At 60.9% G+C, this 139256-nt stretch overlaps 2 protein-coding genes across 5 annotated transcripts; both read right to left on the bottom strand.

The window, feature by feature from the left end:
• Positions 1-13597: 13597 nt before the first annotated feature.
• PKD1L1 (polycystin 1 like 1, transient receptor potential channel interacting) lies at positions 13598-85712 on the bottom strand. The gene is made up of 50 exons (XM_055334794.1): positions 85598-85712; positions 84787-84906; positions 84138-84306; positions 83828-83909; positions 83437-83750; positions 82121-82253; positions 77941-78147; positions 74778-74959; positions 72411-72632; positions 69825-69985; positions 68669-68983; positions 68020-68085; positions 66355-66525; positions 65396-65473; positions 64133-64275; positions 63443-63563; positions 61521-61632; positions 58940-59135; positions 58157-58213; positions 53932-54144; positions 52523-52762; positions 51556-51666; positions 51291-51445; positions 50126-50226; positions 49146-49338; positions 47909-47992; positions 45956-46163; positions 44927-45033; positions 44054-44276; positions 43132-43305; positions 42281-42403; positions 42130-42196; positions 41847-41893; positions 40995-41139; positions 39201-39411; positions 38249-38333; positions 37720-37872; positions 36738-36856; positions 33587-33697; positions 30267-30390; positions 28999-29082; positions 28602-28750; positions 27840-28074; positions 27171-27275; positions 26791-26931; positions 25807-25941; positions 24001-24174; positions 20073-20234; positions 19039-19209; positions 13598-15255 (listed from the first exon to the last, which is right to left on the bottom strand). The coding sequence occupies exons 1-49, from the start codon at positions 85710-85712 to the stop codon at positions 19051-19053; spliced, it is 7302 nt and encodes a 2433-aa protein (XP_055190769.1). The 3' UTR covers positions 13598-15255; positions 19039-19050.
• Positions 85713-90279: 4567 nt separating this feature from the next.
• Positions 90280-121549, bottom strand: HUS1 (HUS1 checkpoint clamp component). 4 transcript variants are annotated; one of them, XM_055335536.1, is made up of 11 exons: positions 121378-121549; positions 120652-120779; positions 120392-120568; positions 118911-119018; positions 117745-117819; positions 113630-113729; positions 112240-112359; positions 97208-97332; positions 91199-91287; positions 90908-91028; positions 90280-90428 (listed from the first exon to the last, which is right to left on the bottom strand). In XM_055335536.1, exons 1-11 carry the CDS (start codon positions 121427-121429, stop codon positions 90366-90368), a joined length of 1158 nt encoding a protein of 385 aa, XP_055191511.1. In that variant the 5' UTR covers positions 121430-121549; the 3' UTR covers positions 90280-90365. The 4 variants fall into 4 exon arrangements, 3 of the variants coding, with proteins under 3 accessions (XP_055191511.1, XP_055191512.1, XP_055191513.1); XR_008665711.1 differs by lacking the exons at positions 90280-90428; positions 90908-91028; positions 91199-91287; positions 97208-97332 and adding exons at positions 110121-110353; positions 111342-111468; XM_055335537.1 differs by lacking the exons at positions 90280-90428; positions 90908-91028; positions 91199-91287; positions 97208-97332 and adding an exon at positions 110121-110353.
• Between the last annotated feature and the right edge of the window lie 17707 nt (positions 121550-139256).

The following is a 139256-nucleotide window of genomic DNA, read 5'->3' on the forward strand; positions in this document are numbered from 1 at the left end:
GGCGTTCTAAGTAACATTAAGTTCTTGAAAATTTGTAGAGACTTCTTTTGTGGCATATTGCACAACAAACTTTTGTAAATAACTCACGTGACTTCAAAAATAATATATAGTTTCTTTTTGTTGAGTTCATAAAGAGCCATCAGATAAAAATTAATAAGTTTATCAAAATTGTCTGTTTTTACTACTATTTTGTGTATACTTGATCCTTTTCCTGATGGAGGTCAAGTTGTCATTTTATTGTAACTCTGTCCACCTTTGCTTCAAGACTACGTTGTTTGGTACAAACTATCTTGTGATGATTATATCTTCATCATTGATCATTCCTTTTATATTTACCCCTTTTAAAACTCTTTGCCTCAAATTCTGTCTTTTGATATTATTATTGCTGTCCTTTGATTTAATTTGTACGGTTTCAATTCTAAGTGTTTTTAATATTTCTACATTGTTTTGTTTTAGGTATGCCTTTTATAGGGGCGCCTGGCTGGCTCAGTCAGTGGAGCATGTGACTCTTGATGCTGGGTTTAGCTCCTCACTGGGGGTAGAGATTACTTAAAAAATAAATCCCTTTTTAAAAAAAGATAATGCCTTTTTTAAAAAAAAAAAGAGACTTATTTATTTATTTTAGAGACAGAGTGTGTGTACTTGGGGGAAGGGGCACGGGGGAGAGAGAATCTCAAGCAGACTCCCCACTGAGCACGGAGCTTGTCACACAACTCATCCTCATGGCCCTGAGATCATGACCTGAGCTGAAATCACAATTTAGATGCTCAACTGACAACGCCACCCAGGCACCCCAAGATATGCTTTATATATACAACACTTAGCTGAATTTTATTTTAAAACCCAGCCTCATCATTTTTGTTAATAACAAGTTTAACTCATCGTATTTCTTGTTATAGGTGACCGTGTTTGGGCGTATCTACCTTTCTTCTCTTTTGTTTTTATCATTTTTTTCCCTCCGCTTTTCCTTTTAAAACTTCCTTTGTAAAAATAAAATAAAATAAATAAAATAAAATAAAATAAAATATGAAATAAAATAAAATAAAATAAAAAATGAAATAAAATAAAACTTCCTAAAAAAATAAAAAAAATAAAACTTCCTTTGTGCCTCCGTTCTATTGTAAATGTTTTGTATACTGTTTATATTCGGTGCCTCATTTTCCTGGTTCTGAAGAATACACAGGGTCTGCTGGGGGTTATCCTCACCTCGGACGCAACATGGCATATATGTGGCACGTAGATCAACACGCATGTATGTATTAACGTATTACATAACCAGTACGTTACGTTAATACACAGATTCACACGCACGCGGAGCTGAGCTGTCGTTCGTTACCTTCAGTGTTATATCACATCATTGCATTCCCGCCTCTTCGCCTAAGAGAGCGGAACATCTTCTAACTACCTGCTGAACATCATCCACCCCACACGGCTTCTGTCGTTCAGATTTGTAATTTATCGTCTTAACGAAAGAATCAATAATCATTTTTTTAGTTTTATTATGACGTATCAAGTCCTGTCCTGGCCCTTGACCTTGTACACACGACTTCACTCCGGGTGTGCTTTTCTTCTCCCTCGTGTGCAACTGTCTGCAGGCAGGACATAGCTCTCAAGCCTCTCGACCTCATGCTGGAAGGCGAGTTTACAAGGCATAGGATTCCACGTGATGAACGCTCACCCTCCGTGCTCTGAAAACACCGTTCTGGTGCCTCTCGCCTCTGCTTTCCCTGCAGAGGACTCTTCTGTGGTCTAGCTGACCCCCGTTTTGCACCATCTTCCCTGGTAGCGTCAGCGTTGTGACGCCCAGAGTCCCTGTACAGGTGTCTCGCTGTGGACCGGCCGTTGAGCAGGACGCCTGTTGCAGGGGGCACTTCTGGTTTGAGGACTTCTGCATTTCTTCAGAGCCTAAAATGTCTTAGGTACTTTATCTTCAAAATGGGTTTTCTTCCATTCTCTGCATTCCTTTTTTTCTGGAAGTCCGCCGTCTGCTGCGGGGCCCCTCATTGAGGTGTGCTCTCCTCTGCTCTCTGTGGATCCCGGGGAATGGGGCCCTTGATCCACCTTTACCTTCAACTGTCTCTAAAGTCCATCTTTCCTACTGCTTTTCTTTTTTTCTTTTCTACTGCTTTTCTGATTGTAATGTCAGCACTACAGTTCAATTTCTTAGATTAAAAGTTTTCATCATTCTCTCTTGTTTTACCTTACGACAGTTCTATTTCACACTCTGTTTTTTTTTTTTTTAAATTTCATCTGGGGGCCCTCGGATGGTTCAGTCAGTGGGGCGTCCAACTCTTGGTTTTGGCTGGGGACGTGATCTTGGGGTCCTAGGATCGAGCCCTGCGTTGGGCTTTGTGCTCAGCACAGAGTCTGCTTGTCCCCCTCCCTCTGCCTCTGCCCCTCCACGCTTGTGTGCACGTGTGCGCTTTCTCTCTCTAAAATGAATAAATGAATAAAATCTTTAAAAACATGTTCTATCTGCTTTTAAGTTCTTGTGTTGATCACTGCTTTTATTGACTTTCCTCTTGAGTTTCGAAAAAATTCAGGGGTTTTGAATTTTTGGTATCATCTCATTTTGAGTGGAAATCATCTCATTTTGCTTGGATATTGTTTCATCTTATTCTTCGTCTCACCTACAGCTCTCTTGCTGCTGACTTTGTGGGTGCCCCACCCGGACCCCTGGCCAGGGCAAAACCAGTTCCTCTGGTGCTGTTTTGGGGTGCTGACCATGGAGTCAGTGCAGGGAACTCAGACCCAGCCTCACGGCCACGGATCCTGGTGGTGCTGTCCAAGCCCCCAACGCTACCTGCCGACTGTGCAGCGTTCTGGGGTTCCGGGACTGCTGCCTGACCGGGGAGTCCCAGCCGCCAGCCCACGGGGCCCACACAGCGCCTCGGCGCTGCACCACCATCCGTGCTCAAGGTTGGGGGGGAAGGTACCTTAGCACCTTCCCTAGTGGTTATTTCCCCATTGGTTTTCCCAAACAGAACCTTCTCCCGAGTCCATTTGTCCAGTGGCTGTCGGAGCCCACTGAGGAGTGATGGGGACTGTGGTTCCGAGAGCTGGCCCTGCCGCTCACTAGCCCAGGTACTTGACCACCCGAGGGCCCTCGTTTACTCAGCTGTGCAGTGGGCGATGGTGACAGCGTCTGCTGCGGAGTCGTGAGACCCCAGGAAGCCACGCTGTAGCCCCTGGACGATGTGTGACTCCCCTCCCTTCGGGAACCCCGCACCCTCTCCACCCCGTTTCCTGCAGGGCCTGGTCGTGTGTGTGTGCCGGTGGATGGAGACACCACGGTGGGGACAGAATGGCCCTCCCGGAGGTGTCCCCAGGCCAAACCTGGAGCCTGCGCATGGTAAGGGGCTTCTGGCTGTGGATCGAATTATGGTTGCCAGTCACTGTACCCTAAAATGGGGAGATGATTCAGGATTGGCTGGTGGCCCAGTGGAATCTCAGGCTCCTTAGCGGCAGAGGCAGTGGGGGAGTCAGAGCCGTGACCCCAAGAGAGACGCCCCTGGCTGCCTGCTGTGAAGATGGACGAAGGAGCAGCAGCCACCCATCAGGGCCCCTGGAAGCAGGAAGGGCCAGAGACGTAGATTTGGTCCCAGGCCAGGCCTCGGCCAACTCCAAGACTTTTGCTCAGTGAGACCCATGTCAGCGTTCTGGCCTCCAGAACCGTGAGATAATGAATTTTTGTGGTTGTAAGCCACCTAGCTTGCAGACCAAGGTACTCCCGGCAGGTGCCTGGCAGGGGCCACGCCCAGAGACGCTGCCTTGCTTGGTGCCATCACCTGCGTCCTCGTCACGTGGCCTCGGGCCCCCAGAAGCTAAAGCAGCTCATCCTCTAACCCACCCTCAGGTAGGACCACCGGGTCCCCACGGACGTGTCACTCTTGCATGCTGCAGAGCAACAGAGACGAGCCAGCAGCCCACTCCCATGCCTACCTGAGCTCACCTGCATCACGCACACCACGGCCCAGGTGGCAGCCGGCCCGCCTGTCCGCGACCACCGGGCCCTGCCACGTCCTGAAGCAGACATCGCGCCCGCCACGCCAGCAGCACGGGGCCACACGGGTCTCCCCGCACTGGCGCCCCTGCAGAGTCCAGAGACACACTGTCCTCTCGGAGGAGCCTTCCCCGTCCCCAAATATATAAACGCACAGAAAGTACCACCAATTCTCTTAACACTCTTCTAGGCGGGTTCCAGTTTACTCCCATTTTGCCCACAAGGTGACGACGCTTCGAGATGAGCCTTGCCTGGGGTTCTCCACACCGCGAGGCAGCGCTGAAAACCTCCCCTGTCCGCCGGGCGCCAGCCCGCTGCTGGGAGGCCGCGGCGCACATCCGTGCCACCCACCTGCCCCATCTTCTCTTTTTTAATGCACTCTAAACTAGGCACTTGGAGACTATTAGAATCCAAAAATATGAGCATGCCCTCCAAATTCAATAATCTCCTTAAATCTGATCTGAGCAGGTAAGGTTTTTTTGTTTTTTGGTACTCCAAGAAGCAGCAAAAGAGCACGTAGGTTTTTATTTTTATTTTTATTTATTTATTTTATTTTTTGCACGTAGGTTTTTATTTTTATTTTTTATTTTTTTTTGCACGTAGGTTTTTAAATGGATCAAAAATAGCAGCCCAGTCAACCGCAAGGCTTCAGTTTGTTTTTGTTTTTTTGTTTTTTTTTTTTAATTATTTATTTATGATAGTCATACAGAGAGAGAGGCAGAGACAAGGCAGAGACACAGGCAGAGGGAGAAGCAGGCTCCATGCACCGGGAGCCCGACTCCACTGGAGAGACCCCTGGATCCGGGTCTCCAGGATCGCGCCCTGGGCCAAAGGCAGGCGCCAAACCGCTGCGCCACCCAGGGATCCCAAGGCTTCAGTTTGAATGACCATTTAGTACTGAATTAGTAAGGGAAAAAAATGAAAGCCAACTTTACAATCAATTACTAACTTTATAGAATGAGGACTTTATTTCAAAAACTCTATTTAAAAATCAAAACCCCGGGCAGCCCAGGTGGCTCAGCGGTTTAGCGCCGCCTGCAGCCCAGGGCCTGATCCTGGAGTCCCGGGATTGAGTCCCACGTGGGGCTCCCTGCATGGAGCCTGCTTCTCCCTCTGCCTGTGTCTCTGCCTCTCTCTCTCTCTCGGTGTGTGTCTCATGAATAAATAAATAAAATCTTTAAAAAAAATCAAACCCCCATATTGGTCCATTTCTTTTCTTTTGAGAAGGAGCAGGCGGGGAGGGGCAGCGGGAGATGGAGAGAGAGAATCCCAAGCAAAGCCCCACTGAGCAGGGGGCTTGATGCTGGGCTCAATCTCATGACCCTGAGGTCATGACCTGAGCTGAAATCAAGAGTCAGATGCTCAACAACTGAGCCACCAAGCACCCCTGTCCTGGGGCAGTTCACTGCATTTATTGGATTTATGTGCTAACTTATAGGAACAGAGACTCAGCAGCTAAACTAGAAATTTCACAACGTAAGATTATACTCTTGTTGCTAGGACATATTCAGTAAAACAAATAAACAAATACAACAATACAATATGCAGTCCTGTTCCTGGACTCTTGTTAACTCTCCAGGAGTCACTAGGCAAGTGAGGGACGCAGAAATGTCAGATGGGATGGTGGGTGCAGGGCATGGAAGATGGGGTGGTGGAAGAGGGGCAATATCTTTTTTTTTAAATATACATATATTTTTTATTGAAGTTCGTTTTGCCCACACATAGTATAACACACAGTGCTCATCCCGTCAAGTGCCCCCCTCAGTGCCTGTCACTCCCACTCCCTGCCCCCCTCCCCTTCCACTACCCCTTGTTTGTTTCCCAGAGTTAGGAGTCTCTCATGTTCTGTCTCCCTTTCTGATATTTCCTACTCAGTTCTCCTCCTCTCCCCTATAATCCCTTTCACTATTTCTTCTATTCCCCGTTTGAGTGAGACCATATGTTTGTCCTTCTCCAACCAGCTTACTTCCCTCAGCATCATACCCTCCAGGTCCCTCCACGGCGAAGCAAATGGTGGGTATTTGTCATTTCTAACGGCTGAGGAATATTCCATTGTACACATAGACCACATCTTCTTTATCCATTCATCTTTCGATGGACACCGAGGCTCCTTCCACAGTTTGGCTATTGTGGACATGGCTGCTAGAAACATCGGGGTGCAGGTGTCCCGGCGTTTCACTGCATCTGTATCTTTGGGGTAAATCACCAGCAGGGCAATTACTAGGTCATAGGGAAGATCCATTGTTAACTCTTTGAGGAGCCTCCACACAGTTTCCCACAGTGGCTGCACCAGGTCACATTCCCACCCACAGTGCAGGAGGGTTCCCCTTTCCCACATCCTCTCCAACATTTGTGGTTTCCTGCCTCGTTAATTTTCCCCATTCTCATGGTGTGAGGTGGGATCTCATTGTGGTTTTGATTTGTATTTCCCTGATGGCAAGTGACGCGGAGCATTGTCTCATGTGCTTGTTGGCCATGTCTATGTCTTCCTCTGTGAGATTTCTCTTCATGTCTTTTGCCCATTTCCGGATTGGATGGTTGGTTTCTCTGCTGTTGAGTTGAATAGGTTCTTTAGAGAGCTTGGATGCTGGCCCTTTACCCGACGGGTCATTTGCGAGTAGCTCCTCCCAGTCTGGAGGTTGTCCGTTGGTTTTGTTGAGTGTCTCTTTGGCTGTGCGGAAGCTTCTCATCCTGGTGAAGTCCCAACAGTTCATCTCTGCTTTTGCTTCTCTGGCCTTCATGGGTGTATCTTGCAAGAAGTTGCTGTGGCCAAGTTCGGGAAGGGCGTTGCCTGTGTTCTCCCCCAGGGTTTTGATGGAATCTCGTCTCACATTTACATCTTTCATCCATTTTGAGTTTACCTTTGTGTCTGGTGTGAGACAGTGGTCCAGGTTCCCTCCTCTGCATGTGGCTGTCCGGCGTTCCCTGAGGCATTTATGGAAGAGACTTGTCTTTGTTCCAGTGGATGGTCTCTCCTGCTTGGTCGAATATGTGGTCTTGACCGTAGAGTTGAGGGTCCACTTCTGGATTCCTCTTCTGTTCCATTGATGGATGTGTCTGTTTTTGTGCCTGTACCACACTGTCTTGGTGAGCACAGTTTCGCAGCGCAACCTGAAATCCAGCATTGTGCTGCCCCCCGCTGTGGTTTTCTTGGCTACTATTCCTGTGGCCATTCAGGGTCTTTTCTGATTCCACACAAATTATAAGATGATTTGTTCCAACTCCATGAAGAAAGTCCATGGTATTTTGAGAAGGATTGCATTAAACATGTAAATTGCCCTGGGTCACTTTGACATTTTCCCAATATTAATTCCTCCAACCCATGAGCATGGAATATTTTTCCATCTCTTTATGTCTTCCTCAGTCTCTTTCAGACGTGTTCTGTCGTTTTTTGGGTAGAGATCCTTTACCTCTTTGGTTAGGTTTATTCCTAGGTAGCACGTGCTTTTGGGTGCAGTTGTATGTGGGATTGAGGGGAGGGGCAATATCCTATGGACATGGGGGCATCATCAAAGAAGTACTGTTTTCAGTTGGGCAAAATGAACAAAGTATTCCTCTTACAAATAATGAAGCCACTTCTGCTCTTTGACGTATCGCAGCCTTTGACCTAAGACTCACCAGTTTCCAGGGTATTTAAATCCTGAGTAGCGACAACGGCGCTGGAAATGCAACTGTATCACTTGTACCCAGATCAGTGACCTGAAAGTTCCTCTTTCATGGCCTCGAGGCGACTGACGTCCCAGGCCTATGTGTACTGGCCTCTGCCCCGTGACCGCCGTCCCCCACACGGGGGCTGTGGGGGCTGCGACCCGGACCTCCTACTACCTCAGAGGCACCTGGGATCCTGAACCAGACCTATGCGGAATGCAAGGCGAGACCATTTATCTTGGAAGGAGTTTTGCCCATAGAACAAACGGGTGACCATATCTTCTTAGACATGAGCTGAGCTAACAAGCTGGTGTATTAGTGATTCAATCAGGACATTTGTCCAGTAGAGAATCTCAACAGTCTTTGAAAATATACCCTCATACCCTTAACTCAGTGGAACAACAGATCTAGTCTGAGGCCCGCCTGAAGCACGCCATCGGCCCTGCCCAGCACCACAAAGATTTCCATTTATTTCTTAGGCGAGGGCAGCAAACATGGGCCCAGAAGTAGAAGAAATTGGACCCTGCTGAAAGGTGTCCCACCAGCCGGTCAGCGGCCGCATGGCCAGGGAGGTGGGCCCCCCACCCTAGGGCAGAGGCCAAGCTCTTGAGCGGGACGTGTGCACTATGAACCCTCGTGGTCCTGGGCTGGCTCACTTTCCTTGGTCCATTTGGGTCTGGGCTGTGATGCTGTTCAGATGCTGGTGAGCCTTTTGTGGCTGAAACATGCTGAAATGTACTGCTTCTTCCGGAGCAAGCTGTCAGCTCGCTGAGCTGTAATGTCAGGCAGGGTGGTTGCTGCTTCGGGCAGAGCTTCTGTATCTCTCGGGCTTGGCCAATTTTCTGATCTTTCTTCCACTCACATTTCCTGCCAGTGTTCTCTCTGGAGAGGCCTGGTCACTGACACAAACATATTACTCTGATCCCAAATAATCCCAACCTTTTGAGCTTCCAGGAATGACTCTACAGGATCCACCAGGGCACAGGATCTCCCCCATCTGAGTCTCAGCATGTCAGGAAGTGGAAACACATGGCGTGGGGCCCAAGGCAGGGCTGGACCTCATTAGGCAGAAATCAGAGCACTCAGGACGGCCACCCCCTGGAGGATCTCAGATGCCTCCGTGCTCTGGAACTTTCACCCTGGAAAGATAATTGAGGGAAAAGATAAACCACAGGCTGGGTGGAGGAAGTTGGTGCTGGGAAGCAGCTCAGGTTGTGATACACATTTCTGAGCCGGGCCACTCTCTTGTCTGCTAGAAAAAGACACTGCATTTCTTATTAAAGTGTCATTTCCATCATGTTGGCCTTGAATGTTATAATAAGATAATTAATTTTTTTTTTTTTACTTTAAGAGAATTGTAGGGTTAGATGCAGTTGTAAAAACCTGTACAGAGATCCCACGAGCCCTTTATCTGGCTTTCCTCAATGGTAACATCTTGCACAACCAGAGGACAATCCCAACTTGGATGTCACATCTGATAAAGATACAGAACATTCCATCGCCAGGGTCCCTCCTGTGGCCTTATTCTAGCACAGGCTTCTCCCTCCTCCTCCAGAATCGGCTGTCCAGCCCTATAACGTTGCCACTTCAAGAGTGATCCTACAGGACGTACCCTGAGCTTGGCCCTTGCAGGCAGCAGAATTCCCTGAGACCCACCCTGGTGCTGCACACACAGAGAGCCTGTTCCTCCTCAGTGCTGCGTAGTATTCTGCAGACGAAGGCCCTACGGTTTAGCTGTTTTCATCGGTGACGGCTATGGGGAGGTTTCCCTGCTTCGGGGTATCACAATAAAGCTAGGGGCATTCATGCACAGGACTTTGTGTGAACACTGGTCTCCATTTCTCTGGGATAAATGTATCGTTTCTGGTGCCATTCCCAGATCCTAAGTTTTCATGTTTCATTTTTTTTTATTTTTTTTTATTTTTATTTATTCATGATAGTCACAGAGAGAGAGAGAGAGAGGCAGAGACATAGGCAGAGGGAGAAGCAGGCTCCACACACCGGGAGCCCGATGTGGGATTCGATCCTGGGTCTCCAGGATCACGCCCTGGGCCAAAGGCAGGCGCCAAACCGCTGCGCCACCCAGGGATCCCTCATGTTTCATTTTATAAGAAATTGCCTAAGTACTTTGCAGAGGGGCTGTGCCACTTTACATTCCCACCAGCAGTGAATGAGAGACCTGGTCTCTGCATCCGCACCCTGTGTAGAGTCACTGCTCTTCCCTGAGCCACTGTTATGGGTGCGGGGTGATGCCTCACCGTGGTCTCACTCTGCATCTCCCTGGCAGCTGCTGAGGCTCACACCTTCTCCCGAGTTTCTGGGCGTTCTCTTCAGTGAACTGTCCAATCTTGTTTTGGTCTTTCTTTCTTTCTTTTTCTTTCTCTTTCTTTCTTTTAAAGATTTTATTTATTCATGAAAGACACAGAGAGAGAGGCAGAGACCTAGGCAGAGGGAGAAGCAGGCTCCATGCAGGGAGCCCGATGTGGGACTCAATTCCGAGACCAAGGATCACACCCTGAGCCAGGGGCAGGTGCTCAACCGCTGAGCCACCCAGGTGTCCCTTGGTCTGCTTTCTAATTGGATTTCTTGTAATTCATTATGGAGTTCTGAGAGTTCTTTATATATGCTAGATACTAGTCCTCTGTTGACTGCAGTTTGCAATCTACAGTCGTTTGCCCTTTAAACAGGGTAGGGTAGAGAGCAAAGCTTCCAGTTTTGATCTTGTGAATTGTGCTGATGTGTTTCTTTGGCTCTTTTTTCAAGTACGTTATGGCTTTATGTTTTCCATTTAAGACCCTGATCACTTTGAGTCAACTTTTTTAGAAGATGTGAAGTGCAGGTTGAAGTACTATTTTTCTCTTTTTTTCCTTGCTTCTGACTGTCCAATTGCACCAGCACCACTGTTGAGAAAGCTGTTCTTCCTCCACTGAATTATCTTGCACTCCCCGTCAAAAACTGGTTGGGCCTGTTTGCGTGGCTCTATTTCTGGATTCTCTGCTCTGTCCCCGTGATCTCTGTGTCTGTCGCTCTGGCCCACCGCACCGTCCTGACCATTGCTGCTACCTGGCACAGCCATCCCTCTCAGCTGACTCAGCATCCAGGAAACCAGCAACCCGTGAGGACTATGCACTTTGGCACCCACAGCCTTAGGAGCAAAACCTGGGCCTGCTGAGGTCATTCGAAGGTCAGCCCACATTCCTGAAATTCGACAACCAAGTTTCCTTGCTCCTTGCCCAGCCTCGGGGCCAGGAAGATGGTGCAAACGACAAGCAGTAAGGTGAAGCTGCCAGAGTCAGCACAGATGTCCGGAAAATGGCCGAGCTCTGCTTGCTGCACAGAAAGCCTCCCTAGGGCCTCTACCTTTCTGAGGCCGAAGGCCAGTATTTTAGTGCCATTCAGCCAGTTTGGCACGTAGATGATCCACAACAGCGGGAGGCATCGGGGAGAAGGTGGTCAGCCGGGGACAGGGGTCCCCAGTCTACAAATCTGGTCCAGTAAATCCCCACACTGGGCGGTGACTGGTGACACGCTTGGGCCTGGCACAGCCACCACGCCTGCTGTAATTAGGGCCCTTTCTGTTCCACTCGAGAAAGACGTAGGAGATGCCAGGAGGGGAGAGTGGGGTCTGGCAGGGAAGCTCTAGCCTCTGCTCTTCCTCTCCCCTTGGCTCCTCCTTCAAAGTTCCTGCCTCACCCCTTGACTTCATGATGTGAGATGAGCTCCTCAGCACCCATCCCTGAGGCAGCACCCCGAGGGCACCACGAGGGCAGCCAGTTCACTAGAATCTACCAGGGTGGACACTTACTTCCCAGCCACTGGGAGATGGGGCCAGTCCTTTGCTAAAGGTGTGGTGCACAGACGCCCGTGTGGTTTCACGGGGAGGCCCAGTCGTGCTCCTGTATTTTTTTAAGATGTATTTATTTTAGAGAGAGAGAGAGTGCGTGGGCCAGGGAAAGGGATGCAGGGCGAGGGAGAAGCAGGCTCCCCCCTGAGCTCGGAGCCCAACTGTTTGGGGCTCGATCCCACAGCCCTGGGATTATGATCTGAGATGAGACCAAGAGTCAGGTGCTTAACCGCCTGAGCCACCTAGGTGCCCCTTAAACTGCCATTTCAAGGGGCAAAAAAGAATTCACTTTTGGTTATTACCTGATCTTTTTCAGAGTGAAAGAACTCAGATGATTCATTTCTTCTGTAGTTTTTGTGATAATCAACGGGTCCTAACATGCAAACGTTCGTTCTATGAAAGCCTCTCTACGGGAGGATCTGTGCAGAGTGAAAAAATAGAAAGTCTGTGAAGTTTTTGTGTTACTTTTGTCACCCAAGTGCAATTCCTCAAAAAGCTGAAATTAATTAAAACGACAGGGCCCTTGTCTGCAAATGGCTGCAGCTATTCAAAGGTATGTGTGATGGGTTCCACACCTGGAGGTGACATCCAGGTGCCGACCCCAGGGCCTGCGGATGGGACCTCACTCTGCAGATGATCACATCAAGATGAGACCCCGTGGGTGGGCTCCAACCCCAGGAAACCGCGTCCTTTTAAGACACATAGAGGTATGTGCTCGGGGTCACGCCAGGGAAACCAGAGCTGCGGGGTCCCCGGTTGAGGCACTGGGGCGGGGGGCGGGGGGCGGCCTGGAGCAGGCCCAGCCTCCCCCACCCCTACCCCCACCCCTGCGCCCTCAGAGGCCACGAGGCCGAGCGGCACCGCGTCTCGGATCCGGGCCCCCCCACCGTGACACAGTACATTCATGTTCCGGAGGTTTTGTTGCCGCAGCCCCCGCAGACAAATGCAGCATTTTGCTTATTATTTTGGGAAATAACTGTGGTTTGAAAGACTCTTTAGCTAAAGCAGAAACTTCTCCGGAAGGAAGCCAGCTGACAGCGTAGTTCAGTCTTGAGGAATTCAACTTCCTTGGCCCCCGCTACGAGATAATTTGGTTCGAGTAAATAAATTATGTCTTCATAGTAACGCAGAAGTCCTGGTTTATATCCATCGTGTCTCAAGTGCTACTCTAGCGCACATCTAAATAAAAAGGGGATTAACAATAATATTTCAACCTTGCCGGAGCTCAGTCTGCCAGGAAGGAATGAATCAAGCCCAACAACAACGCTCTGTCTTGTGAAGTTATCACGGGCAGACTTAAATATAATCCCGAGAGCAGAGGACATTTATCTCTGAAGACTGTCTGCTTGAACATTTCCGTCTGGTTCTTTCCACCTCTAATGTAGTATGTGTTTGCAAATCACATCTGAATAGTTCTCTTGAATTTAATTAGCTTTTCTTGTGGTGTCCATGGAAGGGAAAAATTCCAAAATATACTTGGGCATGGAGAAAAGTTTAGGAAAGAAATAAGAACCATCACAACTAATCACACCCGTAGCTGCGACTCTAGAGTGTTGTCATCTTGCCGTTGGATGAGTCAACAGAGCCTTTCTGTTTATTTTCTTATTTTTTTTAAGTCAGCTCTGCACCCGGTGTGAGGCTCGAACCCACAGCCGTGAGATCAAGAGTCACACACTCCGTCAATCAAGCCAGGCCGGTGCCTCCGAAGCTTTTCATTTGGAAATCATCTCAGACGTATAAGAAAAATTACAAAAAAAAAAAAAAATTACAAGAATAGTTCACTGGAGCACTCCTGTACGTCTACTTGGAATCATGTATTAACATCCTGCCTGGTTATTTTGCCTCTTTCTACCTGTATCGACATTCCGGTAGCTTCTTTTTTGCCAGTAATTGATGGCTACATATTTACTGGGCAGTGGGTTCTGTAGAAAACACTGTGAGAAGAGGGTGAGACACAGCTCACGGGCTGCCCAGCAGGAATGCTGAGTCACTTCAGTCGAATCCAGGACAAATCTTGTGCTTCCAGACCGAGTGGATCTTGGGAGTTACAGGGGAGCACGTTCTTCCCAGGACACCTCATTTTATTCATTTATTTATTTAAAAATACTTTTATTTATTTGGGACAGAGAGGGTGGGGGTGGGGACAGAGAGAGAAGCAGACGCCCCGCTGAGCACAGAGCCCACACGGGGCTCAATCCCAGGACCCCAAGATCAGGACCTGAGCTGAAGGCACATGCTTCACCAACTGGGCCTCCCAGGCGCCCCCTAATTTTATTCTTTACTCTCCCTTAAAAAGATTTTATCCTTAAGTGATCTCTACACCTAATGTGGGGCTTGAACTCACAGCCGTGAGATCAAAAGTCACGTGCTCCACCAACCCCGCCAGCTGGGCACCCCAAGACCTCACTGTAATCCAGCATCTGCATCCTGAGTGGCCCCTCACAGCCTCGTCCTGCAGATCCGAGGGGGCACCAGCGTTGCTCAGAACTTTGCCCCCAGTTCTGAGATGTGCATTTTCCAAGTTCAGGAACACCGTGTCTTCTCGGCTGACACAGACATCAGCGGACCCCCACCCGCAGCCCCTGGAGCTGTGCCCGCCGCATCTCTTGGTGAACGAATGAAAACCCAGGCTGAGTGATTATATGTGAAGCCCCTGAGGAGCACCACACATTTAGGCACCGGGAGAGCCTCCTTTACCGGGGAGGACACCGAGGCTCAGGAGTGAAGTCACTACCCAAGCCCCCCACCCCCCGCCACTGGCCTCTGACCCTCACTCAGCAGGTGCTCCCCCACCATCCTGCCTGCCCCTCTGGGGGGCCCAAACTTTCCGGGTGCTCAGGCTGAGTGGATATTTCCTTAAGCTAACCCTTCATAACCCGTTTTCTTCTCAAGGATTCAAGTATTGAGTGTTCATGAGCCCAGAAAGCTGGGTTTACAGAACCCAGTTATGACCACAAAAAGTCCTGGGTGGGAGGAGGGAGCTGAGCAAACTTCCCGGACAGGTTTCTGTGACATTTGTAGGTGGTCCGTATTAAGGAAAATCAGGTCTTCTAAGTATCTCCTAAGATCGCCCGCAAACTGGCAAAGTTAAGGGAAGAAGTAGGAAGAAAATCCACCCTTTTGATGGCTCCCTGTGTCCTAACTGTCACTGACTCGCAGGACGCACACACAAACCTCCCTGAAAGCAGGGGCCACGGGCGCCGGCGTGCCAGCCTCCTCGGCAGACCCACGTCCACAGTCACGAGGACCCCGATGTGGAAAGTGAGTGTGGATCCACCGCGGTCACACCAAACGCCCAGTGTCCCTCCTGGCCGGCGAGTGCTAAGGAATTAACACTTCTTTGTAAAAAAGGACCAAACCCGCTGGGGCAGGCTATAGCCTGAGGCCAGGGTGTTTCTGACCTTCTGGATGTTCCTGCCTTACGTAGCCAAATTCATAAAGGTGAATCCACAGGAAAATATGCAGGAAAAACTGCTCTGGCATCTCTCACTTGCATTGAAATTTCAGTGGCCTGGCCATCCCTGCAAAGCAGCGTGCCCCGGGGTGGGGTGGGGTGGGGTGGCAACGGGGCTCACACATCAGGAAGAATTAAGAATTAAGAATTTGGGGGCAAAGTCCTTCTGCTCAGCGAGAAGCACCGCTGGGGTGTGGCTCTCCCCGTGGGTGGATCAATGCAGCCGAGGCACCCTGCGGTCGCCACGCGGGGGCGAGAGGAGAGCAGAGGGGGGCAGCCCCACCACATGTCGCTGCACTGACTCACCTGGAAAAGACAAAGAACAATGTGATTTGTAGGTGGTTCGGATAGCTCCAGGCATCCAACTCTTCCAGTTTATGATACAAATCTTAATCATTAATGGCTAAGATGAAAAACAGCTGCCCTGAAGTTAGGAAATTCAAATGGGTTGTTTCCTGAGATCACATCATACAAAAGGGGTCTGTCCTGTGAGGTCCGGCCCCGCCTGCTCCAATGCCGAGCACCGTCCTGGTTCTCTCCTGCTCCGGGCCAGCTGGTTAGGGTGCAGGAAGCTCCCACACCCAATGTGGGGTTTGAAATTGTGGGGCTCGAACTTGTGACCCTAAGACCAAGAGTCGCTCAGTTGCTGACTGAGCCAGCCAGCATCTCAGCAAAATTACATTCTTAATAAAGAGGATGAGCTCCAATCATGATGATATTCTTCTGAGAAAATGCTAAATTCCTAAAGTCCTGTTTTATGATTTCTAGAAACCTGCTTCTAGGGATTCAGGATCAGTATGCACTTGGCATCACGTTGGAAGGCAGCCTCACTGCCCTGTTCACTGGACGCCACCAGCTCCAGGAGGAGGGGCAGGAACGTCCTCTCTCCACGGTCTCCACTCACCGTGCAGGATGCTCAGCCTATTGAGCATAAATGTTGGTCGAATACTTGCTTGTTCATCTTACGAAACTGATCTCTTGAGTCAACCCTTAACTTGCTCCATGTATTTTAGAAATATACTCGATTTATATGCTTTTCAAGATTCTCATGATAAAGAAGCTGGATGTGACTCAGCAACTTTGTGATAGAAAGCCACCTGTTCTATCCAATTCTCTGGCAATCCAGGGTGTGAAATGAGATGTGAAATGTGGTTAAAACCACAGAGTTGCACGCTGCCCACCTTCCTCCGATCGAGAGAAGAGATTCCATATTTTGGGCCTGGTTCCCTGGAATCCTTGGTTTCATGAATAGGGCTCGTTCATTTTATGGATTTAGGTATTCTGGTATCAAAATCAATAAGGCCTGGCATGTGGTTGTTCTGTCTTTCTGAATCAGAGATGTTGCTGCCCGGTTTTGACGTCAACACATCACTTAGTCCCGCAGAAGCACACCTGGAAGCTCTCTCTGTCTCTGCATTCTGGGACCGTTCAAAGGACATTTTGAACTCAAGTGTCTCGGAACAGTTTGATCCTACGTCCCCTGTGGAACCATCTGAGCCAAGATGCCTTGGAAAGGAGTCTTCACACAGGGCTCGCAGCTTTGGTCCGACGAGTCAGCTGGCGCATAAGGAGCATTGAGGGCTGTTTTCACGTTCCAAATATTTTATAGATCATTTAATTCCCCTAACTTTTGCTTTCTCATTTTTATTCTGTGCATTTCTTGTACTTTCTTCCATCATATTTAGCTATGTATTAGCTAAGAATTTATCCATTGTTATAAGGTTCCTCTCAGGTTATTTTTAGCTGATTTAATTAAATTGCATTTTCATCTTACAAATTCCTTCCTTCTAGGTTTACTTAGTTTACGCGTGCAGGCACGTGTATACATATGTGTGCATGTGTGTGCATGAGTATGTACGAATGTGCGTATACACGCGTGTGTGCGTGTGTATATGTGTGTGTGTGCATGTGCATTTGTGCACGTCCACGTTTTCCTGATGATTTCAGTTGAAGACACATTTACTTCACTTTCATTGGCTGCTACTCCATAACATGCCCTATTTTCCTCTGAGCGCTAAGTTAGCGGTATACATTGTCCTTTGTTTTAACTCTATAATCTAGAAATAATATCATTGACCTCACGGTGTGAATGAATACAAATGCACAGAATCATCTTTCTTCTGAAATTTTGTATTGAGCCTTTCCATTATTTCATGTTACAAAGATAGTGAGGGGCACCTGTGCTTTTTTTTTTTAATAGATTCTTTCTCTTCAAAGTTTCCCACACAACTGGATGCCATATTTCCTATTCTGTAACAATTCTGTTTTTCCTATCATTTGCCCAATTTTCTACTGGCATATACATTTAAGTAGTTTCTCATAACTTAAATAGTAATTAGTAAATAACCGTTAAATAATTTTAACTACTTGGAAGTGACTTGATTTTCGGGAGGAGGGAAGGCATCTGGAAGTCAGTAAGATATTTCTTTAGTTACTTTATTAGGATTGATTCTTGTTTTAATAGATTGGAATCTACGGAATCCATTTCTTCCCTGGGATAGAATCACTCTTTAAATATATAGATCTAGGGATCCCTGGGTGGCGCAGCGGTTTGGCGCCTGCCTTTGGCCCAGGGCACGATCCTGGAGACCCGGGATCGAATCCCACATCGGGCTCCCGGTGCATGGAGCCTGCTTCTCCCTCTGCCTATGTCTCTGCCTCTCTCTCTCCCTCTCTCTCTCTGTGACTATCATAAATAAATAAATATATATATATATAGATCTATATCTTTAGTTCAGGAAAGTTTTTGTAAATTATATCTTTAAAAATTTTTTTTTCTGCTCAAACTTCCTTCTCTGTGAGGGAGAGGCAGACACTAGTTACATACGCCCTTTCTCTGACTTCTTTTTTGTCTGACTTCTATGTGTATGATTTCCCCTAAAATAAACTTTTAACTTTTTGTTTCTTAGATCCCATTTTGTGGAGTATTCTCAAACTTGCCATCCATATCCTCCACTCTCCGTTTTGTGACTCGGTTATGTTTTCCTTTTGCTCAGCCTGTGTTTCTGGCATCTGTTCCCGTTCTTTCCTCGACTCTGTCAATTCCCCTTTGTGCTCCCAATCCACTCTTTAGCTCTGACATCTTGGCTCTGTACTCTTATTTCAGAGAAGTGACTTCTCTGTGCATTTAGTCTTGTGTGTGGAGAACATCATGCCTATGATCTGACCTGTGTGTGGAAATCCTTTTTAGGCCTGGTCCTCCTCATGGTCATCTTTAACAACTGCTTCTTGGGTAGCATGACGCATCATCCCATGATGATCTGAGTTTGTTATGAGTGCCCACTTCTGCACGAAGGGGTCCATCCCACAGTGGCCAGGGAGCACGCCCATGACACTGGGTTTTTTGACTGTGGCTGCTCTGGGCTCCACAGAGTCTCTCTGGATCTCAGGGAACCCCCTGAGAACACACTGGAGCCCCATGCTCACCTGTCTTTTCACTGTGTGGCTACCCCAGCGTGTGTGTCTGTGTGGCTCCAGGTCTGTGGGCCACCAACAGCCTTTCTCTGGCTACCACATCAACAGATGGTTTCTTCAACAGATGGCTTCCCTTCAGCCCTGTGTCCTCAACACTTGTGTTCCAAGGGGTTCTTTTAGCTGTTTTGTGTTGTATTCTCTTTTCTTCCAAACCAGGGGCCTTTGTGTGCTGTTGAGATTGGAGAACTCTGTGTGCTCTTGGAAATGGCAGGGTCCTCTCTCCTTTTGGTCCAATTTTCTCTGCAGTGGCCACCACTTGGGGGCTTCTTGGTCATGTTCTGGGGCATGGATATTTCCTGGTGTCTGGGAAGATGGAATTCCCACTTCTGTTTCTCAGTATTTTTGTGGATCCCAGCTGTAATCAGAGGTAAGGGAGCACAGAGATATTTCTGCCACCGTTATAAGCTGGAAGTCATGTGACACCTTTTCCATTATTAAGTAGTTCTTTAGTTCTGGCCAGAGCACACCTGCCTACCAGCCTACCTCCCCAGAGGAAATATTTATGCAAATCGACCTCATGATTTGGAACAGCAACCAGTTCATACCTTCCCTAGAACTTAAAAAAACATTCTTGCTACAAAGAAGAGTGATAAAAATAATTTCTCATTTGCTTACCCCAGTGGCTTGTTAGGCAGAAATACCCGCTGAGGAATGACCTTTTGCCCTGGCCTCTTGCATATCACAGAATTGCTGCTCTGGAAGAGGAAGCTGTAGGCTGTCAGACAAAGCATGAATCTTTGACAGAAGTTCATCCAGCAGATCAGAAACGTCATCCAGGTAGTAATTCTGAAGCAAAGAAAATCAGATTAGTGAATGCCTTCAAGAAACTGTTTTTTTTTTTTCTTTTCCCCTCATTTTCTGAAGTATTTTATGATACTGACTTTAGATGGTATTGTGCTTTGTTAGAAAGCTAACTGGATCCTGGAGTCAGAGGCCTGGATGCTGGGCCGGAATTCTAAGCTCTCTGTTCCCTGATGCCCCAGGTCACATACAGGTGTGCACACTAGTCCCTGACTCCCCAGGTCACACGCAGGTGAGTGTTGGGGTTCAGAATGCCCATATGAGGACTGTCCCGTGGATTTAAAGGCAATGAGGGATGGTAAAATATACGATAAAGAGTGAAGCCCTATAAAAATGCCCAAGATCACAACTGCACATGATTGGCTTTGGACCTGTACTGAGTGATGCCCAAGTATCAGTCAGTCACGGAGGAGTAGCCTGGCCTTCAGTGTGCTGCGGTCTGCTTTGATTTGCTTACATTCATGTTGGGGTGACTAGGCTCAGACCCTGTGCTAAGTCCTCATGTTTGGGGAGAAGTTTGGCCCTGGTGGCAGAAACCGAAAGCAAATGGTTGCTCTGCAGGAACAGAATGTGGGGCGGGGGGGGGGGGGGCGGGTTAGCAGAGGCCAGAGTCCTAAACCCCATCTTTCTAGCCTTACAGGGTCATCCGAGGATATCATGAGCTAATGGAAGAGACTGTGCTTCTAATCTGCTAAGTGCTTTAGAATTTCAACTGGAAAAGCCACGGCTTTGCAACAACACTTGGCAAAGAAGCACAATCACACTTAAATAACCAGAAGCAACGCTGTGCAAGGAAAGCATCGTCTGGATGAGCCATCGCGCTTGCCGCCCCAAGACCCACAGCTTACATGACTCTCAACCATCTCGGCCTCTTCCTGCGGTGGCCTTTCCAGTCCCAGCCAGGCCAGGGCCTCTGTCCACACATAGGCAGTCACGTCTGCCAGTCTCACAACAGATTGGCTTTGAAAAGATTTCCTTTTTCGAGCAAGAGTCGTGAAGGAACCTCTCAGCTGGGGAGAATTAAAAAAAAAAAAAAAAAAAACAGACAAATTTCATGTTATCAACCAAAACATGGCTTCCCTAATGTGATAGACTATAAAATGGAGATTATAGCTGATGATGCTATTCTATCACCTTTTAATAAGACGGTAACTGCTTAGCAAAAAAGTCAGGAAATAACTCTCATGCGTTGAACTAAATTGCAACAAGATGAATTCAGTAATGAAAATGGATCTTATGGGCACCCGGGGGGCTCAGTCGGTTAGGCTTCTGCCTTCGGCTCAGATCATGATCCCAGGCTTCTGGGATCAAACCCCACGCCAGGCTCCCTGCTCCATGGGGAGCCTGCTTCTTCCTCTCCCTTTTCCTTGTGATCTCTCTCACTCTCAATCTCTCTCAAATAAATAAATAAAATCTTAAAAAAAAAAAAAGAAAGCAAAAGGATTTTTCTATAAAGGGTGTTTTCAGTGTCTAACAGTGGAGGACAAAGATGGTCAACACGGTGGACATCTCCACATGCAAACTTGGCTTCAAGGTGCTCTGCAGCCCCGCCAGGCTGGGGGCAGCTACCCCCGCCCCCTACCCCGCGAGGCAGGGAAACGACGTCACGGGGCCTCTGCAAAGCAGCCCAGCTTGTTTCTTTCTCGACTGCAGGCTGAGACCTGTTAGGTCAAAAAGCCTGTGGGCACAAAACTCAAAGTTGTATGCATTCAACTGTTGTAAAAATAGTCCAAACAAGCAAAGTTTGAGTCATTTTGAGCCTGCTTTGCATACTCTGCAGAACCTCAGGGACGGCTGTTTCCCAGGACTCCAAGACGCTGCTGCCCCTGGGCGCTCCGACTCAGCCTTCCCACTTGCTGCCGGGCGCCATCTACCCACGAAAGACACACACGCTCCCCTCCACATCCCCCTGGCCTTCTCCCCCTTCTTCTTTTTTTTTTTTTTATTTACTTATGATAGTCACAGAGAGAGAGAGGGAGAGAGAGAGGCAGAGACACAGGCAGAGGGAGAAGCAGGCTCCAGGCACCGGGAGCCCAATGTGGAATTCGATCCCGGGTCTCCAGGATCGCGCCCTGGGCCAAAGGCCGGTGCCAAACCACTGCGCCAGCCAGGCAGGGATCCCCCTTCTCCCCCTTCTTGATGGTGGCCCTGAGACACAGCCTCTGGATGGTCTCCTGCCACGATGCCTGTCAAGATATGGCCACATAGAGCTCGTGTGGGTTACTGTCTCTCGTGGTCATATCTTTTTCCTGCATCAGCCCTAAATCCCTGAGCCCTGGCAATGGGTCAGAACCCCGCAGGGACGCCTAGGTGCTGAGCACAGGACACTGTCCGCTCAGACAGCATATGTGGGCAGCAGGCTTCCTGCCCTCCCAGCCACAGGAGCCACAGGTAATGCGTCCCCGTTCCTGCACTCAGAGACGCCGGGCACCACCGCCCTCCTGCTCCTGATGACAAAGTCCAAGCACCTCATGACCTTAGCATGACATTCAGTGCCCGCCACACCTGGCTCCAAGCATCGTTCCCCAAACCACATCTGCTTGACCCTGAGCTCCATCGTGGGCTTCACCACCACCTTTGTTCTTATGCTGCACCCCCAGCCCCCCACCCCAGCCTACAGATGCCGCCTCCAGGTGTCTCCATGGGCTGGTCCCTCTCATCCGCCAAAGGCCACCTCAACTATCCCTTCTGCTGTGTGAGGATGTCCTGGTCTCCTCAGGAGGACGAAGTGGTCGCTATTTCCCTTGCTCTTTGAGGAAGCTTTAGTTAGGTTCTAAAACCACAGACAATTTGTGGAGCTCCTGAGTGGTTCAGTTGGTTAAGCAGCCAACTCTTGGTTTCAGCTCAGGTCATGATCTTGGGGTCGTGGGATTGAGCCCCATGTGGGGTTCTGCGTTCAGCAGGGAGCCTGCTTGAGATTCTCTCCCCCTCTCTCTTTCTCCCCTGCATGTACACTCTCTCTCTCAAATAAATATAATTAAATATTAAATAAAGTAAAATTGCATACAATTTGCTAAAAACTACTGAACACAGGAGAAAAACAACAAAGACCTAAACAAATGGAGGTACAGGGGCGCCTGGATGGCTCAGTGGTTGAGTGTCTGCCTTTGGCTTAGGTCATGATCCCGGGGTCCTGGGATCGAGTCACACGTTGGGCTCCCCACAGGGAGCCTGCTTTTCCCTCTGCCTGTGTCTCTGCCTCTCTGTGTGTCTCTCATGAATAAATAAATAAAATCTTAAAAAAGTAAAGAATGAAACTAAACAGCTTCCAAGAGAAACATAGGAGAAAATGCATGTGACCATGAGGTTGCCATTCATTTTCAGATAGGACACTAGTAGAATTTATAAAGGAAGAAATTGATAAATTGGCCTTTATAAATATTAATAACTTCTACCAAAAAAAATCTGTTAGGAGAATGACAATGACAAGCCACAGAATGGGAAAAATATTTCCAAATCACATATCCAATAAAGGAAATGTACCAAAAATCTAAGAATTGCTATAATTCTTTGTTTTTTTAATTTTTTTTAAATTTATTTATGATAGAGAGAGAGAGAGAGAGAGAGAGAGAGAGGCAGAGACACAGTCAGAGGGAGAAGCAGCTCCCTGCAGGGAGCCCGACGTGGGATTCGATCCCGGGTCTCCAGGATCGCGCCCTGGGCCAAAGGCAGGCGCCAAACCACTGCACCACCCAGGGATCCCTATAATTCTTTGTTTATACACGTGTCTTCCTCTATGGACTATGGACCGTGTCTTCCTATGTTTGTTTCACCATTGCCTGAATAGAATAGGTGTTCTTTAAGTAATTGTTGAATGGGCACATGATTGAACATATGAGTGGATGGATGGATGGATGGATGGATAGATGGATAGGTGGATGGATGGAGGATAGGTGGGTGGGTGGGTGGATGGGTGGCTGGATGGATGGAAGGAAGGATGGATGGATGGATGGATGGATGGTAGGTGGATGGGTGGATGGATGAATAAGTCTATGGATAGATGGATGGATGGTAGATGATGGATGGATATATGGATAGGAGGACGGATGGAGGATAGGTGGATAGGTGGGTGGGTGGGTGGGTGGGTAGATGGGTGGCTGGATGGATGGATGGAAGGAAGAATGGATGGATGGATGGATGGATGGATGAATAGGTCAATGGATGGATGGATGGATAGATGGATGATGGATGGATGAATGGTAGGTGGACAGGTGGGTGGATGGATGGATGGAAGACTAGGTAGATGGATGAGCCGTGAGTAGGAAGCTAGGAACACTGAAAGAAACAAAGGGCTCAGGTCTGAGCATTGTCAAGGTCTGAGTTTATGGTGTGTGTGTGTGTGGACATGACTAGATTTGCAAGTGATGGATCAATAGGAGGCTGGGAAACAGGGAGCCCCATTCCTAACGCAGCCCTGAGGCCAGAGAACCTGTCCAGTGAAGGCTAGCTGATAGACTGCAACCCTTATAAGGTGGGAAGATTGAAATAATAAGGCAAGTTAGCAGCAAGTGTGAGAGGAGGTTGGGAAAGAGACAGGGTGTGGTTCGGTGCCTAGAGGGCCGGGGGCTCCCTGGAGGAGGCAGCTCCCTGGAATGCTTGGTCTTGCTGGACCTGTTCAGGTTGCAGCCATGTCCAGCCCCTGCCCAGCACAGGGCAGTGGCCTCGGGGAGCCATGGCCACGTGGGAATGTGCACACAGACCAAGGAGAAGGTCAGCCCGACAGCAGGTGGATCCCAGGCACACCCTGACTTCAGAGTCTGGGCAACAGGCACGTACCATTCCCAACCACGCGGTGCTCATCACCATGAAGAGGGCCCCGCAGCACCAGGCTGGGGCCTGCAGGTCGGACCTGGAAAGACGGGACCGCGGGCTTCGGGAGAAGTCTGTGAGGGTGCCCGGTGGCACCGCACGCAAGTGGCTGTGCGCGGCCAGCGCCAGGACGCCTGCCAGCTGCAGGGAGAGAGACCGTGACCCCGGGCCCTGGGCCCACGGAGCCTGAGACAGGCTTGCAGGCTTCCAGAGCTTTACAGTAACAAGAAGCTTGGAGAAGCAGTTATTGGAGTGTTGGTCATGTCATCCCTCGTGGCCCGGCTCCGCCTGGCACGTGCCCTCTGAGGCCCTGCTCACGGCCCCTTCCTCCCCGCCCCCTTCCCCCCTCCCCTGGCCCTCCCCCAGAGCCCCCCACCCTGCTCCTCCTCCATCTCCAGTGGGGAAGGGTGCCTATCCCTCCTGCCTCTCCCTGCCCTGTGCCCTTGCTGCTGGCGGCCGCGCTGTCCCAGGGGCTGGCCCTGTCACCCGCCCCGTGGCCTGGCGCCCAGCAAGGCCCCAGTAAAATAAACCACTTACAGAGCAAAGAGAGTTCAGTTTAGCTCAGGTGACATTTTATGGTCGGTTGTTGGCCTGGGAGCCTGGGGTTGAGCCCGGGGCCCAGTGCGTGTGCACACGTGTGTGTATCTAATGCACCGGCACGAGACGGCCCCGGTGGGCGGACTGGCCATCGCAGCACCCTCCTCGGCTGCACCCCCCAAGCCCCTGCCGCTCCCATTTCCCGGCTCCCTGTCCCGGCCCTGCACCCGGGGCCTCCCTTCGAACACGTGGGCGCTCCCTTCACTCGCCGTTACTCCCCCAGTGGAATCGCTCGCTGCCAGCGTCTGGACCAAGCAGGTGCTCTCCCTGCATGCCCGTAATTTCTGGACGGTTTGGATTCTCTACTTAATTTGGGCAAAATTTATTCATGACATTCTGAGCTTTTTTTCTTAATTTTTTTGCACTGCTTGTATTGCTAAGGGCTATAATACAGACGAATTTAATAGATAAGCTCCTCACACGTAACCTCTGGGCCCGGGCAGCCGCCAGGCACACACCTTCCATGTGCTTCTGGAGGGAGAGCTCAGGGAACCGGCCCGCGGGTGTGACAGTGGGTTCAGGAGAGGTGCAGCCGGGCTTGAAGCCAGGTCTCCAACTCCTGTGTCGGCTTCTCCTGCCCTGGCCACCGGGCATAAGGCCAACGGGGTCTGGGGACCTGTGCTTGGTGCCCTGGGAGGCTGACAGCCAGACCACCTCATCAGGCCAGCTCGCCTGCATCCTCGCCCGCCTGACGACAACCTGGCTGCGGGGCAGGATCGCCGGGAACCAGGTCAGAACCACCTGCACCCCAGAACGTGGCCAGCATCCCACGTGGGGCCCTGGCCCTCCTGATTCTGGGTATCAGCAGCCTGCCAGCGTGGGGCTGAGCCCTGGACCGCCCAGGCATGGAAGCCAGGCTCTCCGAGCACCCACGCCTACAGGTGCGTTTTCTTCGGAGGCCCACTGAGGCACGATTCTGTGGGGAAGGGGGAGTGAGCAGCTCGCCAGTGGGCTTCGGGCAATCGGAGGGGCATCTCCGGGTGCAGGGCCAGAGTCGGGAGCGTCACTGGCGTTAGTGCCCCGCTCCTGCCTCCGAGAAAGGACCCGGCCTGCCACACAGGGTTGTGATGATTCGGGGAGGGAATCACGAGAGAGCCCTGCATAGGCTGCATCCCGCTCGAGAAGGTGCCAACAAGAGGGCACGGCCTGCACCCGCCTCCCGGAGAGACCTCTTACCGCTGCCGGGAAGGCGCCGGTGAGCGAGTGCCGCATCAGGGAGGAGCAGGACGCCGTGGTGCCCTGGACGCTGACAAGGTGGACGCACTTCAGGGTCAGGAGGAAGGAGAGGGTCCCCTGCAGCCACGTGACCCTCTGAGACAGGAGGACAGAGCCGGTCGGCGGGTCACCCCGGCCAGCGAGGGTGCACGACGCCCAAGCACCTGCCAGCCCTGCTCCGGGGGCACGTCCCACGGGTGGGTGTCCACCGGGTGTGACGTCTGCGGGACGGGAGGCGACCGTCTGCACAGCGGGAGCAGGACGCGGAGTAAGGACAAGTCGCGACGCAGCTGCCAGCCTGGGACCCTGACTGGGCCAGCTTGATGCAGGTCTGCACGGCTCAGACCTGGCCGGCTGCCCTGTCTGGGCCTCAGTTTACCGGGCTGGGAAAAAGCAGCCACAAGAAGGGCCTCACGTCCCCAGGCCGCAGTCGGGGAGCACTGTGCACCGTGTGGGGGGCCGGCAGGTGGGACCGCGCTCGTGTCGGTCGGCCCCACGCTGTTCACGCCCCTGCCCACGTCGGGGAGGGTCACTCACGGACCAACGCTCTGGTCTCTGTATGGCTCCTTCCTGGGGGCCAGGCCCCCTCTCTGCATGGGGGCATGGGTGTCGGCCACCAGCCCACGGTCCCCGGAACTCAGCCCGGCCTCGCAGCCACGGCTCTGGGGTGGAGCCCAAGGAAGGCGGAGGGGCCACAGAGCCCAGACCCGCAGGGGGGGCGCGGAGCAGGAGCCCAAGGGAGCCCACCCAGCAGGTGAGCAGCAGAGCATCCGCCTCCCCACCCCCTGGAGCCTCCAGCCCCGAGGAGAGAGCCCCCTGAGGCCGGGCTCAGGAAGGCCAGGAGGGGCCGCACCGCCCCCTGAACCTTCGGGGATGTGCAGGAGCTGTCCCCTCGGGCGGCGTCACGGGCACGACCCACCGAGTGGCCCCGGACACCCGCCGTACCTGGTTCCATGACGCCGCGAGGCTGAGGTCCATGGACCCTCGGAAGTGTCCTCTGTGGAGGCGGTCGGTCACTGCGCCCGCCACGGTGGCCAGGTGGCAGGAGGCGGCATAGTGGGCGAGACCGGCCCCAGCGATGGCGAGCTGCGAGGGCGGAAGAAGGTGCCTCAGGGGGCGCCTGGGGGGGCCCACCACGGCCCCCGAGGCTCAGCGGGCAAAGGGAGCGCGGGGGCAGTGAGGGGACGGACAGCGATGCCGTGCAGAGGGTCAGCACGCAACCGGGGGGACTGCCTGACGGCCCGAAGGAGCCGGCACAGTGGGTGGCATGTCCGGGTGGGGCTTTACTGTCCGGCTTCTCCTGGGGAAGGGGACGGGACCGCTACCTCCAGCCAGCTCCCGGGTTCGCCCCAGTAGCTGCGGACGCCCTCCTGGGCCGCGCGGTGCAGCTGCAGGCACGACTGGGTCAGGCTGAGCACCAGGAAGGCCAGCTGCTGGGGGAGCGGCGACGCGGGGGGAGAAGGAGAGGGCGGCAGGACTCGCGGGGCGCCCACGCTCGGTGCTTCCTGCGGCCTCCCCACCCGTCACCGCTGGGCGACCTGCCAGGTGTGAGAGCGCCTGGGCCGGGCGCACACACAAACCCTGAGCGTGAGCCGGAGGGTCCCCGGGGCCCATCCCCAGCAGCTCTGGAGATTGAGCCGTGGCTTCTCAGCCCTCGGCCAAGTAGGGCCCTCGAGGCTCCCGAAGCCCAGCTGTGCTCCCCTCCGCGCCGTCAGGCCGTGCCCTCCCTCTCCCGTGTCCATTCACTGAGCCGGGGGGGGGGGGGAGGGCACAGGGCACCCAGGAGCCCGTCCTGTGGGGGCGGTGAGCTCCCCGGGACCCCCAGCTGGGGCTCTGGGGTGAAAACCCCTTCAGGACATCTGTCTGCCTCCTGGGGAGCAGCGGGGCACGGGCTGAGGTCTACGCAAACCAACCCGCTATCTGGGCACCCACTGTGCCCAGCCGCTGCAGGGGAGCCCTGTGAGCCCCGGTCGGCGAGGGGCGAGAGGACCCACCTCGGGAAGCGCAAGGCGGTGCCACAGGCCCGAGTCGCTGTGGAAGGCCGCCACCGACTCCACCAGCGGGGTGAGGGCCAGGCCGCCCGCGGGGAGCAGCTCAGCGTGCAGGGCCACACTGGACAGCAGCCGCGTGGGACAGTTGTAGAGGACGAAGTGCACGGACACGGAGCTGGTGCCGCCGTCGATCCACCCACCGGCCCTGAGGCCGCTCAACGCTGCATGGGCTGCCGGCCTGCAAGGCGGCGCATCAGGGGGCCCGGCCGCGGCTGCACACACGCCCCTGCGGGTGCCTGCCTCCTGCCGCGGCCCGAGGCCGGGGCCTCCCCTGCACACGCACGTCTGGGGAGGCCTGGCCCTCTGCCTCCCGTCCTGGGTGCACCCACCCTGGCACCGGACTGAAGCCCCCTGACCTGGCAGCACCCGGCCGCGGATCACGGCTGCGAGGCGGGTGGCTCATTGGGGCCACATGGGAGAGGCCTGCCCTGCTCACGAGGCCCCTGAGGACCAGGAGGCCCGTGAGCATCCGCGAGGCACGAAGCCAACAGGACGACGCCCATTAGGCTCCCTGAGCGCCAGCCTCGGGCGGATTCGGGAGGAACGTGGCTCGCTGCTTCCCGTGCTCAGGGCCGAGGCCCCGTCAGCACCGTCTCCGCCATCGCCTCCCCGCCCTGCCTTGCCCTGTGATGGGCCTGCCGCTGCCCCACGACGGACGGACGGACGGACGGACGGATGGGGTGGAGCCAAACTGAGCCCACCGACCTTGTGCTGCCCAGGCTGAGCTCCCAAGGCTCCCTGGCCCCGCAGCCTCTGGAATCCCCGGGGGTCGCAGGCTCGGTCATGGGGGCGCCGTCAGGGCCGCCAACTTCGGGGGGAGGGTCTTCGGGGAGCGCCAGGGCCCGGCTGGGCAGCTGCGGGAGAAACCACTGGTTGGAGGGAGAACCAGACGCTAGGCCCCGTGGCCTGGGGTGCCCGAGCCCCGGCGCCGGCTCCCGCACGGCCCACCTCCTGTCCTGGGCTCCCGCTGAGCCCAGCGGATCAGGGCTCGGACGTCAGGAGGGCTGCGCAGTGCAACACGACACATTAGTCCACTTCGAGGAAGCCGACGACTGAGCAAGAAGCGAGCCCGGGAGAAGGGAACCCGAGCGGGGCAGCTTACCTGGCCCGCGCTCCCCGAAGGCCGCCGCAGCTGTCTGATTACCAGGGAGCCCAGCAGGTAGCACTTGCCGCCAAGGGCCCGGGGCTGGAGGGAGAACAGAGGCGGGCAGGTGGGATGTCGCGCGGCCCCCACAGCGCTCCCCGCCAGCCGCCGGGTCAGCAGCCCCCCCCCCACAACAGGACGCTCTGCGGGATCTCAGCTCCCCTACGGCCTTTGCATCACAGCTGAAGGGCCACCTGGCCTGTTCCCCTAGACCCTGCCCAGCGCCGTCCCATGCGACGACACCGGGGCCCGGAAGCCCGCGGGCCCTTGGGCAGCACGGGTCCACTTGCACGTGCATTTTTTTCCGATAAATACAGGACAGGACTGTAGTCGTATTTCCTCTCCCTTAGGATCCTCTTAATCACACGTCTCGTCTCCAGCTTCCTTCATTGGGACAAACAGCAGATGGCACGTCTAACACCCACGACATGTCCTCGCTGAGGCTTTGCCCCCCCCCCCCCGCCAGCTGCGAAAAGCCCGGTTCTGGGGGGACTGGAAAGTGCCACGGAGGGCGGGACCCGCACCCTGCGCTCCCCAGAGGTCGCTGCGTGGTGTTTGGGGGATGCAGGACAGAATCATGTTATTATTTTTTAAAACAAGGTAGAAAATGGAAGATAAGCAGGGAATAGGGCTCTATTCTCTGAGATGCGTAACTGGTCGCTTTTTCTCAGAATTTAGGGCAAGCCTGGTCTCTTGGTGGAAGCTTCCTGGATGCTCCCCCTCGGTCCTGGGCTGCCCTGCACCCCCGTGCCACAGCACTCTGTGTGCGGATACAGCCCTCTGTCCCGCCGAGCCCTGCGCCCAGCCCGGCCCGGCCCCCGCAGGTGTGCACCTGACAAGGGTGTGCTAGGACGCAGCAGGGCCGCGCTGGGCCGAGAAGCAGCCAGGTGACCCACGGCAGGCAGCCGCTGGCCTACGACCTCGCGGTCACTCAGGAATACACACGGCGGGGGCATGGGGGGTGACGTCGCTCGAGCGTCTACCTTGGTTTCAGCTCGGGTCGCGACTCAGCATCTGCTGGGGAGACTCTCTCTCTCCCCTTCGCCCCGCCCTGTGCTCTCTCTCTAAAGCAAATAGATCTTTCCAAAAAAAAAACAAAAAAAAACAAAAAAACAAAACAACCACCCCAAACCAGAGGGCACCCGGTGCTGCACGCTAAGCGTCTGGCGGCCTCGGCCGTCTGTGCCGTGCCCTCCTCTACGGCCCCGGGTGCAGGCGGAGCCCACCTGAGCGCCCGGCGGGCCGGCCGGGGGGGCGCCGCCTCCGTGCAGGCCGTCCAGCAGCGTGGTCAGAGTCCAGCCCCACCAGTCCGCCACACTTCCCAGGCCGCCCGAGGCGCTGCTGGCACCCCTGAGCACGAGCAGAAACAAAAAGCGATTATTTTTTCTCGCATATGGATTTGAAGTCCCTGCAGGAGTGAAAGTGAAGCCACGCGCAGCGTGAGGTCCGGCGTGACTCCGGGGAGGTCTTTGCCGGGAGCGCCGCCCCGGGTGATGCCTCTGCCGCTTGCCCTGCTCGCTCGACCGCCTGCGCCGCGCAGGCACGGGGTGGCCAGAGCAGGGCGAGCATGGGGACAGGAGCAGAGGGCGGGGGCCGGGACCCTCAGCAGGGACACGGCTCGTTCACCACGGCCTGCGGGCACAGCATCGCCCTGCCTCTCCCCGGCCAAGCACCCGGAACAGCCGCCAACCCCGCGGCCAAGACGGCACGAGCGTCGGGCGAGGGGGCGCAGGCTAAGCGGGGGCCGCGTGCGCTGGGAGTCCGTGGGTGCCGGCCGCTTTCTCTCCAGCTCATTTCCGTTGCTCCCTTCAGATACCCGTTTCACCTCCCAACCGGGGGCTGCTTTCGGGAGCACTGAAGCCATTTCAGACTCGCAAAACGGATCATTTTTGCTCGCTGGGACGATAGGCTGGGGCCGCGTGCCCCCGGCTGCGCTGCACGCACACGTCAGGAGCGCCAAGCCGCAGCCAAAGGGAGGACGAGAAGGCGAATCTTTAGAGAGCGGACCCGTGTCACCTCCTGGCACACTCCCTCCCACGTGGCTTCTTGGGAAGGACCCGTGGTAGAGCCAAGGACGCTGCGCCCCTGACGTCCCCACAGCAAACAGCAGCGGGTCCCCGTGGCTCCACGCCCGAGTCTCCCCGAGGACGGGGGGGGGGGGGGGGGCAGGACCTTCTCGGGGGAGCTCACGGCGTCGGAAATGACGGGACGTCAGGGGGAGGTATGCACTCAGGGCAGCCCAGGTCACAATTCTCATTGTCCCGCGTCTCCCGGCAGCCGACCCATGAAGGATACGTGGACTATGAGCTGCTCCCGCAAGGGCTCCATCCAACAGGGGGAGCGCGTGGCCCCTGAGCACCGGAGATGTAGACCCTTAAGGCCTTTAAGGCTACGTTGGGGGGGGGGGGTATTATCGCTTCCTGACACTCGCTCTCCACTGGAAGGAAGTGAAAGAAACGAAGGCTTGAAGGAAGACCCGGTGGGGGCCTCGGGGGCCCGTCGGCAAAGCGCCGACTCTTGGTTTCAGCTCAGGTCGTGACCTCGGGTCGTGGGATGGAGGTCTGTGTCGGGCTCTGTGCTCAGCAGAGTCTGCTTCCCCCTCCCTGTGCCCCTGCACCACCCCGGGCACGCTCTGTCTCAAATAAATACATAAATACGATTTTTAATAGGAAAATAAAGACCTGTGTGTGACCGGACACCACCGTCACGCCCAGACGGTGCACATCTCACGTCTCGGCACGTGCGGAGAGCAGGGGGTGAGCCCAACCCCCCAAGAACGTTCTCACCTTGTATTAACTAGAGCTATTAAATGAAACGGGCCTACAGAGCTAGCAGAACACTGCAAAAATAGAGTCGGCCGTGATCTCTCACTCGCGGCCCTTGGACAGAGCGGCTACTGCGTTCATTGCTGCTCTATTCGGTGGTTCATTTCTGCTTTACTTGGACTTTCATGAACACTTGATGGAGTCCAGGAAGACCTCAGAGGAAACTTAAATATGACAGAATCCGATATCGTGATCGTTTTTTCACAAAGACATAAGACATCAAGCGGCTCCACCACCTCACTTTGCAGACGGGGATACGCAGCCCGGAGTCGACGGACTGGCCCACGTCACCTGCTAATCGGATAAAACCGAGCGGGTCCCTGAACGACCCTTCCTGGAAGCCGACGCACTGTAAACCCTAAGGTGCGGTCGAAGCTTCAGGGTCGGACCCAGGAGGGTGGAGGGAGCGTCGCAGCCCCAACCAGGACGCGCAGGTACCCCTGCCTGGTGGCCGGCACACCCAGAAGGACGGGGATCTCGCATCGTGGTAGGAATTCGGGCCCACGCACACCCAGGGTCGGCATCGGAGCCGCGGATCTCCGCACAAGGGGCGTCGCACAAATATTATCTCAGCTGCGGTAGTTCTGATCTGAGCGCCGAGGGGCCACACTCCGCATGAGAAGTACGTCAGGTGGTGCTGACTTACGAAATAGGAGATAAAAAATAAATAAACGCTCAAAGCCCAGAAATAGCTCAGGTTCTCATTTCCGTTTTGCAGAGCCGGCGACCCAAACAGTCGCTTTGCTTTGCGCACAGTGCCCCCTGCTGGCCCGGGCCGCGCCTCACGGGGGTCGGGGTGGGGCGGGGGGGTGAGAGCTCACAAGGGGTCCTGCGTGGGAGGAAGAGCTGTGTCTGCAGAGGGGGAGGCAGCGTCACCACTAGGACAGTCCCCTGGGAGCAGCCGCAGCACCGGCTTCCGCAGAGAGTGCAGACTCCCGAAGGAGACGTCCGGCTCCCACTGCGCCACGGGGCCGTCCTCTGGGTGACTACGGGTCACCAGCCCTCTCGTGGGAGATGAGCAAATACATCCTAGGGGCCCCCGGGGGCTCCGTGGGCGAGCACCTGCCTGCAGCCCAGGCCGTGACCCCGCAACCCCGGGATCATGACCTGAGCCGAAGGCAGAGGCTTCACCCCTACCCCGAGCCGCCCAAGCGCCCCAACACCTACTGCTAATACACGTGGGGAGAATCAGATGAGCTCCTGAGGAGAGGTAGGGACGTCCAGGGGCACGCCCCTGCTTGAGCCGCGAGCCGCTTCTGTGACTCGCGGTCAAGAGCCCAGATCGCCTCCACAAAAAGGCAACTGCGACGAAATGACCCATTCGCAACCGGACCTCGAGGAGCCTCCGAATTTTACTCTTAATCACTATTTCACTGCGATCAAGGGGAGACGCTCTGCACCCGCCCGAAGTCTGCAAAGCGAGGCCTCCTGTTAAGAGCTGGGGAGACGGGCCCGAGGTGACCTGACCACGTTGTCCATGCGTCACGCGAGGCAATGCCAGAGCGCCTCCCCCGGGCCTCAATTTTGCAAAAGTTAAACGTCATGAAGGAGCCGATTAGATGACCCGGAGGGTCCCCTTCTCTGCCAGATTGTGTGCGACAGCAGACGCGCGGTTTGTTCCAGGCCAAGCGGCCCCCGCCCTGGACCCGTCTGCGCTGCCAGCCACGCACAGGCCTCTCCCAGTGCAGCGGCCCGGCCTGAGCAGCTGCCAAGCGTCCTACCTTGTAAACTCGGTCCGGATGGCGTGATGCAGGGAATGCGCATCCCGGGAGCCCGTCCCGCAGAGGATAAGCAAATGCAGAAGCAGCAGGAGGGTGAACATGCACGTGTCTCTGAGAGAAACGAATTTTAAAATCAGCTGTGCCGCCAGACAAAACAGCAGGACCTATTTCGGACCCGGCCTTTCAACGCCTTCGAAATCCCCGCACGAGTTTTTGTAAAAGGATCTTTTTTTTTTTTTTTCTGCGCATCAATGCCCAGGTTCCCTAGCACCATTTTTATTTATTTATTTATTTATTTATTTATTTATTTATTTATTAAGATTTTTAAAATTTATTCATGAGAGACGCAGGCAGAGGGAGAAGCAGGCTCCGTGCGGGGAGCCCGACGCAGGACTCGATCCTGGGACCCCAAAGGCAGATGCTCCACCACTGAGCCCCCCGGGCGTCCCTCATACAGGCAAGACCACACCGCTTGGGGTCGGGTGTGCCCGAGGCATAATATCCGCTTCTCCCTCTCTCTCTCTTTACGTTGGCCTTTGTCTAGGATCAACGCTTGCACTCGTTAGTTCACCAAAGGCTGCAACAATGGCCCGGGCCTAATTCCATCAGTTTGTCTTCCTCCAGGAACTCAACGCGTCCGTAAGGAGAAACGTTCCCTCTCTCGGTACATGATTTCACGGGGCTCGGTTCTTCGCCGCCAGCTTTGTGAGAGTCGGTTCCCACGCGTCTGCCGACACCCGCCGACCACATTTCCGGTGTCGCTGCAAACTCAGGGCTTTGGGGACGTCGGATGAGCTCCAACTCGCGGTCACCACGGTCCCCGATTTCAGGTCGCATCGTCAGTGTTTGGCCCCGTGAGCCTCTCCAAAGGGGCCTCCGCCTAGCTGGTCATTATTCCCTCGCTCACGACGTGTCCTGGGCTCCCCTTGTCCGTTTCCTGCCACAGACCTGAAGTCGCGAGGCCCAACGGCGCCCGTTTCTTTTTGGTGGAAAATGATATTTGTGGACCAGAATCTAGGTGCCACGGTTGCCAACTGGCCCCGGGCTTCTTTCTAGGCCTCTTCTTGGGGGATAGATGGAAGAAAATAATGGGTTTCCCTTAAAAACAAAACAATAGGGGCACCCGGGGGGCTCAGGTGGTTCAGTGTCTGCCTCCGGCTCAGGTCAGGATCTCAGGGTCCTGGGATCGAGTTCCGCGTCGGGCTCCCTGCTCGGGGGGCGGGGGGGCCCTGCTTCTCCCTCTCCCTTCACCCTTCCCCGTCCCCTGCTTACACTCTCTCTTAAAATAAAATACTTTTAAAAACCCAACATGATTTCATACCGATCCTTCTGATTCCCACTCAGGACTACAGGGTTCTGACTTTCTCGGACTTGAGTCTGCGCCTCCGCCGTCCCGCACCGAGGGCATGAGGGCACGAGGATGGCAGGCACACACCCTCACCGGCTTCCTCCCATGTCAATGACCAACGCTTCCAACAGGAAACACCGTTAGTGGAAACAGCTTTATGTCTTTTTCTCTGTCCTTAGGTACCAGGCTTGTAAGGTCAAAGCTTTTAATCTTAAAACAATTTTTTTCAGATTAAAAAAATAATAATAATTTTACTTATTCATTTGCAGGGGGCGGGGGCAGAGGCAGAGGGAAGGGGTGTGAAGCCGGCTCCGTGCTGCTGAGCGTGGAGCCCAACGCGGGGCTCGGTCCCATGACCCTGAGGTCATGACCTGAGCCAGGACAGGTCGGACCTCACCCGCCCCAGGAACCGGAGGCCCAGTAGGCTCAGCTGCACCCGCGTGGGGCCGAGCGTGGGGCTGGACTCACGACCCTGAGACGGAGGCCCGCGCTGATGGCACAGAGCCCCGGGCGCCCCAGTGTTAGGCTGTCTCTATCACAGGAGGCCCGGCGCCCGGGGCCTGTTGCGGGTTTGTGGCTGGCTCCCTGGGGCAGGTGCACCTGTGACCGTGCTGGGCCTCCCCAGGTCCCCACGGGAACAGCGGCGCTCACACCCGCTCCGCATGTGGCACCTCTTCTCCGTGAGCTCCCGCCCCGGCACGGGAGCAAACATCCAGACTCCGGGTCTTTCAATTAGCGATTCCTCATCACGTCCACATTAACTTTTGCTATGAGCCGTCCACTGGCTTCCTGAGTCCAGTTTCGTTCTAAAGACGTTGTTGGTCTTTTTCTTTCCAATTTTTTTTTTGAGCCTCTTTGTACCCGAAGACGAAGCACCGTCGGCTACAATATGTTCCCCGTCCCGCAACCGTTTCCTTACACTACGTGCAGCCTCCTTTGTGACGCAAGGCGTTTGTTCCCTCCCAGGACTTGTATGGTTTGGTTTTCACATCTAAACGGTTTTCATTCAGACTTAACCTGAGTATTTTGTGACAAAAGCCCGCACTTGTTGGGTTTTCCCCGCTCCCCTCATGACCGTCTGCTGATTCCTCGTGGAAAACTCTATGTTTTCCCCAGAAGCCGAGACGGTGCCTCCCTCGCTCACGGCGCTGTGACATTTGGGTGTGGGTTTGGGTCGGCCTCGGGGCTCGTCTTCTGCTGCGTCCCCCGTGCGTGCAGAGCCGCCCTCCCGGGGACGCCCACGGCCTAGGTCATGCGGGGCCCCTCGCTCCGCCTCCCGGCTCTTCCTGGCTGGCCCTTGCACTCGTCCCCACCGAGTGGCCTCAGCACCGACCAGACCCCGCCAAGGGCGAGCAGGGGGCGGAAAGGCGAGGGGTCAAGTGTGAGGTCGCACATGGAGTTCAGAGCTTGAGAGGACGCGGCGTCCTGCCGTCCCGCACAGGTGACCCTGGGCCTCCCGGGGCCAGTCACGCTCCCTGTGCAAGCTCTAGGCGACAGCCCCTGGCAAGCCCGCGTGTTCGTGCTGCCGTTCCTCCCCCACGCCAGGGAACCTCTGCTGCCTTCTCCGCGCACTTGAAGCCACCGAGTCTCGCGTTTTAGGGTCGCAACCTGTCACCTTACTAGGTTCTCGTCGGTCTGCTCTTCTCCTTTCACTTCTGTGGGATGTTCCAAGCGCCAGGGAGCAGCTTCGCCTCCCGCCAGATCTGCTGTCACTGTCGACCCGACCCCACTGGCCCGTTGGCGTCCCCTCCCCTGCGCCTGGGTCCCCACGTGTGCGCCCAGCTCCCAGGGGCTGCCACCCACCTCAGCGCCTGCCGCGTCCGGGTCTGTCGCCGTAGCTTCTGTCTGATGACGCTGAGCTGGGCAGCGGACGGTGGCCGTGCCCGGCGCAGGTGGCGCGCTCGCTGCCGGGCCGCCAACACCTGCAGACGACAGTGCGGTGAGCGGCATGGATGTGGGCAGGGCTGCTCCCCTGAACCAGGTCGTGGGGGCATGTACAAACCCCTGCCCTGGGCCAGCCCTGCGGCCCGTGTCCCTGTACAGGACAGCCCGTACCAGGTTGGGTCAGGGGCCCACATGCCTAAGGAGTCAGAGGCCTGTATCCTGGGAATCACAGGTGCGGAGCCTGGGCCAGGACGCTCCTCCCTTGCAGCCCATGCAGCACCCTGAGTCCAATAGGGACAGGACCCCGCCGCTGGGTGACGCTGGGTGTCGCAAGGTGCCGCAGGGCCACGGGCATCCCAGGCTTGCTGACCTGAGGATGCGACCTCTATGAGAGACCTGTCCCCCGAGGCAAGGTCACGGAGGGCAAGGAGCAGACCGCGCCCCCACCCCCTGCACCAGCCACGGGGCAGGAAGGGGAGGAAAGACCCAGAAGGTGTGAGGAAGTCAGAGCAGGGGTGTGACCCGGAAAAGGCTACACACCCACAATAGGAAATGCTGACGCCCCACAGCAGGGGGCGGGGGGAAGCGGTGAGTTTCTTGTGGGTCCACTGAAATGTAACTGACTTACAAGTTCTCTAAGATTGTGGCCCAGAATTCTATTTCTCATTTATTTGCTTCCATATTTAAAATAAGCTCATGTTCTTGATATTCTGGTGTCTTGGGGGGGGGGTGGAGGTGAGGAGGTGGGTCCCGTGCGTCCCCCATCGCAAGGCACATGCGAAGGAGCATCAGAAACTAAATGCACTCAAAGATGCAACCGAATCTGAGCCCGAAGAGTCAATTCCGAGGGGCTGGGTGAAGCTGGAAGGCGACGCGGACGCGACACGGACGGTGGCCTCACCTCCTCCATCTGGCTCGCAAGGTGGGGCGGGTGGGGCCTCGCACGCGCTTCCAGTTCAGGGCCCAGGTCTTTGGTGGCCGCGTGCAGAGCCTCAATGAAGAAGTGCGGGTCGTGTCTCCTCCTCCAGGCAAAGCCCAAGGCCAGGAGGCTCACCTGGAGAGAGAGGCCCCGACAGTGCATCCCACCTCCCGTGACCAGTCGCCCCCCGGGATCTTACACGGGCCAGTGTCGTCTGCCTGGGAGTCCCCAGCCAGCCACTCCCCAGGCCAAGCTGGGCCAGAGCCTCCGCTCCCCGTGGCCCTGTGTCCCTGGGTGAAAAACGGGTTGGAGAGGCCCCCGCTCCCCGCCCTGTCCGGGGCTGTGTGCGAGGACCAACGAGCAGGCCCCAGGCAGCAGGGTGCAGGCCCTGCACCCCGAGCTCCTCCTCATGCTCAGTCACACGTGAAGGGATGTAAGGATGTGTCACGTGCAGCCCCCACCCCAGCTGATGCAGCCACTCCGTGGGAGCCCCCCCGGCCCCCCTGCTCACCAGCAGCGGCTGCGTGACCAGCACACAGCACAGCACAGAGGCGGCCAGCAGGTACAGCCAGCGCACACACTGCGTCGGGTCGAACCTGTCCCCGGGAGAGAGCAGCTGTCAGCGCTGCCTGGCTGTGCCCAGGGACAGCAGGCCCATGGGTGGCATGGCAGTGGGGGGGGGCGCCCTGTCCATCCTTCTGTGCAACAGACGGAGTTCTATGGGGAGGGGCGGGAGGGCACGTCACCCCGGGGGCTGCTGAGCGCGAGAGGAGGGAGAAGCCACCCAGGGACCTGGAGAGTAGAGGGGCGGGCGCTGGGGGCAGGGGCGGGGGGGTTGGGGGGGGTAATGAGGCTGATAGGGTTTGCATCTGCGGAGCACTGAGCAGGTGCCAGGCGCCGAGCCCGGGATTTCATCTGCTTCTCCTAAACCCTGTGACCTGTGAATGTCCCCATTTCACAGCTGAGCAAACCGAGTTGCAGAGAAGTAGGGTTTCTGTTTGTTTTTTAAGTCCCCTGTCATCACGTGAATGACTTTGTGCATTTGAAGAAAAAGAAGAGTCGGGGAGAGCAAGACGTCTCCCGGTTTTACAGCTGCCTCCCCCCCCCCCCCGGGGCCCCAGGACCCGCCGAGCCGCCTGGAGACCAGATGGAGAGGCCACGGTGCAGAGGGACCGAAGCTGAACCGTGGTGCCAGCACGCCTGGCCCAAGCCCGGCTCCTCGGGTGTAAGGGTCCCGCGGCCTCTTGTGACAGGGGCTGCATCCCCGAGCCCACGGCCCAGCGGCCCCGTGGGGCCTGTCGACACATCCCCCACCCAGGGCCGCGGGTGGGAGACACGGGGACCGAACTGGCAACAGCCATCAGGGCCCTCACGTTGCGCCCCAGACATGCTGGGATTTTTTTACTAAGCGCCAGACTCTCCATCCAAGGACCTGAGGCTACCTGAAGGCCGTGCACACTCACCTGTATCCTAGAAACGCTGTCCCTAGGCCACAGGCCACGGACACCGTCCCGCAGAGGACCCATGCCGCGGAGCCCGACCAAGGCAGCAGGGCCTGGGGCCAGCAGAGCGCAGCGACTCCTCCAAACCCGCTGCTGGCCGCTGCAGGAGAGCAGGGAAGAGGCATCACCTCCAGCCACGCGGGCGGGCCATGGGCGTGGACGTGAACGGGTCCTGCGTGGCCCGGGAAGGTTTCCAGAGATACGAACGCTTAACTGGCCAGACAGAGTGAAGCAGGGTGCCTGCCCCGCATGGGTGGGCCGTGGCCAGCGGCATGCAGCCTGCGTGAGCGCGGCCTCACTGCCTCACGTTCTCAGGGCACGGTGCTTCTTACACCCGAAATTCCCCCTCGGATGCCGCCAGGTCTGCGCCCCTTTACAGGTTTCACTGTGCCCCCGAGGGAGGAGGGGAAGAAGGGGGAGGGAAGGGATGGAGGGGAGGATGGGGGGGAGCAAGAGATGGGGAGGAGGAGGTGGACCACGAGAGGACCGGAGGATGGGGAGGGAGGAGCAGGGGAGGGGGGGAGAGCAGGGCCACACAGAGCAGGTGGGGACCACTTGGAGGCAGCCTCCTCTTGCAGGCCCCGCGGGGCACGTTCTGGGGAGCGGAGCACGTGTTCACAGGCCCCCCAACATCTGGTGTCTGCAAGAGGGGGCGGCCGGAGCCCCGCCACTCAGGGGAGCAGCCCGGGGCACGCGTGGGGCAGGAGGAGGCCTGCGGGCTTGGAGCGAGGAGCACCCGCGGGGGGCTCCAGGCAGGACGCTGCTGCATGCGCGGTGGGGCCGAGCTCAGCGACTGTCCTTTCCCGACCTCCACGGCCTGCTGGCCTTCGCGCCCACTCGCGCCCAGTGCACCTGCTGGGCTGTCGGTGCCAGTCGCCCTCCCCGCTCCCCGGGACCGGCCCGCAGACCCCCGCGCCCCCCGGCTGACCCGCGTCCACACCCGCGCCCGAAGCCGGCGCCGAGGACCTCGGGCACCTGGAGCTGGGGGCTCCTGCTCCCCCCGCGGGCACCTGCACCCGCCCCCGCCCCAGGCGCCCCCTGCCAGCGCTGACCGGCTGCCCCCTCCCCCACCCCCGGCTCCCTGCCGCAGCTGTAGCGAGTCACCCTGCGGCACAGCCAAGGTGGCCGAAGAGCCAAGGGCAGTGGAGGGTCCCTCCCTGACCCAAAGACGCGACCAACCCACGTGAGTGAGCGCCCGCCGGGAACGCCCGGGACGCGGGAACCAAAGCCTCGGCTGTTCCGGAGGCGCCTGCTTCACGCGTGGTCTGAGCGTCCGGCCTCCTCGGCTCCAGCTCCCACTGCGGGGCCCCGCGTCTCCCAGGAGCCCTGGATGCAGGAGGGCCCGGCCCTGCACCCCAGCCCGACGTCACTGGACCCCCGGCCCCAACGTCACCGCGCCCACGGCCCCGACGTCACCGCGCTCCCGGCCCCGACGTCACCGCGCCCCCGGCCCCGATGTCACCGCACCCCAGGCCCAAAGTCACCGCACTCCCGGTCCAGACGTCACGCGCCCCGGGCCCCGATGTAACCCCACCCCCGGCCCCAATGTCACCGCACCTGGCCCTGACGTCAGGAGCCTCCGGCCCCATGTAACCCCACCCCTGGCCCCAATGTCACCGCGCCCCCCCCAAAGTCACCGCACCCCAGCCCAGACGTCACGCGCCCTGGGCCCCGATGCAACCCCACCTCCAGCCCGATGTAACCCCACCCTCGGCCCCGACGTCACCGCGCCCTGCCCGACGTCACCGTCTGCACCTTGAGCCCCGCGGGTCCCCTTCTCCCTCCGAGCGCGCTGGGCGGCGTCAGCTCCCAGGTCCTCCCGCTCAGGGGGCGGACACCCTGCACCGTCACCCCCGGCCGCCCTCCTGCAGGCCCCGCTGCTCCCGGAGACAAGGTTGCCCTGCAAGGGACGAAGAGGACGAGGCCGGGCTTGCGGGCTCTCTCCGGAGCTGGGCCAGCGTCTCCCAGGGACTCAGCCCGCGGGGCCGAGGTGTGGGGCGGGCAGGGCACCGGCAGCCCCGGGACCAGCTCCTCCGCGTCTGCAGGGGTGGTGGGCGCCCCAGGCACTACGGGGTGGCGGCAGCCAACGGGGACGGACGGACGGGAGCGGCAAGACGGGAGCGGCCAGAGCGGTCGGTGCGGCTGACAGCCCCAGGCGGGGGAGCGGGCCCAGCGCCCGGGGAGGGGGCGCCCGGCAGGCAGGCAGGCAGGGGCTGCAGAGCACAGGGAGCCACGCGCCCGGCCCGGCCCGGCCCGGCCCAGGCAGGCCCCGAAGGACAGCAACGCAACGCTCGCCCGGCCTCAGAGGCGCCGGGCCCAGCCGGACCTGCTCGTGGGCACGTGTACCGGGCTGAGCCCCCGCGGCCCTGGCCCTGCCGACCCACGCCCCCCAGCCCGGCCCCCAAAGCACCTCTGCCGGTGGGCGCGTGGCCCTCCCGACTCTGGCCCACGGCCCCTCTGGTGCGGCCTCCACGGGGCTCCCCTGCGGTCCGGCCTGCTGGGCCCTGACCCCAGCTCGCGAGCTCCGTCCCCGCCCGGGCCTGGCCCACCGTGTCCAGAGAGACCCGTCAGGACGGCGACAGGACCAGGCCGGCCGCCTGTGCTTACCTCGCGCCTCTTCCCTGCCTCTGCCGTTCCTCCACGGGGGTTGGGGCCTGATGAGAAAGGGGTCCGATGGCGGTGTTCACCCGGGGACTCCGGGTTCTCTGGGAGAGCCTCCTTCAGGACACAGCCTCCCCATGGCCCCGCCGGGCGGGGCTGGGCCGCCCCAAGACACAGGACGCGCGGCCCGTGAGCCCTCCCCCGTGGCTTCCGGCCGGGGCTTGGCAGGGTCGCAGCCTCTCCCCTTGCCGTTGCCGTGATTTCCCGGCTGCTCTCCACACCCACTCACCCGGAGCTGCCCCCACGAGCGGGGAGCGGGACCGGCAGGCATTCACGCGGGAAGGTCCACCGGCGTCCTGCACAAGGGAGGCGGCCGTCAGGGCGGGCGCCCCATGACACAGGAGGACCGGGGAGCAGGGCGCGTGCACGGGCTGCCATACCTGGCTGAGCCTGAAGAGCAGCGACAAGAGCTGTGCCCCGGGAGAAGCCAGCAGGGTGCCCAGGAGGCCCGTCCACAGGGACCCGGCGGCCGCAGCATCGGGGGCGCTGAGGGCCCACGCCAGCTGTAGGGAGGCGCTCAGGTCACCGGAGTGCGTCGGTGTCATCGCATGGGCTTTAAGGTGAGCGCGCCGAGCTCTCTGCTGGACGCGCCGCCGGACGCCTATCTGAGGATCCCTCACCAGGGTCCCAGCAAAGGGGGGGCCCGCGAATGGCCGTGAGGTCGGCCTAAGAGGCAGGTGTGAGTATTTCCCACCCCCCAAGAGTCGTGCTGCACTTCTGCAGGAGAGCAGAGCCCCTACCCCCCCCCACCCCGCCCGCCACCAGCCACCCATGTGGATTCTGAGCAGCGTCTGCGTCACATGCGGCACAGTCAGGCCAGATTGCCAACCGCAGGCGGGCATCCCCTGGGCAAGTGTGGCCCTCGGAACTCCTCCCTGCTGCTTCTGGCCGGAGGATTTGTAAAATCTGAATTAACTGCCAGCCTTATAAACAGCCCAGCAGCACGCTCTGGGAAGCCCAGGCTGCTGCGCCCCTCGGGGGCCCAGGAGGGCGGGCTGTGCACTGCGGTGTTTGGGGGAGGAGGTCCGCCGCCCAGAGAGCACCCCGCCTGCACCCAGGCCAGCGGCCGTGCATCCCCTCTGGGCGCTCGAGGCACGGCCTCCCCCCGCCCCCCCACCCCGCTTAGGCCCTCCTCCTAGGACTGTGAGCCCGCGGATCCCTGGGCTGAGCAGGAGTCACACCGTGAGTCTGGGAGTCGGAAGCCACTTCCAGAAAACGTGGCGCCCCCCACCTGCTCCTGTCCTGCCGCCGTGACCAGGGCAGCGAGACACGCGTAGGCGCACAGCAGGGCAAAGGCCACGGTGAGGCGCGCCGTGGGCAGGAAGCCGCTGGGGGAGGGCCGGCTGTACACGGAGGTCCACACGTGGAAATCCTCCAGATACTCCGTGAACTTGCAGTACAAGAGCTGCAACAGACCGCGAGAGGGACGTCCGCTGAGAGGGACGTCCACTGACGTGGGGAGTCGCCCCGACTTCGGGAACTCCGGGGGACAAGCAGCCATCCCGGGGTGATGCTGCTAGCCCGCCACAGGACGCTGGGCTGTGCTGGGTGTTCGGGCCCCCAGGGCCCCCCGCCCTGCGCCCAGGCCCTGCTGTGGGCTGGTGCCTCCGAGGCCCGGGATGAGCCGTCGCTGGCTCCTGTACCACCCCCGAGGGTCCACACTCCGTGCCCACAGGCCCCCCCCCGTTCCCAGCATGCTCCCCACGGCCGGGAGCGCGCTGGCCACCTGGGCTTCAGAGGCCTCAGCGAATGTGCAAAATGCACACGTGCAGTCACACCCGTGTAAAGCACACTGGCGCACGGGGCGGATGGGGCCACGGGCAGAGCGAGTTCCATACGTGGCATTACTGCAGCCCCTCGCGCTTCTGCCCCCGGTTCCACCCTTGCTGCTTGCTGGTCATCCGGGGCCCGGGACACACAGGGCACCCGTCCTAACAGGCGGCCTCCTGGGCGCCGCAGGCCACGCACGGCCGTGAGTTCGGTGAATGTCCTCGCGGGGCAAGGTCGGCACCGCGCTCAGCAACGGCGGCAAGGATGGCCCCTCAGCGGCGGGCTGCTCGCTGGGCGCATCACGCTAACCGCAGCGTGGGTCAGAACGTTGCCGCAGGGGGACGCGGCCCAGCCCCGTGTCACGCCGGCGGCCCCCCACCTACCTTCCAGAAGCCGAGGCCCCGGCTCAGGCTGCCCAGCTCCCACGCCGTGTGGCCGTCCCGCCCGCTCGCCGCCAGCCAGCACTCGGCGGGGAAGAGCCAGCTGTGCCCGGGCCCGGCCGCCAGCTCCTTCACCATGACGTGGCTCACGTACCAGGCCGGGGCGGGCCCATGGCTGTCGTGCCAGAGGCAGATCCTCCGCAGCGGGCCCAGCAGAGTGGGGACGCTGAGGACACAGCGGCACCAGGTCAGGCCGGGGTGTGGGCGGTGGGGCCTGGAGCGTGGCGATTCCCACCCTCGGGGGGCCTCGGGCGTGGCAGCCCACGTGCGCCTCACAAGGGACCTCTGGGGCCCCTCTGGAGCCTGGGGCATGAGCAGGGAACCCCGCAGGCCCCCGGGCCCCTCAAAGCAGGTGCCTGGCTGCGCCGGGCGGGAGCACATGCAGCTCCTGTACCTGCCGGCCCCCCTGAGCCCCATCGCTCCAGGGCCTTCGTGCACCTGCCCCCGGCGTGGATGAGCCTGCAGGAGACCCCTCGGGGGGACAGGACCCTGACGCCCGATGCACCTGGGACACAAGCTCTCCAGGAGCAAGGGCGCCGAGGGTGGCTCCTCCACACCTCAGGGCCCAGTGGGGCTCGATCTTGGGTCAGTGGCCCCACCCGTCCAGCTGCTCGGGCTCGGCACGGCCACATGTCCGCTCTCCCCAAGGCAGGAGAGCTGGGTCAGGGCTGTGAGGAGCTGGGCACCCCCCCTTGCCGTGCGCAGGGGGCTCCCCTCCGCGTCAGCACATGGGAACGACCACGTAAACCCACGTGCGCGCTGGCGCTCCCCCCGGACTCCTGCCTTGGCCACCCCGTCCTCACGGGCCTCGCTCACCTCAGGACAAAGGTGTGCCTGGAATTCCTTTCAAACAGAGGCTGCTCCGGACAGTAGAGCTCCCGGGGTCCTGAAAGCCCGTGCTCCCCACATAAGACGATGTAAACCTCAGAGCAGAGACACAAGGGTAGGACTTTGAGGTCCTGGACACCACACACTATGCTGTTCCGGAACCTTCTGGGAAGGCAGAAGACCACAGCGCAGCCCTACCCCTGGCCACTGCCCCGCGCTCTCCCAGGATAGACCCCGGAAGCAGCGCCTGCCCGCGTCGGCCGGATTCCAACACGTTTGATCTAGAAAAGCCAGAGACGGCCACTCGGGTTCATGGGGGCACGTGCAGGTCTCAGAGGGAGAGGGCGGGCGCGGGCGCGTCGCCCTCCCGGGCTCCCGGGGGCCGTGGCTGGGACCAGGGTGGCCGCGGGCCCTGCAGCCTCGCATCCCAGCCCCAGGGCTGCCCATTGCCCACCGGGGCAGCTTCTGTGGCCCAGAGACACGATTCTGAGGCCTGCAGCTCATCAATCTTGCCTCCAGGAAAGCTGCTTACTTATTTCCAGTTTTTAAAATCCTCCCCCATTGCAAAGTACAGCTTCCCTTGAGAAGTTTCTAGATCTTGTTTCAATCTGTCAGTCTCCAGTCGCATGGAGCTGCTTTGGGGCACGTGAGGTGGAGGTTTAATAGGGCTTTTTGCGAATGGTCCCTGCCCCTCCCATGGGACCTCCCCTGTCATGCTCAGTTCGGGATGCGCCCGGTGCACCGTCCACCTGCCTCAGCGGGGCAGGGCGTGCGGGCTGGATGTCCGGGCTGTTCTCCACGGAGAAGATGGAGAGGGACAGCTGTTCGGGGCGGCCCCGCGGGTGCGGAGGGCTCACACAGGCATGCATGAGTGAGGGAGAGTGGGATGGTGGGAGAGGAGGGGGACGACGGAGCAGCCGGTCGGGCCAGTCCACTCTGGGCACGTCTGGGGCCATCCCTCGCGCCATCCGCAGCCTTGCACCCCGCACTGTGCGGCTCCTGGGGCGACCGGCTCACCTTGGCGCTACAGCGGGTGGGAGAGCGGAAGCCTGTGTCCACGACAACCGCGTACAGCTGGTGGCCGGGTGGAGCATCTTCGTGCAGAAAAACGTAACCGGCTTTCTTTCTCTCATGACAATCTACCCGTCTGCTTTTAGTAACCAGAAGCGCATAAAGAATTGTAAAAACTACGATCAAAACACCGGGGAGCAGGTTCTCCGGGTGTCTGTGAATGAAAGGAGAGGAATAAGTAGTGAATCATGAAAATAAACATTCAGGCAAAGACTAAGCAACTCCCCCTACACCGGCTCGCACTCGCACTCGCACTCGCACACCCACACACACGCGCTCAGAGGCCCCGAGTCTTCACCAATGTGTTTGTAGATTGTTGTCCGTTTTGTAACCGGAGAAGACAGTGGATTCTGGCCTCGGGAGGAGGCCAAGAAGGGGAGGGCGCAGGGCATGGCGTGGCCTCTGCATCCCCGTGTGCTTGGGCGCTTTCTTGATGACACACGGTCAGAGCACGGGTCCCGCCACCCACACGAAGACTCAGGGGTATGACGTCCATAAAGCACTTGGACATCGGGTGTGATGAACACCCCCTCCCTCCCGCCAGACCCTGCCCACCCGCCCCATCCCTCCCACCTTCCACGGTCGGGCTGATTGCCCCCCACACACAGGCCCTCGCCTCCTGCTCCCAGGACCACAGCTGGCCAGGGTCACCGACCCCTCCAGACCCACGGAGCGGGGTCCGCTTCGCGTCCCTGGTGCAGGACCCTAACCTGGAGTCTCACGGGCCTCTGACGGGGCTTCGCAGGGTGGGAGAGGGCTGGTGCTGGGCCGATGCTGTGCTGCCTCTGCCTGACTTGGGATGTTGCCCTTTATGTGGGGGTCCCCGGAGCTGCCCCTCTCCTTGCCCCCCCACGTCATATCCCAAAACACCGTTGAACAGCTGTCCCGAGTCCCATCACCGGATGCCTGGTGACCTCGTGGCCCCCACACCTGTGCTATCAGGGATCCACTCACTGGCCTACAGAGTTATCAATTCTTTGGTGACTGGTTAAATAATATGGTCCAGCGGGATCCCCATTACATCAACATAAGGGGGAGGAGCCAGACCCAACGCTCATCAGGAAACACAGCCTCTGCCATCCGTATTCACTCAGCAAACAGCGCTCAGTGCTGCCCTGAGCCAAGCCCATCCGTGCTCCAGGTGGGGGACGAAAGGGCTCCTGCCCCCACAAGCTCACCCTCTACTTACTCATGCTTCAGAATCCGAATATGCTTGTTCTGTATAAAACCACAGCCCCAGAAATGAGCTTGAGTTTCAATCTATTATCTAAAACGGGACACATTTGGGGCACCCGGCTCCTCAGTTGGAAGAGCGTGTGTCTGCTGATCTTGGGGTTGTGAGTTCGAGTCCTGCATGGGGTGTAGCGATTACTCCGGTAAATAAACAGGCACCTGGGGGGCTCAGTCGGTGAAGCGTCTGCCGTCAGCTCAGGTCACGATCCCAGGGTCCTGGGACCGAGCCCCATGTCAGGCTCCCCGCTCAGCTCGTGCTCACTCACTCTCTCAAATAAAAAAAGTCTTTAAAAAATTTTTAAAAATAAATAAACTTTAAAAATAATAAAGACAGCTCCCTTCTGTTTGGAAGAGAAAGAAGGATCTACAGACGTGCGTAAACCAGGCTGGGTGCACCACTGTGTCCCCAGCAACAAGAACGGCCCCGTCAGTGTGGACCCACAGGCTAAAAAGGATGCGGACATTCTCACGTTTCTGTGTCTCCTGCCTGTGGATGGAAGGACAGACGCCATATGATATTCACGGAAGATTATCTACTCGTGGGCCGGCCAGGATGCAAACCAGCGACGGCGATGTGGGCTTCGGGCATCTCAGGAGAACACGCGGGCTCCCGCGGGGGCAGCGGCGCAAGTAAAACCTTACTGATCTCCAGAAAACGGAGCTCACCTCTGCAGCTCGGAAATGTCACTCGCTGAGAAAGTGGCGTTTGGGCTTCTTCTCGAGACGGACACGGGCACCAGGCGGTCATGGCTAGGAGGGAGACGCGGGCTGGGGCACCAAGCACGGGCCGAGAGTGGCGTCTACAGCGTCATGTACGCGGGTGGAAGGAGGGCCAGAAGGGGTGCCGGGGGCTGGTAATCGCGACTTCATGCAGATGCCTCAGTGTCCACCCCCCGCAGCCTCCAGCCCAGCCCCGCTGGGGGCAGACGCGTGGCCGCCAACCAGACTCCCACCAGCACCCGAGCGCCAGTCCCGGGCTACAGGCCCCCGTCCCGCCACTCCCTCCGTGACAACTGCCGGGAGGCCGATTCTTTAGGTTTTAGTAAAACCTACTTGTCTCTCATTATCCTGGGAGCAGGCCCCACGCGCTGGTTGCTCCCGGGCCTCCGGCCCACAGACCGGTGCCCGCGGACGGCAAGACATAATAGGGAATAAATATGTCAGCGCACTAATGATTAATTTGATATCAAACTGAACTTCTGAGCCATGACCAGTAGGGTCGATGTGTCACTAGCCAGGATACCGGATAAATTTAAAAATGCAACAGAAGAGCAGCAGCGAGACGTGCCGATGTGGGGTAGGACCTGGACCTATCGGGCGCCGCAGCCCCCGATTCTTCGTAAGAAGGAAGTGACTGTTTCCATTTCTAAACGTGCCCGGTCCCTGTACCCGCTCTGGGGGAGGGGTCACGGCAGCGCCCCTGACAGAACGGTCAGCTTGGCCGCTGGATGATGAACAGCGTCTGCTCCAGCCGTGCGACCATGCACCCAACTCGCCCGAGGCTGACATGGTCCACAGGGACCGTGCACACATGGAGTTTGTCCCGGCAGTCACACGTGAGCTGGGCTCTCCGCAGACGAGCGGTGGAGACGGCAGAGGCCGCACGGCTGGAGGGCAGCCACGGCGGGCGCCACCGTCCACCCAGCAGCGCGCTTCGACAGACTCGGGGACGTGGGCCACAGCCGTCCCCTTGCAGGGGGCACCCAAGAGCACTGGACAGCCAGACCCGGCTCTCCTGGAGGCTCCCGCACCGAGGGCACCAGGCTTGCAGACGGGCAGGGGCGCACTAACCAGGTTCCCAGGGACCCACGGCCAGGGAGGCTCCAGGGACCCAGCCCCACGCCGAGGAAAACGCAGTCGGCTTCTAAAAACCTCGGGTTTGTCCGCAGCAGCACGTCTGTACCTGCAGTTCACTTTTCCTGGAGACGCTCCTGGCTGTGGGGAGGAGCTCGCCGGCCTCCACTCTCCGGCTTCCCAGACGACGCACTGCAGCCAGTGGAAGTGCACAGTGTAGTTCACGGCCTTGGCCGAGTATCTGTTCCGAGGGCTTCTGTCATAGTCAGCATCCAATAAGGATAAATAGCCCAAGCTGAGGTCTAAAAGGAGAAAATAAAATGAAATAAATACAACCCGAAGGTTGCAAGGTGTAATGTGTTCCAAAACCACTGGAGGAGTGGGCAGCGGCGCGGGGGGCAGTGGGGCAGGGCATGGGAGGCAGGGGGCCAGGGGCAGCGGGGCTGTGGGGCAGGGAGCAGGGCATGGGGGTGCTGGGGGTGGGGGCAGTGGGGCGGGGTAAGAGTCATGTGGCCACTTCCTCTCCCAGATTATTTAAACTGTGCAGCAAACCGGTGCAGACAAGCTGCCCTGCCCGCCCTCCCGCGGCCAGCAGCGTGTCGGATCTGTGCGCCTCTCTTCCAGGTGCACCCAGGTCCCTCCCCACCCTGACGGGGGAGGGTGAGGCAGGGAGGCCCCACAGGAGAGGCAGCAGCAGCACCTGGAAGGTGGCGGGGGGGGCCACAGGTGTGCACCTGCTGCTCGATGCCTCCACCACGACTCAAGCAAGGTGCTGCAACCCACACGAACCTTAGAACAGCCCTTGTCACCACGAGAGCAACTCAGACTGACAGGACGGGGTCCCTGGACAGCTCAGTGCACTGGGCGCCCAGCTCCTGGTTGCAGCTCAGGTCCTGATCCCCCGGTCATGGGATCGAGCCCCGTGTCGGGCTCTGCGCTCAGCAGGGAGTCTGCTTAGACTCTCTCCACCCCCTTCCCTCCTAGCTCATGCGCACGCTCACTCTCTCTCTCTCGAATAAATAAAAAAATCTCTTTAAAGATTTTTAAAGTAAAAATTAAAATTAAAACGAGGAGACCTCACCCACTGACCTCTCAGAAGCCCAGCAGGTATATGCAGGTGCACGGGCTGCTCATCCCAGACGTAGACCTTTTTCACAAGAAAAGCAGAAGGAGTGGGTTTCTCGTAGAACCTGGAAGGGAAGACAAAGCCCCAGTGTCCAGTCGTGTTTTGCTTTCTCCCCTCAAAGACCTCCACCAGACGCTTTTGTGCAAAGATCCCTTTGACGACAAGGACACAGGTGGGGACGCAGCTGCGCTCACTCACGGCACCACTGGGCACCACCCCTCGTGGCGCCGCAGAATAAAAACCTCTGAACGAAACACAGATGTGGGAGGAACACGGTGGCTCCACGGGCTCAGGAAGGTGGCGGCCAGGCAGCCTCCCCTGCTGGGGACAGTGGCCGCGGCCTCCGGGACGGCAGACAGCGGACGGCGAGCCCCACAGGGCCGCTGGGAACCTGGCTGCAGTCCGTCTACCTGTGTCTGTGTGACTTAAAGAATTAAGTGAAAATGCAAATGGAGAGAAGCGGCCTGCCCCAGCTAGCGGCCCCGCTCACGTGGCAGGATGAGGGCGGAGCCACAACACACGCCGAGCCCAGGCGCCAGGCGGTGTGGACGGCGCCCCGCGGGAGGCACAGCTGGCAGAGGGGCCCACCCGGGCGGTGGGGGGGCTGGAGGGAAACTTTGTCGGAGGCCCAGGGACCCGGCCCTGTGACTGCGGGATCGCAGGACACCCTCCCCGCTGGCCAGCTGCTCAGCATCCCCTCGCGATCCGCTCGCGAACTGGGCCTACCTGAGCCTCGCAAGCTCAGCATCGTGGGGAAGGGGATTCATTAGCAAACCTCCTCCTCAGATACATCGGTTTGAACACATTTTTTTTCCATTAAAAAAAATAAATAAAAAGTAGAATTCTGACCCAGGTCTACACTGGAGAGAGAACCGGATTCCGCATGGGGCTGCCTGTGTGATAACAGACGCTCAGGTATTTCTTCTTCTAAGCTTAGCAGGCAGGAGCCGCATCTCAGAGGAGACAGCGTGGGCTCCCTCCGTGAGCCAGTGACCACGTCACGTGGGGCCATTGGATGACAGCGTCTTGACTGCGTGCAGAGTGGGTTTCCCTCCCTGCTCTCGGAGACGCTCTTGCTGCGGCCTGGCTCCGGGGTGGCGGGTCGCCCCCCCTCCCCCGGCAACGCACCTCACCAGCACCATGACCGGGAAAGCTCCTGACGGGGGCCTAAAAAACTCAATCCTTATGTGCAGGGACTCCCGGGGGGTCGCAGCGCCCGTGAACTCATGAACGTTCACTCTGTCCCGAAGCAGCACAAACGCCGTCCTGGTTCTTCCGTTGTCCTGTCACCAAATAGAAAGCTCGGTCAGCAAAATCGGCCTCTGCAAAAGTAGAGGCAGGGGAAGCGGGTCAGCGCGGCCGGCGCAACCCCGGGGGCTTGCAGGGCCCTCACCAGGCCGCCTTCCTCCCCGAACTCCACAGCCACGGGTGCCCTCAGCCGCCAGCCGCCGACGGGCCTCCTGCTGGAGCAGCCGAACAGGGATGCAGAGACCACCTGGCCAATCTGCGGAGACAAGAGCCCCGACGTCCGGGGTCGCGCTGTGCACCCGCCGGGAACCGGCCAGGACTGCAGGGCTGCGGCACCGCTGCTTCGCTCAGGCGAGGACCCTCACGACACTGATCATTTCCAAAGCCCTTAAAGCAGTTTTTTGCCCCGACAGGAGAGAGAGGCAGAGGGGGAGAGACTCCCAGGAGGACTCCCCGCCGCGTGTGGAGCGCCGTGCGAAGCTCAGTCCCACGATCCCGAAATCAGGACCTGAGCCAAAATCAAGGGTGGACGCTTCCTGAGCTGAGCCACCCACGCACCGGGGCGCTTCTGTTCCTTCCTTGAGGAGCAGCAGGAAGGCAGATTGCGGGCGGCCAGGAAGGTACAGAAGGACGTACAGACGGAGTGGAGCGGCTGGCCCGGAGCGGCGGCACTCGGAGGCCCCGCTGGGGGAGCCACGTCGAAGGCCGTGTCCGTGCGCCAGCCGTGTACGGGGCATGGCCACCCTCGCTGGTCCAGCCCGGGCGTGCTCGTGAGTGAGCATGGAAGAAGAGAGGTATGCTCTGGGCAGTCCGAGGTAGCCCCTTCTTAAGTTTCACGGGGCTAAAGTCCTTATTTGGTCACAGAAACAAGTAAACCAGGTTAAAACGGCCTCACAGGCACTACTGAGGGGACCCAGACAGCTGGATCCCGGGAGACCTAGTTCTGCTAAAAGTTTCTTCCAAGAAAAATAGAGCCAAGGGCACATTCCACGTGGGCCCTCTCTCGGCCCAGAGCAACACATGCCACCTGCACCCTCTCCTCGTCACCAAAGCTTCCTCACCGCGGGTTGGAGGTGGTTGTGGGAAGGGACTGGTCACCTGCCATTTCGTACCTGCCCAGGACCTCGTCCCCACGGATACAGGTTCTTCTTGAAGAGCATGAGCTGGCTAATGTAGCACGGGCCCTGCACGGCCCCCACAGGACTCTGCGCGGCCAGGTCTGCAGGCAGGTGCACCTGGACAGAGCCCAGGCTCTGCACGGAGCTCTGCAGGTCGTGGTGAAGACGCGTGCAGAACTCCATCTGCCCAGCGCTGACGTGGAGCTGGTGCTCTATGCTTGCAGAGAGGCCGTCCTGAAACAAAGCCCAGGGTCAGCGCCTGCCGTGCCCGTGGGTCAGGTGTCTCGGGCCAGAAGCAGGTGAGGGGCAGCGAACAAGGGGAAAGGTGGCCCATCTCAGGGTGCTTGAGATTCGGTGGCCCGAGCAAGCGCTGTGACATGAAGACCTAAGCACCGTAGGACAATACTAACACACAAACTGTTTTCTTTGCTTCTGACGCGTCCTCCCGTGATTTTATGCATTTTGCAACAAGTGTTATACTTTCGTTATTCCTCTAGGGGCTTCGTAGCTCACCCAGAAGCAGCCTGAACACTGCGTGGACCTGGCAGTTGACCTCAGCACGGTGCCACAGGGCTCAGCGAGGGGAGGGTTAGGTGTACAGCGCACAAATGCGTGACCGCTAATCGCGGTTCCTCTTACAAGATTCAAGTGGGAGCGTGTTTATTTTCGGATTTCCCAAATGTAAGCTAAACCAGTAGGTCTGGGCAGGAAGGAGGATAAATGGGTAGGAGAGGAGAAAAAGAAGCCTGTCTATGAACTCCTTACAACCTGGGGCCATTTCCTACGGGGGAAAAATCCGGTAAACCCCGCAGTTACTGAGCAGAAACAAACTTCAGTGGATTTTTTTGTAGTTGAATAACAGAGGGTTGCTTTTTGCATGAGTGCACATTAGGAATCCTTTGCATTACTTCAGTTTGCTCCTCGAGAAGAACGTGTGCTCAGAAATGCTGTCTCTGAGGCTGGCGGCACCGCAGACATCCCAGAAGGAAAGCTACCAAAACGTGGACGGATGGAGCAGAAGCAGCTTTTCATGGGAATATTACAATATTCCCATGAAATACTGATTTTTTAAAAGATTTTATTTATTTACTTATTCATGAGAGACACAGAGAGAGAGGCAGAGACACAGGCGCAGGGAAGCAGGCTCCATGCGGGGAGCCCGACGCCCGACGCGGGACTCGATCGTGGGACCCCGGGGTCACGCCCTGGGCCGAAGGCAGACGCTCAACCTCTGAGCCCCCCAGGCATCCCAGCACTTGGAATTCAAACCAAAAATTTCCAAGGGCCCCACGACCACCCAGAACAATCACACAGTACTTGAAGAGCCAATTCTACTTTTTGGTTTCTAGAAGCAGCTACACGAGGGGATGGCTGTTACCCGTGGAGAGAAATGTCTGATGTACCAACAAGAGATCCGAGATGATCTTGGTCCCCTCTTCTTGCAGGAAGCCCAAATTCCTGGGTTTCTCCCAGTCCGAGGCCTCCCAGACTTCGGATACGAGTAGGATGAGCTCAAGCATCAGCCCCTTGTCCACCGCCAGCCTCCCCGACAGCGGGCTCTGAGCGAGGGGTGCCCGGACAGACTTCAGGATGAGAGCCGCGCTCCTGAAGCTCAGCTGTGGGAAAAGAGAAGGTGTAAAGGGAGCTCTCCCCATCTCCCCATCCCCGCTTCTTCCATCTCTATGGGAAATAAAGCCACTCCAGGGCTCCAGGAACTGGGGATCGAGCCTGGGTTTGGTGCCCAGCGCATTATTGGCTAACTTCATTGGCGCCAACGTCCTCTCTCGTCTTCAGTTTCCTGACCCATGAAACAACCACAGAAAATAAAGGTCCCATGGCCGTTTATGCTAAGGCACTACTTGGTTTGAACCCAACAGCTGCTTTACAAACCCTTCTGAAATGGCCCCCACCACCTGCTGCAGGCATCTCGAGCCCACGGAACTCTTAAGGCTCCCAAAGGACCGAGGCCTCTCCCTGCAACGCCCTTGCCCTGTGTCTGCCGGCAAAATCCTACTCCTGTCCTTCCCAAGCACTTAAGAGGGACCATTTTCGAACACGTGTGAAAGTAGAGAGAATAATACAGTGTTCAACACGCCCCTCCCAGCTGTGGCCCGTACTCATTGGCAACAGATTTTCTATCCCTCCTTGGATTTCTTTTTTTTTTTTTTTAACGATTTATCCATTTATATGAGAGAGAGGTGGAGGAGGGGCAGAGGGAGAGGGAAAACCTTCGGCAGAGTCCTTGCTGAACGCAGAGCCCAACGCAGGGCTGGATCTCACGACCCTGAGATCATGACCTGAGCCGAATCCAAGAGTCAGGGGCTCAACCGTGAGCCGCCCAGGCGCCCTTTCCCCCTCGGATTTCTAGGACAATGTTTTAAAGGAAATCTCAAGCATCATTTTTATCCACGACACATCAGTGTGCATTGCTGACAGATGAGAAGTCGTTCTAAAGACCTGGCCATGACGCTCTGGTCGCACCGAACAAGATGAATCATGGTTCTTTCCCAAGTAGCTTTTAGAGCCAATTTCAAATGCCCACCGGGCAGAGTGCTCTCCACACTGCCTTTCTGGGACACTGGGGCACCCTCCTCCTTAAAGGACCCCACAGGTTTACCGAAGCAAGTCTGGTCCCACATTTAGCTTCGGTCATCTGGCCTAAAAGACAAAACCAAATATCCTCCTGCCTTGTGCCTTAGCAGCTCCCGGCAATTGCTAATAAATGCATATTGATGAAATGGAATTAAGATCCTCCTTTCTGACAGCGTGCTTGGTTAACCAAAATGTTAATGTTTCAGAAATACTTCCTGAAATCAAACTCTTTCACCAGCAGTAAAATTAGCTAGTCTGGAAATACCCAGAAACCACTACGGACGGCACCATACAGGAAGGAACTCATCATCCGTGTTTTCAGTGTTTTAAAGAACACACTACAACCATTTGTCATACTGGATGTTTTTCAACCAAAACTATCGGAATCGGTTTCTGGATATGAGAGCCACGGTCAGGTTTGTCGGGGCACAGTCAGGGGCAGGGAGCACAATTGGGGCAGAGAGGACAGTCGGGGGCAGAGAGGACAGTCAGGAGGCAGGGAGCACAGTCAGGGGTCAGGGAGACAGTCGGGAGGCAGGGAGACAGAGGGCAGGGAGACAGTCAGGGGACAGGGAACATAGTCAGGGGGAAGGGAGCACAGTCGGGGGCAGAGAGGACAGTTGGGGGGCAGGGAGCTCAGTTGGGGGCAAGGAGCACAGTCGGGGGGCACGGAGGACAGTCACAGGGCAAGGAGGACAGTCAGGGGCAGGGAGCACAGTTGGGGGCAGGGAGCACAGTCGCAGGGCAGGGACAACAGGCAGGAAGTGGATGTGAGGGCAGGGGAGGAGGTGTGGGTGCGGGAACCAGTGGGCAGCTGCAGTGACGGGCCTGAGCCCTGGGGAGGCCCGCGTGGAGGCCCCAGGTCAGCGTCACCATCACGCAGACATAACGGAGAAGGTGGTGATGAGACCCCTGTCCCCCTCCCAGGGAGGAGGTGCAGAGAGCATAGGGCCAGGGACACTGCCCTGGGGCACGGGCATGGGGCACCGAGCAAAGAAGGGAGGAGCCCCCAGCGGTCACAGCCAGGAGACTGTCCCGGTTGGGGGGAGGGGTCCCGACAGGACGGGAGTTGGCCGGCGCTGGGACAGGACAGGCTCCCTGCTGAGGCGGGGACAGCAGCCAGATCCCCTCAGCTAAAGTGTGCAGGTGCCACAGGCGAGAGCTCGCTTCCTGCAGGCCCGGCTCTGAAGAGGGGCCAGAAATGGGGTGACGTCCAGAGGGATTGTAAATAAGTGACATTCTGAGCAAGCAGGGGATCATCCCGCAGAGAGGGAGAAATGGGAAAAGCAACCAAGAGCTCCGACCCAGAGCCAGGGGGGTTGACAAGAAAGAAGGGTGGGGGCAGGGGGTCAGCGTGGGCTCAGATCGACATCTCGGGGTTGCAGAATCGAGCCCCATGTTGGGGTCTGAGCTTGGCGGGAGTCTGCTGGAGATACTCTCCCCCCTTCCCACTGTGGGCTCTGTCTTTCAAATAAATAAATAAAATCTTGAAAGGAAGGAAGGAAGGAAGGAAGGAAGGAAGGAAGGAAGGAAGGAAGGAGGGAGGGAGGGAGGGAGGGAGGAGGAGGGAGGGAGGGAGGGAGGGAGGGAGGGAGAGAGGAAGGAGAAATCTATAAACAACTTATAAAACTGAACACCCATAAAACAAATAAGTTAAAAATGGGCAGAAGAGGGGCACCTGGGTCGCTCAGCTCCGTTGGTTGAGTTTTAAAGTCTTGATTTCAGCTCAGGTCATGATCTCGAGGTTGTGAGATCAAGCCCGTTGTGCTCAGTGGGGAGTCTGCCTGACATTCTCTCTCTCCCTCCAGCGCTCCCCTATGCCCGCTCTCTCTCTCTCTCCTCTCTCTCTCTCTCACACACACACACACACACACACACACACACAAAGACATTTCTCAAAAAAAAAAAAAAGAACCCACTCAAACAGCAGAGACATGGAGAGATGCTCAACATCACTGGTCATCAGGGAAATGCAGAGCAGACCCCGATGAGGTCCCACCTGACACCTATCAAAATGGCTAAAATTAACACGGGAACAACAGGTGTTGGTGAGGATGAGGAGAAAGGGGCGCCCCACTGCTGGCGGGGACGCAAGCTGGCGCAGCCGCTCTGGAGAACAGCGTGGACGGCCCTCGGAAAGTTCCATTGGAGCTACCCTAGGACCCAGCAGTAGCACTGCCAGGTGCTTACCCAGAGGATACAGGACACTGATTCCAAGGCCCGTGCACCGCAGTGCTCACAGCAGCAAGGTCCTCCACGGCCCCACCGTGGAAGGAGCCCAGGTGTCCACCGGCCAAGGAATGGGTCGGGGAGCGGTGCTGTGCGCGCGGTGGAAGGTTACTCAGCCATAAAAAGGAATGAAATCCTGCCACGAGCAGCGGTGCGGATGCGCCTAGAGCTTATTACGTGAAGCGAAGTAAGTCAGTGAGAGGAAGACTAGCACCGTGTGGTCGCGCCCCCCTGTGGAATTTAAGGACCAAAGCAAGCAAGCGAAGGGGAAGGAACCAAGGAACGGACCCTGCACTCCAGAGAACAGGCTGCTGGTGAGCAGGGGGCGGGGGGGGGGGGGGGGGGGGGGAGGCAGGTGACGGGGACGAAGGGCGCGCGTGTGGTGTCGTGAGGAGGCCGTACAGGAGGCGGAGCCGCTGCACCCAGCACCTGAGGCTAACAGTACCCTGCAAGCTGGTTACACTGGAATTCAAATAAAAACTTGAAAGAAAGAAGAGGAAGCTGGAAAACCCTGTACCCAGGTTCGTAACAGAGAGCGACCCCCTTACCCGGAGCATGTGTCGCACGGATGATACCGCCGGAACCTCTCTACTTGGGGTTTCCTGGCCTCTGTATTAGGGAACGAGCTCATCCCCGGTGATCTGGGACGGGTGGCCCTATTCACGCGAATTCTCAGGGCAAGTCCCGCGTCTACTTTAAGTGTCAAACCATAGCCTGCGCTGTGGGTCCTTTAACAACTGACCGGGGGCCTCCCAATATGCAAAAACAAACAACATAGGAAAGCACACTTGGGAGGAGACGACTCACCTTACGAGGGAAGCGTAGGAGGCCCCTCAGCATGAGGACAGAGTGGGTCATGTCTTCCTGACCGGGACAAACAAGCAAACACATGGGGACAGAGAGAGAAGGAAAGTTCGTCACGGTCCCAAGCGGCATGGCTCCCAGCATCCTCCCGCACGCAGAGCACATCCTGGTCTCTGAGCTGAGACGGTGGAGGCACCGTCCCCTGGACCCACCTGGCCTGCTAGGGCCCTGTGTCCTCCAGGCGTCCCCTGGCTTCTGGCCTCCCCCAGCCCAGCGGGGTGTGACCAGAAGGGCCGGAGAGAAGGCCCGAGCTTGGGGAAGTTCGGGAAAAGGGTGAGAGGCGCCGAGGGGGGAGAAACAGAACTGTGCGGTTCTTGGGTTGGGGCTTCAGCGTCACAGGGCCCCGGGCATGTTCTGAGACGCAAGCACCCTCAGGCGGCCGGCGGCGGCGGGAGGCGCAGACGTGTGCTCATCGGGCACAGAGGCGCCCATTTGCACTTGCGCCCATTTCCTTCCAAGCCCAGATCATCATACACTTGACTCGGTCATTTCGTGGTTGACAAGTCAAGTCAGGCGGGATTCAACCCCCTTGGCTTAGAGAAACACGAGCAGAGAGATCTGCAGTGATACCAGGGCGCACACCCGGGCCCGGTGGGCTGGCCTCCCGACCTCCCTCCTTGACCGTGTTTCACAAGCTAGACGGCGGCGTGCTGGTGAGCCCGCCGGCCACGGGCCTGCCACGGGGATGCCACTGGGGACACGGAGCCCACCCTGCTCCCACCGCACCTGATCTGCCACAGGCAGTCCGCACGTGGAAGAAATCAGCGCATCCTGTATCCGCGACCACTGGCCACACGAGGGACTTCGGTCCTCCGCGGCCCAGCGACTCAGGACCCTGGTAATCGTGGTGATATAGTTCCTGATCTCGGTGTAACTGCCCATCAGCTGAAGGGTGGACAGGTGCTTCAGGCTGGAGTTATATCTGAAGGGAATGGAAGACTTGTGGGGATTGCTCCAGCCTGCTGCAAGCCTGCCCCGCCTGCGACCCAGAGGACTTCTACCTGGTATAGAAAACTCCTTGGGGGGTCAGGGCAGACGGGGAATGGCTCGGAGGACAGGCAGTCGGTGCAAGAGAAACTCAGAAAAGGCCGTGAGGCCTAACATCGGAACTCCGAAAGACCCCTGAGCAGAGCTGAAACGGGCCCAGCGCCAAGCACAATGGCAGATCTGCATTGCGGCGCATGACACAGGACCGGCCTGAACTAGTAGGAGACAGCAACGTGGCCACAGCTGGCTGGAGGTCCCCAAGCATCTGAACCCTGCACCCTGGTTACGTGGGGTTTGTGCCAGGAACGTAAGAGCAGCCCGAGTATGATAATCAGTCAGGGTGACAGCCCACGGTAACGGACCGAGGGACACAACCCACATCATCCTCTCCATGGAGCCAGCGAACCGCTGACAAAATCCAACACCCTTTCATGATGAAAAAATACCCTAGGGATCCCTGGGTGGCGCAGCGGTTTGGCGCCTGCCTTTGGCCCAGGGCGCGATCCTGGAGACCCGGGATCGAATCCCACATTAGGCTCCCGGTGCATGGAGCCTGCTTCTCCCTCTGCCTGTGTCTCTGCCTCTCTCTCTCTCTCTGTATGACTATCATAAATAAAAAAAAAAAATACCCTAAATCTAGGAATGCAAGGGAACTTCTTCAACCTCAAAACAAACACACCTATGGAGAACCTACAGCGAACACGACACTAAGTGGTGAATGATGAAAGGCTTCCGGCTTAGACTGGAAGAGAGCGAGCCCCACATCTCCATACTCGCCACTTCTATTCACCTTTGACTGGAAGAGTCCAGCCTGGGTGAGTCAGCGAGGGGGAAAAGAAAAAGTTATCCAGGTTGGAAAGGAAGGAGTAAAGCTCTGTTTGCAGAATAGAAAAATGATGTGAAAAATCCCTAAGAATGCACTAAGAAGCTACGAGAACAAATAAATGAGTGTGCAAGGCCGCAGGAAACAGGATCGATAACATAAACACCGATTGTATAGCTACACAGTAGCAATAAGAATCCAAAAGCAGAATTTAGGAAAAACAACTCCATTTACAATAGCATTAAAAAGAATAGGATGCTTATAATTACACTCCACCAAAAAATTCGATACCTGTACCCTGGAAACTATAAAACATTGCTGAAAGAAATTAAAATCTAATAAAGGGAAAACCGCAGATGGGTGGACTTCATGTTCTCAAGATGATGATCTTTGCAGAGCGACCTACAGACTCCAGGCAGTGCCTGTCGAGATCCCCGGGGGCTTTGTGCTGACGTTGCCAAAATAACCCCCAGGAGACCCAGAATAACCAGAACGGGCTTGAACAAGAAGAACAAGGCCGGTGGGTTCGTGTTTCCCAATTCCAAAATATGCTAGGAAGTTACAGGAGGGAAGACGGCATGGCTCGGGGTGAGGGGGACACGGCAGACGGAGCTGCACTGAGGCTCCGCGGCATTCCTGGCCAATTGATTTTGACCAAGGGCCTTGGACAGGTCAATGGGGAGAGATTGGCCTTTCCGACGCACGATGCCGGAAGAACTAAATACACCTGCAGAAAAATGAACTTGGAGCCTTACCTCACGCCACACACACACTGGCCCAGAGGGGATCACCAGGCGGCCCTGCGGCCCAGCAACTCCCCCTCAGGCATCCGCCACACCCCGCATCTCTGTTCCTAACAGCATTATTCCTAACAGTCAGAAGCAGAAACACATCACACGTCCACCAACTGATGAACAGATGAACAGGTGGTGGGCCCACAGCTGAGCACCACCTGGCCACACAGAGGCGGGGTCGCAACATTCCCGCAATGTGGATGGACCTCAAAGACGCCGCTCAAGCGAAGGAGCCAGGCACAAAGGAACACACGGGGCATGACCCTGCTTGCAGCCATGTCCAGGACGGGCAAATCTGTGGGCAGGACGTACGTAGGGGCTGTCGGGGCTGCAGGAGGGAGCCGCGTGGTCGGGGAAGGGGAGGGACGGCGAGCGAGCCCGAGGGTGTAGGGGACAATGGCAAAGCCCCAAAGCTAGGGGTCGTGATGCTGGCGCTCAGCTGTGTCGTGCACCGAACCCAAGGGGCCAAGTGCACGCAGGTGGGATCCTGGCACGGCGGGCGCCCTGCGGGCCGCAGCCACCTGGGCGCATCGCACACACCTGAGTCAGGGCTGCGGAGGCAGAGCCCTGGCTGTTTCTGTTCTCGTCCCCAGAGGACGGGTCCCCGGGAGCCACCACAGACCCCGTCTGTGGCTATCGGGGGACACCCTGCTCCCGAGGAGGCGCGGGCCAGCCCGAGGGCGTCCCTGTACAGCACACTCACGTGTCCTCGTCCAGGCAGAGGCTCCCGTGGAAATGGGGCAGCACGGTCACCGCCACCGCGCATGGGAGCGTCCGGGAGCCCACGCCGTCCGTGATCTCCATGGACACCATGACTGGAAGGGAACGTGGGAGGAGGGTCACTGTGGAGACCAACCGCCCAGCATCCAGAGTCTCTGGGTGGATCCATGCGCCCGGGAGGTGACGTCACAACACAGCAGGCCTGGGCCTAAGTGGGGGGCCACCCCGCAGGGGTTCCAACAGTGCCACGCGGCAGTATGGGGCCCTGGGCGCCGGAGAGCAGCCGGCAGGAGTGGCCGTGGGCCTGGAGCCGCAGACGTGGCCGCCACGGGCCTTGGGAGCCCGGCAGCGTCGCTCACGCACCCAGGCACTCCCTCATCCGGCCTGCAAGCCCGGTGCGCCAGCAGCAGCACTACACAGCAGTGACGGGCCCGGCCCCCCGGGAGACAGGGGCCACCCGGCCTCGAGGATCGAGGGCACAGTGATCATTCGAAGCAGCTCCTGAGCGATGCACGGAGAGGGCAGGTCTGGGGGCAAAGCCGGGACATCCGCACGCAGCCCCCGGAGCGGCCCGGCCGACGGCTGAGCAGGCCCGGCTACAGGCCCGTGACCAGGGCTTTGCGGGCGGACCCGAGCGGGCGCTGCTGCCATGGAGGCCACAGGGCCAGCCCAGAGCTTCGCCGAGGTGCAGACCAGACGCAGGCGGCCACGTAAAAGCCTTTGCAACCGGAAACACAAAGCCAAGGGTCTGGCACTTGATTTTGAAGGTCGGCGTTTCTCCAGACGTGGCCCCTGGATCCCGGGCCACCCAAACAGTCCAGGCACGTGCCCAGCGGGACGCTGAGCCCGCAGGCAAGGGGGCCGGTCCCGCGGTGAGAGGGCTGGTGCCACAGGGACGCGGGGCTCCCAGGGCAGAGCACGCGGCCCCCTGGGAGGCGGAGAAGGCGAGAGCACCAGCGGGCAGGTGGGCAGGCTGTACCCAACCCGCAGCCTGGGGAAGCCGCCCGCAAGAGACGGGTGGGCATAGGCCCAAGGGTGCAGCGCACTGCACCTGTTCCGCTCGCGTGCCCCCGCCCCCATGACCCTGGAAGTCAGCTCTTCACAGGCATCCATCACCCTGGTGTGCACAAGCCTCCTGCGCTTCTTGGGGTGGGGGGGAGGGCCTGAGTGACGTCACCCCCCCCCACCGGCTCGGCAGCCGTGGCCTGAAGTCTAGGTCTGCAGATTCACATCAAGAAGCCCTTTCGCCCGACACAGAGCCGAGGCCCTGCCCCAACGTCCTGCGGGGGTCTGCCCAGCCCTGGGGTCTGTAGGCCCTCAGATGGGGTCCCATGTGGCCACAGGGGGGCATGGGTGAGGGGCCTACGGGCTGCGGACCAGCGAGGGCTGCTCGGCCAACGCCAGCGGGTGGGGGAGGCGGGGGAGCATCCACGTGCAGGACCATTTCCAGGAGACATGGGGCGTGTGCAGCTTCACTGTGGAGGAATTCATAACCCAGGCCACGCACAGAGGCCCCTGCAGTCAGAACGCCCTTGCCCAGCGTCACTGACCTGGGTCCCACGCAGGGCCACCTCACGCCCCGTGCTTCGTGAGTACGGGCGGCTGGTCTCAAAGGCTGAATTCATGAATGCAGGTGTTCTTGGGCATTGTGGCCCTTGCATATAGTTCAGTTATAACCTCCAGGTACAAGAAATGAATCGACTTATGGTATTGCTAATGCTCTGTTTCGAGCTAAAAAAAATAGGGGATCCAGCTAATCTAAAAAGCACAAGATGTTTTAAGATGAATACATAACAACAGTAATTTCTAGACACATAGTTTGAAGACTTCCTAGGTTAGGGAGGGGGGGAAGGTCTAGGGCCGTCAGCGAGCACCGCCAGCCACCCAGACCCACGCCCGACTCACCTTTGTAATTGTCCGAGGGCTCGCCTGCCGGCAGCACGAAGTAATACTGGGTGTCTCTCCCATGGTACAAAGTGTGTTCGGAGGCATTTCCTATCCGGTAACTAAATTTGTAACGAAAGTCCTAGGATCCGTTCCATATGAGGGCAAAACACAATGTTGAACAAACCAAATTAGATCCCCAGTAAACACACGACCCTGCGTCCCTCACTCCACCCCGGACCCTTGTTGGCAGATGGGCCGGGGCCGGGTAGGGGCTGCTCGCACGGGGGTGACCACCGACCTCCGGGGCCCCTTGCCCAGCGCCAAGAGGGCCCCACGCTGTGCTGTCACTCAGGGCAGCGCGCTCCCCGGGCCTGGGAACCCCAAAAGCCACAGAGACACAGATCTCTGGGCCTCCTGGGGGTAAGTTCTGTCTCTTTCAAATGAATAAATAAAATCTTAAAAATAAATAGGACTTAATAAGGAAAAAAAAAAGAGCAGGGCACTTGGGGCCTGCAGGAGGCCAGGATCTGAGCCCTGGGGCCGCGCGTGGTGGGTTTGTGGGAGGAGCAGGCCTGGCACCCAAGAGGCTGGAGGGCATCCCCACGGCACCCCTGCGCCAACCCCGGCGCCGAGCTTCACACCCACAGCACTTCCCCGAGCACCTCCTCTGCCCCGGCCTCTGGGACGGACTCGCGTGGCCGCGCGTACCGGTCTCACCGCCATGCAGAAGACGCTGAAGACGGTGTGAGCCTCGAGGCCACGGTGCGGCTGCACCTGGCAGGCCACGTCCCGCGGGGCTGGATGCAGGGTCACGTACAGCTGCGCCCTCCCCAGCAGGCCGCGCATGGAGGCTACAGCGGAGGACGAGGCGTGAGGGCCGCACCCCCCGTGGGTGCCGTGTGCGAGGGGCGGGGACACAGCCTCGCAGCCCATCCCAAGGCCGAGGCCGGCCTGGCGAGCGTGGGAGCGGGGGGACGGGGCGAGGGCTGCTGGGGCGCACAGGGACACAAGCGGGACGGCGGGGACGACCCAGGCCTCGGCGCTCAGGCTCTGAGTCTCCCCACCCCGAGGCAGTGACCAGCCAAAGCCAGCAGCCCCCGTGTCCGCACTTGGACAAATGGCAGCGGCAGTGGGAGTGAGGTGTGGCCGCAAAAGCAAAGGTCTCCCACGTGCCTGACACAGGTGCCCGGGGGTGCATTTCTGGACGCACCGAGTGAGGGGCTGCAGGACGTTTGCAAAGTCGTCAGGCAGAGACGGGGCATGGGTGTGACGGCTGGGGACCCCTCGGGCTTCGGGAAGGGAGGCCCGTCGGGCTACGGGGGTGGGGACGCAGCCCAAGCGGCAGACTGTGACCCTAACCCATGCACACGCATAAGCCATCAGGTCATATGGAACCAAAAGCCTCGGGAAATGGGGCAGAAAATGTAAAACTGCCCCCAAAGGGAGATGTGAAAGCGGGTTACGGAGGAGCCAGAGGGGCACGGAGCAGGCGCCGTGCGAACAGGCGGCTCACAGGCTGCCCAGAACCACCGTCACCTCCTCGGGGCTTAACAGGCGTACAAGTCATTGGTCAATTTGCGGGGGAGAGAACCAACTTACACAGTTGTCTTGGGGAAAAAAAACCTAATGCACACGTCGTTTTCTGTCTTCCTAGAGGCAAACATCTCCACCTTTACCGTGACCTAAACACGCTGCTGACCCCATATGGCCCAGAAGCGCGGGGGGGAGGTACAAGGGGCGGAGGGAGCTCAGCGTGCTCTGGAGCGAGAGCCGGGGGGTGGACGGGGCTGCAGCTTCTAGAAGCGCCATGAATCACGACAACCCGCTTCCCCGGGCGCCTGGCAGCTCAGGTCTCCCCAGGCTGCCTCTCCCCGCTCCTACTCGCTCTCCCTCGCTCTAATAAAGAAAATCTTTAAGAAAAAGCAAACCCCGATGGTCCCTGCAGCAGGGCCGGCGGGCAGCAGGACGTACCCACGGAGGCTTGCACGACGTATGTCTCCCCGGGGCTCAGCGAGAACGGCTTTATTGTCACTGCGTGTCCCGTGATGCCTGCGGACAAGGGGGCGTCAGCGGGCTGCGGACACACAGACCCCGGCCCCGGAGCCGCCTGCGGAGCGTGCTCGCTGCCCCCGCCACCGCCCTCGGGGTGCGACCCGCCTGGCTGCAGGCCTGGGAGCCCCCTGCAGCCCCCCTGCCCGAGCACCCTGAGCGGGAGCCTGGGGTCACGTCTGGATCGCACTCGGCTCTGGCAGCGAGTGGACCCTGGCGGGAGCCCACACCACACTCGTGCCAGCTGGGGCGTCCACGGGGTCCCATGGGACACATGGGGTCTGCCCACGGCGCATGATTAAGGCGTTTCAAAGCAATGTTCTCGTCTCCAAGGGCACCGGCCGGGAAGCATTTCTTAAATCTGGGTGTGACTACTGCCCACTGGTGACGGGTCCCCTCCTTAGCGGCCAGAGGCTGACCCCAAGTGCGGGCTGGTGGTCTCAGCAGGGAAACCCTGGTTTCCCGAAATGTGGCAGGGGACGGGGAGGAGACAGCCATGTGATGTCAGGGGAAGCCCGGGGCTCCAGGGCGGGAGTGCGGTCCCACGCGCAGCACCGCCAGCAGAGCCCCCGTGCCCACGTCACGTGGTGGCCGCCCCCAGGGAGGACGTCTGGGTCCCCGGCCTCAGGGCGCTTCCTGGCACAGGCTTGGCGGCCCCTGTACCCCACGGCCTGCAGACAGGGCTCCCGGCGGGCCACAGAGGAGCCCCCCACCTTGGAGTGGAGCCTCTGCACCCTGTCCACAGAGGGACACGCGAGGAGAAAAGGCACAATGAGCCCTCAGGCTGCTCTCTTGAAAGGAAAACTTGCAGAGGAAACTGAGGTCTGGTCCCCAACCCCTGACCAGCTGCAAATCCCCAGACGTGAAGCGAGTGCTCCTACCAGAGGCCGTGTAGCTGCGGAAGAGGGCGCGGCCCACTGGGGCCTTGGGCCAGTCCACCATGAGGGCCGGCCCCGCCGCGGGGCGCAGGGGGCCCAGCAGGTTGTCCCCATCCCCCTGGCCCCCACCAGGACTCAAACTCGGGTCTGCTCCCGGGAGGCTGGCGCCAGACCCTAGGAAGACAAGCCAAGGCGACAGATGGTCAAGGGACAAGTCCCAGTTACGTCCCGGAAGGCCAGTGCCCCAGCTGAGCCCAGCAGAGCAGACAATGCTGGCCACCGCCATCCTACAGGCCGGACCAGGGCGAGCGAGGACAGACACGGCGGGGTGTGGAGGGGACCCAGCAGGTGGGCCGTGGCCAGGCCATCGCCTGGGGCAGGGGCAGACACAGGCCGGAGCCAGCTCTGCAGTGAGCACCCGGAGGAGGGGGAGAAATGAGACTTGAGGGGGTGAGGAAGCAGGAAACGAGGTGGGAGAAAGTGCCAGAAAGCCACTGAGGATGGCCTGCGGGGGGCCCGGCTGCACCCTGAAAGCAGCCAGGCGCGGGCTGTCCAGGCGGCGGGAAGGGAGGCGGAGACGGAGGAAGAGCTCACGGGTGCCCGGGCACTCAGTGGTGCCAGGATGCCGCGGAGGACGGACAGACTGACTGCAGACTCACGGTCGCCGGGAGGAGACGCCGTGAGAACACGACCCGCATGGGGCTCAGAACCGACTCATAGGCAGGAAGGCGATTCCATCAATACTGTGCTTTCCCTTCATTCAGCCTTATTTACGGGGCACCTGCTGTGAGCCCGGGTGAGCCCTCACACACCTGCGTGGACACGGGGTGGAGCCGGGACAGGCCTAATGACACTGTGGAGGCAGGGGAGGAGGGTGCCGACGATGCCGGGCAGGACAGATGGACAAATCCACCATGACCGCCTGGCTGTCCTGACACAGAGGGACACGTCGCCCCCTGAGCTTCCAGCCGTCCCGTCCAGTGATGGATACGTCATCCACCAAGCACTATCTGTCCCTCGAGCCAGAGTCCAGGCATCATCTGGATCGAAGGTCCACACTGGCCGTGGAAGCACGCCCGAGGGCAGGAGCAGGGCCGCAGGGGGAGAGCTGGCGAGCACCGAGAGCTTCAGCAGCGTCAAGGACGCGGGGCTGTCACAGGAGCGGAGCTGGCGGAGATGGAGGCGGGACGGCCCAGCAGGAGGAAAGCACCGGCGGGAAGGAGGCCGTGCTCCACGGGGACACCTCGGGGCTCCGGCCGCCAACACCCATGGACCAAGGTGGGGGCCATGGACGGCGCCTCCGGGGGCCTGGGGCTACCTGGGGCTCTGGAGCAAGGGACCCCGAGTACAGAGGAGGCTGAGCCAGAAGATCGGGGTGGACAGTGACCTGCAAAGGAGTCTCAGCTTTTCCCTGTGCCTCTGGGAGCTCTTGGTGCTCGTGATGCCGGGGCAGAAGGGGAGCTCTCGACTTCAGAGACTTCAGAGCCTGGGCTGGCGTGGGGACACGGGGACATGGGGAGCCCCAGAGAGAGCAGACACCTTGGTGCCTGGGCTGGCGTGGGGACAGCGACACGGGGAACCCCAGAGAGAGGGGACACCTTGCAGCCTGGGCTGGCGTGGGGACAGGGGGACACGGGGAGCCCCAGCACGGTGACGGTGACGACTCACAGTGGGCCGGCTGTCTCCCTGTGGGCGGCACCGCCTCCTGGATGTCCCCGTAGTCGGCTTCGAAGTCTATGGGGAGGAGCACAGCACTGCCCGTGACGCGCACAGGCCTCCCGAGGCGCCCACGGCCGCCCAGGCCTCGTGCAGGGTCCACCTGTGGCTCGGCAGCGTCACCCCGTTGCTGGGGCCGTGGAGGGGCAGGCGGCTGGGTGCGGGGCTCCCTGGGATGAACCGCCGTGGGTGCGGGGCCGAAGCCAAGCTCTCACTCCCCCCGGCTCCCCTGTCCCTTCAGAGAGCCTCGCACCCCTTCCCCTCAGCAGGACGGAGGTGGACACATCCCCGCGGCTGTCCTGTCCCGGGGGCTGGGGGTGCAGAGGCCCCCCACCCGCTGGCCTGAGGCCCGGGGCCCCTGGGGCGGGGACATCTTCCAGGCTGCAGCCCAAGGAAGGTGCACGTCGATGGCATCACAAGGGGACGGTGCTCCCCGACAAAGGGTCCCCTCTCCACTTGGGAGGCACAGAAATGGTTCGAGTGCAGCCTGGAAACTGGGGGGAAAGGGAAGGGCCGGGGCACCAGGACGGCCCTGAGCCCGACTCGGCCTCGCTGGGGAGAAGGGACCTGAGCACGAGCGTCCTGCAAGCTCAGCACTTACCAGAGGGGGACGGCGACGGGCTCCGGGGCGACCAAGTCCCAGGGGACCCCGCGTCCCGGCGAGCCAGTCCAGGGAACGCGGCGTCGCTCGCAGCAGGAAGTGGGTACGTGCTGACGGGCCCCGAGGATGGTGTCCCCGGGGTTGATGGTCCCGGCTGCACCCGGGGCTGTGGTGACTGCTTCCGTGAGGACGCCGCACCCGTCCCACAGGGCTCCGGGCAGCTCGGCGCCGTGGACGGTGCACTGGACGGCGGCAGCGTGGAATCGGCCCCCAGGCCGGCAGCGCCCAGCAGCCCCACCGCCCTGCAAAAGGGACCTGGACCAGACGAGCACCAGGGTCAGACGTTGGGGCAGGAGCAGTACGCGTGTCACCCTGCGGGCACCGGGGCCCAGGGGCCTGAGCATCTGACTCTTCGTTCTGTCTCAGGTCGTGATCCCAGGTCCTGGGATCGAGTCCCGCGTGGGGCCCCGTGCTCAGCGGGCGCCTGCTTCTCCCTCCCCCTCCCCCTGCTCACGTTTGCTCTCAAATGATTACATAGAAAATCTTTTTAAGCAAACAAATAAAAAGAAACAAAACTGCGTACGGACGTCATCGGCATGCCACCTTCACACACGTGACCCCCACTGGGAAGGACTCGCGCAGGAAGTGGCGGGGAGCTCGGTTCCCCGGGGGCAGCAGGGAGGTAGGTGGAGGAGCAGAGCTGGTGTTCGCATCCGTCCGCCTGCACCTGCCCTCCCCCGCACACCTGGCGCAGGTTAGTCCCGCCTCCTCTAGACACGCTCACCTGTGCCCCCCCCCACCCGTGTGGTCAATCTAAACGGCGCTGCCGTGAGTTACGAGAAAGGATTTCTATGGGGTCGCTCGGGGACGCCTCGCTGCCGTCACAGCGAGACTGTTGGGCGATAGAGGGAGACACTCACTGCTGTGCTGCGACCCGCGCACCAGCTGTTTGCCCGTCAGCCCCTCCGCGTCCCCCCCACTTTGGTTCTGAAAAGCCCACAGGGCGTGGGAAGGGCCCCTGCAGGAGGGGCGCCCACGTGGTCACGCCCACCGGAGGGCACGGCCGGGACACGGGTCCGGGCAAGTCCGCGTCTGCCCCGGGACCTGAGGCCTCCGCCTCCCCGGGTGGGCGAGGCCAAGGCAGCTGGGGCCTTACCGTCCGTTCGGGTCCCTTCCGTGGCGTTGACCAGGAACAGGTCCCAGGAGTAAGACAGGCGGGGCCCCGCGGCACACGCGTCGCACTCGGCGCGCAGGGAAAGCTCTTCGTTCCAGTTGACAAGCGCGTCCTTGAAGCTGCCCCGGGAGATGCGGACAAACCTGCAGCCGCGCAGACCGGGTGGGGCGTTAAGGGCAGCCCGGGGGGCTTCGGCCTCGCTCTCCCGGGGGCGTGTGGCACCGGCAAGGCCAGCACGACGGAGCCTACGGGCTGACCGAGCCCGCACACACTCCCCCAGCACCGCCTCGCGCCCCAGGCTGCGCACCCTGCCCGGGAGGCCGCGTGACCCCCCACGCTGCACGGAGCTCAGGCAGGGCCGGGCCGGCACCCTGACCCCCACCCTGGGCCGTGCACCCTGCCATGGCGGCCGCGCGTCCCCCCCACGCTGCACGGAGCTCAGGCAGGGCCAGGATGGCACCCTGACCCCCCTCAGGCCACGCACCCCGCCCTCCCCACCCAGGGAGGCTGCCTTCCCCCACCCCTGCTCCCCTCACCTTGGAGCCCCCCCGCCACCTGGAGCCTGACCTGGGTGCCCCCATTGCCAGGTGCATCCTTCATGCCCACGGCCCTGCCCGCTCTCAGCCGCCTGCTGCCCCGACCCCACACGTGAGACCCCAGCTCCCTCAGGCCTGCGGGCTGAGCCTCCTCCCCTCCTCCAGGCCCTGCTGCCGCCCAGGCTCACTTGCCGTCCTGCGGGACATAATGCAGTGCCCCGGCCCCCAGGCCCGCTCCAGTGGGGTGTTTGCTTGTGGATGCGGGGCCCTCAGCAGGTCAGCAGGAGGCCCCCGAGTGGGTGCATGGTGCCGGCATCTCCCATGTGAAGGTGCCGTCCGCACGGGTCTCAGACTGCAGCCCGTAGGTGCAGCTCCCGGCGCAGGAGGGGTGGGGTCATGGGGAGCGCACGGCGCACAGGCTCCCCGGGGCTCAGGCTGGCCCGTCCCTGCGTGTGCGTCCACCCATAAGTGCTCACACGTCTCCCGCAGGGGTGCACTCGGGCCAGGAGGGGCCCACCCGGGCCTCACGGCGGGCGGCGTCCACCCTCCTCCCTCACAACACAGTCCAGGAGGGTTTCAGAGTCAGCGCTTTGTCTCGGGGCCCTCGGGTGACTGACTCGGCTCAGGTCCAGGTCCCGGGGTCCGGGGATCGAGTCCCGACGGGCTCCCTGCTCAGCGGGGCGACCGCTGCTCCCTCCGCCCCTGCCCCTCCCCACATGCGTTCTCTCTCTCTCTCTCTCTCTCTCCCTAATACAAAAATAAAATCTTGACAATTAGTGCATTTGGTATCTTGCAAGGAGCAGAATTACATAGTGCTTTGTATTTTTTAGAACAAAAGTGTCTTATTTATTACATATGATCTTCTGATTTACAGCCCGAGGTTTGTGACCCTGTACGTCCCTTCACCTTCGGTCTCTAATTTTTTTTTAAATTTTTTTAAATTTTTATTTATTTATGATAGTCACAGAGAGAGAGAGAGAGAGAGAGAGAGAGAGAGGCAGAGACACAGGCAGAGGGAGAAGCAGGCTCCATGCACCGGGAGCCCGATGTGGGATTCGATCCCGGGTCTCCAGGATCGCGCCCTGGGCCAAAGGCAGGCGCCAAACCGCTGCACCACCCAGGGATCCCTCTAATTTTTTTTTAAGTAGGTCCCACACCCAACGTGGGGCTTGAACTCAGGACGGCGAGATCAGGAGTCACAGCCTGTACCGACCGCACCAGCGGGCGCCCTGATTCCCCTAGTTTGACTACACGTCAGGACTCCTGAGAAAGGCAGGTGGCTGGGCCTGCGTGGACCGTGGGCGGGTGCCCCATCTTGTCCACCTTATTTTTCATGGCTTCAGGCCTGAGCTCCTGGGGGGCATCTCCTCCAGAGAGGTCTGAGCTCGGTGCCACGGCTCATGTCCTCTCCCTCGCATCGGTCCTGCCAGCACAGCTAATTTGCTTCCTTCTCCAGGAAGCCTCCCAGGACCCACCCAGTTCTGCACACTTTTAACCACAGGCTGTCTTCACGTCGAGGTGGTGACTGCCCAGGCCCCTCGCAGGTCCGTGTACGGAAGCGGCCCGCCCGTCTGGGCCCGTCCAGGTGGCCTGCTTGCCCCCGGCCTGCTCCCTCATGACCCAGGCCCCCAGGGGTGACAGAAGCAGCTGTGGCTCATGCATCCAGGGTCTGGCCTGCTCGTTGCAGACCCGGCTGCCATCGGAGCCCTTCCCTACCCTCGCGCCCTGCACTGCCTCGACGTCACACGTGGCCCAGCCCCTTGATGCCCGCACGGCCCTAAGACGAGGCCCCGGGTACCACAGCCCTGAGCCCCAGCGCAGGCCTCTGCCTCGGGGCAGCTGCTGGGCTGGAGGGGCGCCTCCTCCTAGGAGTCCCCCACGTCAGCAGTAGCCTGTACGCGCGTCCCCAGGCCCCAGCCCTTGTCAGTCGGGCCCCTTGGCCCTCAGCACAGGGGTCCTGTGTGGCCCCAGGTCCCAGCGACCCCCCATCACCCCCGGGCCCAGCACGCAGGGGGCACGGGGCACACAGTACCTGAGTGCCGCGTCGGGGCGCGGGGACAGGAACACCTGCGCCTCTGAAGAGTTCCGGCCAGCACTGGACACGGTCAGCGTCACGAGAAACTGGTCATAGCTGTTGCTGAGAGAGCTGGCAGGAAAAGAAAGGGAGGGGGCCCCAGCACGCAGGCTGTGCGGAGAGGAGGTGGTGAAGCAGGGCTCCCCAGGGGCGCCGGCCGCGGTGCACGTCCAGTGGTACCTGTGGGAGAAGCCCCCATGGGGCGATCGCGCCAGCTCACTAAAAGGGCTTCCCTGGGCCCGGGAGCAGGCGGGGGGAGGCCCTCGGGGGGAGCTCTCCTCCTCCTCCAGGCCTGGTGGGCGTGGTCCCCGCCCCCGGGGAGCAGACGCACGCTGGACTCGAGCTCGTGGGCACCACGCGGGGCTCACACGGGGGGCGCAGAGTGAAAAGAAGCACGTCTCCTGAGGCCGGGCGCCGGACGTACCCAGAACACAAGCGTGTGATTAGGGGGCCCAGTGGCCGCCTCTCGCCTCCACCAAAGCCCACGCTTGGGACGCAGCAAATGTCCCCGCTAATGGGGTGAAGAGACAAAGTGACTCCTCTAGCTGTTCAGGAATAGTCGTGGAGGACCCACGCTGTGCCAGCCACAGCCCTGCCCTCCTGGAGTGGATACTGCAGCGGGGACAGAGCACTGACGGTGCCTGCAGCGAGTGAGTGAATATGGGATGTCACAGGCAGAAGGAGCTATGGACAAACCCTGCGGATGAGGTCATTGGAAGCCTCCCTGGGCACACGATGTCTGACGGAAGGAGATGGGTGGTGACAGTTCAGGGGCAAACTGAGGCAAGATGCAGAAGGCACCCCCACTGCCAAGGCACCAAGGGAGAAGCATAGCTGGGCGTCCGAGGGCAGGCGGGAACCGCAGGGCAGGGTGAGGACTCAGGGCGCAGGTGACTGACGGTGGACGCTGAGGCACGGAGAACGCTCTCGCTCTCCCTGAGCACAGAGGCAGTGCCACAGGGTTGGAGCAGAGCTTGACAAGACTCCGTCCACCTGCTCTGTGAGGCATGGTCTGATGATGGTCATAGGGAACATGGGGGCTGGGGAGGAGACCCCTGAAAGGAGCCCAAGATGCCACTCGGCCCGGATGGGGCCAGTGAGTTTTCCCAACAGACTGGCCAGGAAGCAGGAGAGAAAAAGAGAACTGCTTAAGGTTTTTGGCCTGAAAGACTGGAAGGATGCCTCCGTCGGCAGAGATGGAAAGGCCACAGAGGGACCGGGCCAGGAGATGGCAGGACACCCAACCTGAAGGCCAAGAGCTGTCTGGACAAAGGATGCATGCTCCAGGTGACCGGCACATGAATGGTGTCCATGGAGGATGCGTGTTCCAGGTCATGGGCATTGGGTGCCATCCATAGAGGATGCATGCTCCAGGTCATGGGCATTGGGTGCCATCCATGGAGGATGCGTGTTCCAGGTCATGGGCATTGGGTGCCATCCATGGAGGATGCGTGTTCCAGGTCATGGACATTGGGTGGCATCCGTGGAGGATGCGTGTTCCAGGTCATGGGCATTGGGTGCCATCCATGGAGGATGCATGTTCCAGGTCATGGGCATTGGGTGGCATCCATGGAGGATGCGTGTTCCAGGTCATGGACATTGGGTGGCATCCGTGGAGGATGCATGCTCCAAGCTATGGACATTAGGTGGCATCCGTGGAGGATGCGTGTTCCAGGTCATGCGAACCCCTTCCGCCCTGTGAGGACCAGCTAGGAACCAGGTCCTCCCCAGACACCAAAGCAAGGAATACCAGAAGAGCCTACTTGCTGAGCACTGAATGCCCCGTAAGATGGGGAAACCTAACGCCCAGGATGATGGCGGGGGAAGGGGGCTGTCTCAGGCAGGGACACCTGGTGCTCCTATAGCAGAGCCCATCGAGAGCCCCCGAGCCCCTTCCGCCCTGTGAGGACTAGCAGGGAACCAGGTCCTCCCCAGACACCAAAGCGGCCGGCACGTCCATCTGGCCTTCCGGCCTCACGTCCACACAGAGAAGTGTCCACTGTTTACAAGCTCACAGGCTGTGGGGTTTGTTAGGCAGCCTGCACGGACGGAGACGATATTTAAACTTCATTTTTCAAAATGTGCCATAAATGCCAACTTCCAAAGCTGCTCCGGGTTTCCTCCCGCCCCTCCCCCATGTGAGGGTCCTGAGTGAGACGTTAGCTCAACAGATAAAGGCAGAGGTCCCAACAGGGTGCAGATGATGCCAGCAGGATTCTACAGCCACCCATGCCGGCGTTCTGAGCCCTGGCTGGGAGGGGGCCACGGGCGAGCAGAAAGGCTGCCCCCACCTCGCCAGCGGTCCCACGGCCTTCCCGCGCTCACCTGAGGGTGGCCCCAGGGTTGTCTGGGTCGTAGGACTGGGAGCCGCTGAGGACGACGGTGACTGAGGGGGCCCTGGAGATGAACAGGTGCGTGCCCTCGGAGATGACACTAACGGGGGCCCTGGCCCGCACCTCCACCCCGACGCTGTAGTTGCTGTGCACGACGCTGCCATCCACCTGAACCTGCAACGTGACGACAAGGGGGCGTCACTCGGGGGCTCGGGCAGCATGCTCGCTGGAGCCGGACCGCCCTCTACCGCTGGAGGGACATTGGGGTGCCCGCCGGCTCTGAGTGGAATGTGAGACTCTTGAGATTGGGTCCGTGAGTTCACGCCCCACCTTGGGTGCAGAGATGACTTAGATAAATCAAGTTTTTAAAAAATAAGACAAAATTGGAAGGAAGCTGGTGAGCGTAAATGTGCCACCGGGTCCCGCAGCAGCTCCAGAGCGGCCCAGGTACCGGGAACCCAGCACATCACCTGTGTCAGAGGAACAGCCAACTGTGCCCCGAGTGGAGCCACGGTGGCCGGAGTGCAGGAGGGCAGGGGCGAGCGGGCACAGCTCCCGCCTCCGTGACTCGGCTCCCCATCATCTGCACACAGTCCTGAGCCGAGCCTGCCCTCCGACGGCAAGCCCGTCCACGGTCTTGGCTGGCAGAGCTGGCTTGCCCTAAGCTGCATTCCTAGGGCGGCTGCGTGAGCATCCAACTCCCGGTTTCTGCTCAGCTCACGATCTCAGGGTCATGAGGTCGAGCCCCACTTGGGGCTCCACGCTCAGCACAAAGTCCGCTGGAGAGGCTTCCTACCTCTCCCACCCTCCCACCCTCTCATTCTCTCAAATAAATAAATAAATAAATAAATAAATAAATAAATAAATAAATAAATGTATAAGTAAATAAATAAAATCTTAAAAAATCAACCTACACTTGTGGTCTCCACGTGATGGTCTTGAAGCAACGTAAATGAACTTCAAGACACATACTTGGAACCTCGGGAATCCTGGAACGTTCGATAAACAGGACGTCCCAAAGGGCTCTTCGAGGACTTTGACGCAATTTGGAAACCAAAGCAAATGAGAGCATGACACTCGCTGCTCGCTTCATGGGCTGCTCCTGGTCCTCAGTCTCCTTCAGAGGCGCTGCGGCTCCCTGCTGGTGGCTCCCCTAGGGCGACCTGGCGGCCGTCGAGCCCCCTGGGATCACACTCCCGCGTCTGCCGGCTCAGCCAGGCCCGCCCAAGGAGTGTTGCGCTGTCCCGGGATGGGGACGTGCAGGTGCGGGAGCTGCCCGTCAGCATGGTGGGATGGCGGGACCTCTGACGGTGCGACCCCCGAGCCATGCGACGAGCAGCTCAGATTCCAACGAAAGCACCTCAAAGCACCTCATCGAGGCAGGACCTGGAGGGAGACGCGGCCAGAGCCCGCTCCCCCGGCGACAAAGTGGCCCATGAGTTTGTGTGCCAGGCAACGGGGGCCCTTGAGCGTGGTGGCTTCACCCCTCCCTTAAGCCGTCCCTCGTGGGCAGGAACGGTGCCGTGACCCCACCGGCCGGAGCCTGGGAAAAGGGCGTCTCGCAGCCCTGGACACACCAGCCCACGGCACTCGGTCCCCTCAGCATTGCAGTGCCCATCACCGTGCACCTTACACAGCTGCGTACTTGCTCAGAGCCATGGAGGGAGGGGGGACCTCGCGGGCACGCTGTCCTGTCCCCTCCTCTCTTTGCCAGGTCGTCATTGTGTCCTTACACAGTAGGAACCGGGTCCTGCACAATGACCCCCGACTAACCTCCAACAGTATGTGTGGTCTGCATAGTCTCGGGCCGGAGAACCACCGTAGACACCTGGCCTCTCAGGAGCGGGACAGCCACCCAGTGCGGGGTCATGCCTGCACCTCATTCCTGCCCCCCTAGGGACACCTGGAGTCAGGCTGGGAGGGCGGCCACCACAGCCACAGGGTCTGCTCTGGGCCCCGGCAGCCCAGCTGCAATCTACCCTCCTCCCCCACTGCTCTGCCCTCCTGCTCAGGGACCCCAGCACCCCACCCCACTCCCAGGGACCCTGCCCCCCGTCCTCCCTCCTCCCCCACTGCTCTTGCCCTCCTGCTCAGGGACCCCAGCACAATCCCCTAGCCCCCCACATCCACCTGAACTCCCTCCACCATTTCCCACATGGCCCACTAAGCACTGAAGCCCGACCCCTTCATTTCTGCCTTCCCCTAGTCTTCAGAAGAAACCCACACTCTTGTGCTCAGACCCATATTCTGTTGCCCACCCTCTCAGAGCCCAAGAGCTTCCATGGGGCCATCCACAGCCTGGGCCACCCCGGGTCCTCTCCTGACCTGGCTCACACCCCACCCCGGGCTCCCCGTCTCATGCTCTCCCTCCCCCAGGAGCTGTCGAGCTCCGGGGGGCTAAGGCTACATGGTCCTCCCTGCATCCTTGTCTCCCTGGAGCAGAGCCAGGCGCAGACAGCCTCTTGTCACCAGGAAAACAGGGAGTGGCCTTGTTCCGCTCCACGCGCTCAGCCTCAGACCTTCCTTTGAATTTCCCAGGTCATTTTTACAAGCAGTCAGCAGGGCAGGTGGCTAAGGTCAAGTCCACCTACGTCCACCCACACTGCCACTGCAGAGCCCGGGTGGCAGGGGGTCCCGGACGCCCCCTCCAGCCTCTGCTCCCTGCCTGCTTTGCCAGCCTGCACCCCGGGCACGAGCCCCAGTCTCTGCCTGCAAAAAGACTCTGCTCCATGAAGCCGACTCTCCTAGAAGGGATCATGACACATTTTCACCATTTTTCCAGCCACAATACACCAAGTGCCAACAGCGGCCCTGTCACCAGGGTGCCCTCATGACCTCAGTTCTCCAACAACATCCCCTCCCTTTCCAGGCGGAAGCTCTGTGATGACACAGCTATTCCCCGGACATCCCGGGACTACCTCAGAGACACTGTCAAAGCGGATGCACAGGAGGCTTTTGTTACAAGAACAAGATTTTCACAATTAACTTTGCCCGAGTTCAGACATGAAATTTGCTCTCTCAGGGGAACTGAAGCATTTCTCAGGAGCCCAGCCACACTTGTGTAACCCTCCTTGTCTTGGATAGAGCAGGCTGGGGGGACAGGGGCTGAGCTCTTGCTCTGAGGCTGGTGGGAAGCCTGTGAGCCGGTCACGCACCCTGGCGAGAGCGGTGTAGTTCCCAAGCTCCAGGAAGTAGCCGGGGACAGTGATGGTCTGCCTGCGTGTGCTGACGCCAGGGGGCAGGGGCACTGGCCACCCCTCGGAGGTCCGGATGGTCCAGGTGTAGGAGAGGCCTTGGGAGATGTCACAGAGGATCGCAGACTCGAACGTGACGCCCAGAGTCACAGGCTGAGACCTCCACACCTGCGGGTTAAGGAGAAAGAGATCTCGAAACGTCCATTACGTCTAACGCCACAGAGAAGCACCAACACTTACTCTCAGCAGGGTACGCCAATTGTACACATTTGCACCATCACAGGTGGGATCCTTACAGTTGTAATATAAAGCACGGAAACAAATGTATGTCCTTTCTACAGACAAAAGTTAACAAGTTGATATAAAAACAAGAAGAATAAGTGACTATTTATACTTAAATGATCATGAGAAAAAATCCTAAGCATAACGTTAAGGGGAAAATACAAAAGGAGAGAGTTAAGAGATTTGATTCTCTTAAAAAATAACTTGAACATCAAAACTCATTTTAGGGGTGCCTGGGTGGCTCACGGGTTGAGTGACAGAATCAAATTCTTGATTTTGTCTCAGACCATGAGACCGAGCCCCACATCAAGCCCCACTCAGCGGGGGAGTCTGCCGGAGAGCCTCTCCCTCTGCCCCTCCTCTGCTCGTGTTCTCGTCCCCCTCCCTAAAAAAATAAATCTTTTTTAAAAAATCATTTTAAAAAGCAATCAACAGAGAAAAAAGAAAAGCGTTTGCAAAATACATGACAGTTAATTTTGTTTAAAGTCAGTAAGACATTTTCAACATCTCCAATAGAAAAATGGGCAAAGACAAACGTGGGCAAACCACAAAATGAAATTTACACTTACATTTCATTGTAGGCTTTTGGCTATGAAATCACATAAATGTTGTGTATATTCAAAAATCAAGTCAAAATGCAAAAACAAAGCCAAAAGAAACCAAAAATTTATTTGCTAACCGGGAACCCAAACGAAGGAATGTAACCACATTTCAAGGAAGCAAGAGAGAAAAGAGAAATGTTTCAAGTTACTTCAATGTACAGCGTCTTGAGGATGTATTCTAAGGGCCAAAGAACGAACCACAGATAAATCTGAAAACTCACAAAGAGGCTTCACTTCTGATATTGTTACTTTGAAAACATTTCCCATATATATTAGGAAAAGTGCTAATAATTAACGATGTTGATGTTATAGACGTAGAGCTTTTAATAGGAGAGAATTCAAGCATAAAATGTCTCAAAAACATGTAAATTCTGCATACGTAATGTTTCTGGATGGGAAACAGCAGGTGAATTCATGGCCTACTTTATGCTGAATGTGTGACTCCCTGCCATGTGCTCTACGGAGCTGGCACACGATGACGCCCCAGGAACACCGAGCACCCCCTGCACCAGATTTCCGCCCCCCATCACCCTATGCGAAAGCCTGGGGCTCCGTCGAGAGATGCCACTTCCAGGCGAAGGCAGCTGCCCGTGGGCAGGGCAGGAGCTTTCCAAGACCAGTCGGGAGGCAGAAGGCCCGAGCCCGGAGCGAACCCGACGGGCCCCAGACAGGCCACCCCGAGCCTTTTACAGACCATGTCTGCAACGACGGAAGGGCTAACACCACGTCGATCACGCTGAGAATCAGCGGCCCCTGCCCCCGTCCTCCCACGAAGCCCGCACAGCTCAGCTGTCACCATCAGAAGAGGCCGGCGCTCACCCTCCCTCTCCGAAGGCTGAGAATTAAGGGAAAGATTCCAGCGCTATTTTCTCGCTTTTTTGAACTAACAATATTTTAGGGAAACTTACAGATCTAGCTGGTGAAGAAAAGCTTTTTTTCCCCTATTCTCTCTCTATTTTTTTTTAAATAAGAAATCTTTGTGCATCTCACATCAAACAATTGCATCAAGAAATTCTGAAGACAGAGCAGTGGGATAATGAGCTAGGGTTAGGTTACCTTTAGAGATCACTGCCGGAGCACCTGGGGGCTCAGAAGTTGAGCATCTGCCTTCCACTCAGCTCAGGGCATGACCCCGGGGTCCTGAGATGGAGTCTCGCATTGGGCTCCCCGCAGGGAGCCTGCTTCTCCCCTGCCTGTGTCTCTGCCTCTTTTTTTTCTCCAGGAATAGGATGGAGGGTGGAGGATGGAGGAGGACTGAGGGCTGCAGGATGGAGGGAGGAGGACTGAGGGCCCAGGGAAAAGGGAGGAGGATGCAGGAGGGATGAGGAACGAGGGTGGAGGGTGGAGGGTGGAGGAGGGCCGAGGGCCCAGGGATGAGGGCTGAGGGCGGAGGAGGGCTGAGGGCTGAGGGCTGAGGGGTGAGGGTGGAAGGTGGAGGATGGAGGAGGGAGGAGGGTGCAGAAGGGATGAGGGTGGAGGGTGGAGGATGGAGGATGGAGGATGACCGAGGGCCCAGGGGTAAGGGATGAGGGTGGAGGGGGGATGAGGTTGGAGGGGGGATGAGGAATGACCATGGAGGATGAAGGAGGGATGAGGGGTGAGGGATGAGGGGTGAGGGGTGAGGGTGGAAGGTGGAGGAGGGAGGAGGGAGGAGGGAGGAGGGTGAAGAAGGGATGAGGGTGGAGGGTGGAGGATGGAGGAGGACTGAGGGCTGCGGGATGGAGGGAGGAGGACTGAGGGCCCAGGGATGAGGGAGGAGGGTGCAGGAGGGATGAGGAACGAGGGTGGAGGGTGGAGGATGGAGGAGGGCAGAGGGATGAGGGAGGAGGGTGCAGAAGGGATGAGGGTGGAGGGTAGAGGATGGAGGAGGGCTGAGGCCCAGGGGTGAGGGATGAGGGTGGAGGAGGGATGAGGACCGAGGGATGAAGACTTTGCCCCACTGGCAGGCCCCCCTCAGGGTAGACGGTGAGCACACAAGCTCCCCTGCAGGACTCGTTAATGAAAAACTCCCACAAAAGTGGGGAAAAGGATAAACTTCTAGGAGGAGTTGGGAAGTGGGATTTTAAGAAATACGCGATTCCTTCTAGGTGGGAATCGACCTTTGGCCTTCCTGCCGTGTGAGACACAGGAGCGCGCTCTTGCTGCATTTTAGGTGATTCTCTCTTTTCCTTTATCCTTTTAGAAAATGTGTCCAAGAAAAACAAAATAAAGAAAAAAATGGACTCATCGGTGTTGTTTCCTTTGCTTCAAAAGTGAAAAACCCCTAAGTACCTCTTTTTAGACCAGAACCCGGGTCGCACAGCCAGTACCGTGTGGACCTGGGGCTGCGGATGCCTCCCAGGACCAGGCTCACCGGGGAGAAGCCCCGAGCCCTGGCTGCACCCACGGTCAGGATTTAGGCCCAGACCCCTGTCGCCCTGGCTCTGGCCGCTTCCAGTCTCCACACTGGGGTCCCCCTGGACGCTTTGTCCCTCTCCCCGACTCAGCCCACCGCCCGTGCAGAATGCCAACCGCGTGGGTGCGTGCTGGCCTAGCAGCGCCTGTGTCTCACCCGTGGGCGGCCGTCACGTCCCGCAGGCCCCATGTGCCAGGACTACCGGGGCCTTGCCCTGGGGACGCTCTGTGTGTCCCCCAGGTCTCCACGCCCGACCCCACACCCAGGTCAGAGGCCCAGCAGGTGTCTCTGGGGCCAGAGAGCCACAGAACTCACGGGCGAATGCAGCGGCGCCTCGGGCCGTGGGTCGCCTGTGTCACTGGGCACTTCGGCCCCGGGGAGGGAAATCCGCTCCAACCCGGAGGCTCGAAGGAACAGAAGAAGCAGAAAGCTGCCCGGCGCTTCCTAAGCCCTGGTAAGTGCTTGGGAAGGAGCGACCGTGTCCCTGGGTGTTGACATCACGTGAATCCAAACATCCCTTTCTCCTGGAAATGCTCACATCTTCGTGCATCCATGCCTTAGTGATTGATTTGGGAGACAGAGTCCCCACTGCCCAGGGAGCCACACGTGGAGCTCGAACCCAGGACCCTGAGAAGGCAGACGCTCAACTGACTGAGCCCCGCAGACACCCCTGCACAAGCAACCTCTCCAAGCCCCTGAGAGCAGGCACACGGGGGCCAGGATGGGCCCTCCCTCGGCCAAGGCACCAGGCCCCAGAGGCCCCGAGACGCCCCCTCCACGTCTGCTGCAGCAGCTCCAGGTGCCAGAGCTCCTCTCCGCCCCCGGTTCCCCATGCCGCAATGACCACCAGGCCTGGCCCTACCTGCACCTTCCCCGGCCCCATGTTCTTCACGGGGGGCGGCTGGCACGGCTCCCGCACGACAAACAGCTGCTTTGCCAGGGAGACAGCACTGACGTCGTTGAAGGCTCGGACCTGGACGGTGAACTGTCCTTCCCTGGAAGGGCCGCAGCCACGGGAGTGAACACATGCGGCCTGGCAGGCGTCTGCTGCTCCCTCCTCCTCCAGAACACCCTCCACCCGCGTGAGGACAGGACTCGACGGCCAGACGGCGCATCCGTGAGGACAGATGTCCACGTGGGCCACCTGCCGTGCGGGGCGGGGGGAGCCAGGTGCCCGGCTCCCAGACCGACATCACCCACTGACGGAAAAGCAGCCGTTCGCGTGGGGACCCCCGGCAGCCACAGCCTGGCCCCTCCACATGCCACGGGCTGACCTCCATGCGATGGGCACCGCGGGCCCCCGACCGGGATGTCCGGGCATGGTATTCCTACCCAGCTCCCCGACCCACAGGGCCAGAGCCCCCTGCCTTCGCGGTGTCAGTATGGAACACATACTGCTCTGGGTCCTGCTCGGGGTGCAGGGGTTCGGGGAGCCTGGGGAGCTAGACAAAAGGTAGGGGCACGGGGCAGGAGCACACTGCCAGGAGCCGGGGCCGGGTGCCCATCGGGTGGGCCCACCTAGGCACTGTCGCCCACTCCTTCGCTACGTGAACACCCCCTCCAGAGGAGAAGGCACCAGTACATCAAGAGCTAGTGACGCGGCCCTTCGGGCATGTCCTTGCGAGCGGCAAGGCCAGGGGCTCTTGAGGAAGTCCTGCGCGGAGGAAGGACTGCCACCTGTCCCTGCTGCTGCTGGCGCCCTGGCGTCGTGCCAGCCGAGGCTCAGCTCCACCCAGAGGCCTCCCTGGCCTCAGCACCCGGGCACCCATGCCAGGGCTCGCCCTGTAGTGCGCATCCCTGGCCTCCTGTGGGCACGCCTGCCTCCCCCCAGCGGTCCCACTATGCCGGGGTGTCCATAATGCTCCAGTCCTCCTCCAAACAGGAGGCGCTCACTCGTGCTGGACACTCTCGGGAGGATGGTGAGCCCCTGGCGGTCCTACCCCTTGTCTCCCCGCCCTACCCATGCATCTGGCACTGAGGGGGTCAGTTTTCCTTCCTGCCGTGCCCGGGCCCCAGGCCGTGAGCTCCTGGAGAGCAGGGGGTTCATCTGAGTCTCCCCAGTATCCACCAACTGCATGTGCTGCTAGGTGGGCTGTGCAGAGCTGGGGCTCACATCTCCAGCACCACCTGCAGGGCTGCACCTGCACCTGCGCCTGCACCTGCGCCTGCACAGCTCACCTTTGGTAGGTGTGATGGGCAGAGCTGCCCCCCGGGCCCACGGTGCCGTCCCCAAAGTCCCACAGGAAAGCCACGTTGGTGCCAAAGTTGAGTCTGCACGTGAAGGTGACGCTGGCATTCAGCAGAGCTGAGGGGGGAGATACCAGCCGGTTGGCGACGATTCTCCTCTGCGTCCTGACGCGGCGGGGCTCCGAGGCCACCCTGCCCAGCCCGCTGGCCGCCTGCACCGTCACGCTGTACCTGCAGTGGGAACCACGGACAGGGCCAGGGGGGTGACAAGAGCGGGTCAGAGAGGTCAGAGGTAGGGAGCGGCCCTCTCACCCCAGAGAAGGGCAGGGGGTGCCTTTCGTCCACAGAAAAGGGCCTCCCCGACCCCGCGGCTCCGGCTTACCGGAACAGGTGGCAGGGACGCCGGGCCCACCCCTGTCATCGTGTCAGTCACTGGCAGAGCAGCGGGGTCAGCACTGTGACCCCTGCTTGGATGGGGATTGATTTAGGTGGAGGGGGTTGGATCTGAACCCAGGACCGCTTGGTTCCAAAGCCCCAGGCCCGCCCCCAGTTCAGGCAGAGGGACCTCCTCGTCCTATAACACTGAATGTGAGTCCCTCCCACTCACCGAAGCGCTCCGGAGATCATCCTGGGGCAGCCGGGGACCGACACACGACTAGGCCGCCAGCCCGTCACCACACTCGTTCACTCACCACTGGGGGATGCTGAGTCTTCTCTTAATGCTCCTGGATGTTGTCCTCAGGGCTGGACCTTCTCCAAAGGACCACACGAACTCCAAGGGGGTCGTTTCCTCTGTGACAGCCAGGAAAGTGATGTCGACATCAGTGGCAAACACGGTTCCGTTTGTGTAGACAGAGACGGCTGTGAGAGCAGGGGAGGCACAGAGCTTTGGCGCGGAGGGCGGGAGCCATCCAGGGACGCAGCATCCTCACCTCCCGTGCCCTGGGGCCGGGAGCGGGGTCCCCAGCCTGCCCACCCGCACGTACAGCTGCGATGACAGCCCAGCTGGGTGGTTCTGGCCGCAGACCAAAGGCCACCAAAGCCACAGCTCATCAAGTGACAGGGCCAATGCACAAGCATCCCCGTGACTTCTCCTCGAAAGGCCACGGGACAGGCCTGGGGGCTTGCAGAGGGCCCTGCTCCTGGACCCATCCCATGCCTTCAGGTCAGAGGCGCCACGTGTGTGGCTTCTAGAAAGCCCTAGAACGACCTGCAGGTGAACACAGGGCTGCTTCAAGGGCAAATATGAATCTCAACAGAGCGAGTCACGGATTCAAGGGTGTGCCGGGGCCCCCGTGACCTCGACGGACCCAGCAGTGCAGAGTCAGAGTGGAGACCTACGCTGCATCCGATACTGGACAGTCACGCTGGGCCAAGCCTGGCCGCCGGCCGCACAGCTCTGACACGTGAAGGACACGTTACACGGGGGACCGGCTGCAAAGTGATGTGTGACAACGGTGCCTGAACGGAAGACAGAACGAAACCCGTGCAAGGGCCCTGCAGTCGCTCCTTCGTCTCTCGCGGCGGGTGACCAGTGTCTCCCATCCGTTACGTTCCCTCTCTGAACCCCAAGGTCCTGCTGGGTCCCCGAGGGCTGTCGTGCAGGGAAGACTCCCAACAGCTCACCCATCTTTATGGGGAAAGGAGGCGGGTATCCTCTTATTTTTTTTTCCCAAGTACTGCTGTTCTGTGCACTTTCTCCATTTATAGCGAGAAAATGCTCATTTATAACAGTGATAAGACTCAGTGGGCGTTTCGTTCATTGGTGCTTTGGAATTTCTGCAAAATAAGTATCCCATGACTCAGTGACGTCACCCCACTAAGAACCTGAAGCTTCATCGTGGCTGCGACGCGGCAGTGACCGCGGGCGGAAGCTTGTGTTTGATTTGCACGGGACTCCCCGCTTTCCTGCCTGTGCCCGAGCTTCTGCCTCCCGCTCCCGGCACAGAACCCAAGGGCGGCGGCTAAAATACCCTCCCAGCCGTGCTTTCTGACTCCGCGGACAGGAGGCTCCGGGAGACCAACTGCCTGCGAAGTGTGCGTCAGTGCGTGGAACGAGCTGCGTGGGCGCCTCCGGACACGGCCCCCAGCGCCTTCCCCTCTCCCAGTCCTGGGAAGTGAAGCCCATAACCCCATCCCTCAGGCCGAGCACTCGGGTGCTCCTTCCTTCCACCGCTGCGGATATCCAGCTGGGGTTCTCCGTCAGCCCCGCCGGCCCCGAAGGCGGGTTCCTCTCTACGATGCTGAGCACAAGGGAGGCCCCTCATGGTCGCTGTGGGGCCTGATGCAGCGACGCGTGAGCAGAGCCCCCAGCGCCCCATGAGTGCTCCTCCATCCCCGGCGCCCGCCAGCCGAGCCGTGCTCTGTGCTTGGACTGGACCCAGTCCCCAGGGTCCGTGGGGACCCCCTTAGAGCTTCCTCATCCTGCAGCCACACCCCCCGAATCCCCCAGGCCCTGGCCACGCCCAGGAGAGGCCACGCCAGCTCCTGCTCTTCAGATGCACACCCGAGGCCCTTGCTAGGTGGCCAATCCCAGGGCCAGGATGTCACACGACTTCACCCTCACATGCCCCTCAGGGCACAGGACCAGGCAATGATCATGTTCTGGATGAGGCAGGTAGGCGGCGAGCGCGCATCTGAGCCAGGAATCGCTACGGCCTGGACGCTCACCGCCAGCAGGCCGGTGTGGGCCCTCAGACTCCAGATGCGTCGCTTACTTTTCTGATCCGCGTGGGAGCCAGCAAAGACCAGAAGCTCATCCCTGCGGATGCTGCTAGAATTCATGAACACCGACGCGGTCGCGGGGCCCATCTCCACGTAGTAAGGCCCGAGCTCCCCTCCAGGTCCACAAAGGTCGTTGTAAATAAGTGCCTTGAGCACATAGACTCCTTCTGGAAAAAGAAGCGAGAATGGCCGGGTGGTGAGCTGTTACCGGTGGGAGGACGATGATGGGTGAGTCTGCTGGGAACCGACTCGGCGGAGGTGGCCCTGTCTCGCGGGGGGCCACCCTGTGGGCCGGGGCCGGGCACGTGACACTGGCAGGGTGCAGCATCTCTGTGATGCTTCACGGTCCCGAGCATCTGATAATTCTTGTTCACAAAGGGCGCCGCGTTCTGACATTGCCCTGGGCCCGAGGGGATGCAGTCAGGCACACTCACGAGGCTGGAACACACCCTGGCCGTGCCGCAGCGAGGCGGACTGCCGTGGCTGTGACCATCACAACACGCATGCGACACGCGCACACAACGCCCTTCTATGACGTGGGGGGTGCCACGAGGGGTGGGGTGAGCCGGCTGGCGGGAGCGAGGGAGACCCCAGCTCGCCAAACACACCACGCTTAGGACGGGAAGTTCAGTACCAAGTCATAACCCACGAAGGACACCGCCCACGGGAAAAGATCTCCGGGATTTCACGTGAAAGAATCAGAAGCTTCCACGACACGAGACCACAGGGCAGAAATGCAAGAAAGGAGGACGACATTGCAAAGAGAATCGCGGGAAGCAGAAGCGACAGAGCAGGACAGGAGGCCTCTGGAGGTGAAGCGAGGGGCGTGAGCAGATGAAATGAGCGGACTCAAGACGCAAAGGCCCCCGGCACGTGCGTGGCCTGTCTCCCAGAGAGAGAGCGGAAATGCCAGCAAGGACGTGTATTTCAAGACATAATTAAAAAAAACAAATCTTTGCTGAAATGAAGGAAGACGAACCGTGTCTCCCTACTGGAAAGGCGCACCGCGTGCCGGAGAGAGTGGACTCGGGGCCACCAGCGCTGAGGCTCGGGCCCGGAAAGCTACGGGATCCCAAGTATAATCACTTTGAGCCACACAAAAGCATCAAGTCAGCTCTAAGGAGGGAAAGGGAAGCGACCGCAGGGCCCCCCGGCAGGGGCGCGTGGAGGATCACGCGGACGGCTCCCGAAGCACGGAGGACTCCGCCGTGCACCTGCACTCAGTCCACACGTCAGAGGTGGGTGAGGGCCGTGCAAGGTGCACCAGGGCCGCACTAGAGCGGGGCAGCTCCGCTCCTCGAGACGGGAACGTGCGACCACGGCCGGAAGCTGTCGTTGAAGTACAGCACCTCTGAGAACCGTGAGAAGTGACGATCTTATTCCCTGAATCTTCCTGACGCATTTGTTCCACAAGACCATCTGGTAACGACTGCCCCAAGCACAGGAAGGCTCTCGGCACTCACCCCACACGCTAGCGGGTGGCCTGAGTAGTCACGGCACGGACACGCGTCACCCAGGGAAACAGGGACTGGGAGCAGCACACGGCAGGATGCTCGGGTCACGCGTCCGGGGAGCGCGTGTGGGAAGCACGGGCACGAGGACGCGGACGGCCGGGGTCAGCCCCGACAACAGTGCCGGAAACAGGGAGCAGGGAGACTGACAAGGGACTTGATCCCGGGACCCCAGGACCCTGACCTGAGCTGCAGGCAGATACTTCACTCACTGAGCCCCCAGGTGCCCCAAACACCGGTTCTTTAACTAAACCAATGAAAAAAGTGGAGAAAGCTCATCATTAGTCAGCTCTAAGCCCAATGTGGGGCTTGACTCAGGACCCCATGGTCAAGAACCACGTGCTCCACTGAATAAACCAGCGAGGTGCCCCATGTCTCCGGATATTAAAAAAAAAAAAAAAATCCTGGGACACGTGGAGTGTGAGTGCCTGGCTCTTGATGTCAGCTCCGGTCGTGGCCTCAGGGTCCTGGAGTCGAGCCCGTCACGGAGTCTCTCCCTCCGTCCCTCCCCCTGCTCATGCTCCCTCTCTGTCTCTTTCAAATTAATTAAGTAAGAAAGTCAGTCCTGATAAAAGGGGAAAGATGAGAAGTTCCTCAACATCCGGCAAGTTCTATCAACCTCAAAGCTGGTACCAACTGCAGTGGGCGCCACTGAAGCGTCTCAAGACGAAGCCGCCGCCGACCATGGTCAGCCACAGCCCCGCTGAGCAGGGACACAAGGAAGGGACAGTGGCAGGTGGGGGCTTGGTGACGGCGTGTCCCGATCCGTGGCGCTGAGGGCCGCCGTGCACCTGGAGGGCAGGCTCGGCTGTCAGGACCCCGTGTGCGGACGCGGGCGGCGGCGGGGAGCGGGGCCAGGTGCTGCCCTCGGCCGGGATCCTGCCCATAGGGCGCACGGGGCATCGCGGAGGTGGAAGCAGCGTCGCCCAAGGTAGGAGTCGCACCTTCGAGAACGAACCACACTCAAAACATGATGTAAAACAATGAATGGAAAGCCGTGAGCTGCCGTTGGAGAGCAGGGAAGGGTCCGGATTCGCCCCCGCCCCCGCCCCTGCCGGCGGCCCTGGGCCCAGGGCTTTGTCCAAGCAAGTGGCTCCAGCACCGAGATGCCCGGACGAAGACGTTTGATGCCACTTGGCCAGAACGCAAGCGTTGGACATTTTATGCAAGTGACGAAGCGTGCAAGGTGCATGTGGGCAATTCTCAGGGAAGCTCAAGCCCTCCCTGTGGCGGAGTCACATGGCTCCGCAGGCGCGTGGCCTCAGCACACCCCCTGCCCCCCGGACTGGGGGTGCACCCCAGGGCCCCCGGTGGGAGTGAGCGAGGAAGGGCATATGGGGAGCGGTGCGGCGCAGGCCCCCGAGCCATCTCAACCCGGCAGGCGCCGCGGGGCCGCGGGGGTCTCCTGCCCGCCCCAGGGTGGCCGGCGCTCCCTCTGGGGTCTGCCTCCCTGCGCCCCGCGCCTGTGTTCTGATCCTCCCCGCTGAGCCCCCTACCTTTCCTGAACTGGTGGTAGGCGGTGACTGCGATTCCCCGGGACACATTGTAGATCGTCACCTGGACCCCGGAGCTGTCCCCGAAATCCACCCGCAGACACAGAGCTGCCTTGGGAGATGCCCGGACCCGGAAGCCCAGACTCAGAGGGGCCCGAGTGTCCGTGTCGGGGAAGCCACGGTCGGCAGCATCCAGCGTGTCGGGAGGACTGTGCATGGACACGGCTCCAGGGTGACAGCGAGTGGGGGGACGAGGCCAGGACGCTGAGCCACCGTGGCCGAGGGAGCTGTGGGGAGAGGCAGGACAGCTTCAGGGAGTACAGGGGTGCGGCCTGCAGGGGTGGAAAGCGTGGCAGGACCTGATGGCGGGGGCTACTCTCCCTGGTCCCCAACGTGGGGTCCCGGGGCCCGTGGCGCCAGCATCACATGGGCACTGGCGCCAAGTGCAAGGCAGGCCAGGAGCCCACGGGGATGCTGACGGCCGCCAACATCTCAGAGCCACTGCTCTGGCCCTTAGTCCCAGCAGCTGCGGAAGCCCCTGCCTCGTCGCTGAAGTGAGGCCCACACGCATGTCCCTCGGATGTTTCTGAGGAAACGCTCAACACGGATGGCGCCACTTCCCACAGCTCGGGCGGCGGCTGCCAGCTCGCAGGACGTCTTGGGCGATCATCGTTCACCTCGGTGGCTGGGCCCGTAAACCAGGGCAGAAAGCCCGCCAAGCGCAGAGAGAAAACTCTGACAACGTGGAAATGTCGAGGTGCCAGTGCCCACGTCCTCGCTCCCTGCGGTGTCCCTGCCCTGCCGTGCGCCCCGCGCGCCCGCCAGGAACATGCAGTCATCACAGCTCCAGGCTGGGCGGCTGGAGGACCGATCCGAGACACAAAGCACCCGCAGTAGCGTGGGCTCCCGTGGGAAGCAGTGGCCGGCTGCGCAGTCGGGCTCCCGGGGGCCTAGGCACTGGCCACACACACAACCACCACAAGTGACGTGGCCAGCTCACTGGCCGTGGCTCCGGGATCAGGGTGCAGGGTGGAAGCCGGCCCCCCCGCGACCCTCACCCTACCTTCTGGGCAAGGTGGGAGGATGTGCAGTTGGAGAGCTGGTCGGGGCGGACACAGCCGGCCTCACGGGGACCCCCGGGGACGCAGCGGTCGAGGCAACGTCAGTCCCTGGAAGCATGTCTGAGGCCACATCATCTGCAGACGGGCAGGAGGGGATCCGCACCCTCAGGCGGCAGGGCCCCGCTGGGGGACAGCTGCGCTGCAATTCAAGTGGAGGAGGGGTTGCGACAGGGCCGAGGCCGGGGTCGGCACTGGTTTCTGCACCGTCAGGAAGCCCTGGGGCCCAGCGGGGCTGAGGCTCCCTCCTCCCGGGCTGCGGGTACAGGGGACCTGTGCGCTGCAGACGGGCTGCGGGGGCGCCAAGGGAGATCAGCAGCCAGCACCAGGGCTTGGGGGCCGCCGTCGTCCCCTGGTCACGCTGCTCTCCGGCTCAGCTGCTCCGCATGAGCACATTTACAGGGTCAGCTACACACCAGAGCGCCCAGCCAGGCCGTGGTGCTCCTGCAGACCTCAATGATGCAGTGTCTTTGGTCCTTTACGGAGGCCCCGAGTCATGGCCTGCTCTCGGGCCGCCCAAGCAGCGTCCTGGGAACGGGCCTCAGCCGTGGGCCCCAGGGCCACCTGACCCCAGCGGCGCCCTGGCCACGCTCACCCGTGCCGGGCGGGCACCCACCTGGAGAAGGCCACAGGGCACACTGCTCCCTGGCCCGACCACACATTTCCGTGGGCGACAGGGTTCCGGGCCACTGCTGTTCCAGAAGCTCGTGATTGTGACAGAAGGTCCCCAGGAGTCTCTGAAGATGAAGGGGGAAAGGCGCAGGACAGGGGGGCTGGCGGCACTCGCGGCTCACGTGGCCCGTGGGCCCAGGACGGCCTCCCCAGACGGCACTCCCGAGCGCACCCCGGCCCAGGTGGGTCCCCGGAGGCCCGTATGCAGGAGCTCCGTGGGGACTCGCTGACATACCTGTCAGCGTGGTCGCCCGGGTCCGAAGCGGCCTGCGACCTCCTGCTGGCGGCACTTAACGGTGCTCTGCTGGTGGCTTTCACAATGTCCTGCGAGTGGGACAAACAGTGCTAGTTTGAGAGCTGCTCAAAACCCCAGTACATTTGGGAAAGTAAGACTGTTTCATTCACAGGATGGCAGCTGGCCCCGCTGGGCCGCAGAGCCCCGGCACCGGATAAAGCAGGCTAGCCTCCCGTCCCCACGGGGCCACGTCCTTGGGGCCACGGGGGGCAGCTGCAGGGCAGGGGGCGGGTGGCAGGCAGGGAGGTCAGTCGGGGTCTTCCGACCTGGGCCTTTGCATGTCCCTCTGAAGGGCGCAGGGGTGTGGGCACCAGAGGGCCACGGCCTGGCCACTGTTTTGGAAGCACCGGCCTGGCTGCCACACTGGAAGCATCTGCGGGAGGCAGGGATCCCAAAGTGGATACTCTGAACTGGCTCTCAACTCAGACACTGGATTGGCTCTACCGACTCGAGCAGCTCTGTTTCCAGCACCGCGTGGCCACGGAGCAGCCCCGGTACCCCTGAGGGAACCCGCACAGAGGCAGGGCTCCGTAGGACGTTTCCGTCCAGCCGAACACCGCACGTCTCCCTTGATTTATGACGGGGTTGTGTCCAGATGGACCCATCGTAAGTCAAAAATACTGTCAAGTGGCAAATGCATTTGAAGCTCCCAACCTCCCGAACGTCAGAACTCAGCTTGGCCTGCCTCAAATGTGCGCAGGGCACTTCCAGGAGCCTACGCCGGGCAAAACCCTCGCATACGAAGCCTATTTTAAACTAAAGTGCTGACTCCCTCCTGTAACGGATTGGATGCTGTGCAGACAGGAGGAAACGGAGTAGCTGTGTGGGCACAGACGGGCCGTCGGGGCATCGGCTGCGGACACTTGCGACCGCGAACCTGCCTGGGAGCTGCTACCCAGCACCCGCGGGAGGATGAACCGCACGTCGCCAGCAATGGGAAGGGATCTCCGTTCAAGGCTCCAAGTACGTTTTCTACTGAACGTGTATTATTTTCATGACATCGTCGAAAAGTTGTAAGATGAGCGATCGTCAAGTCAGGGACCGTCTGTGCAAGACTGTGCTGCTCCTAAGTGTGCTGGACACAGTGGGGAAAGGAAGGATGAGCTCAGGGATTCAAGGGGTCTCTGTCGGCCCCACGGAGTGCCCTACCTCCTGGAGCCGCGGGGCAGGGCCTGCGAACCAGGGGACAATGCCAAGGGCCTGGGTGGGTGCAGGCAGGGCGCCTGGAGAGGACCCAGCCTTGATGCCGTCACCCACCTCGGCTGTGCCCTACAGCTGTGGCTTCTGCGACAAAATCCAGCCCCTGAGACAAACAGGCAGCGCGGGGGGGTGGGGGGGTGGAGGGTGCGTCACAACTCTCCGGGGCGGCCACCACCTCGTCCCACATGCACAAGCCCCCAGAGCCCCCAACAGTGCTCCCCTGTGCGTGTGTGCCTTAAAGGAGCCAGCACCCTCGGGTGGAGGAGGGTCCACACGTTGTTAGCTGGTGCTCGACATCCGTTTCAGCGCCAGTGGTTTCGGCCAATGATGAACGAGGGCCCATCCCCTCTGGGGGACCCACTCATGGGCACTCGTGGGACTGCCCACGTGCACCCCCCTCCTGCTCTGAGGGCCGGGCTGGGCTGGGTGCTCACCCCCCAGAGGAAGGCACCTCAAGGGCCTGAAAAGGTCCCGCTGCCCCCCGCTGCCCCCATCCCCTCTGGAGGATAGGAAACCCAGGCTAAGGCAGCCCCTCTCCTGAGCCCTGGAGCCCTGGCAGGTGGCGTGAGCCGTGAGCACCCAGAGGCAATGGGACGGGGGCAGGGATGAAGCCCTGGGGCCTGTCCCCAAGGATTCCCTGGCCACATGCCCCGGGGCCTCCCTCCCATGAGCACTCCTGTTGCGGAGACCGCTCACCCCGCACACCCCACTGCTCCTTCCTCACCTCTGCCCTCCGCCCACCACGCACATTCCATTCCGCCCTCTATCAGCTCCCTGCAGCTTCACGTCTTGCCCATAAAGCCTCCCCAAGCTCCCCAGCACCTGGGTCGGCATCGCTGCTCCCGGAGGCGGCCTGCCCTCCCCGCCAGGCCTCATGGCCCAGGCACCCAGCCGGGGCAGGGAGCGCTCACCTTCAACCAGCAGGACTGAGGACAAGCAGGAGCCCAGGACACGCGTATCCCACAGGCCGGGGGGCAAGGCCAGGCCCACGGATGCCCAGCGAGCGTCGGCAGTGCTAGGGTCACAGGGACGCTAGTGCCGGGCGTCCCCTAGCATCCGGCGGGGGGGGGGGGCAGCTCTCAAGCACCCCCCAGATGGAGAATTCAGGAGAACCCCACCCGCTGTCCTCGGGTCCTCCCACAGCAGCTGATGCCGCTGCCAAAAGGAAACCACAGCCGACCCAGGAAAATGCAGCTGCAGCTAATGAAATTTGGGAAGCGATATTCTAGAAACGTGGTCAACTTGCTGAAGGTACGTCACCCGAGCAAGTACCGACAGACCACAGAGTAATCCAGCAGGTGCAGCTCTGAACGCTGCCCGCCTCTGAGCAGCGTGAGATGCGCAGGAACGTCCGGTGCGTGGCAGGGCGGCCTCCTACCGCGGCTCGCCCGAGAAGGCCCGGCTGCCCGTCTCTCCCCAGAGCGTGGGTCTCAGCGATCATTCACCCGCCGCGCTCTCCCCCGGACCCGAAGGGTTTTCTGGGCGGGACTAGGGCTGGGGACACAACGACCCGTTCAAACGGCCCTGCTGATGCTGAGCCCGAGACAGCGAAGAACAACAGGGAAGCAGATGCGGAGGCCTCTGGCTGCTGGGGCTGGCCTGCAAGACGGGACCACGTGGGGGGCGATGGCCACCCTCCTCCCGTGACCCCGGGGCCGCCCGCACCTGAGCCCCCAAGGCTGCGGGAGGCAGTGCTGACTACCTGACAGACGTTACTAAAAGCCCCAAATATTTTACCTCACAGTCACGAAAACATAATTCCCATCGGGGCCCCAAGCTCTAACGGGGAACAGTTTTTCAGAGAATGGGGCATCCTGAGAACAGAAAGTGCCAGGCTAGCTCTTATGTTCTGAGCCGAGACAGTGGGTGCCTTCCCCTCCTCGAAGACCCGGGATTCACCAGGGGTCGGGGCAGGGTGAGGACGCGGCTCAGCCCCCCAGCGCGTCCCGTCCTGTCACTCTAAACTCAAGATCTCCAGGTCTGTTTGCCGAAAATCACCCCCAATCTGCCAGCTGAACTATGGGAGTGGGTTTTATGATCTTAACCACCCCTAAGATTCACTTGGGGTAAGGAGCTGTACTTACTCATTTGTGTTTGTTCTAGGAAAACAAATTTGGTTATCAACTTTTTATGTAACATTTAATCTACCAACTGTGATCTGTTATGGCTCCCAGACCCAACTCTGGAATGGGGGGTGGGATCCTCCCTCCAACATCAAGCAATGCTTTTTTTTTTTTTTTTTCAATTTTTGTTTTAACACCAAGCAATTCTCAGATACCAGCAAGAATTCAACTGACTTCTGGCACCTTCTTCCCAAGGCAGCGTCAGACCCCGCAGGTGACGGCCTTGGGTCCCCCCACACTTCAGGCCCCAGCCGTGAGCCCCAGGCTGTCCCCTCTGCTTCTGACCTACCCACCACTACGATGGCAGGTTCCAACACTCTCCTCCTTGGGAGGAAGCCCACAGTCACCTTCACCTGGAAGGGATGTGATAAAGGATGCGAGTCTAGGGCCAGACGGGAGGGAGCGGCACCTGGAGCTCCCAAGCCCCACGGGGCCCACCAACCCCAGTCTGCACGTGAGCACCTGCCCCGGGAGCTCTGAGGTCGGTTCCCCTGGCAACCAGCGCCCCCAGCCCTGGGAAGAGGTCCAAAGTCTCCATAACAAAACATAACAAAAGACACTCCCTGGCCCTTTACTGCCGGCAAGTCCTAGGGTCCCCAGAGCTGTGCGCCACTAGCCCTGGACCATGACTGCACCCACGTGGGAAGTTCAGCGTGGGCGTCCCCACGACCAAACAACCAAACGTGCATTTCTTCTAAATCCCAACGTGGCAGGTGACTTTTACCAAATGGGGTGTAGTCGGCTCCACCGGCCTATCCTCCTCAAGTCAGGCCTGCCCTCCTTCCCGGGCAGCAAAAGCATTTTACAAAACGAAGAGTCTGGAGTTTGCCCAACGCAATACTACGCAAACGCCTCCTCATCGAAGCCGCCAGGGCCCTGGTTTGCAGCCCCAGGTGGCCATGAGGGGGCGGGGGGGCTCCAGGGAGCAGGGCCCTGGGGGGCGGCAGGAGGTCCAAGGCCTCGGGGACGCGCGAGGCTGAATACACACCCTCCGCCTGTGCAGACCACAGAGCCCCCCGGGGAGGCTGGGTCACCGAGCAGGTGCCGATGGGGTGGGCAGCCCACAGCCCCAGGGCAGCAGGGGTCTGGGAATGCAGCCTCACGTGAACCCCTGGCCACCCCTGCTCCCAGATCATCACAAGGGCACCTTGGTGACAGCCTTTCTCGTTAACCTGGAAACCCCCCCAACTTGGAACTTTCCTAAAGTGGCGCGTGAGCCTTGAAGAGCTCCCGACAGGAGCAGGCTGGACAGTGAGATCCCGTTAATCCTCAGACACAAATGCCCTGAGGTACTGTGTGCACAACTGGGGACGTCTGTGGGGAATATGGGAACACCTGTGAGGAGTACTGGGGACCCCCGTGACAAGTACTATGGACCCCTATGAGGAAGGAGTACTGAGGACCCATGAGGAGTACTGGGAATCCCATGAGGAGTACTGAGGACCCATGAGGAGTACTGGGAATCCCATGAGGAGTACTGAGGACCCCATGAGGAGTACTGAGGAACCCCATGAGTACTGAGGACCCCATGAAGAGTACTGGGGATCCCATGAGGAGTACTGAGGACCCCATGAGGAGTACTGAGGACCCCATGAGAGTACTGGGGACCCCATGAGGAGTACTGGGGATCCCATGAGGAGTACTGAGGACCCCATGAGTAGTACTGGGGATCCCATGAGGAGTACTGGGGATCCCATGAGGAGTACTGAGGACCCCATGAGTAGTACTGGGGATCCCATGAGGAGTACTGGGGACCCCATGAGGAGTACTGGGGAGCCCATGAGGAGTACTGAGGACCCCATGAGGAGTACTGAGGACCCCCATGAGGAGTACTGGGGATCCCATGAGGAGTACTGAGGACCCCCATGAGGAGTCCTGGGGATCCCATGAGGAGTACTGAGGACCCCATGAGGAGTACTGAGAACCCCACGGGGAGTACTGGGGAGTACTGAGGACCCCCACAAGTACTGGAAGTTGAGCTGCAGGATAATTTCTTCCAGGGGTGGAGAGGTTCCAGAAGCCTCCACAGGACTGGCTCCTTCGTATCAGGACCAGGACGCACTATCTGGCCTGACCACACTTGTGCACGCGGAGTCGGAGCTCTTCCTTCGCAGCAGTGTCACACGCAGGCAGCTCTGTTCTTGGGACCCTGACCCCGATTACCCCTGCAGCTCGCTAACACTCTGCCTTGCTCCTCGAGCCACCGAGACACCTGTCCCCACCCCTCGATCCCCCCGCTGTCGGCCGTTCTGATGGCCACACACAGACGCCTTTGCTCCGACGCCCAGCAGTCCAGTCTTATTAACCAAGGCCTTCCAAGAGCTCCTCGACACCCCAAAATAGGATTTCCGTTCCCTGGGCCGCCGGAAGCCTTGCCGGCGTGGGAGCCCCCGGGGTGCAGGCTGCCCGCACTCATGCCTCTGGTCTGCACCCCGGCTTCCCACAGCAGATTCGGGCTTTGCAAGTGAACCGGGCCTCAGGGACGCAGCACCAGGCTGAAAGCAAGTGTGATCCGCTCCTGCCGGACCAGGCAGGCTTTCCCGGGCTGCACGGGCCACGCGTGCGTCTTCTGGAAGCAAAGCTCGAGCTCCCCAGACACGTGGGGGTGGCTGCTCTCAGGACGTACCTGGTCCCAGGACGCCAGCGGGGGCGGGTTCTCCAGAACCTGGGCTTCTTCCCCAAATGTCAGTGCACCTGGAGGATGGCTCACCTTCGCGGGGCTCGTAAAAGGCACAGGATTAGTGTGGAGCTCTAGGGGAAAAGGGAAAAACAAGGCCTGAAGACCAGGAGAGAGGGGATCCCAGGAGCCGTGAGCAGAAGTCCACCCAGGTGAACACCCCTCCCGGGCGGGTCACGGCACCGGTGCCCGTGGGACCCGCCTCTGAGTGGGCCGTGTCTGCGCCTGGTGTGGCTTCTGACTCACTAGTGAGGTGTCTCGGAGGTAAGTCCGCGCTAGGCGACGCCGGGAGCCCCGAGGCCGGAGCCCACGCTCCCACCCGGCCTGGAGGGCTGTTCTCCCTCCTCCGGGGCTTCTCCATCAGGAACATGGGACACAAAGCGGGGGAGCCCCAGCCCTAAAGTCTGGGCGGGGATTTGCTGGGCAAACGTGAAGACCAATAAGATGCACCAAAGTCTCAAAGCCAGGACGCTCCCACACAAAGCCTCCCTCCGGAGGCCCCCGCCCCGCCCCCGGCGCGGCCAGGCCAGCTTCCACCTGCCTCGGCTGACAGGGGTTAGACGGAACATGCATCCGAAGGAAAGCCACGGGCCGCAAAGGGGACCCTCCGCACGTCGGCAAACCAGGGCTCCGCACGTAACCTGACCGGCTTCCAGCCTCGCCCAGAAACCCCCAGTGAGGAATTTCTGGGTGAGCATCAGTGACGGACTCTGTTTCCCCCGAAAGGGAGGTGGGGAGACCCACTAGTGAGACCTCTGCCCTTCCCCTCAGGGAAGGTGACCTTGCCTGGAACAAGCCTTTCTTTTCTCTTCCTAGTAATTTCCTTGTCCTCCCTTCCTGTAAAAATCTTCCATTTTGCGCAACTCCCGAGAGCGTAACTCTACCTGCCGAAGCATGAATTGAACTTACTCAGTGGATTTTTTTTTTAAGTGATCTCTACGCCCAACATAGGGCTCGAACTCACAACCCGATACCAAGAGTCGCCGCTCCACTGACCGAGCCAGCCAGGCGCCCTGGAAGTTTGATTTTTTTTTTTTTTAAGATTTTATTTATTTATTCCTGAGAGGCAGAAACACAGGCAGAGGGAGAAGCAGGTTCCCTGCGGGGAGCCCGACGCGGGACTCGATCCCGGGACCCCGGGGTCACGCCCTGCGCCTAAGGCAGCCGCTCAACAACCAAGCCACCCAGGAGTCCCTGGAAGTTTGATTTTTAAGAATTGCACGTGTTTTAAAGCCGTACAAGCTGGTGCCGGTTCAAGGGTGTTTGCGATGCCCTTTTCTCTAGTCCTGGAGATGCTGGCAAAGGTGCGGCCCCTGGGCAGGTCCCCAGGGCGGTGCCCAGATGCACAGGTAGGAAGAGGCGGTGCTCTAGTTGGATTCCCTCAGGCTCCTCCCACACCCAGCTCTGCTCCAGGGGTGCCGCAGCCTCGCCTGGAGGCCAGAAGCCAGGATCCCCAGGACCAGCCGTCCCCAGCACCGCCCAGCCCGTGACACTGGCCTCCGCCTCCCCCAACCTTCCAGGACAACGTCCAGCCTGATTTAAATGTTTTGAGTCAACACCACTGGATTCGAATCATGCCAATAAAAGGCGACCCAAATTAACCCACAACCATGTTCCCGAGGGTCCTTTAAAATAATGCTGTGAGTGTGGCGACCTGCCACCCACGGAGCAATATGCCAACCTGGGTACGAGGTGACTCCCCAACTAATATGTCCCCGGAAATGTCTGCGAATGAGCTAGGGTGATAAAGCGACTTCTGTTCTCTGAAAGCAAGCGAGTCCCAGAGTTGCCGCGCTCAGGCTATGAGAAGGAAACGCAGTGGAAATGCCCCGGGCAGCAAAAATTGTATGAAAAAATCTTGAAGACACGTGGTCACAGAATCACATCAACAGAAATCGCTAGAGGAGAAATGGGCTGGATGAGGGACATCATTCCCCACAACCTTCACAGAGGAATGGGAGCGCTGCTTTGGCCTTGGGTTCAGTCCACATGCGGAACCCACCCCACACGTGCGCCTCCTGGCGTCTGCAGGCTGGGTGCACCGGGTGGGTGGGAGCCGGGTGGGAGCGCAGATATGCCTCCCCTGCAAAGGAACACTGGAAATTAAGCAACCATTTGGGATTTCTATTTTCTAGGATCAATAATGGACGTCCCGTCCTGCGTTGGTGCAAGGAAACCTCAGCCCTGTGGCCGTGAAGCAGCCCCCATAACCTGGGCACCCCGTCTCGTGGCTCCGGGGTGGCCCCCAGACTCGGGGGTTCTCAAGGTGCAGCCCCTGCACAAGCAGCAGCCCCCAGGGCCCCTGAGGCATAATGGCTGGGGCAGCCCGGGATCTCAGTGAGCCCTCGGGGGGCCGATGCCCTGGAGTGAGGAGACTCCAGGAGGGGTGGTGGGAAGGCTCTGGGCCACACGGGGCTTCCAAAGCCCAAAGCCTCGCTGACGGGCAAGCCCGGGGCCAGCTGCCGAGTGTTTTCGCTCCCTGCCCTCACCTGGCCACAGGGTTAGGATGGCCCCTCTGGAGGTGGCGCCACCGGGCCTGTCGGGGGCCAGCCGTCTTCCCAGGCCCTCAAGGAGCACCCCGCCCGAGGCCGAAGCCCCCGCGCCCCTGGCTCCTGTCGGGTGGGAGTCGGCCACGGGTGCCGCAGGAAGTCCCACGGTTTTAGTCACAGCCACCCTAGGCCCACTCTTCCCTCCGGGTCCGTGCGCCCCGCATCCAGTAGACAAGCATGTCGGGGCCACACACGGACGTAAGTGCGGGGCCAGTTCTCAAATCATGACTTGAAACGGATTCCTCGTCTGACTGTTAAGTAAGCCTCTCTGGCTTCAGCTCGGGGAGCAGAGCAGGTCAGGCTCGCGCCCCCCTCCCCGTCATGCCCCCGTCCCCCAGCCACGTTCACCTCTCCGGGGACCTGACCCACGGGGAAGGGAAGGGCCGGACCAGCAGCGACGCGGTGCCAGGGGTCTTTCCCGTGTGCCCCCACCGCGGAGCAGGGTGGGGGGCAGTGCAGCTACGCCCCAGGCCAGGTCAGGGAGACGGGGGAGAACAAGCAGCTTGGCCTGGCTTGACCTTGAAGGTGATGCTTCCAGCGCCAACCGTCCACGGCGCCTTCCCACGTTCCCCGAGGGCGCCCACCGAGCTCAGGACGCGGCTCCAGGGCCCTGCGTACAGCGGCGGTACGTGCCCCTCGGGGCTCCCTGGGCCCACCGACCTCTGCTCTGCTGCCCAGCGGGGGCTGGGGGAGGCACTGGTCACCCCCCTACACGCTCTGGCCTCTCGGGACCAGGGGCACCCATGCCTGTGTCCAGGGGCCGCCAGCCACCCAGAAAGATCCATGTGCAGTGAATCAAATAGGCCTGAACCGAGGTGTGGAGTCTGGGTCTTGAGCAGACGAGGGGCACCCTTTGGGGTACCGGGCTGCGGTGTGTCCGGCGGGTGTGAACCCCGCCCCGAGGCTGGGCTCGCCTCCCCGCGAGGATGCACGCACACACGCAGGGTCACCAGCGGGTCTCCTACCTCCGGGTGTGCCTGTGAGGCCGGGCAGCCTCCTGCTGAGAGAGACGCGGTCTTCTCAAAACTGGCTTCTGGAGGCGACGGTGCAGCCGAGGCCACCCGGGGCCGCCGAGCACCCTCTGCAGACCGGGGGCTGACGGGGGGACGGTCTGGGCTGGGGCCTCTGCCAGCCGCCCCGCGAGCCATCCCGGCGTCTCCCTCCCAGCCTCAGCCTCACCGGCTCCCACAGGCCAGGGCCATGAGGAGTGAAAGAACAGGCAAGAGACCAGCTGGAATCGCACACATCACAGGGCACAGCTACAGGCGTTTCTGCAGGGCCAGGGGCAGGTCACATGGGCAAGGCCCCTGGGACCCCAGGCCTGTCCCCACCCGAGGCCAGAGCCAAGGGCTGCGCCTGGACGACGTGTGACGGCAGCAGCCCCCCTGAGCAGTGCTCTCAGGGTGCAGACCACGCAGGTGCAGGTGCCCCGACGAGGCAAAAACCCTTTCTACTACAAACAATGGGATGGGGTGTAGAGAGGAGGATGTAAACCTGGGAGAGACTCACCCGGCCCGGGGGGCCCCCACCCGGCTCTGGCCACGCTCCCAGAGGGTGTGTTCCTGAAGCTGCCCCCCACTCCCCGTGGGACGGCACTGCTCACACTCCAGGGAGGGACAGGGCTCCTGTGCACCCAGGGGTGCCGACGGGCACCTCAGTATTTCCAGCACCAAGAACGAGACTTTCCTCTCCATGGCCAGGTGGGCCCGGCTGAGCCCAGGAAGGACCCCAATGCTCCCCCACACCTGCCGGCACCTTCTTCTTTCCCTGAGACTGGGGGACGCAGAGCACTGGAGGGACTCAGGACACCCTCCTCAGGGCCACGGCTTCACGGTAGGTGGTATGGGGAGCACTACCTGGGGCTCAGCTCCATCAAGGGAAACCTGCACCTAAGTCGCTAAGACCCCCATGTGAACAGACCCATCAGGGGGAGGGCGGGGACCCCCATGTGAACAGACCACCAGGGGGAGGGCGGGGACCCCCATGTGAACAGACCACCAGGGGGAGGGCGGGGACCCCCATGTGAACAGACCCAGCAGGGGGATGGTGGGGACCTGCCATGTGAACAGACCCACCAGGGGAGGGCAGGAACCGACCCCCCATGTGAACAGACCCACCAGGGGGAGGGCAGGGACCCCCATGTGAACAGATGCATCAGGGGGAGGCAGGGACCCCCCATGTGAACAGACCCACCAGGGGGAGGGCGGGGACCCGCATGTGAACAGATCCAGCAGGGGGAGGGTGGGGACCTGCCATGTGAACAGACCCAGCAGGGGGATGGTGGGGACCTGCCATGTGAACAGACCCACCAGGGGAGGGCAGGAACTGACCCCCCATGTGAACAGACCCACCAGGGGGAGGGCAGGGACCCCCATGTGAACAGATGCATCAGGGGGAGGCAGGGACCCCCCATGTGAACAGACCCAGCAGGGAGGGCGGGAACCAACCCCCTATGTGAACAGACCCACCAGGGAGAGGGCGGGGACCCCCCCATGTGAACAGATGCATCAGGGGGAGGTAGGGACCCCCCCCATGTGAACAGACCCAGCAGGGTAGGGTGGGGACCCGCATGTGAACAGACCCAGCAGGGGAGGGTGGGGACCCCCATGTGAACATATGCATCAGGGGGAAGCAGGGACCTCCCATGTGAACAGACCCACCAGGGGGAGGGCGGGGACCCGCATGTGAACAGATCCAGCAGGGGGAGGGTGGGGACCTGCCATGTGAAGAGACCCACCAGGGGAGGGCGGGAACCGACCCCCTATGTGAACAGACCCACCAGGGAGAGGGCGGGGACCCCCCCATGTGAACAGATGCATCAGGGGGAGGTAGGGACCCCCCCCATGTGAACAGACCCAGCAGGGTAGGGTGGGGACCTGCATGTGAACAGACCCAGCAGGGGGAGGGTGGGGACCTGCCATGTGAACAGACCCACCAGGGGAGGGCAGGAACCGACCCCCCATGTGAACAGACCCACCAGGGGGAGGGCGGGGACCCCCATGTGAACAGATGCAGGGGAGGGCAGAGGAATCCCCCTGGCAGGCCTGGAGGGGGAGCTGTTCTGCCTTCTCTGTCCTGGGGCTTGTCCTTAGAGGCCACTGCCACCGTGTGCTCTGGGCATGTCCCCACTCAGGTCCTCCGGGAGCAGCAGCTCCCCCTGCGCCACCCGCCAGGTGAGGCTACGCAGCACAGACCTTCCGGGGACGCCTGGGCCTCTGTGGCTGTAAGGGGACCTTGGGTCCGGGGGGCTCAGACGTGTCCACACGCCACGGGCTCACACAGGCACTTACGGAGCGCACGCGCACACACGCAGACACAGGCACTCCCGCCTCTGCACACTCGCAGACACGCGAGCACACACACCGAGGACAGGCACACAGTGGAAGGCCAGCTCGGCGCTGGGGTGGGCACAACAGCCAGGAGACCTCCCGTGCCTCCGCGGACAGCCACCGCGGCTGTGACTCCACTGCTTCGGATACAGGGCTCGGTACTAGTGCCAAGGGGCCCTGCGTCGGTGGAATTTCTCACAAGATCCGGAGGTGCAGGTAAAAAGTGACGGTGACATCCCCAAGCCCTGTTTCCCATCCTTCTGGGAACAAAGAGGTGGTCCCGCAGAGTGACACAGGGACCACCAAGTGCCAACGGCAAGGCTCCCGGAGCTGCCGGGAGCTATTTGGGATCAAAGCAGAGCGAGGGGATAACAGCCAGAAAACCAGGTGATGGCCGCAGCGGGCAGCGTGGGGACACAGCGAGGAACTGGCCCACGGAACCAGCTGCTCCCATAAACAGGCGGTAACAAGACAGGCTCAGGGAGCCGAGGCCCAGCCTGCTCCTGGCGAGCTCCGGCTGAGGACAGGGATCCTGTTCACCCTCGAAGCGCCCTGGGGGGCGGCAGGTGCGACAGTGGGGTCACGTGCACTTTCAGGAGAGGCCAGGTGTGAGGAAGGGCAGGGGCGGCCTGTCCTGCACAGGCCCCTAGGACGCGGGGCACACACAGGCCCCGGGTGGCCACCTCCGCGCACCTCGCTGACCCTGGGCCCGGGGCAGGGCGCGTGGACCGCGGAGCCCCCAGGGCCGCGGGGCCCAGCACGACGCACAAGGGTGTGCAGAGGGGTGACCGGAACGAGGCCTGCGCTCCTGCCCCACGCTCCGCAGGGACCCTCGGCACCGCCCTGCCCTGCGCCCCCTGCGCGCCTCAGCTGCGCACCCCCCTTCCCAGGGCTGGTCCAAGTCCTCCCAGGGCAAAAGTCTCTTTTTTTTTTTTTTCTTAATCTTTATCAGTTCCCGTAATTATGTCCACGTTCTAATTGGATTGGGATTTTACAAGAGTTAGTTTTACTCTGTTTCGCCCAGGAGACTAGACCACTTGGGGTGAGCCCTGGGAGTAGACTGGGGGGGGCTGCATGTCCTGGGGGGGGTGCTGGGTGCCGCACGCTGTGGCAGGAGCTCGTTCCCGGGGTGGGGGGGCTCGGAGGACGACCCAAGAGCCCGCAGGTCCCACTGAGGCAGCGCTCTGAGCCTGGGATTTCCAGGTGCAGGTGAGTAAACAGACCCCGAGGCCCTGGGGGGTCAGGCTCAGCCGGTGCTCAGCACACGCGGGCCGCACTCGGCCTCCCAGCCCCCGGCTTCTCCCAGCAGGAAAGTGTGTACTTTCCGCTCCACCAGGCACGGCCTTCACGCGAGCTGTGCACACAGGAGGGATCCGCGGCAATCAAACACCCGCCGGGTGGACAAACAAAACCCCTCTCCAGAGCCCTACAGCTGCCTCTGCGACCCCTGGTCACCGTCCTGGCGAATGTGACGGCCCACTTCTGAGCCCCCCACCCCCCACCCCGAGCTGGCGTGGCACCTGCAGTCAGGGCCATCTCCTCCCGTGGGGCCTCGGGGCCCCGGCTGACGCTGCAGGCACAGGACTAACCCAGCACGCTGGGACACAGGAGGGGGCCAGCGGGGGCCCCGCACAGCAGCAGTGTCCCTGTGCTGTCCCACGTGCCAGCTGTGGCCACCTGGGGCCCCTTGAGCCCATTCAGGTACGTGGATCCAGCATCTCCATCCTGTTAGCCACGTTTCCAGGGTCAGTGTGGGCCCGGGGCCACCACCGTGCCGCTCATGAGGACGCAGAGACGCCACAGAGGTGACAGTGTCGGAGGAGCTTCTCAGGCTGCTTTCCGTGCAGACGCTGTGGACGGAATCGGTTGGTGGTTCCCGTTGGTACTGCCACGGAGGCCCGTGGGGAGCCACCAGGAGTCCCCAGGACGGGACGGCTCCGCCCAGTCCTGGAGGCATTTCCCACCGCTTCCCTGCACCAGGACTGAGCCCCCGGGAGGGCCTTCCGGGACGCAAGGCACCTGAGGCAGCCGTCCAACCCTCCTTGGTTCTTGCTAAACTTCAATGAACAAAAGCCACCCTCTTCAGACTTGTTATTTAACCACAAACTCCGTGTTTCGGATCTAATGCCCGACGCACAGGGCAGCACGGTGCGCACACCTTCCGGCGGCGCGTGCGTCAGTCACACGGCGGCAAACAGCCGGACACTGCGGGGTCACCTTCCTGGGCTGTTAGCACAGGCCTTGCTGCCCTGCACCCCACGGAGCTCAGCTGGGTGCACGCGCAGCAGGCCGGCACCCGTGTTCACACCGGACGCTCTACAGCGCCCTTCTGATCCCCGAGGTCCCCGCAGCCCGGGCGCGGTGCACGCCTGTGGGTGCCCCCCGCCGCCCCACAGCACGAGCATCACAGCGGCGGGGGTTGGTGATTACACTGCAGCAAAGGTGAGGGAGGTGCGGAGATCCCGGGGGACGTGCACTCACCTTCGTTCCAGGTGCCCCCAGGGAGCGGCTGCAGCAAGCACAGCAGAGGCAGTGCTTGCACAAGCACCCTCCAGCCCGGCCCCCCGCAGACGGCACCCATGGGGCCTCTTGCTCACACCCCAAACCCTGGCACCTCCGATGGGCCTGCAGTGGCAGACAGCCGTCCTGTCCCCTGTCCCGTGTCCCAGAGGGGACAGCGAGCCCGGCCCTTAGCACCTTGCCAACCAGCCAATCGTGAGCGTATTGGGTGGGGGAGCTCAGGTCTCACCCACCCATTCCCCGCCCCTCCCTCTCCCTCCCCCCACCTCTCCCCACCTACTCCCTCCCCCCCAAGGCCTAGGACAGCCTCCCCTCAAAGGCACCTCCTACATGGTGGGAACACGCAGGGGCAAGTGTAGCTCCAGCCAGGGCGGTACCCTGGTAACGTGGGGGAGTGACACGGGGCGGGCGCCCTGCACTCCCAGGGGAGGGCCAGCACGGGACACCCGCACGGGACACCCGCACGGCCCTCTGCCAGCTACTCCTGCTGCTGGAGGAGCAACCGTCCCAATACTCACTGTCTCAGCTTCAGGGAAGTTGAGTGTCCACAGACGAGCATTGAAACACCCTCATAGGGCACCATAAGGGATCCCAAACCCCTGGGGTGCTCTGGCCACTTGGGCACAGGGCCTCCCTCCTGGTATCCTGATCCTTTCCCTCCGCCTCCTCCTCCCCCGCCCCCCTCCACCCCCACCCCCCCACCTTCCCCTCTCCTTCTGCAAAGTCACAGGGAGCAATCCCACCAGCAGGACACAGATCATCACAGAAGTCATCATTCAGCCCTGAAGACTCCAGTGATCACTTTGACTCTTCTCTTAAAAATACATCACAAGCAGGAAATCATAAGTACTTTTGCCTAATCCTGTTCCAAGGCAGTCTTGGAAGGGCGGGGTCTATCGGGTCCAGAACACACGCGGGCCCACGGGAGCAGCGCAGGACCACGGGGGCACCCGCCCGGCTCTCGCCTTCTTCCTTTGTCCTTTTGCCTCGAGTGGTCTCCCCCTTAAATCCACACCAAGCAAAACTCATGACGTAGTTAAATGATAAACCATGACCCAGAAATAAGATCATCTTTGGAAGCCGTTGCCACTTGTGGCCGCAGAGATCAAGTGACGTCAGCCTCACACCACGTGTGCTGGAGGAGGGCCGGGGACGAGGGGAGCCACTGCCGACTCTATGCAGGAAGGTCCCGTGTCCCTAGAGGCAGAGGAGCCACCAAACACCCCAAGTCACCCGGATTGTGACCCTCTGGAGACCCGTCCAAGCCTGGGGGAGCCACTCCCCAGGGGCTCTTCCACCAGGGGCTGGAGGTCAGCAGGGGGCACAGCCCCCCACCTCCTCACAGGTCTGCCCCCAGGAGGGGGCGCCCCAGCCCCCGTCCCGGCCCTCAGTCTCCCCGCCCATCCTGCTCCTCCGACTCACACAGCAAGGAGTCCCCGAGGACAGAGGTGTTCTGGTCACCTGTGCTGGGGCACGAGGCTGTAGTCACGGCGAGCGGGAAGCACGGGCAGGCCCTCCTGGGGGGCCGCTGGCAGGCACCCTAGGACCAGACCCAGGGCTGGTTCCTACCCGGTTGGCCAAGCGCCTGAGGGCTGTGCTCCCCTGACCCCACAGCGGTGGCCTCCGAGATGCTAAGCCCAGGGCTACACCCAGCACAAAGGTGCAGAGCCGGGGTCTCCCCGGGCCTCCCGGGGTCTCTGCTGGAACCGGGGCTCAGTCACTGGGGATCAGGGCCCCCCGTCCCCGTGCTCCCAGGGGTCGTCGTCTGCTCATCGGGGACGGGAGGCCCCGCAGCCTGGGCCCCACCACAGGCCCGCCCACCTTCAAGGGCGGGAAGCAATCATTCCGTGCTGTGCCGCTACCTGATGCACAAGTCCGCGTGGCCTCCTGGACCTCAACATGACGAGTCAGAATTTACTTTCCTATCCGGAAAGGACACGCGTGAAGGTAAAAAGCCTAAAGGCCTATGTTGAGCAAAAGGCCAGAGATGACGGGCTGCATTCCAATAATACATACTACTCAGTCCCTTAAAAAATAATTTATTTTTTCATTACAAAACCGACGAGGAGAGTTTTAGAAAATACTTAAGTTTACAAAGACGAAAATGAAACATTCACAAGTCATCAGATTTAAGTGCTGCTGCATATTTCTCCAACCTTTTTCTTTTCTTTTAAAGATTTCATCTATTCATGAGAGACACAGAGAGAGAGGCAGAGACACAGGCAGAGGGAGAAGCAGGCTCTCTGTGCGGAGCCCGACGCAGGGCTCGATCCCGGGACCCCGGGGTCACGGCCTGGGCTGAGGGCAGGCGCTCCACCACGGAGCCCCCGGGCGTCCCCCAACCTTTTTCTGACACCCACACGTACGTGGCTATTCTCAGACCTGGAGTCCGGTCATACCACCTGTAGCTATGATCATAAACACTGCACCACGTCAGTACGTTGTTTCTGTAACGTTACTTTGAGAGCAGAAAACACTGTCGAGCCATAGGTTATCTGTGTAAATCCCTATAATAAAAAGTATTGGGTCAAAGGGCACACAGCCCTTTCTAAGGCTTTTCCACACATAAAAACCCAACCAGAGCCCAGCAGTGGCTGCAGGGTGAACGTCTCTCCCGTATCCCATCCTGACCCACATCCTAGCTCAGGGTTCACGTGGAGAAGCCAAAAAACCCAGCAGAGCTCAGGCTTCCTTTCAGATCTCCCATCGGGACCCCCTTAAAAGGCCACGATTCCGAGCGCAGCTCTGCCCTTCTGCCATCCACCGAGAACTGGAAGGCCGCTCGGCACCTGGCCAGCCCCACACGACGGAAGCCACAGAGCGAGTCTCCTGGGTATAGGACGTGACCGAGGGGCTCAGCACTGGGACAGACGAGTCTTGAAATATGTTAACTGTTCAAGTTATGTTCACGTTTCTAACCTGAGCTAACGGAACTGCAGTGGTTACCGCTCAGCACAGCGGCTTGCTGGTTTCCCCAAGCGCCCGTGGGAGAGAAAGCCGTCCTCGGTCAAGGCTCTGAGACCCAGGGAAGCACGAAGCAGGGCGTCCTGCCGAGTGCAAGACACAGACCCCCGCGTCCTGACCCCCGGAGACAGCCTGGGTGGCCCTGCCCACACGGAGACTTGGGCCAGCCCCGAAACCATCAACACAACTCTACACGCAGAAGGAAATCACCTGTGGGTTTACGGCGCTTTAGAACCTGCGTGCAAACCTACTTGACCACAGCAGGGTTAAAATGAAGACGCTCTTCCCAGACTCGTGAAGTGACTGGTGGACACGGAGCCTGAAACGTGTAGGATTCGTTACTCCGGACGCACAGCGAAGCCTGGAGAGAGGGCCACCGATCACGCGTCAGAGGCCTGGATTCGAGTGCCATCCCTGCCACCAGCTCAGTGTGCCTGGGCGCGCTGCAAGATGCACTCTGACAAATAAAGGATCTCAGGCGTCTGTGCCGCTCCAGCCTGGACAGGCCCTCCAGCAACACCAGACGCCCAAAGGTGGGATGCGAAAATACACACGCCGGACGCCGGAGGAGCCGAGGCGCGGTGGCCACGGGGGGCGGCCAGGAGCCACTGCGCCACCACCTCGTGCTACAGACCAGTACTGTAGACTCACTGTGCGCGAAACATCATTTGGATGATCAGCAGTGACCAACTTCCCAGATCGGTAACTATCACAGCAAAAAAAAAGGTTTATGAACTCTCTTTAGGCTGTTTCACTGAACATCATGATTTCCAAGTCTTACTGCAGCAAGGAGAGAAGAGACGCTTGAAAACTGGAACGATACGAGCTTTAAAGAGTTGCTTGAGGGCAGCCCTGGTGGCTCAGCGGTTTGGTGCCGCCTTCAGCCCGTGGTGTGATCCTGGAGACCCGGGATCGAGCCCCACGTCGGGTTCCCTGCATGGAGCCTGCTTCTCCCTCTGCCTGGATCTCTACCTTTCTCTCTCTCTGAATAAATAAATAATCTTAAAAAAAAAAAAAAAAAAGAGTTGCTTTAACAAATGCTACGTCCCACGCGAACGCTCACTGACAAGCATCAGAAACAGCACTCGCGACCCTGGGTCTTACCACGGGCTCCAACGCGCTCAAGTGGCCGGAAGACAACTGCTCAAGGTTGCAGATTCCTCTTCCGCTTACCCTAACCCCGCACCTCACTTCTCGGCCTTGACATGCCAGTTAAGACGCGTCACAGCGTCCTGTCCCCGGGCAGCGGCCTCCCCACAGCGGGACCGGATGGGGCAGCGTCAGGGGGGAAGCAGGGCCAGGGGGCTCCGCGTGCTGCAGCTGGACACCCGTGTGACTGAGGCGGCCACAGGGCTGCCCCGGCCGGTTATCAGGCTCCAAGGACAGAGCCAGGGGAGGGCGGGGTGTACAAGCCTAAACCTATCTGAAGTCTGGATAAACAGTCTCTCTTCCTCATTTTCCACATCTTGACAACAAAACAGACACAAGAACAAAGGAGACTAAAATGTAGTAGGTTTATCCAACTGTCTTTCATTAACCCAACTTTTAGCCAGAAAATTTCTGAAGAAGTAAAATGCACAGACTTGCATGGCTCTACACGTGGCCCACGGCCAGCACGGCGCAGCCCCAAGCTCCCGGGTGGGGACCGGTCTATGAGAGGGCCGGGATGAAGTACTGCAGGGAAACGTCCTCGTGGAGCAAATCAAAGTGGACAATCTTGTTACTGACGAGGTCTGAGGAGAGAAGAAACCCTGTCACTGCCAAGAGCCCCGGCGCTGCGGCCCACCTCCCTGGGGACAGGCTGCAGTGGAGGACGGGGCACAGGAGGGGTGCACGTCGCACCGAAGCCCAGGTCAGGTGGCGCACACAGGGCGAGGGGCACATTCCTTGGGAGCCCCGCTCCCTTCAATGGCCGCGAGAGGCAGTGGTGACGGCAGGGCCACAGCCTGCACGGGCAGGGGTGGGAACGGTGCAGGGGCGCGAGGGCGGGCGAGGGGTACCCATGGAGCCCACGAGGGTAGGCCAGGCCAAGTGCCAGGCTGCGGAGGGACCAGTCACAGGGGCCGTGGTGGGGCAGGCGGAGACCCAGGGTGTGGGGCAGAGGAGTGGGACGCTGCAGGACGCCACCCCGGGCCAGAAACCACAGGCAGAAAAGCTGGTTTGAAAGATCAAGCCAAGGGTAGGAGAAATCCAAGTCGTACTGTGTCACAATCCCTGGCTCATCGCTGACCTCTGGGGACCCCAGTCACCGTTCTGAGGGCTCAAGCCACTCAGCTGGCCGCCTGGCGTAGAACCCACAAGGCCCGCTGTCCTGAGCGGGCCACGAGGGGGGACTCAAGGGCAATGCCCCCCCCCAGGCTTCCACTCTACACGGGGCACAGCCGGGTTGCACTGGCGCCACCCAGCAGCCTGTGCAGAGCCTGTCAGCAGACGGGAGGACTGGCTAAAGCCTGGGCCGACCCCACACCAAGACGCAGCTCCCACCCTCAGCCCTAGAACCCACAACAGGCCAGGCCAAGGGCTCTCGGGATGCAGCGCACGCAGACCCTGGTACCCACCCCAGGATCCGGCCATTCCAGCATCTGCGACCATAACCCTGGCCCTCGGTCGCCGTGCCCCATCGCCCCATCTAGTGGACGTGCTCACTGCCCTCCCGTGATCTGCTTCACTGCGTGTCTCCTTCTATGGGGCTGCTCCTCCTTGGCAGGCACAGCCACCTACAATTTTCTGTTCCCGTCAAGTGCGCTCCTGGGCCGTCCTAATGGGCCGTCCTAAGCGCCGCTCCAAGGTGGCTGGGCGCTCAGCCTGCCGGCTCCTCTGTGGAAGGTGTGGCTCCCTTTCAGTTGCCCTGATCGGAGTGGCGAGGAGACAAAGAGCCGTGGAAAGCTCAGGGCGAGCAAGCCCTTCCTCTTTTTTTTTTTTTAATTTTTATTTATTTATGATAGTCACACACATACACACACACACACACAGAGAGAGAGAGAGAGAGAGAGAGAGAGACACATAGGCAGAGGGAGAAGCAGGCTCCATCCATGCACCGGGAGCCCGACGTGGGATTCGATCCCGGGTCTCCAGGATCGCGCCCTGGGCCAAAGGCAGGCGCCAAACCGCTGCGCCACCCAGGGATCCCAAGCCCTTCCTCCTGTGTAGCCAATAACTCCTGAGAGCCGGGAGGGAGGTGCAAGCTGAGGAAGACGGGGCCGACCGCGATCCAGGGCCCACAGGCAAAGATCGGGACAGGAGGCAAACGGCCAGGTAGGGGACAACTGTAGGCAGCGCTCAGGGTTCAACCCACGAAGGCAACAGAGGCAGAGCAGGGGAGCTGGGGCCAAGCCCACTTGACGGGGTCAGGGGCTCCCCTCAGCAGGTCAGACTGGACGATCAGCACCTGTTGTCTGGAAGCCTCCCCGGATACAGACCCACACAGCCCCGTGCCAAGCCAGCGATGCTGCAGGCCACCAGGCGCTGCTAAATCCAGGAAACCCCAAACACCCACCTGCCTGAGAACACCTGGTCCCTATGGCTGAGCTGTGTCTGCACCGAGGAGACCGCGTACCGTCGGGGCCTGCCTCTGATTATGGGATCTGAAACGTGGACAACGATCCACACACATACTCACTGCACACAGCCCTCGTAGGGTTCACTTGCTGTCCAGCGAGGAACTGCAGGAGCTTCCGGATGTCTATGTGCACTTCAGCCATCTGCTCGGGGGGTCTCTCCTGAGACGCGTCTTCAGAGGCTACAATGACACGGACAGTGTGGGAGGTGACCGGGAAGCGTGGGGACTTAAACAGATGATTCCCGTTGCCACTGTCTGGCACAGCCTGGAAATACAAAGTGTGCACACAGTCGTGGCTCAGCAAGCAGCTACCGAGGCCTTCCTTCCTTCTAAAACACTGTGCAAACTCCCAGGGACTCTACCTGAAATATGACCCACTCTCCCCATTTTGGTCCAAGGAAACGGTCCCTGCTAGCCCCCTGCCACACGCTGAGGAGCGGGACCACACAGCTCACGTGTGACTGCTCCTCCTTGGGAACGAGGGGGAAGAAACGGTCCTTCCCCGTCTGGCCAAGCATCACACACCCTTGTTGTAACACATTAAAATAAAGAAAACGAGTAACACGGAAGGGAAGGCACTCACTTCACACGGCTGTCAGCAAAGCCTCGCCAGGTGGACCTCCCATGGCTGGATCAGCACATGCTTCGCTGTAGAGTGGACCCCCCTAGGATGCACCTCTCTTAATGCGACGTGCACTGACACACCCTAACTGTAGCACTGGGGGGCCTATCACACGGTTGAGAACATTGGAGGGGGCCCCAGGGGCTCAGCGGTTGAGCACCTGCCTTCGGCTCAGGTCATGACCTCAGGGTCCTGGGATGGAGCCCTGTATCCGGCTCCCTGCTCAGCGGGGAGCGTGCTTCTCCCTCTGCCTCTCCCCGACTCAGCTCTTGCTCAAACAAATAAATAAAATACTTTTAAAACTTTAGAGAAAGAACAGAACACACCCGGGATCGATCCGGTTTCCACATCATCAGTGGACATGCCAGGGCCCCGTGTGGCGCCCGCTCCAGCACCCGCTCTGTGTGCCCCAGGAGCTCTGCAGGCACCACTGGGCCCCCTCTCCCCCAGCGCCCCTGTCACCCTGTCACTTGCTGCAGCTGAACCGGTCCCGTGGTGTCCCAACACCGCAGAGGGGATGAAACATCAGGTCAGGCGAAGAAAGCTGTTATGTGCTAACCTAGTCCATAAATACTAGGGACTGCAGTGGCAGGAGGTGAACCCTGTCAACCCGGTCACTATTCCAGGGCAGAAATGGGCAGACCCGGGCCCCTGGGGCCCCAGGGACCACAGGTGCAGGCGCTGGTCCTCAGGCCGAGGCGGCTGAGCTTCCCCAAGCCTGAGACCCCGTCGGCCGCATTTCTCCCGTTCTGCAGGCAGAGATCTGAGCAAGCTGTGCCCCCCGAAACCACGTGTCCCACACACAACACGACCCCTGGGAACACGTACCGGGCGGAGGGTTCCCAAGGTCTTTGAAGTGAGTTGTGACGCACACAAGTTCTGTTTCTATTTTCAAGTTCAACTCTCCGCTGAGGTTTGCTTCCATGATCTGCAAATGGAGTATTTTACAGTCTTAAAAAAGAAGAAGGAAACAAAAGGGGGAGAAAGGCCCACCTGACACCCTGCAGCCCCCCGCGGCCCCCGAAGGAGGGCCCGTCAGAGCAGAGACCAGGGAGAGGCGGCAGCAGCCTGGCCCCAGGATCTTGGCAGGTGCCCGCGTGGACAGGAAGCCACGGGGGCGAAACACAAGGGGAGTGGAGCGGGACAGGGGGTTTCCAGGAGGGGAGGACAAAGAGCGGGAAGGGATAGCGGAGGGGCCGCCGTGGAGGCAGCGTGCTGTGACGTGCCGTGGTCACAGCAGGACAGAGCCCTAAGCCCTGGACCTCAAAACCATCTGGGCCCCACTCCCATGCCGAAAATGAGAACCCGTGCTCTAGAGGATTCCTCAAAGGACTGTGGTCAAGCCCCAAAGTGAGATCTTCAGGGAAGACAGCACGGTGGCAAGAGCACTCGGAGACGCAGGGTCCAAGCAGCCGCGTCCAGCTCCGCGAGGACAGACCGCCGGGAACAGAAGGGAGACAGCAGAGCCCGAGTTGGGGCCGGGTCGCCGGCGGAGACAGCGGGGGAGGATACGGGATGGCACGGTGCCCAGCAGCAACACGGAGCCCCGGGCAGCACACGAGGGCCCAGCGGTCCCCGGGAGCCCTGGAAATGGGGAGGGGACGCACCTGCATCCACCTGCGGGGGACGCTGCCCGCACAGAGGAAGGCCGGCCGGAGCGGCCCACGGCAGGCTCCAGAGAAGGCCCCTCGCCACGCCTGTCCCCACCGTGAAAGCCACTCCTCGCAGTGACTCAATCAGAGCGGAAGCCCGCCCGCCCTGGAGAGCACGCGGGTACAGCCCAGGGTGGCGGGAACGCCGAGCAACACGACTCCCAGGTCGTCTGTCCCAAGCGACCCTCTGGGAGGCGGCTGGACGGGACCGCAGGCGGTCTGCTGTCCCCCGTACGGCGCAAGCAACACCTGCGCCACTTACAGGGGAACGTGGGAGCAGAGTCCCGTGGGAGCGTTTCCGTGCTGACAACGGGGACACCCTCAACTGCTACAAACGGGAGGGGCACGTGGAAATCAGGAGAAGCTTGTCCACAGCCGTATTCTCTAAGTGGTCAAACCTGTCTTCTAACTACAAATGCAACATGACTACAAAACTTTGAGAATCTCCTGGGAACATAACCCGTTTTTAAAAACCAAGCTCAGGAGTGCCTGGGGGGGCTCAGTGGGTGAAGCCTCTGCCATCGGCTCAGGCCATGATCTCGGGGTCCTGGGATCAAGCCCCGTGTCGGGCTCCCTGCGCGGAGGGGGGCTGCTTCTCCCTCTGCCTGCCCGTCCCCCTGCTTGTGCGTGTGTGTGCATGTACTCTCCCTGTCAAATAAATAAGTTCTTTATCAAACTAAAAAAAAAAAGGGGGGGGTAAAAACCAGACTCAAGGTTGGGAGGTGAGATTTCCAAATTTCGAAAGGTCTGGAGATGCGGCATTTCCGTCTGCACTGCCAGCAGAGTGGCTTGGTGACCTGCGCTGGGGTACAGGCCCCGGCCCATCCCCAGAACCCACCTCCCAGTCTCCCAGCCTACGCCACTTCCAAGGTCACAGACAGCTCTCCTTTCCAGCTGCAGCCTCCACCACCAACCAGCACGCTTGGGTAACGGGACTAAACCCACCAGTGAGGTTCACAGAAAGATGCGTGTGCCGCCGTATAGCCCACGGCCTCGCGGACCCGCCCGTGGCACGCGGTCTCTCTCCCAGGTGTCGGCACCTGCCCCCCTCTAAAGCCGGAGGTCTTCGGGAATCCACAGAGCTGTTTGCAAGTCGGCAGTTTTGGTTACCCACCAAACCCAGAGGCTGGTGGGAAACCTGAGACCTGCGGGGAGCGGGGGGGGGGGGCTCGGCCCGCAAGGCTCTGGGCTCGGGCAGCCGCGTCTGTACGCAGCAAGCACGGTCTAATAGTTCTCATTCCTGTCCCTTAATACCTGTGAACTCTAGTATTTCTCATTCTAAAAACAAAATTTAAAACTTCTCTGAACTTGACTGAGCGCTTATCTGGAGTCTGTTGTTTAAGATTTTATTTCTAGGTCATCTCTACCCCCGACGTGGGGCTTGAACTCACAAGCCTGAGACCGTGAGCAGGAGAGGCGCAGAAGCCAGGCAAGGACCCACAGGCTCCGAGCGTCCCAGGCGCCTCTGACGACTCGAAATTGAATAGGAAACAGTCCTCCAAAGATCGGACTGTTGCATAATCTTGGAAACATGCCCTCGAATGTTAAGTGCTTGCTGTCAACTCTCCATGTGAACCCAGACACATGCTGTCGCATTTCTGAGCCCATCCTCCTGGAATCCAGCACAGAACCTGAGCAAAATAACATAAAACAACCTGCAGGTTCTCACTGCCTTTGAAGTGGTTTCATATCAAGATTTCATTCAGGAAAGCAGCCTGCCAGGCTCTCCTAAGCTTTCTTCTGATCCTAAAACCGAAGTGACCGCACACGAGCCCGCCCACTGGGGCACCAGCAGGGTCTGGAGTGCAGTGGCCACCAAAACTCAGGGACAGAGGGACAAAGGCCTAGTCCTCTGAGCGCGGGCCACCGAAGGCTGGCTGTGACCATCCTCGGGAACATCAACCGCTCCAACGTTACTCTATTTCTCACGGGGCTGGGAAAGCCCTTACTTCTCTGTGATTTCGCCAGTGACCGTCCCCTACCACTTCTAAGCATGACCCAGTGCGCTGGGCGGCCAGCAGGAAGCGTCTCTCCGCACACACAGAGCAGCAAAGCTCCCATGAAGACGTGCCGTCCTGCTCACCTCGGGGGATACCCGGCACGAGGCCAATGGGCTGCACGGTGCGGCCAGGAGGGGCCCCAGGCCCACGTGGCCCGAGGACCCCCCCCCCTTGCCACAGCGTCACGATACCATCACCCCTGCTTTAACCACAAAGCTGATGAGTGCAGCTTCCGAGCTGAGGGCAGGCGGAGCAGGGCAGGACGGGGCTCTCACCTCGGCCACTGCAGGCGGTGCCAGGCCAGGCAGCAGGCACGCCAGGCTGCGCATCGGGACTTGGTCCCAGACCCCAACCCACACCTGCTGAACCAGAACGTCAGCTGGCCCTCCCTGCAGGCCTCCCCGCTCCTGCCTGGGACCCCTGCAGGAGGTAGGGAAAGACCGGGGGGCTCAGCCCGGGTGTCAGCACCTCCTGGAGGGTGATCTGCGCAGGCTGAGCCCCCTCCTTTCCCTCTCTCCCCCTTCAGACGCAGACTTCTGGTCAGGCTCACTGAGCTGTGTGCCTGGCCACTCCAGAATACTTCCCAACAAGAGTTCCAGACTGTAGCAGCCACGGCATGAAATCTGTTTTTAAACATTCCACAGAGATAAACACATCTCTGATGGCTCTGGGCCCCTGTGCTGAGTCATTTCCACTGAACCAAAAGAACACTCAGAGCCCTGGATTAACTGCCCTGCCTGTCCCCCCATGTGCCTCACGGAGCCCCTCAGAGCCTCTTGGGGGTGCCCAGAGTTGCCCCAGAGGAAGCTCCCAGCCTGACAACTAGATCCACGTGAAAGCAGCCACAAGAAAACGCAGACATCTGGGGGTAGCCTCGTCCCGGGCTAAGTGGACAGGACCCTCCCTTCACGGCCAGCACCAGTGACTCCTTGAACAAACACATGTTAGCAGGTGAAACATGGAACGTTGTGTCCAACACAGGAAAGAAGGCCCAAAACCGCCAAACACATCCTCACGAGGCCACAGGTGCAAATACACGGGACGAGGGCCACGGCGGATGCTCTCCCCGAGGGGAGGCAGCAGAGAAGCCCCAGAACAGGATTCTGCTGGCAGCTGTGAAAGTGCTGGCTCTGCACCCAGGCCACGTCTCCGGGGGCGCCCGGACACCACAGGGCGGGGCGTGAAGGCATCCACACCTCCAAGAGGCGCGGCCTTCTCCCAGGGTACGCGGCCCAAACCAAATGCTTGTGAGGTATGTGAAATGCCGTTTTCTGAAGAAGTCACCACTTACAAGGTGATTGCTGATATTCTTCATTTTTTCCACGATGCTCTTCATCGTCTTCAAGACTGGTAAGTAAATACTAACCTACAAAATCAAAGAGGAACATCGAAGGTGTTAGAAACACGAGCACGGTCAGTTAGCGACAGGGGCTCGCTACCCGTCTGCGATGCATGTGTGCTTAGCACAAGGCCCGTTCTCTAGTTGTCTGAATAAAGTTCCTTTAAAAACACAAAAAGAAGGACGCCTGGGTGGCTCAGTGGTTGAGCATCTACCGTTGGCTCAAGGCGGGACCCCAGGGTCCCGGGATCGAGTCCCGTGTCGGGCTCCCTGCACGGAGGCTGCTTCTCCCTCTGCCTGGGTCTCTGCCTCTCTCTGTGTGTCTCTCGTGAATAAGTAAAATCTTTAAAACACAAAAATATGAAAAGAAAAACAACCTTACCACCCTGCTACCTCCTCCTGCCTCTGGTCACTTGGGCGACGGCGTCCCTGTGGGCATCCGCCTGGGGCCAGGCCGGCAGCCCTTTAGCCAAGATGCCCCTGCACGGCCGGTGGGATGATGCAGCACCATCCTCTGCCCTGCGGGGCCACAGCCACACGCTGGCCCCACCCCACACACGGATAAACCCTGCGAGGGAGCCTGGCTCCAGCCCTCAGCCCGGGCTCCGAACAGCGCCTGAGACGGTGCGGTCCCTGCAGGGACCTGCCAGCAGGAGTAAACGGTCTCCCCAGTCTGTGTCAACACTTCTTTTTCCAGAAATTGTGAGCAAGAGGCGGAGGACTCTGTGGCACCGCCCTGACTCTCGGGGGCTCTGGGAGGCCCCCCGGCAGGACCGGCTCTTATACACGTCCTGGACAGCGCTCCCCACAGATCTGTCCCCCCAAGCGCCCCGTTAAGTTAGTTTGACTCCAGCGCTACGACCCAAGCACTTCTCTCTCCGTGTGTCGCGTGTGGTGTTTCCGCCACGTGCAGCGCTATCTTTAGGTATTTCACATAACCCACAAAAAGCAATTACTGCAATTCTTTTCCTGAAGTATCCTTTAAAAATGACTAGCGTTTCCTCTCAGGTACTGTATGATCTTTGAATAAAATAAACTACAAGACCGTAGCTGAAATCAGGGAACTGGAATCACAGCACTGAACACATCACGAGCGAAAGACAACTGGCATCACTCACATCGGAATCTGGAATGGTAGGTTCTTGCAAATCCTTCCACAGCTTTCTAGGAATAACCTTGACGGGGATGTCGTGGGTCACCACGCGACTGCTGCTCGACACAGATAACTGTCGAGAGAAAAGTTAAAACATATTCTCGTAGCGTGAATTAAAAAAACAGAATAACTGAAGGATAAATGGAAACGAGTATCCAAATCTAAGTGGAACGGCCTCAATTTGTTCACCAAAGCACATTCACCAGATATTTAGCACAGGCCTGTTTGGCTCTTAATCCTGTAACAGGTTAGATGTGTGGGAAGTAACACAGGGTCCCCAAGTTCCAGGGGCACAGGTGGGTCAATGAGCAAGAAAACCAACACCCACAGGGGCATCCGGGGCTCAGTCGGTGAAGCATCTGCCTGCAGCTCAGGCCATGATCTTGGGGTCCTGGGATCGAGCCCCGAGTGGGGCTCCCTGCTCGGCGGGGGTCTGCCTCTCCCTCCGCCTCTCCTCCTCCCCCACTGCTCAGGTGCACACATGCAAACATGTGTTTTCTCAAATAACTAAACAAGTAATCTTTTAAAAAGGGAGGTTGGGGATCCCTGGGTGGCGCAGCGGTTTGGCGCCTGCCTTTGGCCCAGGGCGCGATCCTGGAGACCCGGGATCAAATCCCACGTCGGTCTCCCGGTGCATGGAGCCTGCTCCTCCCTCTCCCTCTGCCTGTGTCTCTGCCTCTCTCTCTCTCTCTGTGCGTGTGTGACTATCATAAATAAATCAAAAAAAATTTTTTTTGAAAAAAAAAAAAAAAAAAAAAAAGGGAGGTGGCTGCATTGAGGGAAGGCGAGGAGGAAGGGCACTGGGCTGCGGGTCTCAGGGAGCCAGAAAGGGAGACATTCCAAATGGAAGCCCGAGGGCCCCCAAAGTCTGGGAGCTGGGAAAGAAGAGGATGCTCCAGGGGACCATGTGGACGGTGGGAGTCGGTGATTTGGTTCCAAGACAGCTGGGGCCAGGCGTGCAGGGTTCTGGACGTCATGGTAAGACACGTCAACCCCATCCTGTGGGCCAAGAGAGCCTACAAGGTGTGCGTCCCGAGGACGGCCAGACAACAGAGGCTTCTGGAAGCAGCACTGAAAGGTGTGCATTCTGGGAGAACGGGAGGTCACCCGAAGGTGTCAGAGGGGACGCGGGGAAGTCCTCCCAAGGTGCAAACAGACAGAGAGCATGATTTGTGCACGAGGTGGCCACACCTGTGATGGGAACACGCAGTCGGAAGCGGGGTGGGAGGGCCCTGGCACGGGGAAAGACAGAGGGTCCCAGCCCGCGCGCGGCAGGAGCACAGCACCATTTACACACGAGGGGGCCTGACTCCCGTGGAAAGCAAGTGTCTGCGCGCACCTCCCTCCTCTTTGTAAGCCAACTAGCTTCCCGGGTGCTGCTGGAAAGTCCGGATTCACAGCCACTGGTACCCTGGCCGGGGCGTCTCGGCGCTGCCCCCCACTCACCAGCTCTATCGAGACCGTGAGGCACGGAAAGTGCTTATTGGTCAGCTTGATCTTCAAGGCTCTGGCGTTCTGGGCCGTTTTCAAAGCTCGAGATAAATTCTCCGCGGTTAGGTCTAAATAGATGGCGTTGTTCTCCGCAGAGATGCCCTCCATCTGGAACTCGCTGAAGAAGTTCTCCTGAGGGAAGGCGAGGAGGGGACCCTGTGGCCTTTCCCAGGGCTCCCGGCGGAGGCGCCCCAGCCGCCCGCGCCTCCTCTCACCTGCTCCAGCTCACACCACATGCTCACCCCTCCGCTGGCCACTCTGTCCGACAGCACGAAGTTCAGCTTCTCCGGGCTGATGCGCAGCGTGCAGGTCTTGGCCAGCTTGGCGATCATGGCACTGACCCCTGCGGGGAGCCAGGGCGCAGGGCAGCTGCTTCGGGACGCTGGTGCGAAGGGGCCTGGCGCGGCGCCCGGGGAGCACGTGGTGCCTGCCCAGCGCCGGCCGGGGGGGGGGGGGGGGGGGGGGGACGGGGACGGGGATGGGATGGGGACGGGGATGGGGATGGGGACAGGACGCGGACGGGACGGGGACGGGATGGGACGGACGGGGACGGGACGGGAGGGGACGGGGACGGGAGGGGACGGGAGGGGACGGGACGGGATGGGACGGACGGGGACGGGACGGGAGGGGACGGGACGGCGGCGCGGGGCTCACTCTGCGCTGGGCCACAGGGCTGCAGGCCGAGCCGGGCGAGCCCAGGGCCCCCACCCACGCTCGTCTGACCCAAGGCAACTTCCCCGACCGTCCTGGGCGCCGGCTCAGCCCCCGCGGGCCGCAGCGGCCTCCAGCCCACCTTCCCCACCTTCCCCCACCTTCCCGGGGGCCCATCACCTCCCCGCCCGCGCGCGACCCTCTGCCCTACGCCCTTCTCCCCATCGCCCCACGCCCCGGCATCCCCCAGCCCCGGCCCCGCCCCCCGCGCCCTCCCCGCCGCCGCTCACGGGTGAAGTGGTTCAGACAGGCCGCGTCCACGATCTTGGCCCGAAACTTCATGGCGGGACCCGCGCCGCCCGGGGCCGGTGGGCGCTCCCCACGCTCCGCACGCTCCCCACGCTCCTCCAGCCGACCGCCCGACGCCGCGCCGGGGGAGGACGTCGGCGCACGGCGGGGCGGGCCACGGGGGGGTAACATCCGGGGGCGGGGCTACGGGGTCACATCCGGGGCGGGGCTCCGAGGACACATCCGGGGCAGGCGGGGATGCGGGGGTCAAATCCAGAGGGCGGGGCTACGGGGTCTTTTCCGGGGGAGGGGGAATGGGGGGGTCACGGTCCTGGTAGGCGGGGATGGGGGGGTCACATCCGGGGGCGGGGCTCCGCGGGCACATCCGGGGGCGGGGCTCCGCGGGCACATCCGGGAGGCGGGGGTGGGGCGGTCACGCCCCGGAGGCCCCGCGGTGTGAGGTTCCCCCCCCCCCCCAGGAGCGGGTCCCGGGTCTCAGTGCGGGTCTCGCTCCGGGTCACGCCGCGGGACGGGGTCCGGGTGTCGCTCTGGGGTCAGGTGTGCGGGAGAGGAGGGGTCCCGGCCTCGCTCCGGGTCACGCTCCCGGGGGCTGTGGGGTCGCCGCCCGGGCCACACGCGCGGCGCAGGCGGGGCCGGGGTCCCGGCGTCCCCGGGGCGCGGGGGCTGCGGGGGCTGCGGGGGCTGCGGGAGCGGCGGGCCTGGGGCTCCGCGGGCGTCACCGGCGGCGGCGCGTGTTTCTGGGCTTCAGGCTTTGCGGGGACGCGGTGAACCCTGTTTCCAACTGTTGAAGGCGCTGCGAGCGAAACCGACCGTTTATTTACAAGGGACCAAGCAAATTTCTTTTAATTCGTCTTTTTTTTTATCTATGAGAGTCACAGAGAGACGGAGAGAGAGAGGCGGAGACCCAGGCGGAGGGGGAAGCAGGCCCCATGCACCGGGAGCCCGACGCGGGATTCGATCCCGGCACCCCAGGGCCCGAGCCGCCCGGCCGCGTCCTCTACGTCCCGGGTGGAGCCGAGACGCAGGTGAGCTCGGTGCCCTCGAGTCGCCGTCCCGCATGGCGGCCTTTGCCGAAGGACTTGTTGGCTGCACAGCATCGCGGGCCGCAGGCTGGGCGCTCCTTCCCCTCCTCTCGGGGCCGCCGACCCGCCGCACGCTCGGTCCACGACCCGCAGCGCGAGGACCCGCCTCCCCCCTGCCCCAGCGCCGCCTCCGCCGCTTTCAGGGCCGTCTCCGAGTCTGCGAGTGCTGTGACTTCGGCTACGACTCGTTCCACTACAACGTCCGCCCCTTCTTCTCTCCGTCTTCTGCGTCTCCTGGGACGCGGATGCGGCTCTTCTGGTGAGCGGCTGCGTCCCGCCGTCCGCCTCCGCGGCCCGGGACCTCCCTTGTTTTGAGCCTTCCACTTGGGACTGCACCTCGGTCAAGGCACTTTTGACGTTGGCCGGACTAGACTTTAGCTCTTTTGTTTCTACACTAAGGGACTGTCGAGTTTCCTTCCGCGCTCTTTTCCCAGCCCAGCTGCGATCTTCTTTATGATCATTGTTTTAGACTCTACTCAGACACCATCTATGTGTACTGATGAACTTCCTAGCTGCGGGTACCACGAGGTTGTTATGGAGGCGAATTTCTCCATCTCATTATTCTATCCAAAAAGAAGGAAGAAAAACAAACAAACAAGAAAAACAACGATAACAACAACAGCAACCGCCCCCCCCCAAAAAAAAAAAAAACCCACTAGATGCTGTGTGTGCTTTGGCCTCCTTGTGAAAAGAATCTAAATTCCAAAAAAAGAAAAAAAGGCAAAGTACGATGAGAGTAAACAAAAATAAGTAATATATAAGGTATATACATAAAAATTAAAATCAAGCAATTAATAAAAAAGAATCGAAGAAAAGAAATGAAAATAAAGCAAGCCCAAAGTACAGAGGAAGCTCGACCCCGCTCTCTCCGCGGAGCTCGAGCTCTGCGGCCTCTGCAGTCGGTCCACCTGGCGGCAGCGAGGGGTCTGGGCGGGGTCTCGGGGCGGGGCCGCGGCGCTGACGTCGGGTGCGCACCTGCCTCCAGGGCTATGAACCTGCCTCAGGAGTGATGCACCTGCCTCGGGGGGGAGATGCACCTGCGGGTCGGAGGCGGGGTCTGGGCCCCCGCTGGCTGGCGGCGCTGTGCTGCCCCCGAGCCTCGGTGCTGAGTAGGGGATGCGGGCGGGGGCGCCGGGTCCCCTGGGCCTGGGGCTGAGCATCCCGCCCCCCCCCCCGCCCCAGTCTGCAGGGGCCTCCGCCGCTTCTGCAGACCCTGCGTTCACCCTGCCTGCGTCCCAGCTTATGTTTGTTTTCTGATCTCGGACAAGTGACTGAGTTTCAAACCTCCAAGTTTTAGGGGCTGCCCTGGGGAGACCCGTGCTCCTCCCGCTCGGGAGGGTCTCCTCCCGCTTCTGGCCTTTGCTGGCCCGGCCCAGGGACGCGGCCCCGTGACTGCACAGGGGTTTGCAGTTTGTGGCCACACAGGGCAGACAGCTGGCCCTAGTCCCGCGGCTCTCGGCCGGGGTCCCCGCTCCTGGGCCTGGGAACCGTTGGCGCCACCGTCCTTGGGACCCCGGGGATCCTGAGCCCACCCTGTCGCTCCAGGGGCCGCCCCCCACTTCGCCTCCCGAGCACCGTCAAGGCCGGCGTGTCCCCCACTCTAGCAGACTTCTGGAAGTTCTGACTTTGTGCTCTGCTGCTTCTAATACTGTGCGTAGACCCGTCAGCGGGCTCCCTGCCCCTGTGGGATCCGGGGCTGTGTCTCCCCCAGACCGACTGATTGATTTTCTTTTTAAGATTTTATTTTTCTGTCACCTCTACACCCACATGGGGCTTGAACTCTCTGCCCCAAGAACAAGGGTCGCGTGTTCTTATGAACCACACCGAGCGACCAGGCTCCCTTTGATTGATTGATAGGTATTAATTGAAGCCGACGTGCTGCCTGTGTCGGGGCAGAAACTGAGCCCCCGCGTCGAGGTACGGTGGAGTCATTGGGACCCTGATCGATGTTAAAGAAAGCAGAGCCTCCCCGGGAGCGGGACCCACACACGTGACAAGTTGGCCATTTCCTCGACCAGGAGTCGTTTGACTGCCGATTTATTTAAGTTGCTATTCAATGGCGAAGGTCGTTCGGGGATGGGGATACAGCGAGAACGTGCCGGGTTCGGAGGGAGCTAAAGCTCCCCCGTCATGGACTCGATGTCCCAGTTGGGTGCAGAGATAGGCGAGCCAGCAAAGAGATGAGAAACATGGCCCTGGGGTGCCTGGCCGGCCCGGTCGGGGGACCTCGATCTCAGGACTGTGAGTTTGAACTCCATGTTGGGTGTAGAGAGGACATAAAAATAAAATCCTTAACGAATAGTAAATGGATGAACTAATAAAGCATGACGTCGAAGGTGAGTGCTCGCTTCAGGACAAACCTCCAAGCGGACTATGTCTAACCTGGGACCTGTTCTGGATCGCCCCGCTCGCACTCCTGGGCCCAGATGACGTCCTCCACGAGGGACGGTCCCGCCCGAGTGGGAGTGGGCTTCCTTCCCTGTCAGGCCCGGGCCTCCCCTCGTTCTGCAGGACAGAAGAGCCGGGAAGGACCAGCATAAACCTCGGCGATGGTCTTTCCCGATCCCGGGAGCCAGAGCTCGGCCTCCTTTTGGGCCCCGACGTCGTAAAGAAGCCCGTGTGGTCAGTGGCTCGGATGCAGGGTGGAGGCCGAAGGAGAATCAGGAAGAACAAAATAGGGGGGAAACCAGAAGCCGAAGGAGAGGAGGACAGATGTCAGCATCCGGAGCCTTCGGGGGGACCCGGCGTTCTTTCCCAGGAGGGGCCCCCCTCTGTAGGCTGCTTCCCGCCGCCCCGCGCTCCCCGTGGGCACCCGCAGGCACATCCCCGGGCCTCCAGCGCCTCTGCAGCCGTGGTCTGGAGCGTCCTCCGTGTGTCCTACCGGGGACCCCGGCGTCGTGTCTGTAACCGTCCGGCTGCTGTCTGACGACAACCGGGGGATTACGACGTTTGTTGGGTTTGGGGTGTGTGTGTGTGTCTGTCGCCGTGCCGCCATCTGATCCTCGGGCCGCGTCGTCCTGACGCCGAAACGGTTGAAACAGCATCATTTCTGGTGCTGGCGCCGGGCGGCTAGCTGGGTTCTCCTGGCCGACCCGGGCTCCCTCGTGCCGTGCCGTCCCGCCGGAGGGTCACCTGAGCTGGAAGGTGCGGCTCGGCCACATTGCCGTGGGTGGCAGTGGGTCCCCGCCGAGCGCCGGCCGCTTCTCTTCTCCCCGATGCCTCTCCAGCGGGGAGCCAGACCTCGGGGCCGCCCTGGGGGGAGCTCCTGAGGAGCCGGCTGCCCGTGGGGGGAGCCCTGGGGCTGCCTGTGTGTGGGAGTTGGGACGGGGACAGGGTCCCTCGGTCCCCTGCGCTGCCTGCCCCCAGGCCGAGCCCCACGCTCACCCAGCCCCTCCTCTCCAGGGCCTGCAGGGTGCCCTCCACACTCTGGTGCGAGAGATCCAGCAGCACCGGGTGTGCGTGCTGAGCCCGCCCGGTGAGGGTGGCCCGGGTGTGAGAGCTGCAAGGGCCTGCCGTCCTGACGTCCCCTCCGGGGCCACGCGGACCGCCCCGCGGGCCCTCTGTGCCCCAGGCGCACAGGCCCGGGGCGGGGAGGGGAGGAAGCGCCCCGGAGCCCGGGCAGCCCAGGCCCCCTGGACAGAGGGGGCACAGACCTCCCAGGGCACTTAGCGCAGACCCTGGTGACCTGAGGCTCCCCGGCTGTCACTCTGTCCCAGGCCCGTCCTGGCCGCGGGCACAGGCTGAGCCGCAGTAGAGTCTGTGGGGTCCCGACCCTGGCGTCCGGCCGCACCTGGAAGGCACGTGGGGACGTCAGCTGTGTGTGCCTGGCGGCGCCCCTGCAGGGACTGGTCGGGGCCTGGGCGGTGCCCCCTCCTCCTCTCTGGGGGTGTCTCCGCACCCCGTGCACAGAGCTCCGGGAGACGCAGAAACGAGCCGGCCGTGCATTCTCACACAACAACACTTTATTGAACTTGCAACAGCAATCAGGGGCTCAGAGCCGAGGGTGCGCGCCTTCCCCCGGGAGACCTTCCTGTCCTTAGAGGAAAGCGGGAATCCCACAGGGGTGCGGGTGCTGGAGTCCCCCACCTGGGAGCCTGTGCGGACTCGACTCCGGGTGGGGGCGTGTGTCCTGAGGTTGGGGCGTTGAGAGGCAGTTCTGGGGGCGGCAGGGCTGACGTGGACCTGCCGCCCACGGGCTCCTGCGCTGGGTCCCCGCAGGGCAGCGGGACCCCGGCCTCGGGCCCCCTGGGGCCGGGTGACTGACTGCTGGAGCCCCAGCCCGTGGAGGAGCCTGCCTCCTGGTGTGGGCGCGGGTGGGGCCCACGGGCCTGCCCCTGCTGCCCTGCCCTGGGGTGTCCCGGGATCCCCAGGGCTGCCCTAGGTCAGCGACCTGGATCTGTGGGGCACGCCCAGGGCCCAGGAGGCCACGTCCGGCTGTGAGAGGGCTCGCTCAGCCCGGGGCCGGAACGCAGGCCTGGCCAGGGCCCCGGGGCGCTGGATCCCATTAGTGCTGGGCCTGGGGGGGTGGGGGGCTCGAGTCGCCCCTGCCCCCACAGAGCCCGGGGCCAGGCCAGCCCAGGTCCCTCTGGGTCAGGGGCTGGTGTCCTGTGCGGGGGGTGCCGCCCTCCGGGAGGGACAGCGACACGAGGCAGGGCATGGTGACGGCGGGCCAGAGGCTCCGGGCCCCCGCCCTCACCGCCACGCTCTGCCCCCGAGGCCCGCGAGCATCGAGTTGCCCCGTGGACGCGGAGGCCAGAGGGTCCCGGGCCTGTGCGGGGCCTCGGGGCAGCAGGCTCAGCGCCGCCCTGGCTCTGCCCTGGCTGTGCCCGTCACTGCCCAGCGAGGGGCACGAGCTGCAGTGGCCACGGGGCAGGAAGGGTGTCCTGGGCCCGACAGCGTCGTCCCTAGGGGGCTGGGTGGACCCCGTGATGGGAGTCCCCGGGGTGCTCCAGGGCCTGGTCCGTCGCGGGGCCTCTGGGGTGGCCCAGGCAGGTGCCGAATGGAAGGAGACCCCGTTTTCTGTCTTGAAGCCCACCATGTCCCGGGGCCGCCCGCCTGCACCGGCTTGGTGCACTGGGAGGGTGGGGAGGGAGTTCCACCGCTGGGGGGGATGTTGGACGACGGCCTGGCCGGGAGGGGGTCCGGGCGGCTCAGGCTGGGGGGCTGGGCCCGGGGAGGCCGGCTCCTCCAGCCTGGGCGGTGTCTCAGAGGCCGGAGAAGGGAGGAGAGGCCCGGGCGCCGGGGACACTCGTTCCAGGCCCAGGGGCCTCGTGGGGAACTCCTCAGGTCCCGCTGGAAAGAGGCCGACAGGGTCAGCATCTCCAGCAGGCTGTGTCCCCCGCTGGGGGCCCCGGGGGTCCTCACGGCTCCCGCGTGGCCTCCCCCCGGCCTGACCCTGTGCTCAGCCCCCCACACTGCTGCCCGGGTCCTGCAGTGGGTGCCCGCCCGCCCGCCCAGCCCTGGCCTGGGGTCCCCGAGGCCGGAGCAGAAGAGGAGAGCCCCAGAGATGAGGACGGGGGCCCGGGGCCCCGGGGGCTCTGTCGCCTGTGGGCGGCCCCAGCTGGCCGAGTCGGGAGGGGCCGGGGCCCTGAGCCCACCTGGGGGGGGCAGGTCGCACCGCATCCTCCGGAGCTGGGTCATGGAGGCCCGAAGGTGTCTGAGCACCGCCTCGTCTTCCAGGGCCCAGGGCTGGGCCAGAGAGTCCTGGAGGAACTCCCGGAGCCCTTCCAGGGGCAGCTTCAGGAGGCGCTCTGGGCGGTGGGCGAGAGTCAGACCCAGAGGGCCCCGCCCCGGGGCCCCCGGGGTCCCGATGTGCCCAGGAGCGCCGTGGGCAGTGCGCTGGCCGGGGCGGCCCCTGCCCGCTGCTCCTCTCAGGGAGCCCCGCTGCACCCACCTGCCCCGCCGTCCCCCCGCCCCAGGTCTGGGTGCTGCTCAGAGCACAGGGTCACCGCCCCTGCCACCCCCCCCCCCCGCCGGCACACCTGGGCTCCCTGGGGCTCACTTACTCCTGTGCACCTTGAGGATGGTGTAGGCCATGGCCGTGAGCACCCTCTCCCCATCGAGGACGTAGGCATCCCACAGCTTCAGGGTGAGCGGGAAGGGGGTCTAGGGGACAGCAGGGTGGGAGGAGCGGTCTGAGCAGGGCACCTGGGGGGCTCGGCCGGGGCTAGGCTAGGCCTGCCATCTGCCCCCCGGCTGCCTCCGACGAGGCCCCACAGCCCCCCCCCCCCGCCGTGCGTGCCCCCCTCCCAGGGAGATCAGGGCTCCCGGCCGCTCCGGGTTCCGACCCCGGCCAGCACCTCCCGCACCCCTGGGGGCACAGACTCTGCCCGCACTTGACGACACCACGCCTCGAGAGGACCCCAGGCTGGCCGCCCGATGGGCCGAGGGCCCGTCCACACCCCGGGCTGACCCGGCCTCCCCAGGGGGAGCTGAGGCAGAGACGGCCCGCCCCCCCGGAACCTCGTCCAGGGACCCTCTGGGCTTCTCCAGGACGGGCTGGACTGCGAGCCTCAGCCTCAGGGCCCCGGGGTCGGGCCTGGCTCGTCTGGAGGGTGAGGCTGAGCTGGGCCCCCCCCCCCGCGGACAGGAGGCAGGTCCGGGAGCGGGGGTCCCGGGGGGCCTCACCCAGCCGAGGAAGCACTGGAGAAACCACCTCGGGGTGTAGATGCTGGTGGACATCTGCTCCTCGTCCTGGCGGGAGGGCAGGAGGTGCTCAGGCCCCACGCCGCGGCCCCTGGAGCCGGGTGGACGCGCTCCCCGCGGCCCAGCCCAGCCCCGAGGGCGTCCCCGGGCCCCAGGGGGAGGAACGTGACCCCAACTCTGGGCAGCTTGGAGGGCCGTGCCCCCCACCCCCTGCCCCGGGCCCCGGGGACGGAGCCTCAGGAGCTCCCACTCGCCATGTGCTTCCTCAGGTCCGGGAGAGCTCTTTGGAGGACGCGATCGTGATGGGTCTGGAACCTGAGGAGCTTCGGGAAGCCCGGGACGAAGAAGCCTGAGAAGGGCCCAGGCCCCCACGGTCAGGGCCTCCTCCTGCACCAGGCGGGGTGGGGGTGTCGGGGCAGGGGCCTCCCCCCACGCCCTGACCCCCGTGTGCCCACCGCCCTCAGAGCCCTGACTGGACCCGCTCTTCGCAGAGGGCAGGGCTGCCTCCCAGGCCGGGGGCGCGGGGCCCGGGGACCCTCGTCCTCACAGAGAGCCCGCGGGGCGTGGGCTGGGGGCTGAGGACCAGGCCCGGCTGACCCAGCACCCTCTCTCCTGCAGGGGCCGTCGCGGGGACAGGCGGGTCCCCAGCCCCGAGGGGCAGCGGGTGCAGGCCACGGGGAGGGTGACGGGCCTGCACGGCCCCCTGTGGGGTTTGGGAGTGAGGCTGGGGGCCCCCGGGAGGGGGAGACACTGCCCCCTCGGCCCCGTGTGGCCGTGGGCTGGCAGGGGGGCCTGGGGGGCAAGCAGGCAGCCGGGCGGGAGGCTGGGGGAGCAGCGGGAGTGCGAGCCCGGCCTGCAGACGGTGGGGCGGGTGGCCGTGGCCCCGGGACCCCGAGGCCACCGGGGAGGCGGGGCCCTTGCCCGTGGGGGGCGGGCTGGGGGGTCCCCGCCTGCCCCCCGGGGCAGCAGCCTGCAGGGAGGCCCTCCTGAGCTCCCCTCCCGCCCGGCGGCCCGGCAGGCCCCTACCGTGCATGGCGTGCCTGTCGTCTGTCATCAGCTGGGCCAGCGCCCAGAAGGCGTCCTCCTCGGGCAGGAACATGAGGAGGATGGCCGCGATCTCGCTCATGCCCTGGCAGTAGCCCACCTCCTGCAAGAGCCAGAGCCCCATGGAGGGCGTGCGCCCCGAGGCCCCCTCTGAGCCCTCCCTGCGGGCGTCAGGCTCCCCCGGCTCCCTCCCAGCCCGGGCTCCCGGAGGGGGCTCCCAGAGGGCGGGGGGGCGGGGGCAGGTGAGGGCCACCCGGACCAGCTCGGGCGCCAGCACCCCGGGCCCCGCTACCAAGCCCTGCGGCCGCCGTGCCAGGGCCCCCGTCCTCAGACCAGCAGGAGGGGCCTCCGTGAGCTGTGCCAGGCTGCAGGGGACCCGCCAGGTCTGGAGACCCCGCAGAGGGCAGGTCGGGGGCCTGACTGGCCCCTGGCAGGTCCCACGAGGGGAGCTGGGCCAGGACACCCCGCGGGCCCGGGGAGCGTGGGAGCTGGGGTCCTCGGGGACCCTTCTGGAATGCGCCGTGGAAGGGGGCGGCCTCCTGGGCGCCTCGGCCTCGTGCCCTTCAGGGGAGTGGGAGCCTTCCCCGCCCGGGTTCTCGTCAGTAGTGCCGTCTGTCAGGGTCCAGACCCGAGCTCTAGGACGGCCGCGGTGCACGCGGGGGCCCCGGGCAGCCCCGGCCCTCGGGCACGCAGGCCCCGCCTCCCCTGGGAGGTCTGCACCCCGCCCCCTGCCCGGCCCGGAGGAGAGAGACCCTCCCCGGCGTCTCGGGGCCGTGGAGCTGGGGCCCTAACTGTGAGTCCCGCTGGTCACCAGCACTCAGGACAAGGCCGCCCGCGGGGCAGGAGGCGGGGGCAGGGACACTCACGGTGTCGTACATGGAGTAGGCCGCCAGGACATGGAACAGGGCTCGCTGCCTAGGAGGGGGGACAGCGGGGGGCTCTGCTCAGTCAGCCCCCGCCCAGCGAGGCCGCCGAGGTGCCGACACCCGCCCCGCAGGCCCCGCAGGGCCCCTCCACGGGGGCCGATCTCTGGGGTCAGGTCTGCGCACGGGGACAGGCGGCGACCTCACACGTGCAGCGTGCCGGGGGTTAAGTGCACCCTGGGGTGTGCGACGCCTCCGAGCGGCTCCCGCCGTGGGGTGTGCAGCTCCGGGCTCCCCCAGCGCCGCCGGCGCCCCCTCCTGCCCTGGAGCGGCCCCCCCCGCACGCCCCCTGGGAGCCAGCGCTCCCCCTGCCCCGGTCCCCACAGCCCCGGACGCCTCTCCTCCGCTGCCCCGGCCTGGCCCGGCCCCGCGTCCCGGGAACACCACCAGCCCCACGTGGCCCCCGCCCCGAGCCCACGCAGCCGGGGCGTCCGTGGCCCTGAGCGCACCCCCAGGCCTTCCCAGGTGTCCCTGGGCTGGATTCTGTGGGGGGGACCCCGGGCCCGCCCATCCCAGAGCATCTCGGGGCTCCAGGTCTGAGCCGCCGTGAGGAGAGCAGGGAACGTCGTGCAGGTGTGACCCCGATACAGGCTGCGAACCCCTGGGGTCACTATCTGAGCACAGGGGTACGGGGTGCGGCCCCCCTCAGCGCTGCCAGGAGCCGCCCGATGCCCCCCGCACGGCGGCCTGAGTCTGCACCCCGGCTCCGCGGCCCCCCGGGCCTGGTCTGCTGCAGGCCGGCTCCCCCTGGGCCGGGGGTCACAGGTCAGCCCGACCTGGCCGCGCTCTGAGGGCCGCGGGGGCCCCGGGGGGCAGCAGGTTCCCTGCAGGGAGGAGCACCGAGTTCTCGTGGCGAGACGGTCCGAGCGGACCCCCCGGGAAGCCCAGCCGCCCTTGCCTGGCGGCTCCCCAGCCCCGCCCCTGGCGCCCCTGCAGGTCACCCCCGGGGACCCGGGCTCCCACGCACCCCGCCCGCTGCACACAGAGGTAGCTGCACCCTCTGCTCCACCCACCTGCACCCCCCTGTCGGGGCTCCCTGCCTTCCCCACCTCCCCGCGGCCCCTGGGGACTCTACGGGACACCCGGGCTTCTGACGGGAGCAGGCCGTCCAGAGAACCCCAAGGTGGCCGTGGAGGCTGAGCATGTCCCTCAGGGGGCAGCTGCACGGCGTCCTTGTGTGGGGGGGTGGGGGCGGGACCGATAGTGTAGGGGTGGGGGGGTCTGGGGTGTGGGGGATGGCGTGGGGGCGGTGGTTGAGGGGATGGGGTGGGTGGGTGGGGGGCCGCGGACACAGGGCACCCCCTTCTCTAAGGTGCACACGGAGACGTCTACAGATAAAGGCGACCCCAGTCTGGGGTTTGCCGTGACCCCTGCCCCTGCCCCTGGGGCCCCGTGTGCTCAGCGCAGGGCCTGCCTGGACCGGGGCGGCATCTGGGGGTCGTCATGCTCTGTGTGCTCACCAACTGCAAATTGTCTAAAATAAAATGCCCAGAATTCAGAAGTGCATAAAGCACCGAGGGTGGGTGTCACCCTGACCTGTCCGACCCTCGTCGGGTCCATGTGTCCCGGCCCAGCCACGGCCATGCACCCTGGCCCCCAGGTCCCCTTCCTGCCCCCCACGCCCCCACCCCGGCCCCCTGCTCTTCACGGGGCCGCCCCTCACCCCCTTGGGGTTCAGCTCAGACGGTGACCCCTGGAGGCCCCGTCCTGGGGCCTCCCCATCCCCGAGACCCGGGGGTGGGGGCACGGGGGTCATCCCCAGCACCCTACCACGTGGCAGTGTGTTGTCTGCTGCCGTCGCTCCCCCCGGCCTCGGAGACCCCGTGTCCCCGGCACAGAAGCCCCCGGGCCTCTCCCGGGCCCCCGAACCCCGCTGGCCCAGCAGCCTCACCCGACCCCGTAGCGATCCCAGAACATGGTGTGACTGCGGAACGTGCGGTTGACGTCCAGGTCGATCTGCTCGATGTCCCGGGAGGAGACCAGGGCCGCCTCCTTCATTTCCTGCGGGGAGACCCCGGGAGGAGGAGGAGCCGGCGTCAGGGACACAGACCCCGACCTGTCAGCAGCTGCCGTCCTGGGCAGGGAGCCCTGCGGCCGCCATGGGAGTGTGTCCTGCAGGAACCTGCACCCTTCCCCTGGGAGGCCGGGGCCTGCGGGAGGGCCTGTGCCCAGCTGTCGTGGGCGGGGAGGGGACTGAGGGTCAGCCCGGGTGGGGAGGGGACGTGGGGGTCAGCCCGGGTGGGGAGGAGACACGGGGGTCAGCCCGGGTGGGGAGGGGACACGGGGGTCAGCCCGGGTGGGGAGGGGACGTGGGGGTCAGCCCGGGTGGGGAGGGGACACGGGGGTTCAGCCCGGGTGGGGAGGGGACACGGGGGTTCAGCCCGGGTGCGGTGGGGACATGGGGGTTCAGCGTGGAGGGGAGGAGACATGGGGGTCAGTCCTGGACAGGGACGGGACACGGAGGATCAGCCCAAGTGGGGAGGGGACAGGGGGGTTCAGCCCGGGTGGGGAGGGGACATGGGGGTTCAGCCCGGGTGGGGAGGAGACACGGGGGTCAGCCCGGGTGGGGAGGGGACACGGGGGTCAGCCCGGGTGGGGAGGGGACGTGGGGGTCAGCCCGGGTGGGGAGGAGACACGGGGGTTCAGCCCGGGTGGTGAGGGGACACGGGGGTTCAGCCCGGGTGGGGAGGAGACACGGGGGTCAGCCCGGGTGGGGAGGGGACGTGGGGGTCAGCCCGGGTGGGGAGGAGACACGGGGGTCAGCCCGGGTGGGGAGGGGACACGGGGGTCAGCCCGGGTGGGGAGGGGACGTGGGGGTCAGCCCGGGTGGGGAGGAGACACGGGGGTTCAGCCCGGGTGGTGAGGGGACACGGGGGTTCAGCCCGGGTGGGGAGGAGACATGGGGGTCAGCCCGGGTGGGGAGGGGACACGGGGGTTCAGCCCGGGTGGGGTGGGGACATGGGGGTCAGCCCGGGTGGGGAGGAGACATGGGGGTCAGCCCGGGTGGGGTGGGGACGTGGGGGTCAGCCCGGGTGGGGAGGGGACGTGGGGGTCAGCCCGGGTGGGGAGGAGACACGGGGGTCAGCCCGGGTGGGGAGGGGACATGGGGGTCAGCCCGTGTGGGGAGGAGACATGGGGGTCAGCCCGGGTGGGGAGGGGACATGGGGGTTCAGCCTGGAGGGGAGGAGAGGAGACATGGGGGTCAGCCCTGGACAGGGAGGGGACATGGAGGATCAGCCCAGGTGGGGAGGGGACAGGGGAGTTCAGCCCGGGTGGGGAGGGGACATGGAGGGTCAGCCCTGGGCAGGGAGGGGACTGAGGGTCCACGGGGAGGGGACGGGTCCCACCTGGTATTTCCCGGCATTCCTGGCCTTAACCTGGTCGACGTTCAGCAATCGCAGCCACACCTGTCCCCGCACCTGGGGCGGGACCCCTTTGTAGACCCGGCGTCGCAGCTGCGGGGAGGAAGGCAGTGCTGGTGAGAGGGGCCCAGGGCGGCCCCTTGGAGCCCAGGGGCCACGAGGCATCTAGAAGGTTCCGGCTTCGGCTCCAGGGTGTCTGCAGAGAGGCTGGGTCTCCCTGGAGCTGGGCCCCGTCCCCCACGAGGAGCAGGGACCGTGGCCCCGACCTGACGCTCCCCCACCGCCGTCCCGGGGCCTGGGGAGGCTCGGGCTCCCAGCAGACTCTCCCCAGGCAGGGGGCTCCCCCGAGGACGGGGCAGGAGGACACTGAGGGCGGGCCCCAGCCCTGTCAGGACGGAGAGCCCTCGGGGGCACCCAGCGCCCCACCTTCTCGCTGGGGAGGTAGTGGTCCCATCGCTTGAGCATTTTTATCCATTTGTCCGCGCGCCGGGTCTCCTGGCGGAGTTTCTGGAAGAGGACAAGCGGGGGCCGCAGGTGAAGCTCCAGCCGCGGGAGATGGGTGCTCGGGCCACGTCCAGTCCCCCGCGGGACCCGGAGGAGCCAGGAAGGCGCAGGGCCCCCCGCGGACCACGGCTCCGGGTCTGGGGTGCGTTCCCGGCAGCCCGTGCAGCGCTGGGACGGGGGACTGGGGAGACGCCCGGGGATGTCCTGGGGGACGGGGTGCAGACAGCTGGCCCCAGCCCCCCCCCCACCTCCTGCCCAGGGCCCAGGACGGGCTCTCACCTTGGCCTCGCGGGGGCTGGGGCCGGGCAGCTCCTTGTCCCTGGAAGGCAAGAGACGCAGAGCCCTGAGGCTCTGGCCCCACAGACACACACACACACACACACACCCCATCTGCACCCAGGGGCCTGGGGAGGGCAGGGCTCCTCCAGGGAGGGCAGGGGCTGCGCGGTGGGGCGGGGGGCGGTGTCTGGGGGGTCTGAGAAGGGTGTTTGCCGGTGGTGGGCCGGGCGGGGACCCCTCGGCGCCCCCAGAGGTGACCTGCCCCCCTCCTCGATGGACCAGCCCGAGAGCTGTCAGCGTGGCCCGGGTGCCCCGTGACCGTCCCACTGAGGTCCCCCCGCCTCCCCAGGGCCTGACTGCCCAGCGTCCAGCCGGCCTCCCCCTGCCCCCTGGCCGTCCCCCTGCTGTGCCCGGACTCCCCTCTCTGCTGTCCCCTCTGCCACCCTGCCCCATTTCACCTCCTGTCCTGTCGGAGCCCCTGAGCACGACCACCCCTGAGCCATCCCAGCAGCCACTGGGCCGTGAGCAGGGCTGAGGGGGCCCCACCTGGGGCTCCAGCATCCGTCAGGTTCTCGTGGGGCTGTTGACCCATCAGCCTCGTCCCCTGCGACCTAGGCCACTGGGCTGTCCCCTCCCTCGTTCCCGCCCAGGGCAGCCCCCTCCTCCTCTTCCTTCCTCCTGCCTGGTCGGGGCCCTCCTTCTGCGCCCCCCCCCTCCCTGCGCTGGCCTGGTCCCCGGCATCTACCTGCAGCCCCGCAGAAGCCTTCGGGACTGTGGGGGCCCTGGCTGGGGGGTGTGGGTGAGAGCGCCCCTGTGAACTCGCCCCAGACCAGGCCGTCCCCCTATGGAGAGCACGCCCCGGCCCCAGCGCCCCTCACAGGCGGGAGCCCCTGCTGAAGGGACTGGACACCCCCCCCCCGCCGGATGCAGGAGGCAGACACCTGGGCCTGCCCGAAGTAGGCATGGGGGCCCCTCCTCTGAGTGTCCAGGGGCCTCCTCCAGGCCCAGCTCCCTTCCTGCCCACGCCCCAGGTCGTCCTCTGGGGTGTCTCAGCTGCAGCCCAGTGCAGAGATGGCCCTTGGAGGGCTCCAGGGGACGAGGTCCCGACCTGGGGGGGGGGTCAGCCTCCAGAGGGGTGTTCCTGCAAATGCCACCCGCCCTGAGATGGATGAGGGGTGTCCAGGGGACTCACTGCAGAAAGCCCTGGTGGTCGGTGACCTTGCACAGTGACAGGTCCTGCGGAGACCCTGCTTGGTGCACCTGCAACAGAGGGGGCTCCGTGATGGGGACCGATCAGAGCAGGGAAATGGGGACAGGAGGGAGCAGAAGAGCTCCTCCCTCCCCTGAATCCTGAGGGAGCGCCGACCCTCTGAGATTGGCCGGGCGCCAGAGGAAGGGCCTGTCTGCCTGGCGGGCGCAGCCTGACAGCCTCACCTGCTTCTATCTATCAGTGACGATCCCCACCTGGGCCTCGCCTGGACCCGGTGACTGTGGTCCCCCACTGGGCTTCACCCGGACCTGGTGACTCTGATCCCTACCTGGGCCTCACCCGGACCTGGTGACTGTGGTCCCCACCGGGGCCTCACTTGACCTGGTGACTCTGACCCCTACCTGGCCCTCACCTGGACCTGGTGACTCTAGTCCCCAATTGGGCCTCACCCAGACCTGGTGACTCTAGTCCCCAACTGGGCTTCACCTAGGTGACTCTGGTCTCCACCTGAGCCTCATGTGGATCTGCGACTCTGGTCCCCACCTTGGCCTCACCCTGAACCTGGTCACTCTGGTCCCCACGTTGGCCTCACCGGGACCTGGGGACTCTGGTCCCCACCTGGACCTCACTGGAACTGTGACTGTGATCCCACCGTGGCCTCACCTGGAACTGGTGACTGTGATCCCCACCGTTGGCCTCACCTGGACCCAGTGACTGTGGTCCCCCTCTGGGCTTCACCTGGATCTGGTGACTGTGGTTCCTACCTGGGCCTCACCTGACCTGGTGACTGTGGTCCCCACCTGGGCCTCACCGGACCTGGTGACTCTGATCCCTACCTGGCCCTCACCCGGACCTGGTGACTGTGGTCCCCAGTTGGGCCTCACCTGTACCTGGTGTGTAGCTGTGGTCTTCATCTGGACCTGGTGACTCTGGTCCCCACCGGGCCTCACCGCACCTGGTGACTGGGATCCTCAGCTACCAATGACTAGGATCCAGGATGGACCCTTAGTTGCTACTGACACTGGGACCTTCCCCAGGGTCTCACTTGTTCCTGGTGACTATGGTCCTTGCCTGGGCTGACCTGGCTCATCCTTGGCTCTGATCGCCTCTTGAGCCTCACCTGCTCTTGCAGGTACGGTCCCCCCTGTCGTGGGTGTGTAGTGTCTATGGTCCCTTCTGGGCCTCACCTGATGGTACTGGGCCACGATATTGGCCCTTTGCAAGGCCAGCAGGGTCTCCGGGTCCTCCTGCATCGTGCTGCAATCCAAACACATCCAAGAATGACGGCGCGTGAGAACCTTCCGAGGACACGTGCGCCCGGGTGCTCCCCGTGGGCAGGTGCCCCTCCGTCTGACCGGAGCCGGGGACGACCCCGTAGCCCCGAGGGGCACAGGCAGCACACACGGGCCCTCGCTGCCTGTCTGTCCCTCGCCCACCTACGGTCCACCTTCCCAGCCACTGTCCCAGGACACGCCGTCACACTGGGGTCACAGAGCACTCCCACCCCGGTATCAGGAGCACACGGGCGGGGGACCCAGGGGCTCCAGGGAACTGCCCACCTGATGCTCGGGGGTGACGTCTCCCAGCCCGGGGCCGGCGCAGAGATGGTGGTGGGTGGGCCGGCCAGCGAGTGTCCCTGCGGGCTTTGGGGTGGGGGGGCGCGGGGATTGAAGGTTTCTCTTAGATTCCACAAGCACACGACCAAGGGGAGAAAGCGACGGACTGGACTTCATCAAAATTAAAACCTGATGCCAGCAAGAGTGCGACCAAACTCCCCACCCTGAGGGCAGCGATGTGTGAATAGCCTGAGGGGGGCCTGGGGGAGCACAAGGGACTCCACAAGCAAGCCTGCTCACGGGCCAGGGGGACCCAGTGGGCACAGGGCAGGATGGGGGGGTGTCAGTCACCCCTGTCGGGGTCCTTGCATCTAGGACAGGCTGGAAAGGTCATGGCTTGGGTGCCTGCACAGCACAGGGCTTACAGGGGAGCGGGGGTCCCGGGGGAGCTGCCTGAGTTCCGACTGCAGCCTCCTTCCCTGGCCGGGGGCAGCAGGGTGGCCGCTCTCACCCCGTGGGGCTGTGGGAGGGCTGTAGGAGCTGCTCACGGTCATCGCATGGGGGGTCGGGGTGTTGTGGACCCCAGCGTGGGAGGCCTGTGCCCCCACCTGGACCCACAAGCCCCACTGTGGCCCGCGGGGAGCAGGGATCAGCTGCCACTCACCTGTGACCTGTCGCTGTCTGAGCGCCTCCTCTTTATGCACTGGGGTACTGGGGAGAGTGGGAGGGTTGGGGTACTGGAGAGAGTGGGAGGGTGGGGGTACTGGGGAGAGTGGGAGGGTTGGGGTACTGGGGAGAGTGGGAGGGTGGGGGTACTGGGGAGAGCGGGAGGGTGGGGGTACTGGGGAGAGTGGGAGGGTGGGGGTACTTGGGAGAGTGGGAAGGTGGTGGTACTGGGGAGAGTGGGAGTACTGGAGTACTGTGGATAGTGGGAGAGTTGGGGTACTGAGGAGAGACGAGTCCTGGGCTACTGGGGAGAGCAGGAGAGTCGGGTCGCTGCGAGCCAGATCCGGAGCACGAGTGCCTCCGACGGTCTGTGGACGCAGAGTGGGCACCAGGCAGCGGTGGAACCCGGGGGCACCACGGTTCCGCCCACGGTGGGGTCCCGCATCATCACTGTGGGCAGGCGGGGTCCAATCAGCACTCAGCCCTTCACCCTGAAGGCTGAGGGTCCCGGGGGAGGGTCCTGTCCCCACGGGCGGGAAAGGGATGCAGGCACCCTCCCACATCCTCAGTTCCCGTTCTCGGGTCCTGC

Source organism: Nyctereutes procyonoides, unplaced genomic scaffold (genome assembly GCF_905146905.1).
Source record: "Nyctereutes procyonoides isolate TBG_1078 unplaced genomic scaffold, NYPRO_anot_genome, whole genome shotgun sequence".
Lineage (NCBI taxonomy): Eukaryota > Metazoa > Chordata > Mammalia > Carnivora > Canidae > Nyctereutes > Nyctereutes procyonoides.

Coding starts and splice junctions, on each gene's coding strand:
- PKD1L1 (XM_055334794.1), bottom strand. CDS start 85,712: ATGAGGGGCCTCCCTTGTGCTCAGCATCGTAGAGAGGAACCCGCCTTC. Junction 64,276..65,395: donor CGTCGTGCAAGCCTCCGTGG/GTACGTCCTGCT, acceptor CCTCCGCTGTAG/CCTCCATGCGCGGCCTGCTG. Junction 38,334..39,200: donor ACAGCGTTTCTAGGATACAG/GTGAGTGTGCAC, acceptor TCCCGGGGACAG/GTTCGACCCGACGCAGTGTG.
- HUS1 (XM_055335536.1), bottom strand. CDS start 121,429: ATGAAGTTTCGGGCCAAGATCGTGGACGCGGCCTGTCTGAACCACTTC. Junction 120,569..120,651: donor TGTGGTGTGAGCTGGAGCAG/GTGAGAGGAGGC, acceptor GCCTTCCCTCAG/GAGAACTTCTTCAGCGAGTT. Junction 117,820..118,910: donor CTACCATTCCAGATTCCGAT/GTGAGTGATGCC, acceptor TTGATTTTGTAG/GTTAGTATTTACTTACCAGT.